General features: G+C 40.4%; 1 protein-coding gene, 35 non-coding genes and 7 pseudogenes across 36 annotated transcripts; all 43 read right to left on the bottom strand.

The window, feature by feature from the left end:
- Positions 1 to 8,013: 8,013 nt before the first annotated feature.
- LOC112629412 lies at positions 8,014 to 14,645 on the bottom strand. The gene is made up of 3 exons (XM_025392980.1): positions 14,624 to 14,645; positions 8,541 to 8,747; positions 8,014 to 8,208 (listed from the first exon to the last, which is right to left on the bottom strand). The coding sequence occupies exons 2-3, from the start codon at positions 8,708 to 8,710 to the stop codon at positions 8,073 to 8,075; spliced, it is 306 nt and encodes a 101-aa protein (XP_025248765.1). The 5' UTR covers positions 8,711 to 8,747; positions 14,624 to 14,645; the 3' UTR covers positions 8,014 to 8,072.
- Positions 14,646 to 60,162: 45,517 nt separating this feature from the next.
- Positions 60,163 to 60,235, bottom strand: LOC112629584. Its single transcript, XR_003120678.1, has one exon. It is a non-coding gene; the product is annotated as a small nucleolar RNA SNORD113/SNORD114 family (small nucleolar RNA).
- Positions 60,236 to 64,377: 4,142 nt separating this feature from the next.
- On the bottom strand, positions 64,378 to 64,451 carry LOC112629583. The gene has a single exon (XR_003120677.1). It is a non-coding gene; the product is annotated as a small nucleolar RNA SNORD113/SNORD114 family (small nucleolar RNA).
- Positions 64,452 to 65,394: 943 nt separating this feature from the next.
- Positions 65,395 to 65,469, bottom strand: LOC112629556. The gene has a single exon (XR_003120656.1). It is a non-coding gene; the product is annotated as a small nucleolar RNA SNORD113/SNORD114 family (small nucleolar RNA).
- Positions 65,470 to 66,698: 1,229 nt separating this feature from the next.
- LOC112629565 lies at positions 66,699 to 66,770 on the bottom strand. Its single transcript, XR_003120664.1, has one exon. It is a non-coding gene; the product is annotated as a small nucleolar RNA SNORD113/SNORD114 family (small nucleolar RNA).
- Positions 66,771 to 68,319: 1,549 nt separating this feature from the next.
- LOC112629544 lies at positions 68,320 to 68,391 on the bottom strand. The gene has a single exon (XR_003120645.1). It is a non-coding gene; the product is annotated as a small nucleolar RNA SNORD113/SNORD114 family (small nucleolar RNA).
- Positions 68,392 to 69,280: 889 nt separating this feature from the next.
- On the bottom strand, positions 69,281 to 69,352 carry LOC112629549. The gene has a single exon (XR_003120650.1). It is a non-coding gene; the product is annotated as a small nucleolar RNA SNORD113/SNORD114 family (small nucleolar RNA).
- A 900-nt stretch (positions 69,353 to 70,252) lies between these two features.
- Positions 70,253 to 70,322, bottom strand: LOC112629579. Its single transcript, XR_003120674.1, has one exon. It is a non-coding gene; the product is annotated as a small nucleolar RNA SNORD113/SNORD114 family (small nucleolar RNA).
- A 1,077-nt stretch (positions 70,323 to 71,399) lies between these two features.
- On the bottom strand, positions 71,400 to 71,471 carry LOC112629550. Its single transcript, XR_003120651.1, has one exon. It is a non-coding gene; the product is annotated as a small nucleolar RNA SNORD113/SNORD114 family (small nucleolar RNA).
- Positions 71,472 to 72,391: 920 nt separating this feature from the next.
- On the bottom strand, positions 72,392 to 72,463 carry LOC112629558. Its single transcript, XR_003120658.1, has one exon. It is a non-coding gene; the product is annotated as a small nucleolar RNA SNORD113/SNORD114 family (small nucleolar RNA).
- A 1,507-nt stretch (positions 72,464 to 73,970) lies between these two features.
- Positions 73,971 to 74,042, bottom strand: LOC112629548. Its single transcript, XR_003120649.1, has one exon. It is a non-coding gene; the product is annotated as a small nucleolar RNA SNORD113/SNORD114 family (small nucleolar RNA).
- An 880-nt stretch (positions 74,043 to 74,922) lies between these two features.
- On the bottom strand, positions 74,923 to 74,994 carry LOC112629545. Its single transcript, XR_003120646.1, has one exon. It is a non-coding gene; the product is annotated as a small nucleolar RNA SNORD113/SNORD114 family (small nucleolar RNA).
- Positions 74,995 to 76,241: 1,247 nt separating this feature from the next.
- On the bottom strand, positions 76,242 to 76,313 carry LOC112629567. The gene has a single exon (XR_003120666.1). It is a non-coding gene; the product is annotated as a small nucleolar RNA SNORD113/SNORD114 family (small nucleolar RNA).
- Positions 76,314 to 77,249: 936 nt separating this feature from the next.
- On the bottom strand, positions 77,250 to 77,324 carry LOC112629578. The gene has a single exon (XR_003120673.1). It is a non-coding gene; the product is annotated as a small nucleolar RNA SNORD113/SNORD114 family (small nucleolar RNA).
- An 893-nt stretch (positions 77,325 to 78,217) lies between these two features.
- On the bottom strand, positions 78,218 to 78,306 carry LOC112629569 (annotated as a pseudogene).
- A 2,214-nt stretch (positions 78,307 to 80,520) lies between these two features.
- Positions 80,521 to 80,595, bottom strand: LOC112629561. The gene has a single exon (XR_003120661.1). It is a non-coding gene; the product is annotated as a small nucleolar RNA SNORD113/SNORD114 family (small nucleolar RNA).
- Positions 80,596 to 81,164: 569 nt separating this feature from the next.
- Positions 81,165 to 81,236, bottom strand: LOC112629551. Its single transcript, XR_003120652.1, has one exon. It is a non-coding gene; the product is annotated as a small nucleolar RNA SNORD113/SNORD114 family (small nucleolar RNA).
- A 945-nt stretch (positions 81,237 to 82,181) lies between these two features.
- Positions 82,182 to 82,257, bottom strand: LOC112629552 (annotated as a pseudogene).
- Positions 82,258 to 83,395: 1,138 nt separating this feature from the next.
- LOC112629554 lies at positions 83,396 to 83,465 on the bottom strand. The gene has a single exon (XR_003120654.1). It is a non-coding gene; the product is annotated as a small nucleolar RNA SNORD113/SNORD114 family (small nucleolar RNA).
- Positions 83,466 to 84,313: 848 nt separating this feature from the next.
- On the bottom strand, positions 84,314 to 84,386 carry LOC112629547. Its single transcript, XR_003120648.1, has one exon. It is a non-coding gene; the product is annotated as a small nucleolar RNA SNORD113/SNORD114 family (small nucleolar RNA).
- Positions 84,387 to 84,879: 493 nt separating this feature from the next.
- Positions 84,880 to 84,954, bottom strand: LOC112629560. The gene has a single exon (XR_003120660.1). It is a non-coding gene; the product is annotated as a small nucleolar RNA SNORD113/SNORD114 family (small nucleolar RNA).
- A 2,156-nt stretch (positions 84,955 to 87,110) lies between these two features.
- On the bottom strand, positions 87,111 to 87,184 carry LOC112629553. Its single transcript, XR_003120653.1, has one exon. It is a non-coding gene; the product is annotated as a small nucleolar RNA SNORD113/SNORD114 family (small nucleolar RNA).
- Positions 87,185 to 88,036: 852 nt separating this feature from the next.
- LOC112629546 lies at positions 88,037 to 88,111 on the bottom strand. The gene has a single exon (XR_003120647.1). It is a non-coding gene; the product is annotated as a small nucleolar RNA SNORD113/SNORD114 family (small nucleolar RNA).
- Positions 88,112 to 88,869: 758 nt separating this feature from the next.
- Positions 88,870 to 88,944, bottom strand: LOC112629559. Its single transcript, XR_003120659.1, has one exon. It is a non-coding gene; the product is annotated as a small nucleolar RNA SNORD113/SNORD114 family (small nucleolar RNA).
- A 983-nt stretch (positions 88,945 to 89,927) lies between these two features.
- Positions 89,928 to 89,999, bottom strand: LOC112629557. The gene has a single exon (XR_003120657.1). It is a non-coding gene; the product is annotated as a small nucleolar RNA SNORD113/SNORD114 family (small nucleolar RNA).
- A 958-nt stretch (positions 90,000 to 90,957) lies between these two features.
- Positions 90,958 to 91,029, bottom strand: LOC112629540. The gene has a single exon (XR_003120642.1). It is a non-coding gene; the product is annotated as a small nucleolar RNA SNORD113/SNORD114 family (small nucleolar RNA).
- A 1,156-nt stretch (positions 91,030 to 92,185) lies between these two features.
- LOC112629575 lies at positions 92,186 to 92,280 on the bottom strand (annotated as a pseudogene).
- A 1,641-nt stretch (positions 92,281 to 93,921) lies between these two features.
- Positions 93,922 to 93,998, bottom strand: LOC112629568 (annotated as a pseudogene).
- Positions 93,999 to 100,254: 6,256 nt separating this feature from the next.
- LOC112629570 lies at positions 100,255 to 100,328 on the bottom strand. Its single transcript, XR_003120667.1, has one exon. It is a non-coding gene; the product is annotated as a small nucleolar RNA SNORD113/SNORD114 family (small nucleolar RNA).
- A 1,500-nt stretch (positions 100,329 to 101,828) lies between these two features.
- Positions 101,829 to 101,923, bottom strand: LOC112629580 (annotated as a pseudogene).
- Positions 101,924 to 102,728: 805 nt separating this feature from the next.
- Positions 102,729 to 102,798, bottom strand: LOC112629555. The gene has a single exon (XR_003120655.1). It is a non-coding gene; the product is annotated as a small nucleolar RNA SNORD113/SNORD114 family (small nucleolar RNA).
- Positions 102,799 to 103,717: 919 nt separating this feature from the next.
- LOC112629562 lies at positions 103,718 to 103,792 on the bottom strand. Its single transcript, XR_003120662.1, has one exon. It is a non-coding gene; the product is annotated as a small nucleolar RNA SNORD113/SNORD114 family (small nucleolar RNA).
- Positions 103,793 to 104,654: 862 nt separating this feature from the next.
- Positions 104,655 to 104,729, bottom strand: LOC112629543. Its single transcript, XR_003120644.1, has one exon. It is a non-coding gene; the product is annotated as a small nucleolar RNA SNORD113/SNORD114 family (small nucleolar RNA).
- An 856-nt stretch (positions 104,730 to 105,585) lies between these two features.
- On the bottom strand, positions 105,586 to 105,660 carry LOC112629577. Its single transcript, XR_003120672.1, has one exon. It is a non-coding gene; the product is annotated as a small nucleolar RNA SNORD113/SNORD114 family (small nucleolar RNA).
- A 326-nt stretch (positions 105,661 to 105,986) lies between these two features.
- On the bottom strand, positions 105,987 to 106,058 carry LOC112629542. Its single transcript, XR_003120643.1, has one exon. It is a non-coding gene; the product is annotated as a small nucleolar RNA SNORD113/SNORD114 family (small nucleolar RNA).
- Positions 106,059 to 110,160: 4,102 nt separating this feature from the next.
- On the bottom strand, positions 110,161 to 110,232 carry LOC112629566. The gene has a single exon (XR_003120665.1). It is a non-coding gene; the product is annotated as a small nucleolar RNA SNORD113/SNORD114 family (small nucleolar RNA).
- Positions 110,233 to 112,653: 2,421 nt separating this feature from the next.
- LOC112629563 lies at positions 112,654 to 112,727 on the bottom strand. Its single transcript, XR_003120663.1, has one exon. It is a non-coding gene; the product is annotated as a small nucleolar RNA SNORD113/SNORD114 family (small nucleolar RNA).
- Positions 112,728 to 114,978: 2,251 nt separating this feature from the next.
- Positions 114,979 to 115,055, bottom strand: LOC112629564 (annotated as a pseudogene).
- Positions 115,056 to 116,548: 1,493 nt separating this feature from the next.
- On the bottom strand, positions 116,549 to 116,623 carry LOC112629573. Its single transcript, XR_003120670.1, has one exon. It is a non-coding gene; the product is annotated as a small nucleolar RNA SNORD113/SNORD114 family (small nucleolar RNA).
- Positions 116,624 to 117,919: 1,296 nt separating this feature from the next.
- LOC112629576 lies at positions 117,920 to 117,997 on the bottom strand (annotated as a pseudogene).
- A 1,629-nt stretch (positions 117,998 to 119,626) lies between these two features.
- LOC112629572 lies at positions 119,627 to 119,701 on the bottom strand. The gene has a single exon (XR_003120669.1). It is a non-coding gene; the product is annotated as a small nucleolar RNA SNORD113/SNORD114 family (small nucleolar RNA).
- Positions 119,702 to 126,521: 6,820 nt separating this feature from the next.
- LOC112629574 lies at positions 126,522 to 126,593 on the bottom strand. The gene has a single exon (XR_003120671.1). It is a non-coding gene; the product is annotated as a small nucleolar RNA SNORD113/SNORD114 family (small nucleolar RNA).
- A 9,192-nt stretch (positions 126,594 to 135,785) lies between these two features.
- Positions 135,786 to 135,857, bottom strand: LOC112629581. The gene has a single exon (XR_003120675.1). It is a non-coding gene; the product is annotated as a small nucleolar RNA SNORD113/SNORD114 family (small nucleolar RNA).
- Between the last annotated feature and the right edge of the window lie 8,322 nt (positions 135,858 to 144,179).

Here is a 144,179-nt window from a genome sequence, read left to right as displayed (position 1 = left end):
AATAGGTCAACCGTGTATGATTCGTCACAAATAAAGCGAAGGCAACACGGATAACCTATCTTCAAGTACCTCACGCTAGCACAGACCCGGTGTCAGTGCCTCTTCTCCAAAGTTGGCCTCCTCCAGGAAGTCCCCCTAGGAGACAGTGAACATTGAGGGTTAGCAGACTGACTGCAAGAGGGTTGAAAAGAAAGCACACGCCCCATATTCAACCATCCCATCCTGGACCCTGCAGCCATCCAGACCTCAACGCCTTAGCCAAGGTGGGTGCACGCCTGAGAAGCACTTCCAGGGAACCTGATGGTGGAGAGGCCAAGTGCACAGAAACTCGGCATTTGGATCAGAGCAGGATACGTTCCCTTATCTCACATTAGCATCGAGGCTGACAGTAACAATCCTTTCCTTACACAGGCCTTGTGTCCAGGAAGTCCTCCAAAGCTGAGTCCATGACAAAGAGGTTGACTTTACAATATTGATCATAAAGAAACAAATAGCATTGAATGCAAACTTAATTAGACCATGGCATGGCACTGACCTCAGAATCATGGCCTCATCCCCGAAGGTGAGCATAATTTCCAGGAAGTCTTCCTAAGGATAGATTGTATGCTTGGGGTTAATGGTACAGCATATATGGTTTTTCAAAATCTTCCATTGTTAACAGAAAATTCACATACCTGGCCAGTGGGGCTGGCTCCCACGACTATCTCAGAAGTGGGCATTGCCATAAGGCATCCTGCCAGGGTGGAAGGTGACACTGAGGAGGGGGCATCTGGGTAGGATTGTTTTAAATAGACAAATGCACAGTGCAAATGACAACAGACTGATGTGCAGACAGAGATGGCAGCAAGGGGCCAGATGACAGACTCTCTTCTCCTCCAGCACATAATGAAATGAACAAAACAGATTATTTCACCGAAGAAAAGACCAACTACTGGAGTAGAAAAGTGCTCATAACATGAATAAATCCTCAAAACAAAGGAATGATTAAATCTACTCATCAAGAAGGCATACTATGATTCAGAAAAACTAATGAATAAAAATAGCGATTGAGTCATAACCCGGTAAAGTCACCAATATTCAAGACTAAAGAAAGAATCAGGAAATCTAAGCAGGAAAAAAAAAGTTCATCCATCCAAGGGGAAAGAAGCTGTCCCCAGGCTTGTCCACAGCAGTGGTTTAATACCAGAAAGCAATGGAGCAAAGTTTACAAAGTTCAGAGGGAAGAAACTGGGAGCCAAGAATGTCATGCCAAGTTCACCCATCATTCAGCTCAAAGGCTCCATCCCAGCAACAAGCGCTGGTAAGGAACCCTCTCCTCCAAAAATGTTGAGAAGTGTTGGATAGAATGCAACCACAGCCAAAATCAATTCCCAAATAAACATACAACTGAAAGGCAAAACCCTCAGGTGTTAATGAAAAAAATTAGTTCAGAGCAACATGTTTGCAACCTGCTACTAAGGGACCTAAGGGGTGCTGTGCTGGCTAGAGGCTCCAAGAGTCTATAGTCAAGTTCAAGTATAAGCAGAATAAAAAGACATGACCGTGGGTCCAGGAGAAGTTGATCTAGGAATGGAAAGGGGAACCAGAAATTTTTATAATAGCCAGGGATGATAAGAGCATTTGTCATTTTTAGGGAGTGGATAGAAAGAGGTCTCCTGTGAGATACCAAAGCTTCAGGACAAAGATATGGTGAGGACTTATGCCAACCATATGTCTGGGAATCTGTAAGCCAACAAAATGAGTTAGAAAACTGGCACCAACTGGTAAATTCCTTGGGGTGCCAGGCAGAACCAAATGCAAACTCATGTACATAGGGATTGAAACAAAACAGAAACACCTTAGTGCTCAACTGATGATAACCTCACAACACAAAGCTACAAAAACCACAAAGAAAAGCACCATCATGAGAGTCAATAGATTCAACAAAGAAAGGGGCTTGTATCCCTAAAGCTGAAAGAAATTATACAATACATATCTTTAAAGGTCAAATAGAACAGAATGAAAAAAAATGGACAGATGAGAAAAGGTGTAAGAGCAATGGTCAGACATTCTCAAAGATGAAATACCTCACAGAACATAGTATCCCAAAGTGTTTCTAAACAAGGTTTGTGAAGATCACTACATAAAATAGTCCAGGTAAGTAAGGGCTACATGGAGAGGCCCCATTAAGACAGCTAGTGAAAGCCTCAATGCAAAAGACAGTGGACAACAGCTATAAATTTCTGAGAAAAAACAAGTAGGCTGAGACTTTTATACCTAGCTAAGCTGTCCCTTATGCATAAAAGAAAGAGATACATATTCGTAAATGCACCAGAACTCAAGGGTAGTGTCTACGAGCTATTCTCACAGAAACAATAAGATCAATTCCATTGAGAGACAAATTAAAGTTAAAAACTAAAGAATGGAAAAACCTCAGTTAAAACAAACAAACCAACCTTGTGGTCAGAAATGAATTCATTTAAATATAGAACTATGGCTAAACACTTGCAAGAATTATAGTTCTAGAACAAATTGCAGATATTTATAATGTAAAATTAAAATATATAACTGAGAAAAAGCAGGAGATAATAAGCAAAGAATAAGAGTGCTGACTTCTTTGTCTTTCTGAACTAGGAGTGAAACTGAAATAGTTAAAAACCGTAACAATCCCAACCACTTAATTTTTACACACTAATTTTTCTTAATTTTACAGGGATCTTTTAGGAGTTGCTACCTCTGGCGGTGAAGCGAGAAATATTTATCAATCATTTCAATCTCCTTTAGCTTGTTCTTTATGATAAATTGAAGTAAAATTATAGTTAGCATTTTTAATAAAATGATTAGGTACAGTGTGATCTCATATTTTCTCTGTGTCTGTCTTGTTTTTCTGTTTGCATGTATGCTCAGACAGGTGTATGAAATTTCTAAAGCCCTTAATGGTTATTTCTGGGTGCCCAGAGAATTGGGCAATTTTCCCTCTTTTTCATTTAGATTTTTCCACATCGCTTGAATTTTATCATAAGCATGTGTCATTTTTATAAATATGGTAATAAGGTAGAATAATTATCCTTTTTGAAAAGAAAAACAAGAAATTGAAAATGCAACTATCCTCTGTTCTTAAATTTGATGTGGCCTCCAGATCAACAGATGTGGTGAATCACCCTTCCAGTGAGTCCCCAAAAACGCTGAAATCAATGCCCCTTCCCTGAATTTGTCAACATGTCTAAGAAGTCCTTCCTCCATGACAAGATTTAACAGTGAAAGAGAAGAGAACTATATATTATTTTTCTTTGAAAAAATACAAAACCCAGGAAGCAACATGGGCACCACCACTTCCTCAGTCACAGAGGGGTCTTGAGCACAGATCACATGCTTCTTCCCCAGGAATGCACTGACTGAGGATTAGGAGTGCTAGCAGCACCTACCCATTGGTTACAGGGCCAAACACATGTTCAGTTGCACTGGTGTGGAACCAACATGAGTATGGTGTCCCCTAAATCAGCATCAGGTCCAAGAAGACACCTGGTGAGATCTGATACGGAAAAGAGGTCGACCGTGTATTGGGCATCATTAAATAATGCGAACTCACCACGGACAACCTCCCTCCGAGTACCATGAGGTGGCACTGCTCACAGCATTCCTGCATCTTCTGCACAGCCTGGGCAGCTTGGGAGTGGCCTCTGAGGGTGGATGGGACCCTGAGGATGAGTGGACCAGGTGGCTCAAACCCATGCTCTCCAGCCAACCCCAGGTTCACCAACCCAGGATTAGTGCGCACAGAAATACCACTTCCTGTGCTCAGCTGGCCATGCAGGCAACACTTAATAATGCAAAGATGTCAGTGGCACATGAGTCATTAAAAATGAAGCAAACCACACACAAATGTGTCTGCAAAAGCAGGCTAAGCACTGCCTCCTTGGTAAACCTGGGATTCCCTTAAAGGAATTCTCTGGAGGGTGTGAGGCTGCTGTGGGTTAGTAAACCAGGGATCACACAGAGTCCTGTTTCTGTTCTCTTCTGTATCCCGAGGGCTGACTATTAAAGATGCTTCTAGATGCCCAAGATTCAACTGCAAGGTTGAATTTGATAGGAATGAAAAAAGAAGTCAGCCATGTGTATTTCAATCTTAACTTCTAAAACATTAGGGCATCCCAACAACCTCTCTCGATTTTCCTAAAGCTGGTAGCGCCCCAGGAAGTTGTTTGAGGGTCAGCCTGGACTCTAAAGTTAGTAGGTCAGTCACATGCATCCTCAGAAAAGTGCTTGCCATGGGTTCAGCCATCCAGAAACCTACCTTGGAAGCAGCTCAGGAAGCCCTCCGAGGCAGAATTTGACACTAAAAGAGAGGAGAGCCGTGTATGACTCGCTTTGATGAATCGAATTCATCACGGCCAGCCTCTCTCCAAGTACCACACATGAACACTGGTGAGTAGTAATCCATTGCCTCTCTTGCAGAGGTGGCCGCCCCTCTCGGGAGTCCTGTTAGGAATGGGTGGGATAGCGTTGGGTAGTGGGCCGAGCCGAGTGACATACACCCACATTAAGTGCATGCTCACCCGAGGCGCACTTACCTTAGGGGAGTGCTGAGGGCACCGCCTTCTCCCCAGCAGCAACGATGCAGTTCGTCCTCCTGGACAAGACAGGGAGCTTCTGTGTAGCTCACTTGTTCCTGACAGGAGAATCATGGCTGTTTCCCAAAGCCGCAGCACCTCCATGGAGTCTTCTAGGGAGAGACAGGATGCTGGGCATTAGAGGACAAGGTGACAGCCCTAATAAACGCAGCACATGCTCTGGGAAGAAGGATTCAGTCACACACCCAGGAGAAAAACTGGCCTGCATCAGGTCCCTCAACAGAAGACAACGTGGCGTCCAACATCGGAAGTCAACACTTCAAGGAGGCTGCGACTGGGTGAAGGAGCCACCAAGGTTGACTCATTGCATTTTAAGTAAACACACACCCCCAAGAGTACGTGTCATCCCGGTCCACCAAGCAGTCACAGCAAGTCCATGGCCGCTTCCCCAGAGGCGGTGGGAGCTCTGGAAAGTCTTCCTGGGCTGGGAGTGATGCTGAGGGTTGGTGACTAGGTGGCCCACAGGGTGAACACAGTGCACGCCCCTCTGGTCAACCAGTCACACACCCTGGACGGTGCTGACACCAACATCTCTTCTGGAAGTCGGCCTGGGGCCCAGGGAGCCTCTCTTCAAAGCCTCGGGAGGTGACGCAGAACCACAGCTGATTCCCCAGAGCTGGCGAGACCCACAGGAAGGCCTCTTATAGGTGCATAGGACGCTCGAGTTATCGGGCCAGGTGACTTACAACTAGGTCAGCGCACTGTCCATGGCCCGCCATCCATTCTTGGCTTCTCCACATGGTTGACACAAAGACTATGTTTCCTGAAGCTGCCATTGTGTCCAGGAAGTCCTTAGAGGTAGCATTTGGTACTGAAAAAAGTGTTGTCCGTGAATGATTCGTCATAAGTAAAGCGAATCCACCACGAACAACTTCTCTTCAAGTACCACAGAAAAGCAGAGACAAGACAGACAAGGAGTCCCCTTCCACTTCTCCAAGGGGAGTGGCTGCCAGCCACCATCCTGTGGACAGAGTGGACACCGAGCATTAGTGAGGCAGCTGACAGGTGTTCTAGGAACACCCTGCAGTTTGGGCAACCCTCCACTCACCTCCCCTGGAGTGGTGCTGGCACAGGCCCCCTTCCCTGGAGTCGAAATTTTGGTCCTGAATCCACACGCGCAAGGTTTAGGAATGAGAAGAGGGAGGCCACTTGTCGCAGGCCAGGAGCGCTCAACAGTGTGTAGACCCCAGGGTTTCTGAACAGGGCCTTGGACTTCTCAACAGAGCACACTGAGTTATCCATCAAGCATGTCAAGGTGCCAGCCAAGCTCCCACAGGGCCCACTGAACGGGGGAGGTCCAGAGAGAGCCCCCTTTTGCCACTGCAGGTGCCCCTGGAGAAACTGCCCAGCTCAGACACACCAGCCCCCTGGTGGGTTCCCCATCACTGCCCTGGGTGGATTCTCTATCAATGCCCTTGTGGTCAGAGTGATCTTTCCAACACAGACCATGCATCCCCCCTGCTCACAACCCTTCCAAATCCCCCATCTCACTCAGAATAAAACCTGGAGTCCTGCCTCTCCCAGCTCAGACCCAGTGACTCCCAGCAGCTTGGTTCAATCCCACTGGCCTTCTTGCTTTTTCTTAAAGATGTCAGGGGGCTTTCCATGGGCCTTGCCCTCCTCCTGAAATGCTCCTACCCCAGATCTTCCTCTGGTCCAGCCCACTCCATTCCCACCCACATCCTCAGAGAGAGCTCTCCAGACCCCTGTATTTAACACAAAGGTCCACCTGCTTTTACCTCTGTCACTGTAACCTGCTTTCCCTTTCTCCATAAAACCTAGCAGTGGACAAAATTACACTTCCTAATTCATGTGTTCTCATCCATCTCTTCCACCAGAATGTAAAGTCCACGTGAGCAAGAACTTGATTTCGTTCTCTGCTCTATGCTAAGGTCCAGAATCACCAAGAATAGAGTGTGCACTCCATCACTGTTTATGGATTGACCAAGTCATTCCTTGTTATTTGATCAGTTCATGAACCATGTAGTTATGCTAAAAACAAAAGAATCTGATTTTTTAAAAAGAGAAAACCTGATCAATAAAATCATGGTGGCCAAAGCCACCAACCCTCTCAACAGCCATTATGGCCATGGGCAGGACACAGCTCTGGCTGGAGAGTGAGCTGAGGGAGACGCCTCAGAAACAAAGCTCAGACTACTCAACTAACTCTCCACAAACTCTAAAAGACGTGGATGCCAAGTTTCCCCAGAGGGCAGAGCTACTTCCAGAAACCCTTCCCCGGCAAGATTTGACACTCAAAAGTTCTGCCCTGGAACAAAAGCAATAATGATGACCAGTTACCTATCAGTCAGTCCGGCTGATGACAATAACACTACCAAGCCAACATGTCTCCAGGGATTCATCTTACCAAGGGTGAGGGTCACTTGGAGCAGGTGACAGACGTCTTGTGTGAATGGGCTTCTCACTGGTCGACCTCCCCCAGTAATGTAGTGCAGACACCAAAGCCCCTTCCAGAAAATCACAGCCTTGGAAGCAGCCATCTCCTCAGAGATTCGATTCTGGTCATGGCTGTGGCACGTGAGGAAGCTCGTGTCCTGCGATGGGCTGCTCACATACATACCTTGGGTGGCAGGTGAAGGAAGCCAACACCTCCTGCCTGAGGGCGGGACGCTGTCCGGGAAGCCCTCCAAAGCAGTATTTGATACTGAAAAACTGGATGTCCCTGTATGATTCGTCATAAATAAAGCGAACACAGCAGGGATAACCACTCTTCAAGTACCGAAGGCTGACGCTGATGGCCCACGTCTTCACCAGAGTCTACCTTCCTTCTAGCTAGTCTGCCTGAGGATGAATTGGGGACAGAGGGTTAGGAGAGTTGAGGGGTGCACAATGTCAATCAAGCCCATGCTTTCCAGTCAACCATGCATTCCTGCCCCCGAAGAGGGATGAAGGGCAACAGATCCTTCCAGAAAGCTTCCCCGGCAATATCCATACTCAAAAAAGGCACCAACCCTCCCTCGTGAGACTCGGCACAAAAAAAAACAAACCCGGCAAGGAGAAGGTCCATTCAAGTGCCAGATAACAGCATGGCCTAGGAAACCACCACCTCTTCTTCTGAGCTGATGTGGCCTCCAGGAGAAGTCACTGGATAGGTAGGAACTGTGGATCAATTGACATACACCATTTATAAAATGTACGTTCTCTGATCAACCATCCATTCCCCTATCATGGACAGTGCCCTGACCCCCAGGTCAGGGTCCTGCCGAGGGACCTCTCCAGGGAGTCTGTCCTGAAAAACAGCGGTCCAATATGATGAGCCACAAACCCAGGCGAGGCCCCACAGTCAGCCTGGACGCTGCTCTGCCCCCGAGGCCTCCAGAGCCTGGAGGCCACTGTGTGTGAGGCTTACTTCTAATGAAGGCACAGGCTCTGCCATGGGCCATCTTTACAAGCATTTTGGGAGGTGCTGACACCAATGCCTCCTTTAATAATTCCTTGGAATTATATCCAGGAAAGAGGTGATGCTGAGTTGCATTTGTAGCAGAGAAAGCATTGTAGAAGGAACCTGCTACAGGTGTGGACCTCTCCAGGTGTGGCAGAGGAGTCCCCTTGCCTCCTCTTGTAGGTAGCCTGGATGCTGAGGGTCAAGGACAGAGAAAGCCTGTGACCTGGCCTGACAATCTGCCCTGTGGCCTCTGGTCCAGCAGTACCTCCTGGACCATGGCCTCGTGCTGATGGCGAGAACATTTCCCTGGAGTTGCCCTCCCTTCTGGGGGGCCCTCACGGGCAGGCTGCATGGATAATGAGAATGAATGAGCCATTTAATAGGTATCATCAATTCAGCCCCTTCTCTGCCTGGGACACAGAGTGGGGCTAAGCACTGAAACGGTCTTGCCCAGAAGTCCCCCAAGGACTGGTTGCTTGGGCCAGCGAACACTGGGCATCGTCAACAGACCCTTCCCCAGGTACCTCGTGACGGTGCTGACACAGGCCTCCTCTCTGGCGGCGGGACACCTCCACACATTCTCCCACCATGCAGGAATGAGGCCAACGGTGTGGTCTTTGTCATGAAAAATGCAAGAGCGCTCCGGCGGTTCCTCACCAAGCCCCATGCCGCGACATTCACAGCGCGTCGGCATCCCCCGGCCAGAGCCTCCATCACTTTTAGGGCTTCTCCTGAGGGTGGAACGAATTCTCCGGGTTAGCGGCGCAGGGAACACGTTCATCAACAAAGTTCCTGTCCCTGCGTCACCTCTGTGCACACACCTCAGGCGAAGCCGACAGTTTTCTTACTGTGAAGCTGGCACCCGCAGGCACCCATACGAACAGACTCCACACAGGGACCCCCGCGCACTGGCCGCCTCAGATAAGACAAAGCATCGAGGCAGAGAGCAGTGGGGCTTTGCAGCCACTCCAGGATGCTGCCCTGCACAGGGACTACATCCTGAAGGGGGCGGGGCTGGGTGCCACCGTCCTCCACTGTATTAGTCCATTTTCAGGCTGCTGATAAAGACATATCCAAGACTAGGCAATGTGCAAAAGAAAGAGGTTTGATTGGACTTACAGTTCCACGTGGCTGGGGAAGCCTCACAGTCATGGTGGAAGGCAAGGAGAAGCAAGTCAGGTCTTACGTGGATGGCAGCAGCAAACAGAGACGTTGTGCAGGAAACTCCGCCTTACGAAACCATCAGCTCTCGTGAGACCCGTTCACTATCCTGAGAACAGCAGGGGAAAGACCCACTCCCATGACTCCGTCACCTCCCACCAGGACCCTCCCACAACACGAAGGAACTCAAGATGAGATCTGGGTGGAGGCACAGCCAAACCGGGGATCAAGGACAGCCTCCCTTCTCCATAACCAGGGGCCATGCTGGAGTCCGTGCTCTCCTCCCAAACTAGGTGCTACGTGCAGGAAGCCCTCTGAGGCAGCATCACAGAGCCAAAGAGTCATTAGCTGCGTGGTCTCCATCAGGAGGCAGCGAAGGGAACCTGACACCATGCCAGCATCTTTGAGTGCCAAGCAGTGGACCAGGAGATCCCACCAGGTCGGCTGGCAGAGCCTCAGGGAAGCTGACCTGAGGAGGAAGTGGCACTGGGCCAGTGACCTGGGTGAGGAGTAGGAACAGAGCCCAAGTCGCCCTGCCCTTCACACACCCACAGAGGCACTGGACTTCATCCAGGGAGCCACCCTGGGCCAGATCCGACCCTAAAAAAACAGGCTGTCCTCAGAGGAGTCCGCATGGAAGAAGTAACTTCTCCTCAAGTGTCCCAGGGCAGCGGTAGACCTTGTCCTCGCCCCCAGGGAGCCACCCTGAAAAGCACTGGGTCCAGAGGGTCTGTCCCAGGAAAGGACCTAGCCCTGTGGCTAAGCCACAGGCCCCAGCACTGGGGGAAGGCAGAGGTTGGCATTCAAAGAGGAGGGAACCTCACATAACTCGTAAAAACGCATCGCATTCACAGCAAACACAGCAAAGCAATCCAGGGCTCTTCCCCCCACCGGCCTCATTTTCAGGAGGCCTCCCTCACACAGCACAGAGCCGGGGTGCGGGCTCTCAGCTCACACAAGGCACACACTCTCACGTCTCCCGTGGGGGCGGCCCTCCGAGGCAGAGTCTGATATTCAAAAAGAGGTTAACCATGTATTATTCATGATGAATGAAGCGAACATAACACGGATAACCTCTCCTCAAATATCCTTGAATAGTTCTGAAACGAAAACCATGGCCTCCTCCCCACCGTTGTCTTTGCTTCCAGAAGATTCTTCTCAGGATGAGCTGAATCCCAGGGCTGCAGCGGGGGCAGGGAGAGGTGTTCACATCCTGCAGAGAAAGCACACATGCTGGCATCAACCTTCCATTCCCGTACCTTCGTCTCAGGGCCCAGGCAGCCCTGGCACCAAAGTCCAAACCCTGACATTGGAACCATGCTCAGAAAGACTTCTAAGGCAGGTTCCATTAAAGATCTAGAAAAGCTTCCTCCAGGGATTCCTGACAGACAGGATTTGATGACGAGAAGCCACCAGAATGCATGTCAGAGATAAGCAAAGCCATCGTGAAGAATTCTGCTTCCAACAAAACGGGGTGTCACTGATCCCTGAAGACAGGGTCCCTACCGCAGAGACGGTCTCAGTTCCTGGAAGTTCCTCCCGAGGGTCACAGAACTCCAGAGCCCAGGACATCAATAATGAATAAGCATGCCGTTGACCCCCACCCGACAATCTTGCAGCAGCTTGACACCGGCGGCCCCTCCCTGAAGCAGGTCTTGCATCTGGGGAGCCCTTTGAGGCATGATTTGATTTAAAGAAAAGTAATCTTGTGATATTTATGCATGTGAAGGTGAACCCTCGTTCACAAACCAAAGCATGGCACATTGCTTCTGGGCCGTTCTCCCATGTGGGGAGACAGAGGACGCACATCACAGGGAAAGCACCTGGTCTCCAGCCCTGAACCGCTGCACGTGTTGTCCACAGACCGGCGGCATTAGCATCACTTGAGAACTTGCTAAAAATGCAGAATCTTGGTCCCTGAATCAGAATCTGCTTTTTAACAAGATCCCTAGGTGATGAAAATCTTAGGAGCATTTTTAAAGTTTGAGAAACACTACTCTAGCCAACAATTCATATGCGCGCGCGCGCACGCACACACACACACACACACACACACACACACACACACACACCCCCCAGAGGTGCTGCCGAACACAACGTCTTATTCCATGAGAGTCTGTCTGAGATGGGGTGGTTCCCAAGGAAGACACAAAGCCATGCCACGCCCACCAAGAATAACCCAAACACCCAACAGACAGCTGCTTAGGAGCTGCCAAAAAGCAGTAGTAGTAACAGGAAATGTACTGAGTTTTTACTAATGTTTGCATTCCCTACAGGAAGGTTTTCGTGCTCAGAATGGAGGCTAAAGATAGGAGAGGCTGGACCCAGATGCCCCGGTCCACCATCTATCTAGAGAGATGCTTGACCCTGGCATCTCTCCAAGGAATTCCTCGTAGTTAAGATTAAATAACAAGAAGAGAAAGAGGGATGAAATAATTGTGAACATCTTCCAATAAAACAGTATGGCACCAAACCCCTAATGGCATCTCCACCCCAAAGCTAGCATTTGTCCAAGGAAATCGCACTGGTGGCTTGCCTTCTGAGATCACTGGATTCATTATTATAAATCAATGACACAGTCACACTCCATGGTGGGGCAGGCACCGATGTCCCCTCGCTGAAGTCAGCACTGTGCTTTCGAAAACTTCTGAAGCAAATTTGGATACTAAAACAATGGTTGTCCGATATTAATCATCATAAATATAGAGACCATACTACGGACAGCCATTCTTTAAGCACCAAAGAACTGTGCCATCAAGAAGAGCTGGGCATCTTCTCCAAAGTTGGTGTCTCTTCCAGAAGGTTCTTCTCAGGTAGTCCAAACAATGAGGATTAGCAGGTCAGCTTCACACATTGAGAGTCAAGCCCATGCCTTGGGGGTCACACTCTCGGGCAGGGAAAGGGGTCTGGCCCCAGTGATCTGTCTCTAAGGTTTGCTTCATGTCCAAGAAGTGCCTCCAAGAGGCAGGATTTGATAAGTCGCTTGAATGCTGGGTCACCCACAACACACACCCATGGCCAATGCAAATCCTTGGCAGCACCAAGGAGTCCCATGGCCCCTTGCCAAGCATGGCCCCGCCTCCAGGGTTCTGAGGTTAGGGCACAAGTGTCCCCACCACAAACCAACTGCATGCACCCTCATCCCCACCCAGGCATGAGCCCCCTGGGAAGGGCTGATGCGTGCATCCCTTTACAGAACTTGTCGTGGCATCCAGGAAGTCTGCCGAAGCAGGATTTGATACTCAAAAAGAAATTGTCCTTGTATGATTCATCATAAATAAAGCGAACACACCAAGGATAATTTCTCCTCAAGTATGAAACAGCAGCACGGACAGGAACACCACCACCTCCAGGTCTTTAGCTCAAGGTTGGATGGTGATTGCTACCTGGCAAACCCAGTCACGCACACGCTCATGCACACACACCACGCACATACAGGCATGCACAATGCATGCACCATGTTTGACCTCTCTTTAAGCACCAGGAAAGCAAGATGCCATAGAATTCTCACTCGGCTTGGCGTTCTCGCTCAAGAGTTTGCTTCAAAGTGTGGATAGTGGCTGAGGTCAAGAATCCAGGGACTGTCTCTCTTAAGTGCAGCAAATGTTCTCGGCACCCCTGCTGACCCCCACTGCATGTGGCATTGTGTTTCAAAAGCATCGTGAGAATGGCTCAGCTGCCAAGCATCAACACTGTCACTGGCCCCCACTGTAAACACCGTGTGTGCTCTGGGCTTCATAGTCCGTTCCATACCCGACAAAGGACTTGACTTCCATGTCTTGACATTGTTCCAAAAACCCACGGAGAGATTTTAGTCATAAGACCACCACCACCCCCCCCCCCCAGTGATAGTTTCACAGCACACAAGGGTCCTGGCTACCACCTACGAAGTGCTGACCACCGGGCTCTGCTCTGAGCCGTGTACAAGTCTTAACTCATTCAGCCCCAGCAGCCCACGAAGTAGACGCCGACGTGATTCCCATTTGACATGTGAGACCACGGGCACAGCACGATGAGATCCTTGCCCAAAGTTGGACGGTTAGTAAATGTCAGAGGTGGGATCCAAACACAGGAAATCGAGCTCCAGAGTCTGCGCTCTTGATACTGAAAAAGTGGATGACCCTGTACGATTCGACATGAGCAAAACGAACAGGACAGGGATAACCACTCTCCAAGTACCAAAGGTTAGCACGGAAAAGAAAGCCACTGCCTTGGGTGGACTTGGTATGTCTTCAAGGCGCGGTCCTGGGGATGAATTAGATGCTGAGGGTTAGTGGACCAGGTCACATACCCCAAGCAGAACATGCACACTCACGTACCGAGTAACAGCAGGGACCACAAAGCCACTGCCCCGCACCAGCGCCACCCCAGCCATCAGCCCAGGCTGGTGACTGCCCGCTCAGGAAGCAGGGACCCAGACCACACACATCGTGCATGCTTTTGGCCCCGCCCACACTGCACCAGGAGAGGGGATGTCCCAGAGGCCACTGCCTTCCCTAAAGTCATCCATGTGCCCGTGAAGTCCTCTCTGTGAAGTGGGGACCCGTGAGCAATTTGCCACACACAAAACGGATACACACGGTCATGCACACACATACCGCATCCCTTGCTGAGTGTGGACTGGGTCCAAGACAAGGTTTGATACTCACAGAGAGCTTGCCCTTGTATATTCCATGTCAATAAACCGAATATACAAAGGGCAACCTCGCTTTAAGTACCAAACAATAGCACTGGGCAGGTTCCTCACTATCATTCACAGGGCCGGCCTCGTCTCCCGGGGTTCATCCTGGGGGAGGAGGGGGTGGGAGACGCGGGATCAGCAGACCAGGTGGCAAACACCACCTGCCAGCCATGTGCCCATAGGTCAGCTCTCCATCCCAAAGAAACCGGGAAGGGGCAGACGCCAGCACCCCTTCACCGGAATCAGCCTCATTTCCAGGCATCACTCCAGATTAGGACTTGTTCCTGAAAAGGAGATCCACCCCACAGGCCTTCCTGGGCACACACAGGGCTCAGCTTCTCCCTTTCTACAGGAACTCCCTGGGCTGGGACCACCATCTCCTTCCCAGTGTGGGCACCTCTCCAGGAAGTCTTCCTAAGGATGCACTCAGCACCGAGGTCCCAGGCACTGGATGAATTTACACCTTAGACAAAGCAAAGGCCCTGTGGTCACCATTCCTTCATCCATCTCACAGAGCCGTTAACACCAGTGTCATTCTCCATGCCAGCCCTTGCCCCATCCCTGCCAGAGGCTGGCATCGTGTCCATGAAGCCGGGCTAAGAAAGAGCTCATGGTCAACAGTAGTCAAACCCCCATGCCCCGGAGTAACTTAGGAAGCAGACCCACAGCCCATTCCCCACAGTGCCTCTCCCTCAAGGAGAGAGGAGCAGGAGCTGCCGGTCTAGGTGGCAGGTTGTGTGACTCATTACCCAGGCTGGCGCTCACCTCTCTTCACCAGGATGTTCACTTTCCTTGGGCTGAGGATGCGGCGAATGCCCTTCCTGAAGCTGGCTTCGGGTCCACATGACCCCTATGGCAGTCGGAGTATAAAAAGCTGGCAGTCACACGGCCCAAGGAGTGTCTCCACAAACACAGAACGAGAGTCCCATTCTCAGGCCGCCATCCTAGGTGTGAGCAGAAAGCCAGCAGTCAGAGGCGGGCACAGACATGGAGGTAGAGGCAGGCGCCCTCTGACGTCCCACATTCACGCACCTGGTGCGGGGCTGACGGCTCCCACGGCTCATCCCCAGAGCTGCCTTCATGGGCAATCACAAACGACAAATAGAAACAAACCACTCTTGCAGATTCAGCCTGGGAACTGCAAGCTGGATCATGAACACCCAAGCATCCAAAAACAAAAAACAAAAAACGCGATGAGCACACCTCAGACCCTTCCCCAAGGTCAATACCACCTCTAGGAAGCCCTCCTGGGCTGGCCTACCAGGCTGGAAACCAGCACAGACAGAGCCAGTGCTCCGTGCTCCAGCATCCCTCCTGTCTGTGTTCCCCTTGAAATGATGCAACATCCAGGTCTCCCTTATAAGGCTGATGCTGGGAGCAGGAAGCCTTCTGGGTATGACTTGGTACCAAAAAGAGTCAGATCGATGTGTGATTTATCCTTAAAAAAGCAAACCACCATGAAACTCGGTGCACACAAAAAGGACCCCCCTCTTCCACTGCCTCCAGGGAGTCCACAGGAAGGACCAGCACAGAGGGCAAAGGCAGAACCCAAGGGCCAGGATCACAGCCAAGCTCACGTTCCCAGGCAGGAAAGCCAGGCCGTACCTGAGACGGGCTGACATCCGCGGCTTTGTCCTGGAGACAGCAGGGTCCGAGCGCCTTCCCCGACAGAGTTTGATACGCAAATAAGAGTCTCCCCCTGTATATTCACCATTAATCAAGTGAACATACAAAGGGTATCCTCTCTTCAAGTACCAAAGAGTGGCTCGAAGAGCAGGTGAGGACCACGCCAGGTCTTCGCTGGAGTGAACATCTCCTCCTGTGAGGCCTGAGACCAAAGGGGAGGGGCCAGGTGACAAGCCTCATCTGGCTGACCCTGGAGCTGGGCCTACACCTTGCAGGTGGTGGCATGGCCCTGAAAGGTGGCACATCCAGGACTCCCTGCAGCGAGATTGGCTTCTAAACAACAGAACAGGTGGGCATGACTATCAATGTACTCAGCATGCATGGGTGAACCTGCTTCAAACACCCACAAGCTACATGGACAATGGAACCATCACCTTTCTCCAAAGGGGCATGGGGTGTGAGGGCTCAGCCCTGGAAGACATGGACTCATCAGAGAAGAGGGCATCTGCAGGCATTCTCAGAGCTGGAGAGTGCTGAGACACTGTCCCTCCTCTGAGGCTGGCTGTCCTAGAGATGACCAGATCCAAGAATGTGTCATCTGCACCTGCCTCAAAACAAACAAAAAGAGGGCCCCAGCATCAGATACTGGGGACAAAGGAGTCCTGAAGACCAGACACACCTGCCCAAGGCCCACTCAGGTGCAATCCACTGGACAATGTGCTCCGAGGACTGGCCATTGGAGTCCAGCAACAGTCCCAGAGGGCACAGGCAGGCTCAGGGAGCTCCACCAGTCACTTGCCTTAGAACAGCCTGACATCCATGTGCTTCCCTCAAGGCTGACACTCTCTCAAGGACGAAGCCCACCAGGGAGTAGCAGGTCAGGGGAGTAGCAGGTGAGCAGCAGCATCGGCTCCGTGCTCCACCCTCCACCACCCATTCATGTGTCCAGAGAGGTGCGAGGTTAGTGCCGGAAGCAGGAAGGCTTCTGGGTATGACTTGGTATGGAGAAGAGGCAGATCCGTGTGATTTATCCTTAAAAAAGCAAACCACCATGAAACTCGGTGCACACAAAAAGGACCCTCCTCTCCCGCTGCCTCCAGGGAGTCCACAGGAAGAACCAGCACAGAGGGCAAAGGCAGAACCCAAAGGCCAAGATCACAGCCAAGCTCACGTTCCCAGACAGGGAAGCCACGCCGTACCTGAGACGGGCTGACATCCGCGGCTTTGTCCTGGAGACAGCAGGGTCCGAGCGCCTTCCCCGACAGAGTTTGATACGCAAATAAGAGTCTCCCCCTGTATATTCACCATTAATCAAGTGAACATACAAAGGGTATCCTCTCTTCAAGTACCAAAGAGCGGCTCGAAGAGCAGGTGAGGATCACGTCAGGTCTTCGCTGGAGTGGACATCTCCTCCTGCGAGGCCTGAGACCAAGTGGGAGGGGCCAGGTGACAAGCCTCATCTGGCTGTCCCTGGAGCTGGGCCTGCCATGCAGTTGACTTTACTTCTCAGCATCTCTTCAAGACAGGATTGGTTACCAAAAGACAGGCAATCCTGTACCATTTGAAATAATGTAAATGTAAAACGACTGAAATCCCTTTAGGGCCTGCAAAAATACCCTGGGAGAAGAACCTCTGCCTCTGCCCAAAGCCACTGCCTCCAGGAAGCCCTCTGGTGAACACTGGCTAAGGGAGGTTAGAAGATGCAGTAACATGCATCATTAAAGAAAAAAGAGAAACAGAAATCCAGCACATTCCATTTGCAAATCACAAAGCAGCACTATGACAAGTGTCCCTTCTCCTGAATTTGGCATTGTACTCAGAAAGCCATCTGAGCAGTTAGTTGTTACTCAAAAGTATTCATCTAGTTGTTACTCAAAAGTATTGGCAAGATTCATCAAAGGAAAATGAGATTCTCATGGGCCAACTCTCTCTGAATAAACAGATACTAACATCAGGAATCCAAGGGTCTTCCCATTGGCAAGAATCCCCAAAGGACGCCTATGGACTAAGAGCACAATGGGGCTTAGAGGTCCCAGTAGCAAGTGCTGCAGCCACACTGGGTGCTCTGGAGCCTCCTTCCTGTGGACTAGCCTTCCCTCAAGTGGACAGTGAGGTCCAAAAGTCACTCTAAGGATGGGCTAGGTATGGAGAGTGGGTGGACCAGATGACCCACGTCTACATTAGACATTGACTTTGCTGACAGTCATTCTTTCACGTATCGGGGAGATGCATTGACCAGAAGACCTCTTCTCAGAGGCTGGCATCATGCTGGGCAGACCTGCCGGAGCAGCAGCCCACAGATGCTTTGTGATGAGCAGGGCCCATCCAGGGAGGCCCTTTGTTCTTTCTTTTTTTTAAAAAAACTTATTTTTTTGAGACAGGGGTCTCTTTTAGCCAGACTGAAGTGCAGTGGCACGATCTTGGCTCACTGCAATCTCCCAACTCCCAGGCTCAAGTGATCCTCCAGCCTCAGCCTCCTAAGTACTGGGACCACAGGCACACACCATGATGCCCAGCTAATTTTTGTATTTTTTGCAGAGACGGGTTTTTGCCCAGTTGCCCAAGCTAGTTTTGAACTCCTGGGCTTAAGCCATCCACCGTCTCAGCCTCCCAAAGGGCTGGGATTACAAGCGTGAACCACCATGCCCGGCCAAGGGAGGCCCTTTTTTTCTAAGCGGAACAGGTGCTCTGAAAAGAAAACCTTATATCATCTCCAAAGCCAGCATCTCTTCCAGAATGTTCTCGGAAGGACGCATGAGATGAAGAGGGTCAGAGAACCAGGTCACAAACAGCAAGACAGAGGCACGTGCCTTGTGGTCAACCATCCACACCCCAGGGCTATCCTGGCCATCTGACAGATTGCTGGAGTCAGCCTTGTTCCCAAGAAGGCTTCCCAGGCAGGATTTGCTCCCTAGAGAGTCTGCCTTTGTATAATCATTGCAAGTAAACCAAAAGCAGGGAGGATTACCTCTCTTCAAGCAGCAAATGATGGCAGTGACAGAAGGCCATTTTCACTGTGACTAAGTTGCCACCAGCTCCAGGAGCAAGCCTGAGAGACACAGATGGGATGTGCATGGTGAGGGCAGCACACCGAGGTGTGAAGTGCAGGCCTGCGGGTGAATCGTAAGTCTATTCCTTCCATAGCCCCTGAAGCAGTGCTCCTTGCTGAAATTGACAACCCACTCAGGTATTCTCTAAGGTACAACTAGTCACAGAAAAAGAGGTTCATTCCAGAAAATGCATAGCAATCATGGTAAACACACAGAGAACAAACTTCGTTCAAGGTCAATGAGGCAATACTGAGAACACAGCCTTGTAACAACACATTATGCACGCGCCCGGGGCAGTGAGCAAACAGCAGAGAAGCTGACGGCGTATTTCACACAAAGTACAATTCTGTATCTGTCCGTCCTGTACCCGAGAGGGGTACAGATGGCATCCCTTCTTCCATGGCGACTTCACGTCCTCCGAGGTTTTCAAAGCAGCATTTGATACTGAAAACGTGGATTTTCCTCTATGATTAATCATAAATAATGTACTCATAGAAGGAGAATCTACCTTTTAAATACCAAAGAAGGATTCCATCCAGGAAAACGCGCACCTGTGCTTGAGTCATCAGAAAAGAAAGTCACATGAGGCAGACGAGCTTCCACAGAAAAACTGGCACCACAAGACCCACAATTTAATCTTCACCAAGTTGGCATCCAAGATGGTTCTCAGGCGCACCCCATTTATTCAGATACGACGCGCAGCCCACCATCTTTGCACCTAATCAGGCCCTACGGTCTCTTCCAGAAGCATTTCCAAAGCAGCATTTGATACTGAAAACATGGATTTTCCTCTATGATTAACCAGGAATCACGTAAACATAGAAGGAATATCCACGTTTTAAATACCAAAGAAGGACTGGGCTCTGGAAAGGACAAATCTGAACGCAGTTCATGGAAAATGGAAGCAAGACAGCAAAGCAACCGTTTTCAGTCCCATGGCGTAGCCGTGACAACACACCACAGCCTGTGTGCCAAGCTGGCTCCTCAGCGAAAGGGGGCTTCTAAAGGTGATGGTCAGCAGACATATGGCACGAACTCAGCACATGTTCTGCGGCCCACCATCTTTCCACTTACCCTGGAGGGCTCAGCCCCACCTCACGTCCCAGCTGGTGGCTTCCGTCCAGCCATGATCCCAAGGCAGCATTTGATACTGAAAACGTGGATTTTCCTCTATGATTAACCATCAAACACGTAACCATAGAAGGAAAATCTACCTTTTAAATACCAAAGAAGGTTTCATCCCGGAAAGCACGAACCTAAGTACAATCCATCAAACACAAAAGTAGCATAACACAGAGGAGAGCATTCGGCCTCATGGAGAAACTGACGACAGAGCCCAGCCGCTTGGCTGAGCGGGCAGCTCGCGAGAGGGGTCTTCTCAAGATGGGCAGGTGGTCCACAGACATATGGCACGAATTCAGCACATGTTCTGGGGTCCACCGACTTTCCACTTACCCTGGATTGGGGAGGGGGACTTTATTGTCTCTTCCCTGATGGTGGTTTCAGTCCAGGAATGTTTCCAAGCAGCATTTGATACTGAAAACGTGGAATTTCCTCTATGTTTAACCATAAATAACATAAACATAGAAGGAATATCCACCTTTTAAATACCAAAGAAGGAGTGAGTCCTGGAAAGCATGAACCTAAGCACAATCTATCAAGATTAAAGACAGCACAGGACAGGTGCAGTCGGCAGGGGCCTCCCGGGCTAGCAGCAGTGACATGCGCCCTGCGGAGGACACATGTCCCAGGACAGACCTTGCTAACAAGAGCTTAGGTTCTGGGATTCACCTTCCATCACTCTCTGCATGGGGCCAGGGGCTAACCTTCCTCTCAGAAATGTTCAGAAATATTTTAAAAGCGGCCTTAGATACTGACAATGTGGATTTTCCTCTATGATTAACCGTAAATCCTGTAAGCATAGAAGGAACATCCACCTTTTGGATGCGAAACGTTGGAACAGCCCTGGAGAACACAAACCCAAACAAGACTCATCAAAGAGAGAAGGTAATGGAAGCAGGTGAGTGCTTTGAGTCCCATGTGGGAAGCGCAGGGCCCACCCCCGCCTCTTCACAGCCAGAGATGGAACTCCTACGTAGGCACGCGTAGGTTTGGGGTCTGCCCTGCTGTCACTCGTCTGGGTGGCAGTAACCCTAAGGTCTCTTCCTTAATGGAGATTTCACGGTCAAGAGCGTTTCCAAAGTAGCATTTAATTCTGAAAAAAAAAAAACAAAAAAAAGTGAATGTTCATCAAAAATTTGCCATAAGTAAAGCAGGCAAAGTAGGGATTCCATGCTTTAAACTCCAAAAATATAAAAAACAAAAAGAAAATAAGCCTGTCAGGTTCCTAAAGTCAGCATTGCCTCCATGAAGCCCTCCCAAGGCACCTAATGACCAACGTCACGTAACTGTGGGCTGGAGCGTCCTTCACATACCTTGAAGGGAGAAGGATACCCAATAATCTTCCAGAAAGTGAAGCTTGTGTCCAGAAAGTTTCCATCTGCAGGACTGGTCACGTCAGTGTGACAGACTGAGGAATAGGCAAACAGGTCAAAAACAATGTCTCTTTAAATATAACCGAGAGGTAGCAAAACACGATGCTCACCAGCCCCTACCACCACCACCCTCTATAAACAATGATTGCAGCTTCCAGAAAAATCATTTTTGGGGTGGACTGGATGCAGAGACTTACTAAAATAGCGACAACACATGCCTCCCAGAGTTAAAAATAAAGGACCAATAATCCCAGACTCAAACCGTATCTCGCAAGGGTGTCATCACTCCAGGAAGTGCCCCTAAAATGGCTTCAGTACTGAGGACCGGGTCACATTCTCCACAGGCAAAGCGTATGCTCCGTGTCCAACCCTCCATTCACATTCCACACACGGACAACCTACACCCATCTCACTTCTCTAAAGCTGGAATTGGTTCAAAACAGTCTTGTACTTAAAAACCACTACCTCTCACACATGCAGAGTTAGGCGTTCCTCCTACTGGCAAATGGATTAGAGAGCGGACCAGATAACACCCGTTGTCTGCAATTCGCCAGCCCCTCCCCTGCAGCCACAGCTTGTTGAGGAAGCAAGTCTGATTCTCCGAAGCCTCAAAGCACAATTTGGCATAAATAAAGCAAATCTACATGGACAAGCATTCTGCCCGTACCAGCCAGAGCAAGGCCACTTTCCCCAGGTCACGGCTGCCTCCATGAGGCCCTGTTGAGGACCAATGGGACATGGTTGGTTAGGGAATCAAACGGTCTGAGTCATAAACATGTATTCTCTGTGGCCAGACATCATTCACGTCCCCAGGAGTGGGTCTTGCCAGGATGGTCCTGAAGGAGGGGGACATGGAATTGAGGAACAGCTGCTGGCTGAGCTTGGGGGTCTTATTTTGGTAACTGAAACACCGGCAGCCTGGAAGAGCTGGGATAGGTGTAGTAATCAGCCAAGGAACTCTTCTTCCTGTGTGTTGGGAGAAAGGTCAGCCCACAGGCTGTCCCTTCTGAGGGGCTGGCATCCCTCCCTGAGGGGCCTGGCTAGGGTACCCAGGCTAGTGAACTAACACATCCGTGTCCGCCCCGGGCCCTCAGCTCTAGGTGCAGCTGACTCCCCAGGCCCTGCTGGGGGATCTGGCTGCAGCAACCCTGCTCAGGACAGGACTTGTCCTTAATTGGATATGCCCCTAATTGGTTTCTTCCGCTTTTTTCACCTGCCCCCTTCCCACTTCCTCCTGGAATGGGCTTCCTTGATGGTACTTCCTCCGTGATTAACCATAAATTCTGTAAGCATAGAAGGAACATTCACCTTTTAGATGCAAAAAGTTGCTGGCCGGACGCGGTGGCTGACGCCTATAATCCCAGAACTTTGGGAAGCCGAGGTGGACGGATCACCTGAGGTCAGGAGTTCAAAACCAACCTGGCCAACATGGTAAAACCCTGTCTCTACTAAAAATACAAAAATTAGCCGGGCACAGTGGTAGGCGCCTGTAATCCCAGCACTTTGGGAGGCCGAGGTGGGCGGATCACGAGGTCAGGAGATCGAGATCATCCTGGCTAAAATGGTGAAACCCCATCTCTACTAAAAATACAAAAAAATTAGCCAGACGTGGTGGCGGGTGCCTGTAGTCCCAGTTACCCAGGAGGCTGAGGCCGGAGAATGGCATGAACCCGGGAGGCGGAGCTTGCAGTGAGCCGAGATCATGCCACTGCACTCTAGCCTGGGCGACAGTGTCAGGCTCCGTCTCAAAAAAAAAAAAAAAATTCAGTGTGTCTCCCATGTAGTCATAAAAATTCCCATCCTCCTCACTTATTTGCCATTTTTTTTCCAGTGTATGTATACCTATGTCTTCCCTTTTCTTTAGAGTTTAAGCTTTGGGAATCAAGAGACAAGACAGTGTATATTTTGACATTCTTCTAAAAATCTGAAAACTGTGCTACATATGGTTTTGTTCACATTTCTTGGTCCATTTCTTAATAAGAAATTGGTGGTGTAGGACCTAAATTTTTACGTATAGATTTACCTTAGGAAACAGGACTACATGTTCATTCAATAAATTCTCAATTCTCAAAAGAAAAAACAAATGAAGGAAAATACTTGCCATCTGTTCCACCATCTGCATACATACCCTCAGTGAGGGGCTGACAGACACCCCCACCACGTTCCTGAACTTGACCCCACGTACAGCACGTCCTTCAAGGAGGCGTTCAGTGCTTTAGGAGGTCCACTGTGGGGTATCTGCCACACAGAGTGAATACATCACCAACAACCTCCCTCCAACCATTCCTGGACAGCTTCTGGGGTCCTGTCTCTCTTCCAGAGCCTGGGGGTCTTTCTGCAAAGGAAACAGACGGCAAGCGTTAACACACAGGGACACGCACCGTCGGAGACGCAATGCTTCCTCAAGGTCTCCCTCCGACGTACCTGAGGTGGTGGAGGCAACAGTGGCCCTCTCCTGACATAAGCAGCAGAGAGCAGAAGCCCTCCTCGATGAGAGACGAGGCTCTGGTCGGAAGAGAACTGTCCACGTCACGTCATCCAACAACTATGCTTCCCCTTCCACAGGGGACTCAGAACCAGTGTCCCCTCCAGAGGTCCTCAGGCTGAGGGTCCACGGGCCAAGTGGCACGTGTCACATACAGACTGTGTGGCCTGCCTTCTGCTCCCACAGCTGCACCTTCCCTGAAGTGGGCGCCCCATCATGTAGAAGGGTGGCGCTCAAATGAGTAAAACGGGTTGACTGTGCAGGCCACAGCTTGGATAGCCTTTCTTGATGGAATTTCCCGACATGAAGACTGGTGCTGCCTCTCCAACGTGTTTCTGCCACCAGGAAGTTCTCTGGAGGGAGGCCAGAGTCCAGGGGATGGGTGGAGCAGCTGCCCACTGTCCAGAGGGCACCTGCTGAGGCCAGCATGGTCCCAGTGCCACCAATGGACTGCCGTTAGCATCTCCCCCCAGAAGTGGGTTCTGGGCTTTCCTGATGGCACATGATTCTCAAATAGAAGTGCACCATAGTTTTCATCAAAAATAAAGGGAAGAAACACAGAGAACCTCTCCTCCAGTACCAAAGTGTAACCCAGAGAGCAGTCCCACAGCCTCTAGTTCTGGCTGGCAGAGCTCCGGGAAGCCCTCCTAGGGGACAGGGATGCTGAGGTTCAGAGGACCAGGTGGCCATGGTGCTGGCACACATGCCCTCTGGGCAACACCCATCACTCACCCCAGAGAACTGCTGACGCCACCAAAGCTCCCAGCTCAAACAGCCTTTCCCTTCAAGTGGGATTTGATACTGCAAAAAGACTGGCCAGAAATGATTCGTCGCAAATAAAATGAACACACCGGGGAAACTTCTCTTCCAGGGCCCAAGGACAGACTGGATGTGGGGACTGGACACCCGGATAGCAGTGTCTTCGGGAAGGCATGTGTTCTGCCATCAGCCATTGTTCACTGCTTCCCACTTGGGGCAGACACCAACGTCAGACACCAACGTCTCACTGCTGTTGGTGATCAAGGAGCACATCTCTCAGAGGCAGGACTGGCACCTAGAAAGAATGGGGCGGGGCTCGGGCGCAGTGGATTGTGCCTGTAATCCCAGCACTTTGGGAGGCCGAGGCAGGCGTGGATCACAAGGTCAGGAGTTCAAGATCAGTCTGGCCAACATAGTGAAACCCCGTCTCTACTAAAAATACAAAACATTAGCTGGGCCTAGTGGCGGGCGCCTGGAATCCCAGCTACTTGGAAGGCTGAGGCAGGAGAATCGCTTGAACCTGGGAGGCAGAGGTTGCAGTGAGCCGAGATCGAGCCATTGCACTCCAGCCCAGGTGACAGTGTGAGACTCCGTGTCAAAAAAAAAAAAAAAGAAAAGAAAAGAAAAGAAAAAGAAAAGAAAGAGTGGGGCTAGGAGAATTAGGCTCCAGTGAATCCTCACTCTGGGAAATCCTGTCCCCCTGAACCACAGGGACGACTTCTGCCACAATTGCTACCCCCAATCAATTCTTCTGTGGAGGTGCGGGTGGCAGTCCACCAGGTGGCACGTCCTCATCTCCCCTTCAGCCATCCCCTCGCACCTCTGGACAGAGCGGATGGGGGCGGGGGTCTTCATTGCTTATTTGTTTTTGTGGTTGTGGCAGCTGCTTCCTTTTTTATTTTGTTTTTGGCTGCTATAATCTGAACTCTTCTCAAATGTTGGGGAACGCTTCTCAGTGGAGCCTGGGAGTGCGTCTCCCCAGCCTCCCTTGCAGCGGGGAGCTGGCATGTGGCTGAGGCCTCGCCAACTGTGCCTGTTCCGAGAGGTGGGCATGGACTGAGGACTGAGCATGGTCCCTGAGCCCACCAACATGCAGAGTCACCGAGGGGCTGCCGGGACAAATCCTCCATGTACATACCAAGAGAGGTAGTGACACCAGGTCCCATGCTCAGGGTCCCATCACGGATGGAGGCTCTTCAAGGAGAGATTTGATACCGAAAAAGAAGTGCACCATGTTTGTTTCGTCACATATAAAGCGAAAATAACATGGGCAACTTCTTTTCAGGTACCAGAGATGAGCACGTCCTCCCCACCAGCAGCACACCTGGGCGTGAAGGGACACGAAGGGTCAGGGCGTGGGGGCAGGGCTGGGCAAGACACTACCAATCAAACTTATGCTCAATTAAGCCTAAAAGCATCAGGTGTTGGCTAACCCAAGGTAGGCGGGGGGCATGCTGCGAAGGGCTGGGCTGACACTGAGCAGAGGCGGACAGTCATCACAGATCACAGATAAAGCAAACCGATCCTAGACTCCCTCTACTTCGGGATCCCAGGAAGTCTTCATGGGCAGAATTCAATAATCAGGGCAGACGGCTTTCGGAATGTTTACCATCAAACCCACAAATGGAGAAAATAGGATGTTCCTGGACCCAAAAATAGAATCTCCTCCATGAGTCCGCGGTTCCAGGAAGTTCTCCTCTTCAGAGATGGGAAGACAAAGATATCAAATTAGGAGAAACAAACCACTAAGGCAGCCCCGGCTCTCGGTGGACCCATCTATCTGTGCACTTTGCATGGTCCTGACCACCATGCCTCCTCCCTAAGGTGCTCTGGGTTCCCTGGAGGCATGGCTTGCTTCTAAAACACTTGACAGTTTGGTGTGAGTTGTGACAAATACAACCAACCCACAGAAAGCCAAAGGACAGCAGGGGCCAGGAAAGGACAACAGCTTCCCCAAATCCGCATCACTTGAAGGGCAGCCTCCCAGGGAGAGGGGGATTCCAGGGAGAGTGAATCAGGGCAGAAGTTCTGGGGCCCACCACCCTTCAGGCCTTCCAGAGAGGACCCAGTGATCCATTGCTGGACACAAAACACGGGAATTGTGCATCATTTGTCAACCATAAATTAAATCACTAAGACAAAGCTTTGAAAGCATAAGTCCATAAGAAAAGTCACCTTTCACAAAGACCCTGCCTTAAATAGGACGCTGAAGATAGATAGGCAAACCGTGAGAAACACATAATCGAAAAAATGCAGGCTTTCCCAGTCACACTGGAAAACACACTGTGGTATCATCTGTTTGTATTGCAAGTAAGAAAATCTAACTCAAACTGGCTTAAACAAGTAAGGGATGTATAGACTTATATAACTAAAAAGTACAGAGACAGAGCAAGCTTCAGGCAGGGTTTGATCTAGGGACTCAAATGATATCACCCAGGCTCTTCTCTAGGTCTCCAAGATGCCTTTCATGGTACAGACTCCCTCTTCTGTGTCTGTGCGGCACCAAGCCCTCTCCTCTTAGTCCTTAAATGGCTGTAGGACCTTCGAAGCTCACATCAAAGTTCACTGTCTGTTCCCAGCTGAATGGAATAGACAGTGTCTACTCTGGCAGCTATTATAGAAAAGGGAGAAACAGTTTCTTTCCCAGAAGCCACAGCAAACATCTCCTTGCCTTTCACTGGCTCAGTGGGGTCAGGAGCCTATTCTGGAAGCAATTGCAGTGGCAAAGAAGAAGAGATCAAGAGATTCACTTAAGCCTGGGCTGGTGAAGGAAGTCGGGCAGGGTCAATGCAATCAAAGCACATGGTGGGAAGAGGGGAGCTTTCATTAAAAAAAACCAGGGGAAATTTAGGAAGGGAGAAAAGACATGGGGTGGGGAGGTCCTGACCAGCATCCACTGCAGGGGCCCATGTGCCTTCCCTGAAGTTGGCACCCGAACCAAGACGTCTTCAAGGCAGAATAGGATACTGAAAAAGAAGTGCACCGCGAATGTTTCGTCACAAATAAAGCGAAAAAGACACGGGCAACTTCTCATTAAGTACCGCACACATCAGCACCGTTGACAGCACTGCTTCTCCGCGACTGGTATCACTTCTATAGGCTTCCTGAGAACACATGGGTCCTGATGCACACCGGGCAATGGGTGACAAAGATATGGCCCTGCATACAACCCACCTCAAGACCTCGGAGACTTCTAACAGGTCTGCCCCCTCTGTACAGGTGGCACTGTGTCCTGGAGGTGCTTGTGGGCAGGATGTGTTCAATTCATCAACAACAAAGTCTCCTCCAGGCTCACAGAATGACGATGGCACAGAAACACTGGGTTGGCATCCTAAAAGTCCTCCTGCGGATAGACAAGCAGGGACCAGGAGAGTCACAATAACTCCCCAGATAAGATCGATGAGCTCTACCACCTACCCTTCAGGGGCAAACAGCAAAGTGCCTGCCCTGATGGAGCCCCTGAGCCAAGGACGTCTTCACAGAACGAGTACCACAAGGCATTTTTTAATGTTTGCCTCAAACAGATGGAATGACCAGAGGTCCTGACATGGTGTCACCACCATCGACCAGCTTGAGCCCGAGAAGTGCCCCCATGGCAGATCGGAGCTGCGGGTTAGGGAGGGATGAATGAGCAATGAATAAAGCCCAAGTCCTCAGGTGGGCCACGTGGATAACTCTCCTGGTGGCCAATCCTCCCCAGTTCATGCATTCACACCTCACCACAACATCCTCCCGGGTGGAGTGTGCCCCCCGCCCCTTGCCTTGGGCTCAACCACGTAATTTGTTCTGGTCAATGATCTATGCGTGGAAACACAGCAGTTCCCAGCCTTGGCCTTAAGGAGTTTCTGCGTTTCTAGTCACTTTCTTGTGCCTCTGCCATAGCCGTGGGAATATCCCAAGGGCGGGGTGAGAGCTGTGGGTCTCACCTTCAGACTCCAGAGCAGGCCTTCTCTCCACAAGTCATCCTAGGAATGGGAGGGAGGCTGAGGATGAACGGACCAGGACACACACCCAAAACAGAACGTCTGCTCTCAGACAAGATATCCGCTCCCATACCTCTCCATGGACCTGACGCCAACAGCCCTCCCCGCAGTGCATGTCACAGCCGGGACACATCTTCCAGAGTCTGACACTGAGAGCATCCAGGGCATCTCGGGCCTTGTAAGGCAGTCGGAGCTGAACCACAGACAGAGGTGAGCAACGACAGCAAAGCCTTCCCCAAGCATGGGTTGGATACCGCCTCAGGAGTGGCTGGATTCTGAGTGGTCTCGACACAGGAAGGGCTCCTCTCAATCACGCCGCCAGCTCCTCAGTCCCCCATCCACGACTCACCAGGAGTGTCGCCGACACCAGTGGCACTGCCAGAATCTAGCTTCATGTCCAGGAAGTCCTCCTATGGAAAAGAGACGGACCATGTAGCATTCATCAGACACATGGCAAGCTTTGCCAGACAGCCTCTCTTCATGTAGCACAGAATAAAGCGGCCATAACAACCACAGCTGTCCCAACACTTGCCCTGTCCTACACACACAAACCACTCCTCAAACCCTTCCAAGGATAACGACACCCCTGCACCAGGCCCCCCCACACACACCTCCTGCAGTCAGCATGCGGTATGAGGTGGGCCTTTCCCTGCTGGGGCACTGAAGCTGAGGCCTCCGCGGTCCTGGCATTGTCTGTGCTCAGGCTGTCAGCCCTCCTGGGCGGGATTTGAAACCAAAAGAGAGATTATTCACTGATGATTGCTTATATTGACTTTAAGGAGATGGGAGGAGGAGCCCCCAAAGGGAAACCCCTCCTGAAATCCTGCAGAGTCCCATGAGCCCCACGTCCTCCCACATCTTCTCCGAAGTTGCCATGTGCACCAAGATGTCATCCCACAGATGGACCGGGCGCTGGTGGATAGTCAAACGGGTGACCTACATCGTAAATGAAGTGCACGTCACCGGTCTACCATCCCCTCAGCGACCCTGGAGAGCAGATGGCACCATCGTCCCTTCAATGACACGGCTGGCGTGTCCAGAAGGCCAACTGAGCAAGACCTCACACTGAAGAGGCACCACCCGCCGTGAGTCAATAAATAGGCACACACCACAGTGAGTGACCTCCCTCAACCACAGAAGCACAGGCCCTTCTCCAGACTCAGCTGCCCTCCCAGGGGCCTCCGCGGGACCGCTGGGCCTGAGAGCCGCACCCCTAGGACACACGGCAAGCCTCGCTTGCGCCCACCGAGACAGGAGCCGGCAGCGTCCCTCCCTGAAGGCTGCATCAGGAACAGGAAGTGCCTCCAGGGTGGGATTTGATACTAAAGAAGAGGTTTCCCGTGTATGTTTCATCATAAATAAAGAGAAGACAACACGGACAACCTCTCCTTCGAGTATCGACGATTAGCACTGATCAAAAAACAAACAAAAAAAATCAAAACAAAACTGCCGAATCTTCGCCGACGTCGGTGTCACCTCCGGGAGGATTCCACGGATCTACATGGCACTGCGCAGACCAGACGTCAGACGGCTTCTGTTCGAGTGTCCCAGGTTGCTTTCGGGAGGTCAGCCAAAAGCCCTTTCAGCCTTGACAGTGAGAAGAGGTTGCCCGTGAAACATTTTCCATCAATACAGAGAACATTTCAGGCACAACCTCTTTCCAGGTACTGGAGATTTCCTGATGGCGGAACCCGGGTTTCCTTGTGGAAGTCCGGGCCACAGGAAGTGCCCCCAGTCATAATGGTTTGCATCCCGAAGTCAGTGCATCAGTAGAGTTCATGAGGAAATCTCAAATTCTGTGGTCAAGAAGCAGGTGGCTGGGTCTGCAGTTAGCCGGCGCCCAGGCCCCTGTGTGGCATTGGCCATGGATCCAAGCAGTCTTCCAGGCAAGGTGTGATTGTAAAAACAGATGCATGGTGCCCAGTCAGTTGTAAGCAAAGTGAGCGCCCGCTACACACACCTAGGGAGGGAGGGTCAGGGAAGCCAGGAGCACGACCAGGCCCCCCTCCTCCAGGTCAAATCCCACCTAATGCCTTCTGCGGCCTTCAATCCAATTCAGCAGAATTAAGCAATAAAAACAAATTTCATTTCCTGATGTGAGCTCCCCAAATGTTTTAGCCAATTCCAGGCTGGATTTTCTGTTTACTATAGAAGTCCTTTGACAATAATTGTTTTCATTGTTGGGGGAATACTGGTATTTCCAGACTCTTTTGCATTTCAACAGAGAGTTAGATCAATCCTGACAGGGCTGGAGAGAATCAGGGATCAGAAAACTTCAGGTTTCCTCTTACAAAGTTGTACAGTTGTGCCCTCCTTTCCCCCGAAGGTGGACCCTGGAGCAGAGGGCAGGGAAGAAAATCCCAGGGCCAGGCTTCGGCTCTGCACCCTTGCCACCTGTCCTTTGACCCCTGTGTAGCCAGCAGAGCACCCAATCTGCATGGACTCAGCAGCCGCCTAACCTGAATACGCCAGAGGCAACAGCACACTGCCTGCTGTCACATGGCCTTGACACTCTCTCTCTCTGCCCTCTCTTTATGAGGGCCCTTTTCGGCTGGAAGGAACGTTGTTTGGGTATCAGCTAGTAGGAAGGGTTGGCAATGGTGGTCATTGGTGCTACCTCATATGTTCTGTCTCTGGTTATAAAAAGCAGGGTTGAGATGGAAAGACTTGGCCTTCTCCAGAACCTGACACCCTCCTTCCCCACAAGTCCCCTCCCCAAATGCCACAGATGAGCTGAGGACCCACAGTCACAACTAAGTGCCATCAAAACAAATGCAGCACCAGCAAAACCTACTTCTGTGCCTTGGCCTTAGAGCTAGCAGGGAGCCACTTCCTTCCCCAGAGGCCGGCATCACCTCCAGGAAGTCCTCCTGGAAAGGATCGGGCACCAAGCATTACTGCCAGACAGGATGCTCAGAACAGGAGAAGCACCCATCTCCGGCCCACTCACCCTGGCCAGGGGCTTGACAACTACTGTCTTATCCCAAAGCCTTCTGAGCTGGTGTGTTTGATACTGAAGAGTGGTCCACAGAAATGATCTGTATAAAAGAAATAGATATGCCAAAGGAAACCTCTCCTCAAGCACCCCAAAGAAGAACCATCTGCAGAAACACAACCCCAAGGATGGGTCAGATGTGCTGGTCAGTGAAGCAGGTGTGTTCCTGGGGGCCCCATGGTGGGCCATCCACTTCCTTCCCCTGGATCGGGGCTGATGACAATGCCCTCCCCTCAAGTTGGCATGACATCAAGGATTTCTCCAGACTTCAAATAAGTCAACTCCACAATTCCTGTTAGAAATAAACAGGTCCCAACTTAGGCCAATTCCAGGGTCCCCAAGGTCTCCTCTTGACCTCAGAATCAGCTTTTCTTCTCTAAGGTGTCATTATGCTCGGGACATCCTTTCAGAATAAACTGCAGGCTGGGGACAGGTGTGCAGGACACCTGCGCTGTCTGTCCAGGGCATGATTCCCATCAAACTGGCATTCCCCTGCGGTGGGCTTGGCTCATTCAAGCCCATCACTGAGTGTGGCAAGAACCAGGCATCCCCCAGCAGCAGAGTCTGAAGCCAAAAGAGCCTGAATGACACACACGATCCATTGGGAGCACGACGAAGGCAACCACAGACGACTCACCTGCAGGTTCCATGACACTTCGTGGTGATACTGTCTTCCCCCCGGCTGCCATCACATTGAAAAGTCCTCCTAAGAAGGGATAAGACATTGAGGGTTAGTGCAATTGGTGGCAAAATTCAGAAACATGGAGCACGCTTAGCAGTCAGCCATTTGCTCATGTCTACTTATTTATGCCCAGAGCACCCCTTCCCTGAAGCTGAGGTCTGGACCAGAAGGCCTCCAAGGTGGGGACTGATACTGGAAAAGAGGTTAACCAGGTGTGTTTCATCCTCAGTAAAGAAACAGAAACCCAGAAAACCTCCCTTCAGGTACCACTGATTAACACTGACAAGAACATCACTGATCCTTCCCCAAACCTGACATTCAGTCCTGGAAGTCCTGTTAAATACGGATTGGACACTGGGGTTAGTAGAACAGATGACATCAGTCAAAATAATACGGCACAGGCTTTGTGGTTAACCATAGATTTCTGTCCAGTGAACTGGAGCTGAGAGTAACGCCCTTCCCTGAAGCTGAGGTCTGGACCAGAAGGCCTCCAAGATGGGATTTGATACTGGAAAAGAGGTTAACCAGGTGTGTTTCATCCTCATTAAAGAAACAGAAACCCAGAAAACCTCTCTTCAGGTACCACTGATTAACACTGACAAGGACATCATTGATTCTTCCCCAAACTCGACATTCAGTCCTGGAAGTCCTGTTAAATATGGAATTGCACACTGAGCATTAGTTAGTAGATTTGCTGGAGGAAGCCAAGAGTTGGATGCATGCTGCTCGCCAACCACCTGTCCAAGTACCCCAGTGGAGCAGACCCCACGGCATGCCTTGAAGTTGACATCACAGCCAGAGGTGGTGATGCCATAGAAAGGCTGGTCATAGGAGCTATCGCATTTAGGGTTAACCCCCAGGGCCATGTTTTCTCAGTTACTCAAGAGAGGCACAGATGCCCCAAACCAAGGCTGACTCCACCAAAGGTCCTGCTAAGGACCTAGTGGATACTGAGGTGTGGCGGGCCAGGTGCCCTTGGTTGTAAATAGAAGTGCACACACTCAGGTCAGCTGATCACTCGAGGATTTGGGGATGGTATAGACAGCATGCCCCTTCCCTTGAACTTGGATGCTTCCACATCTGGGAAGCCCTCCAAGGAAAGAGACTGGAGTGAAAATCAGTCCAATTCAGCCACATTTGGTACACGTGACGCGAACGCCTCGCAGACGCTCTCTTCAGAGTCTAGCAGAGTGCAGCCGGCCCCGGTTTATTGTCTCTTTCCCCAAAAGTTGACACCTCTTCCAGGAAGTTCTCCAAGGGGGCATTAGATACTGAGGGGTAGTGGACCAGGTCACAAACGGCACATATAAAGCGTGTGCTCTCTGGTCAACCATCTCATGTATCCAGGCACGTGCTGACACCACACTCCTTGTCCGCAAGTTAACCCTGCCGCCAAGCCAGAGCAGTGTGCTGAGAAGAAGGCTGCCACACGTGAGTTATCATCACACACAAGACAAACACATCACAAACCCCGCTGGGTTGCACTGAGCGCAGATCTAGTGCCCCCCCCCCCCCCCCCGCAGTTGATGTTAGCTCCAGGAAAGCTTGCAAGGCGGGATTAGATACTGCAAAGAGGTCGACCGTGTAATGTGCGCCATAAATAAAGCGAACGCGCCACGGACCACCTCTCTCCAAGTACCAAGCAGCAGCCGTACTGACACCAGGACAGTGGCTCTTCCTCAAAGCTGATATCACCTCCTGGAAGTCTTCCGAGGCGAGATGTGATATTGAGAAGAAGTAGACCATGTGTCCTACGTTATAAATAAAGCGTACACACCATGGTCAACCGCATCTTCAAATACCAGGAAGTGACGGTGACCCCTGGCTCTCTTCCTTTCACCTGCTATCACCTCCAGAAAGCCCTCACAATGTGCATCATGAACTACCAGCCACCGGCAATGTGACAATGACCACAAACTCACATCCAATGCCACTACCACCTCCAGGATGCCCTGTAAGGCTGGGACCGGTGCTGAGTTCTTGGCTGGTGGACCAAATGGCCAATGTAATAAATAAAGGACAGGGTCTGCAGCCAACCACCTGGTGACCTGCACTGCATAGTGGCTACCACGCAGGCCCGGCTCTCAAGTCAGCAAGGCCTCCAGGAAGCCCCAGGGCTGCCTGATGCTGAGAATGAGTGGACCGTGCTACATCTGTCACAATTCAACAGTGCATACGCTTTTTGCTCTACCATCTCTCCAAGTACTATAGAATGGTGCTGAAGCCAGATCAGTGTGTCTCCCACGAAGGTGACTTTGCCTGTCTCTGGGAAGCCCTCTGTGACTGAATTTGATATTGAGAAGACGTGGACCATATTACATACGACACAGAGATAGCGCATGTTCTATGGTCAACCATCTTTTCAGGTACCTTGGAGAGGGCTGATGTTAGAGCCGGTGTCTCTTTCCTCTCGCTAGCATCACCTCCAGGAAGCCCTCTGAGGCCTGATGCAGTATTGAGAAGAGGCCACCCTGCAATGTCTGCCACAGATGCAGTGGACACAGCACAAAGGAACCCCTCAAGAATGGAGATGACGCTGGAACTAGTGCTATGCCTGACACTTGTTACTGCCTACAGAAAGCCCCCCAAGGTGCACGCTGTTATAGGAAGGTGGACCAAGTAACATGCGTTGTAAGTAAAACATATGAAGCATGGCCAACTTCTACTAAGTACCCCGAGGCAGTACTGGTACCAGAGCTGGTGCCTCGTCTCCTGAGCTTAACATAACCTCCTTGGAGACTTTCCAGGCTGAAAGGGATACTCGAAAAGAAGTAGACCATGTTACATACGTCATGGGGAAAAGACATGCAGTGTGGCTGAACCCTTTTCAGGTACCGTGAGGTCAGTGAAGAGGCCAGAACCAGTGCTCTGTCCCCGAGGCTGGCAGCTTCTTCAGCAAGTTCTCCAAGCAAGGGTTCTGGACTGGAGATAGGGAAGAAGTGGGCCACGGAGGTACTTCCTCTGTAAACATACACAATGGGTCGATCAGATCTTCATGAGGATCAGGGCTGAGTCCAGAGCTGGGGCATCTTCCCCCGAGATGGCTAGACTTGAGATGGAAAAAAGATAGACTGTACACGCATCAGCAAAGACAAAAATGAGTCAGTGCGTCTTCAAGTACCTGGAGTGGCATCGTCTCCTGGACCCATATCTGCTCCTACATGGGCGTACTGTCCTGAAGTCATCTGAGGAGAGCTTTGAGGATGAGAGGTGGCCTGTTTCACATCCCTCCTTCATGAACATTAGTGGCACCTGCCACCGTTTCTTCAATTACTCCAGAGGGATGTGCCAACATGGGCAGCAGGACACCTTCCTGGAGGTCATCCTTGTCCTGATGAAGCCACTGGAGGCTGTGTTTGGCACTGAGAAGAAGACCGCGTCACAAGCATTGACAGAGAAAGCACACATCTAAGAGTCTACCATTCCGCCAAGCACCATGGCATGGCGAGGATGCCGAGACCCGTGGCTCTCCTCTAACTGCAGGCTTTCTTCACGGAGGTTTGGATGGCTGGGCTGGATACCAAGAAGCGGTTTACCGTCCCACATACATATTGAAAATGTATGTGGGACGGTAAACCATTTCTTCAAGTACCGCACGATGGTGATTGCGGCTGGAAGAAGGCTCAAGTCCACGAAGCTGCCCGAGGGGGCCTCTTCTAGGCTGCATTTGAAGCTGAGAAGAAGCAGGTCACGGAGTCTACTGAATAAGTGTTGCGTAGTCAACCACGTCATTGAACGCCATGGAATGGCACTGATTCCGGAAAGAATCAAGGTCTCCTCCCCAGGGATGGAGCGATTTCCCGAGGCAGAACTTGATTTAAGAGGAGCGAGATTATGCCATTTTGCATCATGCAGAAAAACACATGCCATACAGAAAACCATCTCTTCAGGTATCATGGAGAAGTGGTGGTGGGTCCAATGGTTCCTCCCCGAAGACAGCGTTGTTTCCAGGAGCCTCGGGGATGGATTTGATACTGAGGGTTAGTGGACCGTGTTACATACGTCACAGATAAAGCGTACGCTATACGGTCTACTATCTCTCCAAGTACCACACAGAGACGCCGAGGACAAAGGCTCAGGACACATCCAGAAACCCCTCCAAGGCCTTGAGCTGGGTGGAACCAGAAGGGAGGTTGAGCACAGCACATGCATCATGCCACAAGCACACACAGGCCAGGAGTCTCGTCTTCATGGTCAGGGGTTGACATGGATGCTCGAAGCAGTGGCTCATCCCCAAAACTGGCAACTCCTCCAGGAAGCCCTCCAAGGCTGAAAGTTCCACTGAGAAGAAGTGGATGATGATATGGATTTCATCACTCCATAAATACTGATTAAGTGCCCGCTATGTGCCAGACACACTGTGCTGGGTCTGAAGGAGTGGGTAGGTGGGAGGGAGGACATGCCACACGGCTAACAGAGCTGGTTGGGGGAGCGGGGAGAAAATCAGAAATGCAAAATGGCCCATGTGCAACCAAAGAACATCCGTCTAGTTACACTGACCAGGCCAAGAAACGGTACTGGGCAACTGAAGCCCAGATCTTACCTATTAGTGAGCTCTAGTCTTGGGCATTTAAAAAAAAAAAAAACAAAAAACAAAAAACAGTGCTGTAAGGCCATATCTGCCTCAATACCAAAGGCATTTCCAGGAGGTCCTCTTAGGTTGGATTAGATTCTGAGCACCATGCCATCTTCATGAACAAAGCAGGAGTTGTTTTGGTCAACCACCTCCCTAAGGACAGAACCACTGTCTCATTCCCAGACTTGGCACTGCCTTCGGAAAACCCTCTGAGACTGAATGTAAGACTGATCAGAGGTGGACATTAGTATAAACAGGAAAGCAACTCTTCAATGCCACACAGCGGAATGAAGGATGAACTGGTGGGTCCCCCTGAAGGTAGTACTGGCTCCACGAAGCCCTCCAAAGCTGGCAGGCTACTGGGAAGTGGCAGCCCATGTCACACAAATCCCTCCTTTCGCATAGGCCACATGGCAAACCATCTCTTCCAGAACCACGGCTGAGGCTGGAACCGGTGTCTTGGACCCAAGCTGCATCACTTCCAGAAAACTCCCCAGAGAGTGTATTTAGTGCCCAGAAGAGCCAGGCCTTGTTGCACAAGTCAGACATCAACCATGAACCACAGAAATGGCCGTGGAGCAGTGCTGAAGCTAAACCCAGTGTTCTCTTCCCTGAAGCTGGCAACACCTCCAGGAAGCCCTCCGAGGATGGATTGGATACTGAGAGTTAGTGGACCATGTTACATAGGTCAAAAATCATAACGCCTACGTTCCATAGTCTACCATCTCTTCAGGAACCACGGAATGGTGCTGACCCCGGAACCAGGGCCTTGCCCCTGAAGTTGGCGTCACTTCCAGAAAGCTTTCTGAGGCCTGACTTGGCATTGGAAGCAGGCACATGGTGAACATAAACAACCCCTCCTCCAATGTGGGGCAGCGGCATTGATGGGGGAAGGGATGCCTCTACCCTAAGTGGTAATTCCTCCAGGAAGGCCGTGTCAACTCGGAAAGATTGCGACAAGGCAAAGTGTACACTATTGACCATGCTTTGGCCATCATGTGGTCAACTATCTCTTCATCAAGATAAAGGGCACTGTTTTGTTCTGCATGGCAAACGGGACACTCTAAGGGCACAGTTCATCATATGAAAGGGGGTCCCTCAACCTCTAGGTAACAACTTCCCAAGCTCACCCAAGTTCTGATGGTCCTCACCATGCTCTAGACCACCTTTGGAGACTCAAACCACAGAGCTGAGTGGGCACTGTGTTCCTCCACCTCCTCATCAACCTCTCCACCTCCTTCAGGAGGTCTTCCTTAATTTTCTCCATCCCCTTTCATGGCACAACTATCCCATGTGAATGGGATGCAAAGCAATGATTGGTTAGCCTCCAGGGAAAGGACAAGGGCAGACCCCTCAGCAGCCCTGCAGGAGGGCACGGTTGTCCTCTAAAGTCCTGAACCCCAGTGTAGACTGGGCCCTGCAACCCAGTTGTTGGAAGTCCTAACTCCTTAGGAAGTCATTCAAGGCACCATCCTCCCCTGCTCCCTCCACACATGAGCTAGTCCAATCTAACAGATTACCCTCCACACCCCGTACGCTGTCCACATGCCTTTGCTGGCACTACTCCTCCACCCACAGCCAATGTCTGCTTACATCTCTCTCAAGCCCAAGCAAATGGCAGTTCCTCCATAAGCCCCGACTCCGCCTCAGGTGCATGAGCCCCGACCCTGCCTGCACCTGTACTGCAGCCCACTCACATTTTCCATGTGGTCACTCATAGAAATAAATTTATATTTACTGAACATCTGTGAGGTGCTGGAGCTAGACAGTAAATAAGACACAGTCTCTGCCTTCCTGTAGCTTCCAGCATTGTGGGGGAAACCAACATTAAAACAGTGATTGCAGAGAATTGGTTTCAAAATTTGAGGAGGCTAAAGTGTTGTGAAGGAGCTGACAGCATTTAACAAGAGGTTCTCGCCAATCAGGGAAAACTCAGAAGTTTAGATTCGAAGATGAAGGATGAGGGGACTAAGCCAATAAGAGAGAGGACAAGAGTGGACACTGTAGGGTAAAAGCAGAGGACCAGATGGAGCATGGACCAGATGCAGCATGGGTCAGATGAACATGGTCAGAGTGGTGAGTGGACTGGATGGAGTATGAACTGGATGGGGTAGTGGTCGAGGTGGGACGTGGATTGGATGGAGCGTGGTCTGTGTGGGGCATGGACTGGATGGAGCATGGACTGGCTGGGGTGTTGACTTGGGGGAGTGTGAACTACATGGGGTGTGGACTGGATGCAGTGCAGTCTGGATGGGATATGGACTCGATGGAGTAGTGGACTGGATGGGGTGTGGTCTGGATGGGGTTTGGCCTGGACTGAGCACAGATTGGATGGAGTAGTGGTCTGGATGGGGTGTGGACTGGATGGGGTGTGGACTGGATGGAGTGTGGTCTGGGTGGGATGTGGACCAGATGGAGTGAGGTCTGGATGCAGTGTGGACTGGATGGGGTGTGGTCGGATGGGGCATGGACTGGATGGAGTGTGGTCTAGATGGGGTGTGATCTGGATGAGGCGTGTACTGGATGGGGCGTGGTCTGGATGGGGTGTGGACTGGATGGGGTGTGGTCTGGATGGGGTGTGGTCCGGATAGGGTGTGGTCTGGATGGGGCGTGGAATGGATGGGCGTGGTCTGGATGGGGTGTGGTCTGGATAGGGTGTGGTCTGGATAGGGTGTGGTCTGGATGGGGCGTGGTCTGGATGAGTATCCATGTGAATTGAGCCCGGGGAGCCAGAAACATGCCAGAAATGAGTCTGAGGAGCTGGATGGGGCCAGATCATTCAGGACCTTAAAACAAAGGTAAAATTCCAAACTTCTCCTCAGGCTAAGGGGAAGCCATTATTAGCTGATAAAGGACATAGCGAGCTTCCTATTTTTACAAGATTTCTCTGGCTGATATGAAATCTCTGGCTGGTGTTGCTGGGAGTAGGAGCAGGAAGAAAGAGTACAGGACCCCAAAGAGAGGATGGTAGGAGTCATGGAGACAGGAAAGCGGCCATGTTTCCAAATATTTAGGAAGAAGAGCACAAGAGACTTGGCAACAGCCCAGATGTGGACAAGGCATGGTGGGCCATGAGAAAACATCGGATGTCCTTGCGGGTGTCTGGACCGGGAGCTGGCTGAGAGTGGGACCACTCTCGGGGCTGGGGATCACTAGATGTGGACCAAGTGCTGGTGGGGCACACTTAGTTTTAAGTGTGCTGAGGTTGAAGTGCCACCAAGAAATCCTAGTGGAGATTCTGAGTTGGCAGTTGGTGGAGGCCCCTGATGATCTGTACCTAGCTCTCTGGGTGGAGCGGTAGGGTTGGGAGCCACAAAGAAGTGAGACACAGAGAAGCCACCAAGCAGATGGCAGCTAGGTGAGGGGAGCTAAGGTGGATTCTTGAGGTCTGTAAACATAAAGGGACTAGAACACGAGAAGAGCCAAGTGGGGGCTCCAGTGTTGGGGGAACTCACTCAGGGCCTCCCTTGGTATGGGAACTCCTCTGGGGCAGGAAAGGGCTGTACTGGCCTCAGCTTTGTACCCCTAGCTCCCAGCACAGGCCGTGCATGCCACAGCATGGTGAGGAAGGAAGGAGTATGAGAGACAGACGCGAAAAGCATCCACGTCCTCCTGGAGAAAGTGGCCTGGGTCCCCACTAGCCTCTTGGGTATCTAGAGAGGTGAGTGGACCCACCTTCTCACCCAGCCTCCCAACACACCAAACTTGGGCCTGGAAGCTCCTGCTGACCGCAGATGGCTGGCAACCCTTCTCACTCCCCAGAGCCCAGTCACTGTTCCACTCCTTCACCCATCCATTCTTGCAAAGGGGCACAGACTCATCCACTCCTGCACACAGTCTTCTCCCTGAAGAACCCGCTCCTTCTCAGAGTCATCCACTCCTCAGCTACGCAGCCTCTCACTGGCTCGCCCAGGTACTCTCTTGGATACTCAACCATTGATGCATTTTCTAGCATTTGCCCTGTGCAGAGGCTGAGGCTGACTCAGTGCTCCTGCCTTCCAGGGGCTCACAGGCTGGATAAGGGAAAAACAGATACTCAACCCACACAACGCTGATCGGTGAATTCAGAAGTGCATGAAGTAGTAGGATTTGAGGTCTACGTGATCTATGGTCCAGAAACAGTAAGCAGCCTCACCTACTGCAAGGGGGAGGGCAGACCACAGAGGCAGAGAGAGGCCATTTGTGCCCCCCAAAGCACAAGGCACAGGACCAGGGGGATGGTTAGTAGGGGAGGCAGGGATAAAACTCACCGACACCTTCCTTAGTGTTTGGGAGGGCGTAACAGTGGGAGGAAAGGGAGGAAGCAGATGAATATGAAACTTAATTATTCCACACAGGGCAAAGTCAGAGAACACTATTTCATTTGTTACCATAGAGAAATAATAGATGTAAGCGTAGTTTTTCAGAAACCGAAATGTAAGCACCAACAGACATAGAAACTGGTTATGTACTTTCCAAATCACAGAGAAAATTAAAATTAAAAAAAAAAATGTAATCTCTGTGATATAACAGAAGATAGCAGGGAAGAAAGGATGAAAAAAATAAAACAAGCATTAAGTACAATTTTTGTTTAAAGCGCAAACATGACAATTAAGGGACCAAACGTAAATGGGTTACACGTTCTTTCCAAACAGAATGCTCAGTTTGGGTCAAAAGACTCCAACTGAAACTATATGTTGTCTATTTGGAACACAATTTAAATAAATTAACTCAAGAAAATCCAAAGCCGAGGGATGGCAGGGATAAACAGGACGGCCTCAATTTCCATGCACTGGAATCCCAGGTAGCCCACACAATCATGCACGGACATCCCCCAAGCCACGGAATGCAGACAGCAGCTGACTGCCAGCAAGCAGTCAATGGCACCCCCAGTTTTGCATACATAGCCTTTTTTTTCCAGTTTGCTTGTGCAATTATTTAAATATTTCTTTGCAGAGGCTTTCAAAGGGTATTCTCAGGGGCATTTGGGGTCCCCTATAGCATTTTAAGGAGAGTGCCCAGCACCAACAGCTTGGGGTCACTGCACAGCCCCAAACAAGGCAGACCTGACTTGATCTATTTTACTTACTGGCCTTCTGGGTAATATTTGGTCTGAATAAAGGGTTTGGCTGCCTTTGAAAACCAGTATTTAACTACATTTTGCTCCATTGTTGTATAAATAAGTGGAAAATGGAAAAACAAAGTTGCTGACACCTGTGGTAAGAGCACAGATCTCCTATATACTTCAGAAATTAGTATAAACATGGGCATTGTTAGGCGGACCCAACATGGCCCGTCTTTGGCCTCAATAATTGAATTTAAGGCAGTTGACTGCGTGTTTGAAAAGAACAAAACTAAAGAACATCCATGGAATGTTAGAAATTGCCTGGAAGATTGAGCTCTCGAGGAGGAAAATTCTTTGGAACATGCAAGTCTCCAGCTCAACTTTCAAACAACACTTTGCCTTCATTACAGGCTTCCAGAAACAATTACATGAGCAAGTGAGGCTACCTAGCTCAGGAACACAAATTAAAAGAAAACAGATGTGCTTCTGTGATTTCAGGTCATTAAACACTTCTCAGAGAGGGAAGGTATAATCCACAACAGTGACATGGCACTCATGAACATTTGCATTAGAAGTACAATAGCACCCAAACAAGGAAAATAGAAACATCGTTTCCAAAACTCTTCCAGTCCTAAAAATGTCAAATAGCTAGGAAGTCAATGATAAGCATACCCCAAATCTAGAAGCAACAACAAACTTAACAGAACATGAGAAAAACGGGAAAGAAGCCCACCTCATCAACATTAGGTCACCGTCCAAAAAGTTCCAAGCAATGTAATGAAACAAACAAAAGCCAGATACGTCCAGTAAACTCTTAGATTGAGATTCAAAATACGGTTGCTTATACATTACGTAATTCTTTGCTAAGAAAATCCAAATAAAGACTAAAAAGCTAATAAAACTAAATGTCTTTACATCAAAATCCATACCTTATAAACAAGGAGTACATCTTACTTTTAAATGCCCACAAAAAACATTTACAAAATCAATTATATTATGCAGAAAAAAGACATCAATAAATTCCCCCAAAGTAGAATTTGTGTCCACATTCTCAAGCCACAATAAAAGATAACCACAATTGAATTAAAAGTATAAACAACTTACAACTTTAAAAAATTAGAAATTAATTTTTTAAAATCAGCTCTACTTTTGCACATTTAACTCAGATAATTATTTCTTCTAATAACAAGAAGAAATAAGAAGCCTTATAACAAATATTTTAAGGTACTGAAGACTACATATTAAGCCATATGAAAATGCAGTCAAAATTGCAAACAGAAGCAAGTTCATACCGTGAAATATTTTCATTATTAAAGAAGAATAACAATAGGGCATATATGGACAAATCCATAAAACAAAGAAAGCAGAAGAAAGAAATCAATAAAAACAGATATTATTTAATTTGAACACAGGCACACAAAAACCAGTTGAACTGACAAGTTATCCCAAGAACAGATTCTTTGAAAAACCTCTAAAACAGATATTCTTCCAGGTCATCTAATAAAAAAGTGATAAAGTATGCATATACAAAATTAAGAATGACAGAAGTGATGTAATCCTAGAAATACATTAAAATTCTAGTATAAAAATACTATAATCCTATGTGAATGTTTAAATCTCATAAAAATCTATTATTTTCTAGGATAAATAATATCTAAAAACATTAGTGAGCACTCATTATGTGCAAGAACCAGTGCAAGGTAACTATATCTCTTAATCCTCACACCGGTCCTGTTAGGGCCCTCGGAGGCTTTCGTTTTAACCATTTAACAAATGAGGAAACTAAGAACTAGGGAAGTGACAGTGTCCCCATCACATGGAAAATGAGAGGGCCAAAATCTTAAACTCAATTTGTCTGATTCCAATGCCTGCACATTTAAACACTGAGCTATATTAGAAAAAGAAGTAAAAATTCTAAAGATGTAGAAAACCTAAAGAATCCAATAAATACAGAAGAAATAAGAGACGTTGCCAAAGACTTATCCCACGCTAGTCACATAGGTGAGTTCTTTCAAGCTTTCCTGGACTAAATCATTCAAATAATGCATATATGGTACAGAACACAGAAAAAGAGGGAATGTTGCCTAATTTATTTTACAAAGTCAGCATAACTTTGACACCCAAATTCAACAAAAAAATAGATTTGGAAAATTCTAAATGAAATATTAGCCTAGCAAATCTTGTAGTATATTAAAACAACAATACACCATAATCAAGTAGAATTCAATCCAAAAATGTTTCAAAGTTACGAAACAGTTTATTGTATCAACAGATCAACAGAGAAACACAACATGGTATCTACAGATATCAAAAAAACATTTCATAAAATTCTAACTCCAATCCTGATTTTAAAGTCTTATGTAAACTAGGTATAAATACTTCATTTATTTAAAAAAATCTCAACTAAAAAATGATTTGCAACCATACTTAAAAGTAAACCAGAAACAAGACAAGATTTCTGTTATCAATAATACAATGTTTTAGAAGATCTAGCCAAAGGAAAAGAAATAGATGAGATAAAATGACAGACAAAAATTGTATTATATATAGATATGAATCACTCTTTTTTCTTTTTTCTTTTTTTTTTTTTTTTTTTTTTTGGAGACGGAGTTTTGCTCTTGTCACCCAGGCTGGAGTCCAGTGGCACGACCTTGGCTCACTGCAACCTCCACCTCCCGGGTTCAAGCGATTCTCCTGCCTCAGCCTCCAGAGTAGCTGGGATTACAGGCACCCGCCACCACGCCCAGCTAATTTTTTTGTATTTTTGGTAGAGACGGGGTTTCACCATGTTGGCCAGGCTGGTCTCAAACCCCTGACCTCAGGTGATCCACCCACCTCGGCCTCCCAAAGTGCTGGGATTACAGGCATAAGCCACCATGCCCAGCCATGAATGACTCTTTACCTAGAAATTCCAAAACACTCAACTAGAAACTTGCAGAACAAATTAGAGAATTCAGTGAGATGAACAGTAACAATAAATATATAGACACTTCCCTACATACCAATAACACCCAGTTACAAAATATAAAGAAAGTGGATCAAATTCACAATAGAAGCCACACTTAATTTCCTGAAATAAAAGTAACAAATTGTGAATCTATCAAATTTGACAACTTATGAATATATATGTATACATAAAGCTGCAAAATATCATGCAAAGCCTGTTTCAAAAAATAGTAACTCTCTTTAAATTAACTGACAGCTTTATAAAGTTCCACACAATATCCATAAAGAATGTTTTTAACTTTACAATATCACTACAGTTCATCTGAAAGGACATACAAATAAGACTAACGGAGAAAATCTTGACAAATAAGAATTAAGGAAGACTATTGCTACTGAGTAATAACACATTTTAATAATACAATAAACTAAAATAAAGCAATGACAAACCAATGGATAATAGAAAACCAGAACAAGAACCCAAACTATAAAAGTATCTAGCATGTAGTAAATGTGAAAGTGGAACAATTAGTTATTTCTCACAATAATTAAGTTGATAAGTAAAGATTCAAATATAAAAGATGAAATCATGAAAGAACTAAAAAAAAAATTAAAGTTCAGTTTGGGAAAGGACTTTCTGAGCCAAAAGAAAAATGCAAGTGAAGAAATTGTAAGGAAAAATTAATGATAAATTTTTAGAACATAATAATTTTTAAAATAAAAAATAATTTATGAACAAAATGGAATGGCAAATGAAAAAGTGGGGGATCCAGGTAACATATGACAGCAAAAGAGTTCCTATTCTTGTTAAAAAAGGTCTTACAAAATCAAAATAAAAAATGAACACACCTATAGAGCAAAATGGGTAAACGATTTCCAGTTCAAAGTGGTAAACTGAATGAAGCTTGCCTACTCTGCAGGGAGAAAAAAATTTCAAAAGACCTATTATTAATATTATCAGAGATATTAAAGAAGCAATTGCACTCATAAAACAAAATGCTATATAATATTTAGAATATAATTTAAAAATTAAAAATTAGAAATATGAAAGCAGAAATGAAAATAAGTTAAAACATGAAGATAGGGAAATCCTTCTTAGAAACAGAACATGAATAATAAAAGTTAAAAATCAAAGGAAAAATATGGAAATATTAGAAAACTAGTCAGGAGTTCCAACATACAAACCATAGTAATGCTAGGAAGAGAGGCTGGGCGTGGTGGTTCATGCCTGTAATCCCAGCACTTTGGGAGGCCAAGGCGGGTGAATCACTTGAGGTCAGGAGTTCAAGACCAGCCTGATCAATATGATGAAACCCCATCTCTACCATAAATACACATATTAGCCAGGTGTAGTGGCACACGCCTATAATCCTAGCTACTTGGGAGGCTGAGGCAGGAGAACTGCTTGAGCCTAGGAGGCAGAGGTTGCAGTGGGCCAAGATCGTACCACTACACTCCTGCCTGGGCAACAGAGTGAAACTCCATCAAAAAAAAAAAAAAAAAAAAGGGTAGGGGGGAGAAAATAGAAAAGAAAAGAAAGAAAAAAAAGAAGGAAATGCTAGGAAGAGAAAACAAATATGAGGAAATGATCCAACCAGTTGTTCAAGACAAGTTTCTAGAACTGAAGGACAAGTGTCTTCAGGCTAAAAGAACCTGGAAAAATGGATAAACACAGATGTACATCAATACACAAACACATGACATTTTAAAACATTGGAAGACAACAAGAAAGTTCTACAAGTTCCAGAAAGGAAGAAAAAAAATTCACATAGAAGGGATGAGGAATCACAAAGACTTAAGACATCTCACCAATAACACTGAAAGCCACAAGATAATGATTTGTTCTTTCAAAATCTGAGCCTTTCAAAATTTAAAAAAAAGGTTTCCAACGTTGAATTCTGTACTCAGCCAATCTTTCGATGTCAGTGTGGGCTAGATATTTTCCTTTTTAGATGTGAAAGAGCTCTAAAAATTTACCTTCCATTAAGCATTTCTACAGAAACTGCTAGAGGATGCACTCTAGCAAAACAAAGGAGTAAACCAAAGGAGATAACATGGAATCTACAAAAGTAGGCAATCTACAAAATCCAGCTAAAGAGAGAGGATCAAAGGAATCCTCAGAAGGAGAATGTGAAAGATATTCCAAGATGGTATCCAGAACCCTAAAGATCACCCAGTTCATAACAAAACCGGCCAGAAGGCTCTGGGAAGACATTTCTAGATAGTATAAAACACATTTTTTAAAAAATTAAAAATAATGTGTTTGAATATATTGAGAGGCTAGGGATAAATCAGCTAGGCTCACAAAAAAACTAACCAATCAAAGAGAAAAAAAATACAAGATAATTACTAACTCCAAGAGAAAAAATAGTCGTGAAGGAAAGGTAAATTGTAGTGCTAACGCTCAGATTTCAGGAGTGCTTACACTCTCATAAAAAGGTGAACTCTGAATTTGGATCAAGCCCGAACTACGTACTAAATATATTGAGGATGGTGCACAGAAAGAAGGGAGGAGGGGGCGGTGAGGCCAAGGAGTCAAATCCTCATCTTCTACAGTTATAAAGTCACGATAATGCCTAAGCCTCAAAAAAGAAAAAGAAAATCAAGAAGTAGAAGAGAAAAGCAATGTTACTTAGATATTCGGATGTAAATGTCAAGAGAATCAGTTAAAGGAGTTAAAAACTATTGCTTCCGTTAAGCAGAAAATTAGGGTGGAGTTGGAAGCCTGCTGCTCTACAACCATCTGACTCTTAAAACGATGCATATGCAATGACTTTGACAAAAGTAAAAACTAAATGAAAAATGAAAAAAAAACCTGAACTGGCAATTCAGATACAGATAACCAAAAGAGACAGGGGGAAATGTCTTTTATCACAGGTAATAAAAGAACTGCCAACGAAAAGAACGAAATACTGTGTTTTGACAAATTGGCAAAGGTGAACAACCTTGATAATTCCCAGAGAAACAGGCACTTTTCAAACTAATTCTGAGAATGTAAGTTGATACAAGCTTTAAGACGGCAATTTGGCCATAAAACGCTCACACCTTTTGACACAGAATGAACTGCAGAAAGTGAGCCAGACACGTATAAGACGATGAATAAACAAAGATGTCCTTCCCGATTTGCGCAATTCAACTTCTAAATGGATCTAAATATTCAATAAAAGCAAACCAATTAATTACAATAGAGCCATTTGCTAGAACCCTATGTAACCATTAAAAAGCACAAGATAAGAAATTGCTTAATGGCTTGGGAAATGTTCAGGATATATAATTAGTGGAAATAGAAGACAGGATGGCAATGATAAACTCAATTAAGCACACACAGACACGTACACACCTAATTTATAGAAAAAAACAAAAGGCTGAGGCTGGCCACCAAAATGTTGGCAATGGTGATCTGTGAGTGGGGGAACTAGGGAGAGTCTTGCTCTTACACTTGTTCTTTTCAATATTTTTCAAGCTCTGTATAATAAACATATATTTCTCTTTTAATGGGAAAAATATTTTTAAAAATTATGTGCAATAAATGTCAGCCATTAGCTTAGGTTATTTTATGGGGAAAACATCCATGACCCCTGCTTATTGCACTCTCCATTACGGTAATGAGTTAATAGAATGCAATTAGCTACATAATTTTTAAAAGAGCCTTCGGGCAGGGATGTGAAGGTTACCCTGGGCCCCATCTCAAGCTGGCATCTGGTCAGCTGCAAAGTAACATGACTCCCACCTCTTAGGTGGGACCAGAGATGAGGGACTTCTCTAGCCAGCCCTTCCCTCCACTCAGAGAAGCAGCTGTTAGAAATGACCCAGCCTCTGCTTGCTAATGTTCTTGGTGAGAAGCACATGCATTCCAGCCCCTCTCTGAGGCCATCGCAGGCACTCCAGCCTGTCACAAAGCCCATCTTTGAGCGCCTATCATCTAGTCCGAGTTTGGCCCTTAGTCACAGGTACACAAGTATTTCCGAGCGTAACCAGGAAAAGCAGAGCTTACCCAGCAACGCACACGCTGAGCCCATCACGGTTGTCCTCCTGGAAGCCTGGCTCAGGCCACTGCACCTTCACAGGCTCTGGGCAGGACGACCTTCCGAGACAAGAGGGACAAGTCACACAACCTGCCCAATCACATGACTTATTGACAAGGCAGGGGGACCTGCCACATTCACTGAGAGGGTACTTTGGGAATGGCAAGTTGAGTCAGAGCCGGCTCCTGCCTCCAGATACTGGGAAGTCAATGCAAAATGGACAACTACGGAACTGCACACGGGGAGTGATGAATGGGGCACTTGAACAGGTCTGGAGAAGGGCTGGGGTTTCGAGGAGATCTTGAGACTGACAGACATGATGGAGGTGTGAACTGAGGAATTACAAGTAAGGCTGGAGCAAGAGAGGAAAAGGAAAGGACACGGGGCCAATGGGATGGCGTGGCTTGGTGCACCCTGGAGCCCACCGGGGGGTTTAAGTGGCGCCGGTTATGCATGCATGTCACCCACAGGATACAGCCAGAGACGAGGCAAGCAAGCAGAGGGCATCCAATGGAGCCAGACAGGGAGGATGAGGCCCGACCAGGCAGGGGCAACTGGAAGGAAGTGAGGAGGAGAGACATTCAGGGTGTCGCGCTGATGGGACTTGGTGATGGATTGCTCCTGGAGGGTGCAGGGGAGGAAGAAGATGCAGCAGACTTTGGTCTCAGGATTACTGAGGCCATTCATCGAGATAAAGGAACTTGGGGGAAGAGGGTGTACAGGTTTGGCCAAGTAGAGCAATGCATTGAGGTTTAGACCAGTCAAGTTATTGCTATTGTTATTATTACTATCATTGTCCTCAAACTCAGATATACACAGAATTGGACTGATTGTAGACTTTATTCTGACACCAGTCAACATGAGTCCATAAGTGGCTCTATTTTAGCATCTTCATTTAACTTTTTAAGGATTCAGTGCCCATGGATAAGCCCAGCCTCCAACCCAGAACTAGAACAGTAACTACAACTTATATCCACCTGGGTCTTCTCCTGTGCTGGATCAATGTCCCATACAGCCAGGTGGGTCTGGGGCTTCCCGCTGGCTCTTCCATCTGAGGCTCTGATGGCCACTGGCTATGACCTGATCCGGGATTCAGGAGCTGTGCTTTGCCTATTCACTGCCTTGCTCATATCAGTAGAGTTCCTTCCATACCAATCTTGGCCCAGGGACTGACTCAGCCAGGCTCTCCTTGCTGGGAAAGAAATGGGCTGGTATTAATAGCAGATGAGTACCCAACGGGGGCTGTCCCTGAGGTCTTGGACGCAGGAATTTGGAGGCAAGCGAGCGGGTACCAAAGGCAAGGCTCTAAGGTTGGGGGCAAGGTAGCTGAGAGCGGCCCCTGCGCCCACGCCAGGGAAAGAAGACGGCATTCTGTTGGCTGGGCCAGGAGCAAGGCTCTCAGCTCTGCAGCCCATATGTTCTGTGGATTTGGAAACATGCTGTTCGGGGTGACTGTCAGGAGCAGGAAAGGAGCTTTCCAGATGCTTTGCTGCGGGGCTTTATGAAAAATCACCAATTGGTCAACTTGGCCAGGAAAGTCTGGTAAGCTCTTTCATCCTGCTGAGCAAACAGTGAACATGTGCTGCAGTGCTCTCTGGACGGAGGCCTTCTCGTGAAAGGGGCCCTGACCCAAGCGCACAGATGGGAGACGAGGCAACCAGCCTCTGCAGACAGAGCCGCTGCCAGCTTCTGCTTCAATCCCCTACCTGTGTGTCCCGGGGGCAGTGAGCAGTACTGGAGGCAGGTGTGCGGACGTGAGATGCACCCTAGACTTGGCGCAGGCCTAGGCTGTCTGCATTCATCTGAGCCTCAGTTTCCTTCTCTGTAAGGAAGGCCAGTGACACCCCCCTGCAGCACTGGCAGGCTTCAGCAAGGTGGCCAGTGTGGCAGCACAGACTCCACCCGTGTCAGGGAAGCAGGGAGGGAGGGAGGGACAGCTCCCTGAGGGTCCCGCAGGGTTGGGCTGGGGAACTCGAAGGACCTCTGCCTCCCTTGTTTCCAGCTCACAAGGCTCATTTTTTTTTCTTTCTTCTTTTTTTAGAGATAGGACCTTGCTCTGTCACCCAGGCTGGAGTACAGTGGCACAAAGCCATACTAGAAGTCAGGGTAGAGGGGCATCCCGAGGGCCTCCTGAGTAGCTGGGACCACAGGTGTGCACCAACACACCCAGCTCATCTTTTTATTTTTTTGTAGGGACGGGGTCTTGCTATGTTACCCGGGTTGGTCTCTTGGCCTCAAGCTGTCCTCCCATATGGGTCTCCCAAAGCACTGGGATTATAGGCATGAGCCACCACACCTGGCCCTCACAAGTCTCTTTTCTTAAGGCTCAATTCCACTCCAGAAAACCAACTAGCAAGGCTTGATTTCCTGCTTACCCTAGCCCTTGTCACACACCCCACTCTGTCTCTTCTTCCTCACAATACAAATCCAAACCCAGGCCACACAGCCAGAGTCCCCAAGAAAGGATGGCAAGGAGGAAGCCTGGGAGGCGAAGCCAGGAGGCCTTTATTGCAGCAGCGTGGCCCGCAGGGCCCTGGGCGGCCCTTGGCACCCAACTCCATGGCTTTAGAGGGGTTGCTGCTGCCTTTGGGACCCCTCCCTTCCCATATGGCTTCTCCAGCTCTGATGAGCACCCACCAGCTGAGTGAACAGCTGAGCCAAGGAACGTGACCCACAGTTCACTGGGGTATTAAATCTCTGGATTTGTGGCCTGCAGAGCAGTGGGGTTTTGCAGGGAGCAGGGGATGGGGGGTGATGCAAAAGGAATGTATAGCACAGCTGCGTGCAAATGAGGGGGCCAGGGACCAGGGTCACAGAGGACAGGGGAACCCCGGGACACAGGAAGTCAGTTAAGCAGCCCTTTATGAAGTCTGAACTCTGGCTTGGGTTCCCCAGAGAACCCCACAGGAGAGTCCCTCAAATGAAGCCAGGAGCCCAGCAGCAATGGGGTGGGGGTGGGGCTGGGGGTGGGGGCGGGCAGCTGAAGGAAGGGAGGCCACAGGAGGGACACATGTGCCCAGGATGGCCTTTGTCCCCTCTGAGTGGCTGCCAGCAACCCCAGCTGGCAGGGGGCTGGCCGGGGTCACCAGCTGCTGCTGATACCAGAAACATCTGTCAGGGATGGGGTTCAGCCCCTGCTGCAGGAGCAGGGCTGTCTTATTTTCTTTACTCCCTGAGACGGAGTCTCGCTCTTGTTGCCCGGGCTGGGGTGCAATGGCGTGATCTCAGCTCACTGCAACCTCCAGCTCCCGGGTTCAAACAATTCTCCTGCCTCAGCCTCCTGAGTAGCTGGGATTACAGGCGCGTGCCACCACGCCCAGCTAATTTTTTGTATTTTTAGTAGAGATGGGGTTTCACCATGTTGGTCAGGCTGGTCTCGAACTCCTGACTTTGTCATCCACCTGCCTCGGCCTCCCAAACTGCTGGGATTACAGGCATGAGCCACCCCGCCTGGCCCAGGGCTTTTATTTTGTCATGTTGAAAAAACACGTGCTGGTAGGAGAAGCCTCAGATCCAAGGACAAAGAAAATATCACCAAATAGCCCCCAAATTACCATGAGGATCAGGAGCCTGGAAGGACGGGGTAGAGGTGTGTGGGGATCAGAATGCAAACATCTTTCCTCTCTGTAGCGGACAATGTGGTGAGGGCAAGGGACTGGCGCCATCCTCCCTCTTCCCATTTCACAGATGGGAAACAACCTGAGCTGGGCTGCCATCGGCTCCGTCTAAAGGCTCCAGTGAAGGCAGGGAGGAAATGTCTCTCTTCAAGAAGGTCATCAGAGGACACTGAGGTCCCCTTCAGGCTGGAGAAGCAGGTGGAGAGAACACGTGAATGCCACAAGGCCAGCGTGGCTCACCCCACATGGAGGAGAGTGACTCCTTCCACGTGCGGGGGCTGCGGGGCCTTTGGGGTTTCATGAAATGCCTTCCTTTGTGCAGAGGCAGATGCTCACCTCTGACCGGGAGTGAACCCCTGAGTTCTCCCAGCGCGGTCTCCGGCTGAAGGACCATGTACGTGCTCCATGGGGGCAGGGCCGCACACATGTGCTCGTCATCAGTGCATACCATGGCACACACCAAGAGTTTTACAGAATAAACAAATGCAATGCACTTCCCTTTTACAGCTGAGGGGCACGAAACTTAGATGGTTCCGGGAACTTAACCAAGAACAGAGACCAGTATCTTCCTGGCAGAGAAAAGACAAAAGAAATCAAAAGAGAATAAGACATCTCGAATCCTCCTGTCCCAGGGGTCAGTCCAGATCTAGTGTCCACCCACTGAGGACAGCAGGGGCATAGGGACAGCCTGTTGTGAGGACACCAGCACTGAGAACCTGGCATCCGGGCACCCTAACCCTTTGTTTTCTGCCATCCCCCCAGCCCACTGCATCTGTGATCCTTGGTCACTGCTCTGCGTGGCAAGTGCCCAGACACCTGCAGAGAGCACTGAACATTGAGTCAGAGCTGCCTGGGCCCTGATCGTGGATGGGATGGGCCCCGGGTCTCAGTTTCCTTGTTTGCACAATGAGGAACTGACATCACCCACTGGGGACATTCCCCGGATGAAAGGGGAACTGCTGCCTCTGCCTGGCACACAATAGGCATGATATAATTTTCCTTTCATTCTCCCCAGTGTCAGGGTCCACCCAGCGCCTGCTCCCTGGGAGAAAGGTCAGCCTCCAGCCACTCCACCCTCTGAGCGGGACTGCACGATCGCTGGCCCTGGCCCTGAGTTCCCTCTCCTCCCAACCTGGGCCAAAGCTCCCATCCCACCTAGTGCCTGCACACTTGTCCCGTCCATTTCAGGATCAAATCAAGCTCCCTTCTGGCTTTGGGAGGGTTGGAGCCTTCGGCCAAAGGCTCGAAAGAAGAGCTAAAGAGGATGGCCAAGTTCACTCAAGTTTCGTCAGAGAAGCAAAACCAGACCTCAGAATTCTGTCTCACAAACCATCAGCCTAGGTTTATTTTCAATCTTCCCTTCCCTTCTTTGAGAGGAGGCCCCCGCGACCCCCACAAGCCAGACTCAGCTCTGGCCAGTGGCCACAGGGTTTCAGATTTCGAAAGGGGCCTTTTGCAAAACGTTCAGTTTCAAGCCCTAGTTCGATTGCCCACATCCTGTCCAAGCTTCCTAGGGGAGTGAGATTTATTTAAGAGAGGAATAAAATCCCCATGTCCATGCCATTGAGTGAAAACATGCTCCGTCCCAGGCAATTTCAAGGATTAAGGTTACATATCTCTTAATGAGTCGCAGGTGGAAGGCAAAGTGGAGTTGGCTGGAGAAGGAGGTGATATTCCGCCACGCCAGTGAACCCAGTTCTCCGCCAGGGATATAATTTGTGCCCCAGTATGACGGTACAACTATCCTTTTGTGCATCCACTCGTTCCTTCATTCAACTGACGTTCTTAATGATGGGCCCCTCTGCACTGGGTTCTGTACTGGACAGTGCGGGAGTCTGAGATGACCAGGACAGAGCGCCTATACTCAGGGAGCCGAAGGTCTGGTTGTGGAAGCAGACACCCAAACAAATCATGACCCAGCAACAAATGTTATGAATGAAGGTCAAGTTCATGACCATGCAACAGTTCAGAGTGTGGGGCAACATAGCCCACCACAGGGAGAGAAGCAAGAGCAGTCTTGCATCCATGGAGCAGTGGGAGGGTGGCCACAGAGAGGGGGTCAGGGGCAAAGGCACAGAGACGCACACGCCCGGAGACCCGGGGAGGCTCTGCCAGGCAGCACACAAGGGCAGGGGGCATGTAGTGGGAAGCATGGCAGGAGGCCAAGGAGCTGGGGCTCCATCCTGGGGCCTATGGGAGCCACGAGCAGGCTTTCAGGAGCAGGGACTCTGGGGCATGCATTCTACAAAGGCTGCTCTAACTCCACCTCCCAGGAAGAGACCAGAGGGGAGGTGGGAGCAGAAAGACCAGCCCAAGATGAGGGAAGCCTGGGTGGCATGGTGGTGCAGATGAGAAGAGGGACCTGCGGGCTCACTGGGGGTTCTACAGAGGAGGGATGGGTGCCTGGGTGGAGACTGAACAACAAAGGCAGAAGGAGGAGGCAGCAGGGATGGTGCTTGGAACAGCGCATGCCCAGTGGCCCAGCTGCCTGCAGGATATCACTGTTTCTCAGGCAACCACTTTAAGAAACTCAGAACTGCAGCGGGGGAAAAAGAAAAGGTCAACTCATATTCCAGTCTACCTTTAGTTTGTCATTTGGCAAAATATCTGAGAGAAATACTTGGAAGTTGACAGGGAAGACTAAACCCTGGCACTCAGCAGGGACTTTGTTAACAGGTGAGGGGCTTGAGCAAAGGGCAGGGTTCGACAGCTGACAACCACCCAGGTCATTATCAAGCAGAACTCAAGTAACAGCCGAGCATAAACCCCCAGGTCCAGTCATTCCTCTTTCCTCCTAGATGTCCAAACACCCCACGGACCTGAGCCCAGGGAGCCAAAGCCACTGGCCATCTCTGACCATGGCTAGAGTCCTGTCCTTCTCTCAGGCTCTCCTCAAAGCCAAGGAGAGAAGCAAGGGGAACATCAAGACCAACCCAGCTGGCCGAGCAAATGACGGTCCCCAGAGCCATGGCTTCATAGCACTTATCACAAGTGTAATTAAATTCTTTTGCCAGAAACATTTGCTTAGAATCTCTCATCCAAGACTTGGAACTCTATAAGGGCAGAGGTGGTGTCTGTCTTACTTCTTGTAAGATAGATTACTTACTTCTACCACCCAGCCTGTGGCACACAGAAAGGGCCCAACACCTTTTGTATAAATGAATGACTGGATGAACACCTAATTCACCTAACATTTCCTGATGTCTAGACCTTCTGTGGATTATAATGACATAAAAAGAACACCTGCCTCAAGAAGCTCATAGCCCTTTGGGATAAATTGGCAGCTCATAGCAGACAATGTGATGTGGGTTCTGGCGTGGGTATGGAGGAGTGAGGAAGGGCAGATGTGAACAGAGGACTGTGGAAAGGAAGCTAGGGGAGAGGGCGGGGGGCTGTGAAGGTAGGAGAGGGGCTGACATTTGTGTCAGGCCCAGCACAGGCTGAGTAACCAGTGGGAGGGATGGGAAAACTAAATTAATTGCAAGTTGCTGAATGTTGAAAGGTCGTTTTGCCTCATTATTCAAGGAATTCAGTGGACAGGGGGGCAGTGACAACCTAACTCCTCTGAAAGACCAGCTTTCAGGCACCAAGTGAATCTCAGAGTCTAGCCCGAAGCCTTCCATGCTGACGCTGCCGCCCAACCCCAGCATTCAGAGGTCACCCTGCCACCAACACAGCCTAAGCTCCTCTTATAAGGGGCTGAAGCTTGCCCAGATGGAAAACGGCTGACCTAGAAGAGTCAGAATAGGGGTCCCCGATGCCCCGAATTAAGAAGGGGGAGTCTACCTGATGTGCTCTGAAGTAGGAAGCCCAAATCAAGTCCTCATGAAGGAGAGGGCAGTATTCACACCAGATGACCAAGAACCAATCGCCAAGTTCAAAGGAAGGACGTGAGAATAGCAGTGAGAGATGAAATCCAGGGTCAGGAGCCAGCCAAGACAAGAGAAGACAAGAAATGGTCAGTGTGAGGCATACAGTGGACCCTGAATACCTATATGTTGAATGAAGGGAGGGAGGGAAGGGTAGAGAGATGAAGGGTGGGTCTCGTGTATGTGTCCTACATAGAGCGTGGATATTGCCAACTCATTTTTCTGGTTGACTGTTCCCTGGTAGAAGGGCATGCCATGCCATCTTGAAGTTCTGGACTGACCCAGAATACCATCCAGACTGGCATTCTTCCTAGAACTCAGTTGAACTCTCCAATCTTCTGGAAGAGGGGAATTTGAGTATCACATCCATTTGAGAGCTTTTAAATTAATGCATTTGAAATCATCAAATATAGCTACGTTGGGTGGGGATAAAAAAAATTGGCATGTAACATTTCTGAAACATCTGTTTCCTCCCAGGTACCACGCTATGTATGTAACATGTATTAAATAATCTCCTGTAAAGCAGCACATCCACCCAGGCAGGAGATTGTTATTCTCATCTACCAGATAAAGGTTAAGGGGTAACCTTCAACCCAATGTCTCACAACTACAGCAAGGAGGAATGTGGTTTGCTTGGAAAGGCATGGAGTGGGCCCACTTGCTGAAGGCATAAAAACAAGACCGGGTTATTTCTGATCTCCTGTCTTGGCAGAGGCAAGGGCAGCTTTCGGGAAGACCTAGGGCTTCCATTCCACCATGCCAAGCCAGCATTGCCCAAGGATGGGCCAACATCCAGGGCAGTTTGAACTGCCAGTATCCTGTCTCACTGTCTGGCACTGGACACAGGAAGCTGGACTCAAGGCAGAATCTGCACTTGCGTAGGAGGATGCCACAAACCATCTGACACACAGCACACCTCCCCAAAGAACAGCTCCCAGGCCATTCTCAGACGGCCCATCCTGGTTCCAAAAAAGCACATGTATTTTTAGCTATTGTTCATTCATTCAGCAACAATTTACTGTGCTCTTCCGAGGCTCAGAGCTGGGCAGGCACCAGGGATAGAGAGAATAATTTGACCCAGTTCCTGGCCCCTGCAGCACATCAGTTTAGTGATCACATGTAAACAAACGCCCATGATAGTGTAGGGTGGGTGCTCTGATTATTTATGCTGTGGTGTGAAGCTGGGGCATGACTATTCTCTGTGGAACAGTCAGGGAAAGAGTCCCAGTGTGAGTTCATTCACTCATTGCCTTACGCTTCAATAAGTGACTCACTAATTTATTGACTCATTCACTTATTCACTTACTCATTCCCAGAGCTAATTTATTCCTTGATTACATACTCATTCACTGACTCATTTGCTCACTCACTAATTCACTGTTCTATTCATTAGCTATAAAATATCCATCATTTATCCATTCTTTTGTCTATCTATTCACTCATAATTTGTTTCATTCACTGACTTATCTACCCAGTTAATTTATTCAATTGTTTCCTCTTTCTTTGATTTATTCATTTGTAAACTCACTCATTCATAGATTAATTCATTCATTTGGTTCTTCACTGAGTCATTAACTCATTGATTGATTCATACACTGACTCATCTATTCATTTATTTCCTTATTACTAATTGACTTTCATTTATCCGTTAATTCATAAATTCATTCAGGAATTCATGGACCCATTGATTCACTCATCCATTTACATGTTCGTCTTTCATTTCTTGACTCCTTGACCTATTAGTCTTCCATTCATTTGCTCATTGACTTAGTCTTTCATCATCCACTCATTCACTTTGTGACATTTCTACTGACACGTGAACTCACCCACTCATTAACTCACCATGCATTTATCCACTTATCACTGACTCAGTCACTCATGGACCTATCATTGATCCATTCACTCATTCATGTACTCCTTCCCATTTTTATTACTTCATTTATTCATTCCTGTGTTTACTCAAAGACTCATTTGTTCATGTACTGCTTCACTCCTCCATTCTTTTATTCACCATGTATTCACCTACTCATTCAACAGATGCTTATTGTGTGTGCTCTCCATGTAAGGCACAAGGGGCAGAGCAGTGAAGGAGAGGAGTGTGGTCCCCAGCTTTGCGGAGCTACAGACTAGTGAGTCTGTCACTGGCTCAGGAGTCATCTCTTCCACAACTCACCTGACACTAAGATTGAGTTGAAGGCATACCTTCTGTGCTTCTGGAAAGCCCATCTACCTGTCCTATCTTATCAAATTGCGGCATTTATAAGTGGGTCTCCCTCTAACCTCACAGAGAGCCCATCTACCTTCCCTATTCTATTGAATTGTTGCATTTATAAGTGGGTCTCTATCTAATCTCACAGAGCTACTTAATGAGTGGAACTAAATTCATATATAAATGTCACTCCTGACATGGGGTCTGACAAGAATTAGCATCAATACTTGTTGAGCTGAAATTAATACCTTAATGTTAGTTATTTTAGTACTCTCTCCGATATCACCTGCCAGAAAATTTTTAAAATATGGGGTATAGGGGTTTCCTAACACCACCTCCAAATAAATCAGTTCACTAGAATTTGTAACTGAGATAGTGAAAAAAACTCAATGTAAGTAGCATGCAAAAATGTCTAAAATATATCCGTAGTATATGCAGAATGGTACTATGTACTATTAAAATAAAGATATAAAAGATGAAGGTTTCGTTTCATAAAAGTCCATGGTGCAGAACTGAAATACTTATAATCTTTGTTTCAAAACACATTTTAACCACTGGTTCATGATTTGCCCTCTTCTAATTTACTTTTTTATATACTTATTTCCTTAATCATAATAATCAACTCCATGAAGCCAACAAAATACAAAAACAAGAACACTGAATGTTTTAATACCTGTTTCTGACCTCATTATACACAGAGAAAACAGACTGACTCTTTTCTGTTAAATGGATTTCAGAGAAGCAGAATTGTGTTGATCATAATTCTTGCTTCATGAAATGTTATCATTTGAATATTCTTGTCCATTCTAATGTTTTTGTTGTTCATTAATTTACTTAATTATTAATTGTTACTCATTTTCAAATATAAAGTCAACAACAAAGAATCTACTCCCAAGAAAGAGGGGAGAAATTTACTATCATTTAAATCTTTCCATGACCTCCTCAAACAGTGGTAAAACAGTTAACCCAAGTTAAACAAATCCTTGTTTCATGGTATAATCTCCCAATTGGTCATGAGTGGCCATTGTAATTTTACTAGCATAAACGCTTTGTACTTGTTTAACTATTTGTTATTTTTAATAAAACAATAAAACTCAAGAGAACCACAACTAACCCAAGAACGAGATCTTTGACTAAGGCTCGAAACAGCCTATAATCTCCTTAATCTAAGAGGTAGCAAACCAAACCTCTTTTTAAATGGATCTCGTTTTGCAAAAGGACGCTTGGCAGGATTCATTCTTATCATTGGTTCAGGCATGGTCTTCTTGGATTTTATGATTGCATAAAGTCATTTCTTCTTCTTAAATAATAAATAATCATCATCTCTAACAAAAGCCTAAACCAAGAATAAAAACTTAATCTGACTTGCCCTGTTCTACACTCTCCTTGGCCACATGGGTAACAGTCAAGATCTTCATCCTTTAAATAATTATTAAAACAGCCAAGTTACCTCTGTTCTGTGGGCTTACAAAGCAGATGTAGAAAATAATGAAATACCCTTATCATTGGTTCATACTTGGCACCCATTTATTTAGCTATACACGTATTTGTTTGTTTAATTTTAATTTTTTTTTGTCTTAATGAATCAAACATCTGGGAACCCACAGCAAACTAGGAGCAGAACATTGACTATTAAATACTTCTATCTAGATGCTTCTTACCCAAAGTGGTGACAAATTTAATCTGTTTTCTTTTTCTTGATGGACCAAGGTATTTCAGAACTGAATTAATTATATTCCTTGCTTTACAACATGCCTTCAGAATTGGTCCATGTCTTAACCTCCTTTTCCTTACTCATGAATATACTTGTGTGTTGATCCATAGAAGTGGATCTGCTAATTGTATAAAATCAGTATCTGTGAACCCTCTCAAGCTCCGGAACTAGATTCTCAAACTTGCCTGACATTATTCCCACAAAGGTTTACATATGAGTTCTTCTTTTTGCAGTGGACCTCAGTTGTTCAAAAATGATTGATCATAATTTTTATTCAGATGCATTCCGTTCACATCATCGGTCCAGACATGGCCCCTCTACATTTAATTTGAAACATTTTTAGATATCAAATGAACAAGCTTGAACCACCATCCTACTCAACAACTAGAATACTGACTCCATAAATGAGTAACAGCCTTTATCAAGAGAAGAGTCTATAAATAATCAGTGAGACAAACATATAATGTGACATTTAACTATTGAAAATGAATGGAAAAGCTAAGTTTTTTTTTCCTTATACTTCACTTGTGCTAAATTGGATTAGTTTCGGTCCATAACACATTCTCATCATAGGCCTATGCATGACCTTTTAAAATTTAATTATCTTTTTAAATGACAGTAGAAATCATGAACTAACAACCCAACCCAAGAACTTTATTACTTACATTGCATGACATTCTCCTTACTCCGAGGGATAAGGTAAAGTTCCTCATCATGGAAGAATAATTTAATCAGCTCTGGTCTATCCATCCTGTAGATGATATTACCAAATGAAAGAGGATATTACCAAATGAAAAGACCTAGATTTAGGTTTCGATTTAGTGAACATGAAGTAACCATCATAGAAATTGATCACAAACAATGATTTATGCCACATTCTTATCTCTGGTTTGTGCATGGAGCGCCATCTTATTAATTAACATATTATCCATTTTAACAATATCAGGAATACCCTTAAATGAACCACCTAACATAAAAACTACGAGAGTTACATACATCTGACTCCATATTCCATACCCACAGAGCTAAAAATGTAGAGCTCCTCTTTTAAAAAGGACTTCTGTTGTGCAAAACAGTAGTCATCATGAAACTTGATTTATAATACAATCTTACCATTGGTCCTTATGTAGCCTTCACTGATTATGTGTTATTATTATCATACACTAAATACCCTAAATGGACCATCCAACAATGACAAGAACTTGGATCATTACTCACACTGACCCATGAATGTCTTCATCATTACAGAATCACTGTAATGATGAGTGTGTTCATTCTATGGAATTGAAAGCAGATGGTGAAAAAAAGGAAAAATAAATATGTATTATTTTATACCTTTAAAAACTTATACACAAAATATGCAGGAATATCCCTTACAAAAAGGGAGTGAAAATATCAAAAACTGATCCATGTTTCCCTCCTTGATTTGCTTAGCTATTTGTAATTAGGTATTGGTAAATTTGTGAAATTATTTATTTACTTCTCTTAACAAAACAAACTTGAACTCACCATTCTCCCAGAGCAAAAACATTGACTATTACTATTCTTTGTGTATATGATCCTTACTAAAAGAAGGAACATTCCTGATTTATTAATTTATTCATAAAATTCAGTGTTTCGGGATATTAAAAATATATAATTCCACAGATGTTCTGATTGGACTCATTCTAATTTTTGGTATGTAACACACTCTCATCCCTGTTCTTTTTTAATTCTGTATATAGATGTAGTCATTTATGCATTATTTTATAATACAATGAATACCTCTGAGTAAACACCCCACCCAAGGAAAAGAACTTTGCACATTATATTTATGGGCCTATAGCCTTCTTTCCCAGAGACGTACCAGCCAAGGTCTTCACCAATGATAATCCATTCTGGAGGGCAGAAAGCAAATGGTAAAAAGAATGAAACATCTTAAATTTTGACTGTGCTCTAATATTCTAATAAATGAAAGGTGAGCAAGTTTAGATTCATTTTTATAATTGGGTCATGCTCTTTTTACAATTAGCCAGAAAGTTCCTCTTTTTTGTCACATTAATTCAATTATTAATGTTGCATTTGAAATAGATGCCTTTGCAATTGCAACAAAAGCAAAAATTGACATGTGGAATCTAATTAAACTAATGAGTTTCTGCACAGCAAAAGAAACTATCATCAGAGTGAACAGACAACCTACAGAATGGGAGAAAAAATTTGCAATCTATTCATCTGACAAAGGTCTAATATCCAGAATCTACAAGGAACTTAAGCAAATTGACAAGAAAAAAACAAACAGCCCCATTAAAAAGTGGGCCAATAACATGAACAGACACTTTGCAAAAGAAGACATACATGCAGCCAACAAACAAGAAAAAAAGCTCAACATCACTGATCATCAGAGAAATACAAATCAAAACCACAGTGAGATACTACCTCATACCAGTCAGAATGGCAATTATTAAAAAGTCAAGAAAAAACAGACGCCAACAAAGTTAAAGAGAAATAAGAAAGCTTTTACACTGTTTGTTCAACCATTGTGGAAGACAGTGTGGTGATTCCTTAAAGATTTAGAAGCAGAAATACCATTTGACCCAGCAATTCCATTACTGGGTATATACCCAAAGGAATAGAAATCATTCCATTATAAAGATACATGCACATGTATGTTCATTGCAGCACTATTTGCAACAGCAAATACATGAAATCAACCCAAATGGCCATCAATGATAGACTGGATAAGGAAAATGTGATACATATACACTATGGAATACTACGCAGCCATTAAAGGGCATGTGCTTTGCAGGGACATGGATGAAGCTGGAAGCCATTATCCTCAGCAAACTAATGCAGGAACAGAAAACCAAACACTGCATATTCTCACTTAGAAGTGGGAGCTGAACAATGAGAACACATGGACACAAGAGAGGAACAACACACCTTGGCGCCTGTCAGGGAAGGGTGGGGAGAGCATCAGGAAAAATTGCTAATGCATGCCGGGCTTAATACCTAGGTGATGGGCTGATAGGTGCAGCAAACCACAGTGACACACGTTTACCCAAGTAACAAACATCCACATCCTGCACTTGTACCCCAGAACTTAAATAAATTAAATGGATGCCTTTGAATCCAACACCTGAATCAAGAATCAGAGTTCTCTGCAAAACATGCCAGCTTCAATGCCTCCACCCATGCACTCAACAACCTAAATCTTTGGACCTCCCATATGCATAATTAGATTCATCTAAATACTTGTTTCAGAGCAATTTCATACCAATGAACAGTGCTTGATACCACTTCATTCATTCATTCACAAACCAATTTGGCCAACTATTCATTCTTTGTAAAGAAACAGAACAATATGTAAACTCTCAGAAACCCAGAACGTGTCTGATAATGTGCATCTATGTATAGCCTCCTTATGCAAACACTTGTAAGAGCCAAAATATTTGCTTTAAGAAGAACACAATCTCTGGACCCAGTTACATCACAACCATTATTTCCAGACATGTTTGCTACTGGCCCTTGCTTTATCCTTTTTAGCTAATTGATTATTATTAACATGCATTTGTTCATTATTAAGATAAAATCAGTATCCTTACACATGATCTAGACTATAGCATGGATCATCGTAGCACATGCATAGTTGATCATGATCAAAGTAATAACAGATGATGTCACTTTGTAATGGAATTTAGTGAGCACAATAGCTCTTGTTGTAGAACAAATTCTTGTCACTGGCCCTCTTTAAAATTAGTTTTTTATTTATATAAACAACATCCCTATTTAGGGATAAGACAAACAACCAGGAAACCAAAGACAACTCAACATAAACATGGACAACTCATATATTTGTCTACATGTTTCTCATTGTGAGAGATTAAAAATCTGACACAATTCCCACTTCCTGAGCAATAGATCAGTACTGTGACTTGCTTTATTACACATGTTATATTTGGTCCAGATGTGGCCATGTTTTTATTCACTTATTTCTTTTACTTGAGTTCTTCATGCATTAATTTACTTGTAATAATATAATCATTATCCATGAGTTACAAAAGCATAAGAATAGGGTATAGGATAATTGATTTTGGGTTTTTTGTTTTTTGTTTTTTTGAGATAGGGTCTGACTCTGTTGCCCAGGCTGGAGTTCAGTGGTGAAATCTCGGCTCACTGCAACCTCCACCTCTTGGGTTTAAGTGATTTTCCTGCCTCACCCTCCCAAGTAGGTAGGATTATAGGCACTCGCCACCACACCCAGCTAATTTTTATATTTTTAGTAGAGATGGGGTTTCACCATGTTGGTCAAGCTGGTCTCGAACTCCTAACCTTGTGATCCGCCCACCTCGGCCTCCCAAAATGCTGGGATTACAGGTGTGAGCCACCGCGCCCAGCCAATAACTGAATATTTTTAACTACTGTCTACAGGATCATTTCCAACTGAGCAATAGGCTAGATTTCTTTTATACTGGAGCTTAAACTTCCTGACTTCTATTACTCATCATCCTTGACTCATACCCACGAGTCATCATCTCTGGACCAGGCCACAGACCATCAATCTTTTTCTTCATTTATACTTGGTCTATTTCATTTATTTATTAATTTACTACTTTATAATAAGGAAATAGACATGAATCAGAAAAAAATACAACAAGAGCTGTGATAACCCTGTTGTCTATCTGAAGATCAGTTCCTACAGAAATTAGAACTGTTTCTTGAACTGACCTCATTGTTTCAAACATGCATTACTCAACATAATGTTTCATATCAACCCCATGTTCATTGGGCCATGGTTAGTCTTCTTTAATTATGTTTTCTACTTATTAATAATGCATTGACCACTCTTAAATGGCCCAAACTAAGACAAGAACTTTGACGATTACTGACCTTTGTCTGCAGGTTCCTTAAAACAGCCATAGAGCAAGTGCTCATGGCAGAATCAGTGCAGGAAGTGACTGTTCTGAGGATTACAAGGAAGAGCAGAAGACAAAATGTGAGACTTTCTATCCATTAGTTTTTTCATTCTACCTTCCATTTACTCTGTCAGATGGTATTTATTGATTTATGTTAATATTTGCTTATTTTCCCCTTAATAAAATAAATATTGAACTTACAAGTGACCCAGTTGACCTGCAAATTGACCTAAAAAATCACATAGCCATTGATAACTAATAATCAGTGTTACTGCTCTATCAATGGCTCTATGATTCTTAGCCAGAGAGTTAAAACCAATGGCCCATTTATTATCCATTCCAAATTAATTAATAGTATTTCTTTCCTTGCCACATATGTTAACAATTAGAATATGCCTCTCTCTCTCCATGTTTAATCATTTAAATCTTTGTTTGATTCTTTCATTAATTCATTTATATTAATACAATCATAATCAATGAACTGTAAAATTGGAAGCAAATAGCCCTCGATATCACTAACATCTATCTAAAGGATTTTTTTCAACAGAGGAATAGATTAGATTTCTATTATATTGAACCTCAGAGTTCCAGGCACTTAGTACTCACCATCCATGACTCACACGCCACCAGCTGTCATCACCGGCTCAAGCTTGGACCTCATTTTCTTAATTCATGTCTACGTGTTTTTATTGATTAACTTATCAGTTCACTAACAATAAAATAATTACCTTAGAGCCACAAAAACTTGAGAGTAAAATCCTTAAATAGCTCTAATATCTGTCTCTGTCAATACTACTCACAGCAATACATCTCTTTCATTAATTAAATTCAATGTTTTATATATATGCATTAATCAACATAATGCTTTATATTAATCCTATTTTTACAAATGGGCCAACGCTTACCTTCAATGATTATATTTAACACTTCTACTTCTTAATAATACTACGAATATCTTTTTTAAAAAACACTGAAACCAAGAACGTTGACTGTCACTCACATTGGTCTCCATACACCATATAACACATAGATGCAATCATGGATCTTCCCATTAAAAAAGAATGATAAAATCAGCCAGAGTGTGTTTATTTTGAGGAGTACAGAGCACAAGAGATGATCAGAAAAGATTAAGACATTATCTGCGTTACTCTTTGCATTCTATCTTCCACTGATTCAGTCATATAGGTTATTCGGGATAACATCTATTTTATTTACTCTACACAGCCAGACAGTATCAGTCACGCGACTGACACAACACATAAACATTCATTATTATTTATCACTGTCTATAACATCCCTAACTAAAGAAATAACAACCTCATACCACTTATTTCCTAATGGTATTGGTGTTTTCAATATATATCATAGGTTTTCTTCTCACTCTATTGCCCAGGTTGAAGTGCAGTGGTATGATCTCAGCTCACCACCACCTCCATCTTCCGGGTTCATGCGATTCTCCTGCCTCAGCCTCCCAAGTAGCTGGGATCACAGGCATATGCCACCACGCCCAGCTAATTTTGTATTTTTAGTAGAGATGGGGTTTTACCATGTTGCCCAGGCTGGTCTCAAACTCCCGACCTCAGGTGATCCACCCACTTTGGCCTCCCAAAGTGATGGGATTACGGGTGTGAGCCACTACGCCTGACCATATCGTAGTTTTTCTTGCCTCACAAATTGTTTTTATAGTTGGACAATGCTTAGTCCCATCCAACATAATTTATTTGTATATTTGTTTAGTGGTTGCTTCATTGATTGAATTATAATAATAGATTGAAAATTCGTGCTCACAAACAGCAAAAACAAGACCCCTGCATATTCCTGACATCTGTCTATATGATCACTTCCAAAAGAGGGAAAAAACTGTATTTCTTTTCTGATGGACCTCAGAGTTCCAGATAGGTATTCACTGACTAAGACTCACCCAATACCGGTAGTCATGATTGATCCAGGATTAGCTCTGATGCTCTTCATTCTTTGTTACTTTATTTATTACTTCATTAATTCACCACTAATAACTTTTAAACACTATCACTCACAAAACCCCAAGAGGAGCCTTGATATCTCTAATTTGTATATACAGTCAGCCTCACAATACCACATCCCCTCATTACTACCTTTCATAATAACACAGGACATGCTTTTCATACAAGCATCCCTCAGCGTAACATTCCCTATCCATTCCATATTTATCCCTAGGCTACTCATGGCCTTATTGGATTATATTTCATATTTTTTGTTTATGCACTATAAACCTTTAAACAAAACACCCAAGATGGGATAAGAACTTTGACTATTACTCACATTGGTGTCCAGCTTCTAGCACAGAGATAGCTCTTAACCAGTGAAAACCAGCTTCTGTGCTTCCATTCTGAGTACAGAGCAGAAGAGATGACAACAAAAATGAGACCTTCTCTCCATTGATCCTTGCTTTTCAAATATACCTCAAATTAATGAATGTGTAAACATTTATACTCATTTGCATGTTCATTTATTTGAGGTATATTTCATTTTTTTTTATGAATAACTGGCCAGATGTGGTGGCTCATGCCTGTAATCCCAGCACATTGGGAGGCAAAGGCAGGTGGATCACTTGAGGTCAGATGTTCAAGACCAGCCTGAGCAACATGGTGAACCCCCATCTCTATTAAAAATACAAAAACTAGCCAGGCGTGGTGGCGCATGCCTGCAATCCCAGCTATTAGGGAGGCTGAGGCACAAGAATTGCTTGAACCCATGAGGCGGAGGTTGCAGTGAGCTGAGATCGTGCCATTGCACTCTACCCTAGGTGACAGAGTGAGACTTCATCTCAAAAAAAATAAAAATAAAAAAAATAAATAAATAACTTTGGACTTGTCCCTGACCCAGAACTTGAATATGGTCAATAATTTATACTGTCTATCTCATTCAAAGAGGTAACAGGTATGCAAGACTTATCTTTAGTAGTCACCAATTTCAGTATGTATTAATAGTGTTTGTTGTCTTTCCACGTATTTTTATAATTGGACAATGCTTAACCTTATTCATCTTTTTTTTTTTTTTTTTGACACAGAATCGTGCTCTATTGCCCACGCTGCAGTGATGTGATCTTAGCTCACTGCAACCTCCCAGGTTCAAGCAGATTTTTGAATCCTGGGTTCAAGAAATCCATGTGTCTCAGCCACCCAAGTAGCTCGGATTAGAGGCACAGGCCTGGCTAATTTTTGTATTTTTAGTAGAGATGGAGTTTCATCATGTTGGCCAGGCTGGTCTTGAACTCCTGTCCTCAAGAGATCTACCTGCGTTGGCTTCCCAAAGTGCTAAGATTACAGGTGTAAGCCACCACACCCAGCCCTTATTCATCTTTATTTATATATTTATTAATTGATTCTCTCATTGATCCAATTATAAATATAAAATAAAAATTCATAAACATGAAAACCAAACACATATACATTCTGTTTTTTGCCATCTGTCTGTAGGTTCACTTGAAACAGGGAATAGACTAGGTATCTTTTGAGATGGACCTCAGAGTTCCAGACACGTATTCATTGTCTATGACTCATACGCCACCAGCAGTCATCATCGATCCAGGACTGGCCCTTCTTTTCTCTGTTATTTTATACATTGTCTGTTGATTAATTCATTAATTTACTAATAATAACTTTAAACCTTATGACTCACAGAACCCCGAAAAGATATCCCTAATCATTCTGACATTAATATATGTTTCATGAATTATCCTGTTTTTCATATGTGAATTATCAATATAATACTTCTTTTGACTCCAATATCCCTCACTAGATAAAATTCACCATCTTTGGTTATATTACATATTTATTTACAGTACATTGAGTCCTCTTACATAAACTACCCAAAGAAATACAAGAAATCTGACTGTCACTCACATTGGTACACATGCTCCTTCCTAAGCATGGTGCAAATAGAACACGTGACCATGAAGAAGTCCTCAAATCAGAATAAGTATGTCCATTCTAAGTACAGAGCAAAGAAGATAATAACAAAAGAGAGGCATTTTAACTATCAATCCTGGTTTTTCACCTATCACTAGTTAGTCATCTATGCTATCATTATTTGGAGTAAACTTATTTCATTTTCTCTTTAAAAAATGAACAATTTCTAACTTACGATTAACCAAGAATTTGAACATTGTCTATAATTATCCTGTCCATATCACCATAGCCAAAGAGGTGAAAGACATGTACATTTACTTCTCTCCAGACTTTACTATTTTCAATACATATTAATAGTGTTTCTTGCCTCACCAAATATTTTTTACAATTGGACAATGATTAACCTTACTCATCTTTATTTATATATTTGTTTATTGGTTTTTATATTGGCCAATTATAAAAATGGAATTAAAACATGTAAACACAAAGACCAAAACCAAACTCATATTCTTGATGCCTGTCTAAAGGATTATATCAAACACAGAAAATGAGCTAGATTTCTTCTGTGATGGACCTCAGAGTTCTAGACACGTATTCATCGCATATGACTCATACGCCACCAGCAGTCATCATCGATCCAGGATTGTTCATCTCTTTCTCCATTCATTTCTACCTTGTTTATTGATTGATTTTGTTAATTCACTACTAGCAATTTTAAGTCTTAATGGTTCAAAAAAATCCCGAGAATAATTTTAATATTCCTAATTTGTATACTGAATCATTTCAACATTGATATACCTCTTAATTAACTATCCTCAGGTTTTTATATATGCATTATCAATACAATGCTTCATATCATCTCCGTATCTTTCACTGGGATGTGGACATCTTTGATAATGTCACACAATTTTTATAATACAATGAGTCCTCTTAAAAGGGCAGCAGAAGGAAATCAAAAATGTTGACTATTACTCACATTAGTCTGCCTGAGCCTAACCGTGATGCAAGTGCCTCAGGTGGTCAGGGAAGAACTTTTCAAGGTGCACAATTCATCCATTCTGCAGAGCACAAAGCACAGAGGAGTTCAGAGCATACAATGGGACATTCTCACTCATGATTCATCTTCATCTAATGAGTCATTTAGGCAATCATTGTTTGAAGTGTATTTCATTTTCTCTTCAGAAAATTAGCAGTTTTGAACTTGCCACTGACCCATACCTTAAACATTATCTATAGTTTATACTGTCTACACTATCACTCGCCAAAGAGGTCACAGGCATGCATCACTCATTTTTCCTTGGCTATCACTGTTTCAGTACATATTAACCGTGCTTGCTGTCTTGCCAAATATTTTTATAATTGGACAATACTTAACCTTATTCATCTTTATGTATTCAAATATTTGCTTATTGATTCTCCCACTAGTCCAATTATAAAATAAAATATAACTGCATAAAACACAAAGACCAAAAACAAACTGAGTCTGTATTTCTGACATCTACCTATAGAATCATGTGAAACAGAAGAAACCGACTTTGTGATGGACTTCAAGAGTTCCAGACACGTATTCATCGTATGACTCAGACGACACCAGCGTCACCACTGAACCAGGATTCTTCCTATTTTTCTCTATTCATTTTTACTTTGTCTAATAATTAACTCATTAATTCACTGATAATAACTTTAAAATCTTTGGTTTTTAAAAGCCCAAGAGCTTTGATATTCCTAATCCCTACATAGAATCATAGTGTTGATATATATTTTCATTAATTGTTCTCCATTTTTCATATATGCTTTTTCAATATAGTACTTCATATCACTCCTATAACTGGGAAAGAGTTGGCCATCTTTGATTATAGTCCTATAATATATTGGAATATATTACAGACTATAGTTCTAAAATATGTTGGAATATATTATATATGCATTATATTCCTATACTATATTGGAATATATTATATATAATATATTCCTATATTATATTCCTATAATGTATTATGTCTTTTACAATGTATTATATCTTCTTATAATGTATTTTATGATACATTATATTATAGAAATATATATAATATATTCCTGCAATATATTTTTATAATGTATTATACCTTTTTATAATACACTGAATCATCTTAAACAAACCACTCAAAGACAAGAGCTTTGACCATTACTTACATTGGTCTGTATGCTCCTTCCTAAGCATGGTGCAAACAGAGCACATGACCTTGGAGGCATCTTTAAATCTTCACAAGTATGTCCATTCTGACGAGTGCAGAGCAGAGAAAATAATAACAAACATGTGATTTTCTCATTGTTGATCTTTCCTTTTCACCTATCTTTAGTTAAACATTTAGGCAATCATTATTTGAAGTATGAACAACTTTGAACTTGCCACTAACCCAGAACATGAAAACGGCATATTAATTTATACTGTCTCTTCATTATTGGCCAAAAAGGTTAGGTATGTTAGATTTCTTTTTGGCTTTCATCAATTTAAATACATATTAAATACACCTCACCACACATTTTTATAGTTGGACAATGCTTAGCTTATTTATTTTATTTATTCACATGTTTTATTCTTTCATTGAACCAATTATAAAATAAAAACTCATAAACAAAAAAAAATTCATTCTATATTCTTGCCATCTGTCTAGAGTTACTTGAAACAGAGGAAACTGACTTCTGTGATGGACCTCAGAGTTCCAGACACATATTCATCGTATGTGACTCATACTCCACCAGTGCTCATCATCGATCCAGGGTTGACCCTCTTTCTCTCCATTCATTTCTATGTTGTCTTTAGATTCATTCATTAATTCACTGGTAATAATTTTACACTCTGTGATTCATGAAACCCTAAGAACAGACTTGATATTCCTTATCTTTACACAGAATCATTCTAACATAGATATATCTGTTTCATTAATTCTTCTCCGTTTTTCATATATGCATTATCAATAAATATTTCAGATACCTCTCATAAATAGCATTGGGACATAGTTGACCATCGTTGACTATATAATACACTTTTTCATGATACATTGAGTCCTCTTTAGCAAATCACACAAACCAACACAGGAATTTTGACTATTACTAACATTGGTCTGCATGCACCTTCCCAAGCATGGTGTACAAACAGGGCACGTGATCATGGAGGAATCCTTAACATAGCACAAGTTGTTCACTCTGAGGAATACAGACCAGAGAAGAGAGTAACAAAATTAAGACATTTTCAATATTGATATTTGCTTTTCAGCTATCATTAATTAGCCATTCATGCAATCATTATTTGGAGTATATTTAATTCATTTTCTGAAAATAAAATGAATAATTTTGAAACTGTCGCTGATGCAGAAGTTGAACATTACCTATATTTTATTCTGTCTATACCATCATTAGCCAAAGAAGCCACAGGAATGTACCGTTTATTTCTCTGTGGATGTCACTGTTTCATATACATTAATCATGTTTCTTACCTTGTCCCTAATTTTTATAACTGGACAATGCTTGAATTTATTCATCTTGATTTGCATTTGTTTATTAATTCTCATATGGATCAATTGTAAAAGTAGAATCAAAACATGTAAACACAAATACCAAAAACATATACATTCTATACTCCTGACAGCTGTCTGTAAAATAATTTCAAACATACAGAACAGGCTAGATTTTGTTTGCAACGGACCTCAGAGTTCTAGACACGTATTCATCGCAAAAGACTCATACGCCACCAGTAGTCATCATCGATCCGGAACTGATCTTCTATTTTTGGATTCATTTCTGCCTTGTCTATTGACTAATTTGTTAATTCACTAATCATAATTTTAAGCCCTATGATTTACAAAACCACAAGAATAGCCATGATAATCCTAATATGTAGGAATATTTATTTCATCAATTATCTTCAGTTTCTCTTGTATGCATCTTCAATATAATCCTCACATCATGCCCATGTTTATTTAAATACAGTTGCTCATCTTTGATTATAGTATACACCTTTTTATAATATATTGAACCCTCTGGAAGAAACCACCCAAAGCAAGCTGAGGACTTCCACTATTCCTTACCTAGGTCTCCAGGCTCCATCCCAAAAACGGTGCAAGTAGAGCACATGGCCTTGAAGGAATCCCTCAATCAGCAAAGTGCAATCATTCCAGGGAATACAGAGCAGAGAAGAAGATAACTTTTGTTATCCTCTATTTCCATATTATCCTATTATCTATGCTATCCTCTATTTTTATACTATCCTATTTTAAATATAAAAAATATATTTATTATCAAATATTAAATATATTTGATATTATCCTATTATCCTATTTTGATATTGTCACTACCGACCCTTTCTTATCACCTATCATTAGTCAGTCATTTCGGCAGTCATTATTTGCAGTATATTCATTTTATCTAAAGAAATGCATAATTCTGAAATTGCCATTGACCCAGAAATTGAATGTTTTCTATAATTTGTACTGTCTATACCATCATTAGCCACAGAGGTCACCAGAAGATGCGATTTATATCTCTGTGGACTTCACTGTGTCAAAAGATATTAAGAGTGCCTCTGGCCAGATGCTGTGGTTCATGCCTGTAATCCCAACACTTTGGGAGGCTGAGGTGGGCGGATCACTTGAGGTCAGGGATTCAAGACAATCCAATATTTTGATAATATCGAGTCCTCTCAAACCATTCAAGCCAAGATGAGAATGTTTATTACTACTCACATTGGTCTGTAGGCTCCCAACCATGATAAAAACAGAGCACGTGACCATGGAGGAATTCTCAAATCATAACAAGTGCATCATTCTGAAAGGATAGAAAGCAGAAAAGATAAAAAAATTCTCAACATTGATCCCTGATTTTCACCTGTTATTAGTCACTTTGGCAATCATTATTTGGAGTATATTTGTTTTATTTATTTTCTCTTAATAAAATGAAAATCTTCAAAATTACCATGACTCAGAATATGAACATTGTCTATAATTTATACTATCTGTATCATATACCATTCATTTCTTTTTAGACTTCACTGATTTTAATACATGTTAATAGCATTTCTAACCTTACCATAAATTTTTATAATTGGGCAGTGTTTCAATCATTTTATATTTACTATATATTTGTTTCCTGATTATCACAGTGATCCAATTATAAAAATAGAAGAAAGGTACATAATCACATAGAAAAAACAAACATTCTATATTTTTAAAATCTATCGATAACAACATTCGAAACCGAGAATAAGCCAGATTTTATTTGTGACGGACCTCAGAGTTCCAGACACGCATTCATCACGTATGACTCATACGCCACCGGTAGTCATCATCGATCCAGAATGTGTCCTATTTTTCCCTGTGCACTTTTACCTTGTCTAATGATTAATTCATTAATTTGCTAATAATAATTTTAAAACCTTTGGTTCACAAACGCCTCAGAACAGCATTAATATTAATATTCTTTATCTGCATATAGAATCATTCTCACACTGATAAATGTTTCATTAATTACTCTCAGGTTTTCAAATACATATTGTTAATATAATGCTTCATATCACTACTATTTCTATCACTGGGCTGCAGCTGGCCATTTTTGATTATAGTGCAGACTTTTTAATAATACATCAAGTCCTCCTAACTAAACCACCCAAACTAAGACCAGAACTTGATTACTCACATTGGTCTGCCTGCTCCCAATCAAGAGGCAGACACACCACGTCACCAGGGAGGAATCCTTCCATCAGCACAGGCCATCTATTCTGAGGAATACAGAGCAGAGACGGTAACAAAACTGAGACTTTCTCATTAATGATCCTTGCTTTTCACCTTGCCTTTAATCTGTCCTTTAGGCATTCATTAGGTGGACTAATATTTATTTCATTTTCTCCTAAGAAAAAGAACAATTTGATCTTGCAAGTGAATAAGAATTTGAACATTATCTATAATTTATTCTGTCTATATTATTATAAGCCAAAGAGGTAACAGGTATGTACAATATCTCTTTGGACTTCACCAATTTCAATATACATTAATAGTATTTCCTGCCTCAACACGTATTTTTATAGTTGTACAATGCTCCCCTATTTTATCTTTATTTATATGTTTATTGATTCTTGCATTAGAATGAAAATGAAACCAAAACAACTTCATTCTATATTCCTGACATCAGTCAATAGAATCACGTAAAACAGAGCGAATGGACTAGATATCTTTTGTGGCGGACCTCAGAGTTCCAGACACGTATTCATCACATATGACTCATACGCCACCGGTGGTCATCATTGATCCAGGATTGGCCCTCCTTTTCTCCATTCAGTTTTACATTGTCTGTTGGTTGCCTCATTAATTTACTAATAATAATTTCAAAGCCTATGATTCGAAAAACTCCAAGAACAGCCTTGATATTTCTGATCTGTATCCAGAATCATTCTAACATTGATATTATCTGTTTCATTAATTATCCTCAGTTTTTCATACATCCATTATCAATATAATACTTCGTGTCACTGCCATGTCTACCATCAGGATAACATTAACCATCTTTGACTATATTTCACACTTTTTAATAATACATTGATTACTCTTAAACAAACCACCCAAACCACAATAAGGACTCTGACCATTACTCACATTGGTCTGCAGGTTCCTTCCTAAGCACGGTGCAAACAGAGCATGTGACCCTAAAGGAATTCTCAAGACAGAACAACGATGTCCATTCTGAGTAGTACAGTGCAGAGAAGATGATAACAAATTTGAGACATTATCACCATTGATCCTTGCTTTCTGCATTTCTTTAGTCATTTAGGCTACCATTATTTAGAGTACAGTATATTTATTTCACTTTCTCTTAAGAAGATGAACAATTCTGAATTTGCCACTGACCCAGAAAACAAACACTGTCTAAATTATCCTCTCTATATCATTAGCCAAAGAGGTGACAGACATGTAACATTTATTTCTCTTTGAACTTCGCTATTTCCAATACATATTAATAGTATGTATTTCTATTTTTATAATTTGTCTCACCATCTATTTTTATAATTGTGCAACACTTCACCCAATATATCTTTTTTTTTTTTTTTTTTTGAGACGGAGTCTCGCTCTGTCGCCCAGGCTGGAGTGCAGTGGCCGGATCTCAACTCACTGCAAGCTCTGCCTCCCGGGTTTATGCCATTCTCCTGCCTCAGCCTCCCGAGTAGCTGGGACTATAGGCGCCCGCCACCTTGCCCAGCTAGTTTTTTGTATTTTTTAGTAGAGACGGGGTTTCACCGTGTTAGCCAGGATGGTCTCGATCTCCTGACCTTGTGATCCGCCCGTCTCGGCCTCCCAAAGTGCTGGGATTACAGGCTTGAGCCACCACGCCCGGCCAATATATCTTTATTTTTATATTTGTTTGTTGATTCTCACATTAACTCAATAATAAAAATAGAATGAAAATGTATGAGTACAAAGACCAAAAACAAACCCACTTTACGCTCGTGATACCCATCTAAAGGATTGTATCAAACATAGAAAATGGGCTAGATTTCTTTTGTGACACACCTTAGAGTTCCAGAGACATATTCATTGTAGATGACTCATATGCCACCAGTAGTCATCATCAACCCACAGGATAGGTGCTCTTTCTCTCCACTCACTTCTGATTACTTACTAATGATTTATTAATCCACTGACCATAAATTTTAAAATCGTGGTTCATGAAATCTCAATAAGAGCTTAGAGATTCCTAATCCCTACAATGAATCCTTCTAATATGGATACGGCTGTTTCATTCACTATCCTCAGTTTTTCGTAGATGCATTATCAATATAACGCTTCACATGAGTCCCCTATTTATTGCTAGAATATCACTGGTCATCTTTGATTATAGTATACACTTTTTTAGTAATTCATTGAATATTTTGAAATAACTATGCAAACCAAGAGAAGAATTTTAATGATTACTCACATTGGTCTCTGTGCTACTAACAAATAGATGCAATCATAGAACAAAGATGCAAGGAGGAATGTTTCAATCGGCTCAAGTGCACTCATTCTGATGAAAACAAAGCAGAGTCGATATTTTAAAAAACAGACACCTCATCCTCTATAATTCTTGCTTTCTGCATTTGTTTTACTTGATCATTCAGGTACTTAATAATTTTCCATGAAGTATATGTTTTTTCTCTTAACAAAAGGGACAACCTCGAACTTAGAGGAACTGGTTCAGAATAATAAAATTGATTCTTACTATTATTAGTGTCTATATGATTTTAAGCCAAAGAAAGAGGGAACATCTTTGATCCAATATTTTCTTAATGGATGTTAGTTTTCTCTACTTGTATTAATAATATTGATTGCCTCACTACATACTTTTATAGCTGAACAGTGCTGCACTCTCTTCAATTTTATCTGTTTACTTATATTTGTTTAATGGTCCTATCATTAATTCTTTAATATTAATAAATCTAAATCTATGAATCTAAAATAAGAACATGGTCCTTATGTATGCCAAACATCTGTCTATAGGATTATTCCAAACAGAAAGAATAAATACGTTTTGTGTTGATGCTCAGAGTTCCACACACATATTACTCATCGTTTATGACTCCTGCACCACTATCTGTAATCATTGTTCTATGTGTACTCATTGGCCAACTTTTTCTTCATTCACTCTTACATTTGCAGAGACTGAATCACTAATTCACTGAAAATCAGTGAGTCAGAAAAATGCAAAAATAAAATGCTAGAATAGTGCTAACAGCTATCAATACAACCATTTCCCATATACATTCCATCTTTTTCATTTAATGATGTCAGTATTAGGGATTAATCAACATCATATTTTACATTATACTTGTTATTAACTATTTGATTAATACTTTTTAATAATACCATGAATACTCACAAACAAATAAATGAAACCAAGACAAGAACACTGACTGACTATATTCACATTGGTCTCTTTTTGAAAGGAGTTAACATGAGAAACTTGATTGTTGCAGAGTGCTCAAATCAGCTAACTGCATCTGCATGGAAGGGTGCTAGGTGGAGATGATGATAAAAAGATTGAGACATTCTGTCCGTTGATCTATAATTTCTTTCTTTCATTCACTTAGTCGTTTAGGTATTTGTTAATTTATGGTAATATTTATTTATTTTTCTTCTTATGAACTTCAAACTTGTAATTGACTTGGGGCAATAACTGGCTATGACTTATCAGTAATTATTACTATTGTCTCTATCATCTTTAGTCAGAAATATTATACACCTGGTCCATTTATTATCCATTCCAATGTACATTAACAGTATTTTCCTTACTGCATATTTCAGCAATGAACAAGGCTTTGTCCTTTTCATTTGTACTTGTTTTATTTTATTTGTACATTTATTTGTTTATTCTGCCATTGCTACTTTTACAATATTTTTAAACCTCTCGCACACAAGACTAATCACAAACTCCTTGTACATTTCAGGTATCCGTCTATTATATCACTTTATAATATATAGGAATGGACTAGATTCTATTTGTGTTGGACCTCAAAGTTTCAGATACGTACTAGTCTTCATATACAACCAGCATATACAATCATGTAAGCCACCAGTTGTCATCAATGGTCCAGGATTGGCCTTCTTTCTCTTCATTCATACCTACACTTGTTTATTGAGTAATTCATTAATAAAGACATACACATAAACCACAAAAAATAAGCTCTTCAATATCACTCACATTCATCTATACTATCACAAAGAGCCTAAATCCCTTTCTTTAAATGAATTCAGTTTTTCACATAGCATTAATCAACGTAATACTGCATATCAACCTGAAATAAAACATTAGCATGATTGACATTCTTTGAATCACTCAAACCAACGGAATTTTTACCATTGCTGATGCTGGTCTCTATGCTCCTAACACATAGATACAAACACAGAGTTCGTGAGCGTGGAAGAATATACAAATCAGAGCACAGGAGATGATTACATATTCTCTTCATTGAGCCACAGATGCCTCCATCCCTTTATATAGTCATTCAGGCATTTATAAATTTATATCAATATTTATTTTTCTCTTAATAAATCAAACATGAAATACGCAAGTGAATCATCAAAAACCGTTACTTCTCACTTTAAGTTATCACTGTTAGTCTAAGACAAAATACACTTGTTCCAATTTATATTAATACTATTTTTCCCTCCTGTATATTTTAACAATGAGCACGCTTTACCACCTTGATGTTTATTCATTATGTATTTGTTTATCTACTCTATCAGTGATTCCTTATAATTTTTAAGAATGCATGAACACAGCCGGGCGTGGCGGCTTATGCCTGTAATCCCAGCACTTTGGGAGGTTGAGGAGGGCGGATCACGAGGTCAGGAATTCAAGCCAGCCTGGGCAAGATGGTGAAACCCCCTCTGTACTGAAAATACAAAAATTAGCCAGGCGTGGTGGCGGGTGCCTGTAATCCCAGCTACTCGAGAGGCGGAGGCAGAGAATTGCTTGAACCTGGGAGGCAGAGCTTGCAGTAAGCTGAGATCGCACTGCTGCACTCCAGCCTGAGCAACAGAAAGAGACTCCATCTCAAAAAAAAGAATGCATGAACACAAAGATTCTTGTATGTCACTGACACCAACTTACTGAACCTTGTAAAGAGAGGAAATGAATGCATACTCCCAATGGTCTGCGTGCTCCTAACACACAGAACCAACCATAGTGCACATGCCATGGAAGAGTGCTTAAATCAGATGGAGTGAAGCCATTCTGAGGAGTGTAAACAGAACAGATGATCTAAAAATTCAGACATTCCTCCAATGATCCTTGCCTTTCACCTTTCATTTATCACTTAAATCATCATTATTTGGAATATATTTATTTCATATTCTCTTGAAACAAATGACTCTGAACTTGCCACTAACAAAAACACTTCTTATACCTTTGAGTCGTATACCACCAGTCATCATCATTGGTCCAGGTATGGCCCATCTTTTCTTCATTTGTTTCTACATTGTTTATTGATTAATTCAGTAATTTACTAATAATGTGTTTAAAGTGCCATAATGCACAAAACCTGAAAAAAGCCTTGATGTCCCTAATATGTGTATAGAATCATTCTCAGGTCAATGTACCTCCTTTACTAAATATCCTCAGTTTTCTTAAATGAATTAATTGAATTAATTCATCAATAGACTGCTCCATATCAATTTCACATTTGACACTGGGCTGCAGTTGGCCTTCTTTAATATACTGTATAATTTTTAATACTGTAGTAACTATCCTTAAAAAAAGTACTCAAGCCAAGAACATTGACTATTACTTACAGTGGACTCTAAGCTCCTAACACACAGATGCAACTGTACAGCCTGTGGGCATGAAGGGGTGCTTGAGACAACTCAAGTGAGCCCATTCTGAGGTGCACAAAGTAGGACTGTTGATTAAAAATTTGAGACGTTATGGCCATGGTTCTCTGCTTTGTGTCTACCATTCAGCCGGTAATTAGGCAAACATTCCTTGGGAGGATATTACATTTTCTCTAAAAACGAACAACTTCAGATTTGCCACAGACTCAGAGTATGAACATTGCCTATAATTTAAACTGCCTGTGTATCATTAGCCAAAGAGGTAAAAGTCACATACCATTAATTTCTCATTGAATTTCATGATCTCAATGTATAGTAATAATACTTCTTGCCTTCTCACATATTTTTATATTTGGATAATGCCTCATCTATTTTATCTCGATTTACTTATACTTTTGTTCATTGATGCTTTTATTGATCTGATTATAATAATAGAATGAAAGTGCATGGAAAAAAACATCACTTTTCTTTTGTGTTGGACCTCAGAGTTCCACACACATATCATTCATTATCCAAGACTCATATGCTGGCAAGTTTCATCATTGATCCAGGAAGGGCCCACTTTTACTCAATTCATTTCTAAGTTATTTATTGATTAATTCAATAATTATAATTTTAAAACTCTGATTCACAAAAATTCAAGAGATTTATATCCCTAACATGTACTTAAAATCATTCTCACTTCAATATCTCTTAATGTTAATAATAATTGTAGTATTTCATGTACACACTAAAAAATATAATACCTCATATTAATCCCATGCTTATTACTAAGCTACAGCTCACCTTCTTTGATTATATTTCACACTTTTTAATAATATAGTGACTGCCCATAAACAAACCATGCAAAACAAGACAAGAACTTTAGCTATTACTCACATTGTTCTCTAGGCTCCTAATGCAGACATGCAACCCAAAAGCTTGTGACCAAGGAGGAATTCTCAAGTCAGCTTGAGTGGGTCCATTCCGAGAAATACAAATCAGAGAAAATGGCAAAAAAAAAAAAAAAAAAAGACATTCTCTGCATAGCATGAAGACCGAAACCGAGATCCTTGTATAGTCACGACAACTGGCGACAGCATCACTTCAACCAGAGTAAATGAACTACATCCTTTCCCATTGGATCTCAGAGTTCTAGATGCGTATTCATCGTATATGACTCATACGCCACCAGTAGTCATCATTGATCTAGGATTGGCCCTTTTACTCTATTGTCACCTACATTTGTTTATTGATTAATTCATTATATCATACAATTATAGTGTTATTATTCACAAAAACTCAAGAAGAGTCCTTATATCCCTAATTTCTATATAGAATTATTCTAACATCAATATAACAGTTTCATTAATTATCCCATTTTTAATACATGCATTAATGGATATAATATTTCATACATCTCATATTTATTACTGAGTTATAATTGCATTCATTATATTTCATGCTTTTTAATAATATAGTGAATAATCTTAAGATAAAAGAAATATTGAAACCAAGAAAAGAATGTCAGTCATTACTCACTTTAATCTCTGTGCTCTTAATATACAGAGGCAACCACAGAGCTCGTAGCCATGGAAGAGTGCTTAAATCACCTGAGTGTGTTCATTCTAAGGGTATGAAGCAGAGCAAATGATAACAAAATTAAGACCTTATCTCCATTGATTCTTGATTCCTGCTTTCTGCATTTCATTTACTAGGTCATGTAGTTATTTATTTGTTCACTATGTGTGTGTGTGTGTGTGCGTGTGTGTGTGTATATATATTTATTTATCTTATGCAAAGGAATACTTCCATCACGGGACTAACCCAGAACAATAAAATCAACTCTTATCAATTTCTATATGATTCTTACCACAAGTGGTAATATCTTTTATCCATTTATTTGTAAATGAATGTCAGTGCTTTAAATTTTGATTAATAACATTTCTTGCCTCCACACATATGTTCATATTGGACAATGCTTGACCCTCTTGTTCGTTATACATTAATTTATATTAGTTTAATGAATCTATCATTGATCCATTGATAATAATAAATATCAATCTATGGAATCAATACATGGATATTATCTATATATTCCTGACATTTCTCTGTAACTCAATTTCAACAGACAGAACAGACTAATTATGTGTTGTGTTGGACCTCAGAGTTTCAGACACATGGTAATTCATCGTCCATAACTCCAATGCCACCATTTGTCATCATTGGTCCATGATTGGGTCTCCTCTCCTTCATGTGTTCCTACATTTTTATCAATTAAATGATCATATTAATGACATTAATAAAAACAAATACATGGTTCATGCAAAGCCAACAACAAGGACTTTGAATATCTATAACATCTACAGAGTCACTTTCAACATAGACTAGATCTCTTTCATTTATTGACCTCAATGTTGCACATGATAAATTAAACAACATACTGTTTCAGGTCATACTCATCACAGAGCTGTGGTTAACTGTGTATTAGTTTAATACTTTTTAATTTTTTGATTGACAGATAAAATTGTATGTATTTATCATGCACAACATGATGTTCTGAAGTATATATACATTATGGAATAACTTAGATATGGAATCTATCTAACTGACATATGTATTACATCTCATAGTTATCATTTTGTGGTGAGAATACTTAACAGCTACTCTCTAGCATTTTTCAAGAATATGACATATAACATTAACTACAATCACCATGTTGTATAATATTTCTCTTCAGCGTATCTCTCCTCTCTAACTGAATAATTTAATACATTTTATAATAATACCAAGAATATCCTCAAACAAATTGTTGAAACCAAGATAAGAACTTTGACTATAATTCACCTTGGTCTCTTTCCAAACACAGAGGCAACACAACAATCTTGATCCCAACAGAATGGCTGAAACAGCTTGCTGCATCCATTCTGAAGAGTAGAAAGCACAGAAAAACATTGAGATGTTCTCTCCATTAATCCACGTTGTTTACCATTTGTTAGCACTGCCTTTTAGGCTTTTACTAATTTATGCTAATATTTATATATTTTTCACATAATAAACTTCAAAACTTGCAACTGACAGCAAGAACTGTGTCATCCTTAGTTCAAGACATAATATCCTTGATCAACTTATTACTCATTCCATTTCTATTAATATTCATTTTCCTTACTCTGAAGTTTAGTAATAAACAATGCTTCACCCTCTTCATCTCTATTAATTTATACATTTGTTTATTTATTCTGTCCTTGATTCGTTTACAATAATATTTTTTAAATTCATGAATAAAAATATCAACAACAACATCCTCATAGATTCTGACATCTGTGCATAAGATCCCTTCGAAATGGGGAATGGATTAGATGCCATTTGTGTTGGACCTCAGAGTTCCAGATACATGGTATTCATTATGCATGACTCACACCAGTTGTCATCATTGGTCCAGGATCTCTTTGATTTCACACTAATACAAATTTATCCATTGATTAATTCATTAATAATAAATACACATCAGTCAGAAAACACAAGAATAGTATTCATAAAGATTCCTAATATTCATCTATAGATTCATTTCCACAGACTAAATCTCTTCATACTATCTTCCATGGTAATGATCTTCTTCGGTCCATATATTGACCAATCACTATAATACGTCTATCAATCTGATAGTAAAATTGGCATGTTTGGGCCTCTTTGGTTATATTTAACACAATTTAATAACATAGGAAATATCTTTTTTAAAAAGCTACACCAACAAAGACAGGAACATTGACTATTACTCATATTGGCCTTCATACTCCAAAACGAGATGCAACCAACATGCTGGTGAGCAGGGATGAGAGACTGAATCACCTCTAAAGCATCTATTCTGAGGAGTACAGAGCAAAACAGATGATTAAAAAATGAGAAAATCCTCCATTGATCCTTGCTTATCATCTTCCATTTAGTCATTAATTCAGGCAATCATTACTTGGAGTATATTTATTTCCTTTTCTCTTAAAATGAACAATTTTGAACTTGCCACTGACCCAGAACAAAAACATTACCTAATTAATACTGTCCATATCATCCTTTGCCAAAATAAACCATTATGCACCATTTACTTCTCTTTGGATTTTGGTGTTTTCTACACATATTAACAAAATTCCTTGCCTCACTACAAATTTTTATAATTAGACGTTTCCCCCATTTTACCTTGATTCATTTATATATTTGTTTACTGATTCTTTCATTGACCCAGTCATTATAATAACATAAGAAAGAATGAACAAAAAGACCCAATTTCTTTTGTGAAGGACCTCAGAGTTCCAGACACATAATTCATCATGTATGACTCATACACCACCAGTGGTCATCATCGATCCAGGATTGGGCCTCCTTTTCTCCATTCATTTCTATGTTGTCTGTTGACTTAATCATTAGTTCACTAACAATAAATCAAAACCCTATGATTCACAAAACCCCAAGAACAGTCTTGATATTCTTAATCTGTACATATTATCATCTCATCTCCATATATCTCCTGCTTTAATTATCCTCAGCTTTTCACACATGTATTAATCAATATAATGCTTCATATGTGTCATTTGTAACAGCGGGCCTTATGTGACTATATTTCATACTTTTTAGTAATGCAGTGAATACCTTAAACCACCTAAACCACACCAAGAACTTTGACTATTACTCACATTGATCTCTAAGCTCTAACGCAGAGATGCAACCATAAGGCTGGTGGCCACGGAAGAATGCATAAATCACCTCGAGATTATCACTCTGAGGAGTACAAAAAAAAAGAAGATGATTTTTTTTAAATTAGATATTCCTCCACTGATCCTTGCTTATTGAGGTGTTTTGTATGTTGGACCTCAGAGTTCTACACACGTATTATTCATCACCCAACACTCATACGCCGGCAATTGTCATCATTGGTCCAGGAAGGCCCACTTTCTCTTCATTCTTTACAACATTGTTTATTGATTAATTCATAAATTCACCGATAATATTTTTTAAAGCTGATGATTCACAAACCTCCAACAAAAGCATACCTATTTGTTAGGTATCCATCATTATTCACAAATCAGTATTTAAATTTTATTATTTATCCTCAGTTTTTCATATATGCATTAATCAGTATAATGATTCATGTTAATCCCAAATCATGATGTTTACATTAGGCCTTTTGTGATTATATTTCACACTTCTTAAAATATAGTGAACATCCTTAAACAAACCACCCAAGCCATGACAAAAATTTTGACTCTTACTCACATTGGTCTCCAAGCTCTTAATAGAGATTCAATCATACAGTCATAACCATGGAAGAATTCTTAAATCAGCTCAGATGGGTCCAGTGTGAGAAATACAGGACAGAACAGATGATTTTAAAATGAAGAAGGAGAACAGACATCTGGGACGTTCTCTCCACTGATCCTTGCTTTTCACCTTCAGTCAGTCATTTCAGTAATCACACATTTCGAGTACTTTTTTCTCTTAAGAGAATGAACAAATTCAAAATCGCCATCTGTCCAGAACACGAACAGTGTCTGTAACTTATACCATCTACACCATTCTGAGCTAAGGAGGTAAAAGTCATGTAAAATTATTTCAAATTAGAGTTCAGTGTTTTCATAATATATTAGTAGTGTTTCTTTGCTCACTACATATTTTTAATTTGAACAATACTTCATTAATTTACTTATTGATTGGTTATTTCATTGATCCAATTATAATACTAGAATGAAAATATATGAACCCAAAGATCAAGCGCAAGATCCTTGGATATTCTCAACATGGGCCTAGAGGATGCCTTATATCAAGAATATAGACTATATGTCTTTTGTGTTGGACATCAAAGTCCAGACATGTCTAACTCATTGTATATGGCTCACGCCATCATTGGTCTCAATTTTCATATATTTCTACTTTTGTTTTGAATAAATCATTAATCAATTTATAAGAGTAAAATAAGAACATGATTCACAAAAACCTATGAACATGATGCCAGACATACCAAGCGTCTGTCTACAGAATCCTTTCCACATTAGTCAATGTCACTTTCATTCATTCACCTCTATGTGGCACATTATTGATTAATAAACATACTGTTCTATATTATGTTAACCATTGGGCCATGGTTAACTTTATAATAATTTAAAATTTTTAATAATACTATGAATACCTTTAGTCAAGTACCCAAAGGAAGACCAAAATTTTGGCTATTACTCACGTTAGTTTCTTTCCAAACACAACAGCAATACAGCTTTCCATCAAGCAGAATGCTTAAGCCCACTTGATGCATTCATTCTGATCCATCTTCATACAAAGCAGAGAAGATGATAAAAGATTGAGAATTTCTCTCCACTGACTGATACATTCCACTATTCGTTTGTGTTATCTTTTTGGTTTTTAAAAATTTATGGGGCCAGGCACAGTGGCTCACGCCTATAATCCCAGTACTCTGGGAGGCTGAGGTGGGTGGATCACCTGAGGTCAGGAGCTCAAGATCAGCCTGGCCAACATGGTGAAACCCCATCTGTACTAAAAATACAAAAATTAGCCAGGCGTGGTGGCGGGCACCTGTAATCCCAGCTACCTGGGAGTCTGAGACAGGGGAATCACTTGAACCTAGCAGGCTGAGGGTGCAGCGAGCCAAAATTGTGCCACTGCAGACCAACCTGGGTGACAAGAGCCAAACTCTGTCTCAAAGTAATAATAATTTATAGAAATATTCGCTTATTTTTCTCTCAATAAAATGAACTTCAAATACGTAACTGACTGAGAGTAATAACTATTATTCATCACAGTTGATGTCATCTTTAGTCCAAGACATAATAAATTCCATCCATATATTATCCATTCTAACTTACACCAATAATCCATTTTCTTTATTACATATTTTAGCAATAAACAACGCTTCACTCTCTTCATTTCTATTCGTTTATACATTCATTTATTTATCCTGCCCTTGATTCTTTTAAAATAGTATTTTTTAAATACTAACACAAAAATCCTGAAAAAGATCCTTGCATATCCTGATACCTGTCCATTGGATCCCTTCACAAAGGATGAATGGACTAGATCCCATTTGTGTTGGACCTCAGAATTCTAGAAACATGGTATTCATGTGCATAACTCATACGCCACCAGTGGTCATCATTGGTCCAGATCAGCCCTCTTTCTCTATTCCCATCTAAATTTATTTACTGATTAATATATTAACAAAGAAATACACAGAAATCTGAAAAGAAAAATAAGAATTAGATTCTGAATATCCCTAACATCCATCTATATAATCCTTTCCACAGAGACCAAATTTCTTTCATTAACTGAGCTGTTGCATAAATGCATTACTCAGTATAATGCTTCATATCAATCTGATATTTAACATGGACAGACTTCCCTTATTTGATTATATTTAAAACTCTAAAATAATGCAGCAAATACCATTCTAAAAACTGCTGGATTTGGTATAACAACATTAATTACTACTCACATGGGTCTGTATGCTCCTAACACACAGAGGCAACCACAGAGATCATGACCATAGAAGAGTGCTTGAATCAACTCAAGTGCTTTCATTCTGAGGATCACAGAGCAGAGCAGATGATTTTAAAAGGTTGTAACATTCTTTCCACTGGTCCTTCAATACCTCTTTTCAGGTATTCAGTCATACATAATTAGTAATTTGTAATAATGTTTATTTTTCTCCTATGTAGGCTAACAATGTCAATCTTGCCACTGACCCAGAAAATGAACACAGATATTTACCTATTACTGTCTTCATCATACTTAGCCAAAGATTTAACAATCATGTACCATTTATTTCTCTTTGAAGTTCAGAGTTTCCAGGATATATTAATATTATTTCTTGCCACATCATCTATTTTTATAATTGGACAATGCTTCACACGAGTCATCTTTATTTAGTTATATATTTGTTCATTGATTCTTTTACTGATCCAATTATAATAACAGAGTGAAAATACATGAGCAGAAAAAACTGGCTTTCTTTTGTGTTGGACCTCAGAGTTCCAGACATGTATTATTCATCATCCAAGACTCATACGCCAGTATTTATCATCATTGGTCCAGGAAGGGCCCACTTTCTCTTCATTCAGTTAGACATTATTCATTGATTAATTCAGTAATTCATGTGTAATAATTATAAAAATTTATGCTTCCCATAATTCAAGTCTATAATTGACATTCATTATATATATATACATATTATCTGACTTTTTAAAATTTTCACTAACACAGTAAATATCCTTAAACAAACCACCCAAACAACACAAGATCGTGGCTATTACTCACACTGGAATCTTTCATAGCACGACAGCAACACAAGTCTTGATCAGGGCTAAATTCATAATCAGCTCAGTGCATCCATTCTGAAGAGTGCAAAGCAGAGAAGACAACCAAAATATTGAGACATTCTTTCCATCAATCCATACACTTCACCATTCATTTACATTGTCACTTTGGCTTTTATTAATTAACAGTAATAGTTATTAATAAAATAGACTTCAAGGCTGCAACAAATTGAAAGTAATAACTATAACCTATCACAATCTATGTTATTTTTGGTCCAAGACATAATACCTTTCATCCATGCCTATATTATCCATTCCAATTTAAATTAAAATACATTTTTCTTAGTACATATTTTAGTAATAAACAATGCTTCACCTCATCTTCTTCATTTACACACTGATTTATTCATCCTGCCTTTGATTCTTTTACAATGATATTTTTTAAATTCATGAGCACAAAGATCATGAAGTAGATCCTTGTATATCCTGTATCCTGACATCTGTTTATAAGGGGGAATGGACAAGATCCCATTGTATTGGACCTCAGAGTTCCCAACACATGATATTCACTGTGCATGACTCACACACCACCAGTCGCCATCACTGGTCCAGGATCAGCCCTCTTTCTCTATTACCATCTTAATTTGTTTGTTGACTAATTCACTAACAAGGAAATACACATAAGTCTTCAAAAAGAGAATAAGATTCCTGAATATTCCTAGCATTCATTCATATAATCATTTCCACAAAGACCATATTTCTTTCATTAACTGAGCTCAATGTTTCACATATGCATTAATTAACCTAAAGTTTTTAATCTAATTTTTAATTATTGCATATTTCACCTTCTTTTATTGTGTTTAATACTTTTTAATAATATAGCAAATAACATTTTTAAATGGTCAAAACAAGAAGGAGCTTGACTATTACTCACATTGGTCTTCATGCTCCTAACATAGATGCAGCTGTAGAGCTTGTAACCATGGAATCGGCTGGCAAACATCCATCCTGAGGCCACAATGCAGAGCACATCACAAACAGATTAAACAGTCCTCCTTGATCTGTGTTTATCATCTTCCCTTTAGGAAGATATTTGAGAAATCATTATCTGAAGGATACTTATTTCATTTTCTCTTAAGAAAATGAACACCTTGTGCAACTTTCCTTGACCCTGAGGTTGACCATTATCTATAAATACCATCTGTATCATCCTTAGTCAAAGAAGTTACAGTGGTGTAACATTTATTTCTCTTGGGACTTCAGTGCTTTAATATAATATTTTAATATATTATTATATTTAATGTATATTAAATATTGCATTTATTATGCATTAATATTAGATATTTATTTAATATATTAAAGCTTTAATATAATGCTTTAATATAATAATAATAGTACATCTTGCCTCACCATTTATTTTATAATTGGACAATACTTCATCCCCTTCATATATGTACATGTATATGTATAAATTAGTTCATTGATCCAATTATAATAATACAATGAAGTGAACAAATCCAAAGACCAAAAGCAAACACATTGCATATTCATAGGATCATCTGAATCAAAAGGAATGGGCCAGATTTCTTTTGTGATGGACCTCAGAGTTCCAGATATGTATTCATCATATATAACTCATACACTACCAGTAGTCATCACTGACTCAGGGTCGATCTTTTTTTGCTATTCATTTCTACCTTGTCTACTGATTAAGTCATTCATTCACTAATAATACTTTCAAGGCCCATGATTCACAAAACTCAGTAACACTCTTGATACTCCACATCAGTATACAGAATCACTCAAACACTTGTGTGTTTCATTAACTATCCTGTTTTATGTATATGCATCATCAATATAATACTTCATGTCACTCCTGTGTCACTGGAATAACATTGGCCATCTTTGACTGTATTTCACGCTTTTAAATAATACGTTGATTACTCTTAAACAAACCACCCAAACCAAGGTAAGGACTTTGACTATTATTCACATTGGTCTGCACGCTGCTTCCTAAGCATGGTGCAAACAGAGTACGTGACCTTGGAGACATCCTCAAATTAGAACAAGGACATCCATTCTGATGAGTACAGAGAAGATGATAACAAATTTGAGACATTGTCACCATTGATTCTTGCTTTTCACCTATAATTAGTCATTTATGCAATCATTATTTGGATTTCATATTAATTTCATTGTCGTTAAGAAAATTTCATTTCATTAATCGTAGTAATTTCATTTTCTGTTAAGAAAATTAACAAATTCGATCTTGCTACTGGCCAAGAATTTGAACACTGTCTATAATTATACTGGCTATATCATCATTGGCCAAAGAGGTGACAGGCATGTCCCATTTATTTCTCTTTGGACTCCATGTTTTCAATACATATGAAATGTTTCTTGCCTCACTACAGATTTTAATAATTGGGCAATGATTAACATTATTCATCTTTTTATGTAATATATGGAAATTATATATATATATAGGTTCTCACATTGAGCAACTATAAAAATACAATGAAAATAAGTAAAAACAAAGACCAGAAACAAATAAATTCTGTATCTCTGACATCTATATACATAGGATCATTTCAAACTACAGAAGGAGCTCAGTTTCTTTTGTGATGGACCTCAGAGTTCCAGACACGTATTCATCATGTAAGACTCATACGCCACCAGCAGTCATCATCGATCCAGGACTGATCATCTCCTTTTCCACTCATTTCTATCTTGTCTACCGACTGACTTGTTAACTCACTAATAAGTCCCTATGATTAAAAAAAAAAAAACAAGAATAACCTGGATATTCCATATATGTATGTAGAATCATTCTAACATTGATATAATTGTCCTCAGTTTTTCATCTATGCATTATCAATATAATACTTTACATAACTCTCATATCTATCTTTGGGATAACATTGGCCATCTTTGTATCATAAACTTTTTTTTTTTTTTTTGAGACGGAGTCTCACTCTGTTGCCCAGGCTGGAGTGCAATAACACAATCTCAGCTCACTGCAACCTCCTCCTCCCGGGTTCAAGTGATTCTCCTCCCTCAGCCTCCTGAGTAGCTGGAATTACAGGCCACCATACCCAGCTGATTTTTGTATTTTTAGTAGAGGCAGGGTTTCACCATGTTGGCCAAGCTGATCTAAAACTCCTGACCTCAGGTGATTCACCCGCCTCAGCCTCCCAAAGTGCTTGGATTACAGGTGTGAGTCACCACGCTCAGCCTATTACAAACTTTTTTATAATACCTGACATACTCTTCAACAAACCACCAGGACAAGAACTTTGATCATTAATCACCTGGGTCCGCATGCTCCTTCCTAAGCATGGTGCAAACAGAGGACCATGGAAGAATTCTTAAAACAGTACAATTAGGTTCATTCTGAGGAGTACAGAGCAGAGAAGATGATAACAAATTTGAGACATTATCACCATTGATCTTTGCCTTTCACCTTTCATTTAGTTGGTCATTTAGGCAGTAATTATCTGGGTATATTTATTTCATTTTCTCTTAAGAAAATTAACAATTTTGAACTTGCCACTAATCAAAAAATTGAACATTGTCTATAATTATACTATCTATGTCATCATTGGCCAAAGAGGTGACAGGCATGTGCCATTTATTTCTCTTTGGACTTCACTGTTTTCAATACATATTAATAATATATCCTGCCATACCTGAACAATGCTTCATCTACCTTATCTTTATTTATATATTTGTTTATTGATTCTCACATTGATCCAATTATAAAAATAGAATGAAATTATCACAAAGAAAAACATTTCTGAAACATTTATGTAGCATAATTTGAAAGAGAGAATGGGCCATGTATCTTCCCCAACAGACCTCAGAGTTTCAAACACGTATTCACTATATAAGACTCATATGCCACATAAGATTCATACGCCACTAGTGGTCATCACATCATTGATCCAGGACTCGTTCTCTTTTTCTCCACTCACTTCCACATTATCCATTGATTAGTTAATTCATTCACTAATAATTTTAAAGCCCTATATTCACAAAACTCAAGGAGACCCTTGATATTTCTAGTCTGTATATAAAGTCATCTTACATCAACGTATCTCCTTTATTAATTATCTTCAGTTTTTCATATATCCATTAATTTATATAGTGCTTTATATCAGTTTTGTCACTGCACAACAATTGGTCTTCTCTGATCATATTTCACTCTTTTCAATAATACAGTGAGTGAATAATACCCTTAAGCAAACAACCCACACCAAAATGCAAACTTTGATTATTACTCACATTGGTCTCCATGCTCCTAATGCCCCGTGGCAACCATAGGGCTTGTGACCATGGAAGCATGCTTAAATCAGTTTAAGAGCATCCATTCTAGGATTACAAAGCAGAACATGTGATAAAAAAAATTAAGACCTTATCTGCATTTATCCCTCCTTTCCAAATTTCATTTACTTATTTATTAATTTTTCATTATATATTTGTATTCTTTCTCTCTGTCTCAACAACAGGAACAATGTCAAACTTGCAACCAACCCAGAAAATAAAACTTCATTGATACAGAAAGACTCAATGTTTTATATACATCAAAGAACATAATATACATCAATCCCAACTTCATTACTGGGGTGCATTTGGCCCTGTTTGATTATATTTCAAATGCCATTATAAAATGAATACCCTGAGATAAACCACGCAAACCGAGACAAAATGTGATTGTTACTCACATTGGTCTCCATGCTCCTACTGCAGACAGCTTCCACCTTTAGGAATACAAAGGAGAACCAGTGATTAAAAAATTGAGACATTCTCTCCATTGACAATGGCTTTCAAACTTTCATGTATTTAGTCACATAAATATTTACTAATTGATGTTATTATTTGTCTTTTCTAAAAATAGGACAGGATGGTACTTGCCATTGATGCAGAACAATAACATTAACTGTTACTTCTCACTGTCTACACCAGTGGTCCCCAACATTTTGGGCACCCAGGATGGGTTTTGTAGAAGACAAACTTCCCATGGACCAGGCTAGGGAGGGGTTGTTTCCAGATGAAACTGTTCTACCTCAGATCATAGGAATTAGATTCTCATAAGTAGCATGTGACCTAGATCCCTGGCATGCACCGTTCACAACAGGTTCTGCTCCTACGAGAATCTACTTTATGCCACTACTGATCTGACAAGAGGTGGAGCTCAGGTGGTAATGCTTGCTCGCCCGCCACTCACCTCCTGCTGTGTGGCCTGGTTCCTAACACGCCAGGCACTGGTACTGGTCTGCAGCCCTGAGGTCAGGGACCCCTGGTCTATATGATACTGTACCAAAGAGGTGACACTTATTTACTTATGGACCTTAGGACTTTCAAATTATATTAATAGTATTTCAGTCCTCACCTCATATTTCATAATTGGACAATGTTTCACCGTCTTCATCTTCGCGCAGTTGTATAAACTTTGTCATTAATTGTTTTGTAACAATACAATCAAAATTCATAAACTACAAAAGCCCAAGAACATCACCTTCGTGCATAACTAATCATTCTACAGGACTACATCCATCAAAAATAACAGACTAGATCTCTGTCTAGGTACTAACCTCAGAGTTTCAGGCATGTATTTATTCATCATCTGTGACTAAATATGCCACCAGCCATCACCACTGGTTCAGGATTTGACATCTTTTTCCTCATCCATTTCTATATTTGTTGATTTATTAGTTCTTCAATAGAATAATTACAATAATATAAATGTGTATGAATCACAAATTCCATAGAACAATATTCTTAAATATCCATAACAATTGTCTACAGAGTAAATTCACTCAGTATCTATAACCTTCATTAATTAATTTGTGTTGTACATATCCATTAATGAACATACATTTCACATCAATGCCATAGTACACCATAATCAACTTCTTTGACTAATCCTAACATGTTTTGTAAAGAGTACAGTGAGTATTTTTAAACAAACCACTCATAATAAGAGAAGTGCTTTGACTCTTACATTGGTTTCTATGCTCCTAACACAGAGTTCATGACCACAGGAGAATGTGCTAGGAGCTTTCATTCTGAGAAATATAAGCAATGCAAATAATAGAAAGCTGAGATATTCTTTCCACTGATACATGCCTTCCCCATTTCATTTCCTCAGTCATTTAGATATTTATTATTTTATGGCATAATTTATTTTTTTCCCTCTGCAGTAAGTAACCACTTGAACTTGTCACAGACTCAAAGCAAGCACCCTGACTACTATACATCACTACCTTGCCTACTTATCCTTATCCCAAAATGTAACCCCTTTCATGCATTAAGGGGTTACATTTTGGGGTAAAGATATCATTATTTAATGAACTCCAGTGGTTCTACGTATATTAACAATAATTCTTGCCTCACCCCATATTTTCGTAGTTAGATACACTTCATTCTATTCATTGTTATACATTGACATATTTGTTTATTCTTTCACTTATTGAATAACAACAAAATCAAAATCCATGAAGCACCAAGGACTGAGAACCTGATTCCTGAATATCACTGAAATCTATCTGCAGGCATTCCTACAGATGTAAACACTTAAATCCCTCTTTGTAGTGGACCGCTGTAGGTCACAGATACTTTGATCATAAAACACATTTCAGAATGTATTCCACTCGCATTATCGGTCCTTCCTTGGCCTTTTCTCACATAATGTGTATATTCTTTCTATATATAACATGAATCAACCACCAGAACTAAAACACTGACAAGTGCTTCTAGTTCCTGTGTGTCCCTTCTTCATAACTTACATTTTTATCACTTGAGGAACGCTTAGGGAAACCTGCAGTAGAATTCTAAACAGTTAGAACAATTTGTGACAGGGACTTGATCTTTTTTAGAAACCATCCTAAACACCACTAAATCAAATTAATCCTAAATTTTGGTTCTTCATCGTTAGTATAGGCTTGTTCTTGTTTGATTTTATTCATGTATATAATCATTTACTCATTTTAAAGATGTACAATCAACACCCATGAAAACCCACTCAACAGACAAAGACTGTGCCAATTCCATTGATTTCTAATCTCCTAAAATGTAGCAGTATCCTAGAAAGCCTGGTCTTTTCAGAATGCTTAAATCACCTAAGGTGCATCCATTTTGTACAATATAACAATGATATTACATAAATCAGACATTTTCTCCATTGAGCCATGTTGTTCCCCTTTCATTTACTTAGACTTTTAAATATTAATTGGGTGGGGCGCAGTGGCTCATGCCTGTAATTCCAGCATTTTGGGAGGCCGAGGTGGGCAGATCACTTGAGGTCAGGAGTTCAAGACCAACCTGACCAACATGGTGAAACCCCGTCTATACTAAAAATACAAAAATTAGCCAGACATAGTGGCACACGCCTGTAATCACAGCTACTCGGGAGGCAGAGGCATGAGAATTGCTTGAACCTGGGAGGCGGAGGTTGCAGTGAGCTGAGATCATGTCACTGTACTCCGGCCTGGGAAACAAACAGAGTGAAACTCCATCTCAAATATAAATAAATAAATAAATAAATAAATATTAATTGCTTAATTAATTAATTACCTTCTCTTTCTCAATAAAATAAACAAACTGGAAATTACCACTGACATAGAGCAAAGACTCTATGTATGAAATGTATTTCATGCATTTTTCTCAGTGATTCTGAAAATACTTCTCAGGAGGCAGCGTCAGCATGACTTGGGAAACTATTGGAACCTATAGAAAGTAAGTTATTAGAAATTTGGATTCTCAGAACCCACACCAAACTAACTGAATCAGAAATCCTGGGAATGTAACTGGCCTTCTGTGTTTTCACAAACCCTCCAGGTCACTTCAATGCTCACATTTGAGAACCACTACTCTATATTACCCTACCCTACACAGGTGACACCCTTGATGTACTGATTTCTTAATGCATTGCAGTGTTTCAGAATTATATAACCACAAATTCCTGTCTGATAACATTTTTTGTAATTAATCCAGCTTTATCCTCTTCATCTTTAATTATTTATATGTGTGTCTGTATGTTTTGCTGATTCTTTCATTTATTTCCTTTGCATAATGCAATAAATTCCCAGGATCTACCAAAACCCCATAATTAGATACTTGAAAATTACTGAAATCTACTATAGGCTTATTCTCACAGATGTAATGCCCAAGTGTTCAATCTATGACCCAGTGTCCCCCTCATAGAAAACTTGTTTAGGGCCGGGCGCGGTGGCTCAAGCCTGTAATCCCAGCACTTTGGGAGGCCAAGACGGGCGGATCACGAGGTCAGGAGATCGAGACCATCCTGGCTAACACGGTGAAACCCCGTCTCTATTAAGAAATACAAAAAACTAGCCGGGCGAGGTGGCGGGCGCCTGTAGTCCCAGCTACTCAGGAGGCTGAGGCCGGAGAATGGCGTGAACCCGGGAGGCGGAGCTTGCAGTGAGCTGAGATCCGGCCACTGCACTCCAGCCTGGGCGACAGAGCAAGACTCCGTCTCAAAAAAAAAAAAAAAAAAAAAAACTTGTTTATACAGGCAGACACCCTGGAGGCTCTTGTCTGTGTCCAGTTTATTCCTACCAAGACAGGCACGCTCTAGGAGAGACCCAATCTGGAAATAAGTTAGGTCTGGGTGTGTTGGTCAGGTGAGACACAGAAGAAACAACTTAACAAATCACATGAAATAACAGGAGCAGTGTGCTACTCACAAGTCCCAGAGAACAGATGGCAGCATGCCTGGCAGGGCCAGTGGGCAGGGAGGACATTCATTAAAGATACTTCAAACTTCTCAATAACACAGTGAGGAAGCAAACCACTTGAACCATAGCAAGAACTTTAACAGCTAATTACATTTTTTTTTTTTTGGTTTTTTGTTTGTTTGTTTGTTTGTTTGTTTTTGAGACGGAGTTTCACTCTTGTTGCCCAGACTGGAGTGCAATGGCACAATCTCAGCTCACCACAACCTCCGCCTCTCAGGTCCAAGAGGTTCTCCTGCCTCAGCCTCCTGAGTAGCTGGGATTACAGGCATGTGCCACCACTTCCAGCTAATTTTATAATTTTAGTAGAGATGCGGTTTCTCCATGTTGGTCAGGCAGGTCTTGAACTCCCAGCCTCAGGTGATCCACCCACCTGATCCTCCCAAAGTGCTAGGATTACAGGCATGAGCCACCACGCCTGGCCACATTGGTCTTTACTCTCCTGACAAAGTTAATAAAGACAATCACAATCATGATGTCCTTTCTGTGGAATATAGGATAGGTGTGAAAACCATGAGACAATCACTCCACTGACCTCATGCCATCCTCGTTTCATTTTCTAAGACATTGACATATGGATTAGCTAATATAATAATTACTTTCTTACTTTTAATTAAGCAAAAAACCTAGACTATCACTAATCAAATTTAAGAACCTTGACTATTATGTACATATTCCTAAATCATCCTTCAGATACTCTGTTTATTTTTTAATAAATACTAGTTTTCAGAATTACATTAACAAATTTTTTCCATCATAATCTATTTGGACAATTAGTCCAGTTCTGTCCTTTTCCTCTTTATTCATTTATTTATGTGTTTATTGATGTTACCATTGATGCATTATAATCAACCCAACAAAACCCCAGAAATCAGTTCTTGGATTATTACTGAAATATGTCTGCAGACAAATTCCTGTAGATTTAACATACCAAATCTCCTTTTTAAATAAATTGCAGGGGTGCAGAAATGAATTTAATCATAAAACTGATCAATCAATCTATTCATATCACTGATTGGCGCTTGGCCTTTTCTTCATTTAATATGTACATACTTTTAAGACGGAACAATGAACAACCATCCATTCACCACCGCATTCACATCTAAAACCCTGATAATGACTTACGAAAACACAACTGCCTAAATTGTAAGCCTTGGATCTAACCCATAGATTGTTATCCATCAAGGAATGTTGCATAAACAGGAGTAAAACCTAAAACGGAATAATACATAGCCATGAAAAGAGAATGGAAAACACTGATCTCTTTTTAAATTGTGCTCCATTGTACTAAAATGGATTAAGTTATAATCCCTGCTTCAAAACACATCCTCATAAGTAGTCTATGCTTAGCTTCCTCTCATTTCCTTACCTATGTTTTGATTTATGTATTTATATAATGTTTTCAATTTACTAAAAGAGAAAATAAAAACAAGTATAAACTAAAAAGCTCCAGAAATAAAGACAATGAGTATTCACATATGTGTATATGCAGGTTACTGATTTGGGTCACAAGCTTTGTCTATTTTTACTAATGGATCATAACATTTGAGACATGTCATAATAATTCTTCTTCCAGTAAATACACTCAAAATGAGACCACACTTAGACATATTTATCTACATTAATTTACATGATGTTTTTGCATACTGATCCACTGATAATAAAATTAGTATGTGTTAACAATCCACCAAAGCCCCTAAACAAGTTTCTTGAATAGTCTTACTATCTGTCAGTGGGTTCATTTCCAAGAGAGGTAATAAACAATGTAATAGACTAGGTCTTTTTTTGTAATGAACTATAAAAATGTTGTGAAATATAATAATTATATACATTTGTCCAGATTTGATTTCAGTTATGTCATTGGTCCATGCTTGAACCTTTTTGTTTAAATTATATATTCTATGAAGATGTAACAATAAACTGGAAGAATAATCCACTATGGGTCTAATCCATAGACCCTACTATGATAATGACAAGTATTTACTTCACATATGCTCTTCCTCAGGGGGCTAACAGACTAGGCTATCTAGCAATATAGGAACGTTTGTGTAAACTATGAAAAATGCTAAAATTGAATATCAAAAATGTCCCATTTTTAGTTTATCCATAAAATGACTAAAATGACATCAATCTTTATCTTTTCAAAATTGTCCACAGTTGTACTGAATTAGATTAATTATAATCCTTAGTTTATAACAGATTCTCACCTTTTGTCTCCTTTGATTTTATTTAGGTATGTGGCCATTTATCTACCTTTTATAGTACTATGAATATCAATGAACAGGCAAACTACCCAATCAAAAACAAGAATGTCAACTATGACTTATGTAAGAACGCACTCCTTGTCCGCTGTGGAACAGTCAATACCACCGTCGCTACAGGATGATCAATCACCCATGAACATCAACCCTGAGAAGTACAAAGTAAATGTTAAAGGTATGAAACAACAAGATTCAGGCTGTGTCTGAATAAATATGAAATGATAAGGGTTAGGTTCATCTCAAACATTGGTTCATGACACTCCCTATCCTTAAATTAGATTCACTCTCCTTTTATTTATTGAATTATTTCAGTTATTAATTTTACATCAAATAGTGAACATTCTTGAATCCATCACCTGCATTAAGAAAAACATCTGACTATGGGACATATTGGCCTCAGTGCCTCCACTCACACATATAATCGTCTTGGTATTCTCTGCAAGTTAGCTTCGACTTACAGAATCAGCTTCTTCTGATTCCTGGCTTTATAACACATTCTCATGAGTGGTCAGTTCTTGACCTTTTTATCTACTAACTCATGCATTATTAGTATAAATGAGTTTATAATTCAGGAACAAATGAATTACTTTTTCTAACCATCTATTGTTTTTCAAGAAAATGAGTAATATTTTCATTTTCAGAAATCTAGAAGAGAAATGCCTAGCCGATCTTAATAAAACTAGTAAAATCCAAAATTTTGTTTCTAAATCAGAGCAACTTTATAGGGGACATACTTAGTCTATACTTGGTTCCATTTTCTTCATGTATTCATACATTTCTTTGGTTATTTGCACACTAACCAACTTATGAAGATATAATCAATAGCTATGAAACACAATCAGATCTTTGCTATTTCTTATATATATACATCAGTTACATCATAGGGAGCAAACTAGTTTTCATGTTGGACCTCAAAGTTCCAGACACAGGTATTTATTGTTCATTATTCATACATCACCAAACTTCATCTTTGGTCCAGACTTGGAGCTCTTTTTCTTCATTCATGTATTCATTTATTGATAGATGAATTCATCAACTCACTAATAAAAATAAGTAAATACCAAAGAGTCAGAAGAACTCAAGAGCAAGATTCTTGAATATCTAATATCTGTCTACAAATTATTTCCCATAGACACTAGATATATTTTATTAATTTAACACAGTGTTTCACATACAGATTAATCAACATAATACATTACACCAATTCCATTCTTAAGATATTAACTGATTATGTGTCAAAGTGTATAATAACACAGTGATAGCTCTTAAAAAAACACTCAAACCAAGACAAGAATATTGACTCATACTCACATTGGTCTCCAGGAACGTACACAACCATATGTCTTTTGACTATGAGAGAATTCTTAAATCAGCGCCAGTGCATCCCGTCTAAGAAGTACAAAGCAAAGCAGCTGATTTTCAAAACTAATACCTCTTTGTCAATTTTGCTTTCCATATTTTATTCCAAACTGTAGTTTAGTTATTTATTAACTTTTCATAACATATATGTTCATTCTGAACAAAACAAACAACCTCAAATGGACTGATTCAAGCAATAAAATTGACTCCTACTTCCCAGCATCTATATGATCACTAATCAAAAAGAGGTAACACCCTTGGGTCCATTTCGTTCTGAGATGGAGTTTTGCTCTTGTTGCCCAGCCTGGAGTGCAATGGTGCAATCTTGGCTCACTGCAACCTCCACCTCCTGAGTTCAAGTGATTCTCCTGCCTCAGCCTCCTGAGTAGCTGGCATTACAGGCGTGCACCACCACGTCCGGCTAATTTTTTTGGATTTTTAGTAGAGACAGGATTTCACCACATTGGGAGCTAGTGTTTCATTTTATGTTGATAGTATATCTTGAATCATCACATGGTTGAAGTCCATCACACCATCTTCATATTTGTTGAATTATATATTTAATACTTTCATGATGGATCAATTTTAAATAATAATAATATGTAAATCCATGAATCCAAAATAAAAGAAGTAGATTCTTACATATTCTTAACATCAATCTATCATTTCAAACATTGATCGTCATTTGCAAATGACCCTGGGAAATAGATCAGATTTTGTTTTCTGCAAACCTTTAGGTTCCAGACACATATTATTCATCACCCACGACTTCTAAACCATCAATCATTGGTTCAGGTTTACATGTCTTTTTCCTCATACTACTTTATATTTGCTTATTGATTCTCAATTCATCAAACATAATAAAATAATTATCTGTGAATCAAAAAATCTCCAAGAGATTCTTATATCCCTAACATCTATCTATGGAATCATGTCATTCATGTCATAGATGATGAATATATGTCTGGAACTCTGAGGTCCAAGAAGTTAACCTCTACTTGTATTTTTATCTGTTTATATTTGTTTAATGGTTCTATCAGTCATATATTAGTAATAATAAACCTAAATCTATGACCCCAAGATAAGAAAATGATCTTTGTATGTTTCTGACATTGTCTACAGGATCATTTCCAACAGAAGCGAAAACCTAGATTATTTTCTTCTCATATTCATCATCCATGACTTTTATGCCACCAGTTGTCAACATTGATCCATAGCTGGGTTTCTCTTTCATCATTCATTTCTAAATATTTATTGAATAAATCATTTGTTCTTTGATAATAAAATGAATACACGATTTCAAAAACCCAAGAACAAGATATTTGAAGAATCCTTACATTTGTCTACAGAATCATTTCCCACAGAGACTATATCTCTTTGATTAATTAACCTCAATGTTGCACATTGTCATTGAACCAGTTAACTTTTTATTATATTAAATAATTTTTAATAACACCAGGAATACTATTAAACAACCTAAACCAAGACAGGAGCCATTACTCACATTGGCCTAACACAGAGGCAACATAGCCTTGATCACAGAGAAATGATCAGCTCACTGCATCCATTCTGAAAACCGCAAAGCAGAGTAGATGATTAAAAAATTGAATATTCTTTCCATCAATCTATATTTTTCACCATTCATTTACATAGTCATTTGAGTATTTATTTTTTCTTAATACAACAAATGTGAAACTTGCAACTAACTCAGAGCACTAACCATTACTTATTGCTGTCTATATGATCCTTAGTCAAAGATGTATTACACTTGGTCCATTAATTATCCATCCATTTCAATTTATATTAGTATTATTGTTCTTTACTATACATCTCAACATTAAATAATACTCCACCTTCATCTGTATTAATTTATACATGTTTATTTTTCATTGCTATTTTAATAATATAACATTTTTATAATTCATAAACATAAAGAAAAAGAACAAGGTTCTTGTATTTCCCTGACATCTGTCTACAGGAGTTTTTCAGACAGAGGGACTAGGCTAGATACTGCTTGTGATGGACCTCAGAGTTCCAGATATGTATTCATTGTGTGACTCATAGGCCACCAGTGGTCATCATCAGTCCAGCCAGAATTGGCCCTGTTTCTCTCCTTTTATTTATAAGTAGTTTCCTAATGATTCATTAATTCACTAACAATAACATAAATACCTCTGGATCACCAAGTTTTAAGGACAAGATCCTTAAGTATCCCTAATATCTGTCTATATAATCATTTGCTTCAATTAGTATATTAATACTTCCTTCATTAGTCATGTTCATTAACATAACATCTGTTAATCTACACAATATTTCATGTCAAGTCCATATGTATCCTTGGAACATGGCTGGCCTTCCTTCATTACATTAATATATAAGACTTTTAAAATATTATACTGAATATCCTAAACAAATAAGCAAAAGCAAAAAATAATTTTACTATTAACTCACATTGGCTCATGTGCACCTCTACAGAGCGACAGACATGGGGCTCCAGATCAAGGCCAGATGTTCTGCCAGCCCAGATGTGTCCATTCTGGGAAGTGCAAAGCAGAGAAGATGACGGGATTGAAATATTTTTCATGGATTCATTCATTCGACCCTTCTCTTAGTCATTCAGGTATCTATTAATTGTGGTAATACTTATCAATTTTCTTTTAAAAAAATGAACAATAACACACTTGTTCTGATGCAAAATAAGAAACTTGACTATACTGCCTTTGTCATCCTTAGTCAAAAAACAACACTTGAATTGTTTGTTTTTTAATGGTATTCAGATTTTCAATAGGTTTTAATGATTTCTGTTGTCTCATCATTTACATTGAGTGGACATGCTTCACATTCCCCGTCTTTACTTTTTTATATGTGAACATTGATTATTACATCAATGAATTTATTTTAAAGAAGAATCAAAATTCATAAAAACAATCAAGAAGATGGTCCTTTTGTATTTCCAAAACCTAACTACAGGATCACTTCAAAAGCAATAGACTATATTTCCTCCTCTATTGAACCTCAGAGTTCTAGACACACATTATTCAGCATCCTTGACTTCTATGTCACCAGTTTTCATCATTGGCTCAGGCTTAGAACTCTTTAGCTTAATTCTCATCTACATGTATTTATGCATTAAATCACTAATATTAATTTTATAACCCATGTAAATATAATATCCAAAGAGTAAGAGCATAGAATATTCTAGAACTTTCTATACAATCTGTCAGTTTGATATATCTTACATGAATTATCCTCATTGTGTCATAAATGAGCTAGTAAATATACTGTTTCAACTAACTTCATATTTATTATTGGCTGAGGTTGGCCTTTTGGATGATTTTTTACACTTTCATGATATTATGAATACCCTTTAAAAAGTCTCCTAGAGAAAGACATGAAATTTAACTATTACTCACACTGATCTCTATGCTCCTAACCAACAGTAGCAACCATGAATCTCATGACCATGAATGCTTAGGTCAGCTCAAGTGCATCCATTCTGCAGAATACAAAGAGCAGGTAATTAAAAAAAAAAATTCAAAACTTATCTCCATTGATCCTTTCCACATTTCCGTTATTCAGTTATTTTGATATTGATTATTGTTTCAGAATGGAAATGTTTTCTCTCATAACAAAAGGAAAAATATCAAATGAGACTGAATCAGAAAATGAAACTGACTCTTCTTATTAGAGTCTAGATGAACCTCAGCCAAAGAGGTGACATTCATGATCCATTTCCTTAAAGGGCATCAGTGTTTAAAATTTTTAATGATAATATTTCTTACATCATCATGTGTATTCATAATTGAACAATGACTCACTCTCTATTTACTAATTCTTGTTTAATTGTTCTATCATTTATCTATCGATGATAAATCTAAATCTATTAATCCAAAGTAAGAATATGATCTTTCTACATTTCTGATATCTATCCAGTTACGTTTTCTGTTGGACCTCAGAGTTTCAGACACACAGTATTCATCGTCCATGACTCAAACACCATCAGTAGTCATCATTGGTCCATGTTTGGGTCCCTTTTCTTCATTCGTTTCTACATTTGTTTGAATAAATCATTAATTCATTAATAACAACTAAATAAACATGTGATTTACAAAGCCCAAGACAAGATCCTTGAAAATCCCTAATATTAGTCTATGGAATCGTTTCCCACACAGACTATATGTCTTTCATTAATTGACCTCTATGTACATTAACAGTTAATCAAAATAATATTTTGTATCATATCTATAACTGGGTCATTTAGCTATTTAAGTATGTTTAACACTTTTTAAATTTAGTTTAACACTAACACCCTGAAACAAATGGCACAGAGCAAAGTAAGAACTTTGACTGTTACTCACATTGGTCTCTTTCCTAAGAAGGACATTTAATCTTGATCATAGAAGAATGCTTAAGTCAGCTCAGTGCATCCATTCTGAAGAGTGCAAGGCAAAGAAGATGAAAATATTGAGACATCCTCTCTATTGGTCCATATTTTCCACTGTTCATTTACACAGTTATTTATGTATTTATTAATTTTTCTCTTAATACAACAAATGTTAAACTTGCAACTGATTCAGAGCAATAACTATTACTTATCACTGACTATAGGATCTTTAGTGAAAGATGTAATATGCTGATCTACTTATTATCGATTTCAATTTATATTAGTACTATTTGTTCTTATACATTTTAACATCAAACAGTAATTTATGTCTCATCTTTATACATGTTTATTGACTCTACCATTGCTACTTTAATTAAAATATTTTTTAGAATTAATAAACATAAAGACAAGAATAGGCCATAGTGTTCTCCTGATATCTGTCTATAGGAGCATCTAAACAGAGGGGATGGAATGGACTAGATTCCTTTTGGTTTGCACCTCAGAGTTTCAGACATCTATTATTCATCACGCAAGATGCATACGCTGGCAGTTGTTACTATTGGTCCAGGAAGGACCACTTTCTCCTCATTCGTATATGCCATCCTCCAGCAAGCAGTAATACCTTTGACTCACTCACTCTTAATAGAAAGAAGACATCAGTGTTTTTAATATAAATGGATAGTATTTCTTGTTTCACCATATATTTCCGTAACTGGACAATGCCTCACTCTTTTTGTCTTTATGCAGTTAAAATATATTTGCTTACTGATTCATTCATCCAATTATAAAAATAGAGGGAAAATGCATGAACAAGAAGAACAAGAACAACATCCTCAAATATTCCTAATGTCTATCCTTAGGATCAGAAGGTGAAGACTAGATTTTTTGTTATATTGGACCTCAGACTTCCAGACCTGTATTCATCGTCCATGACTCATACGCCACCAGTCATCATCATTGGTCCAAGATTGACTCCATCTTTCTTCATGTCTATCTACATTTGTTTTTTGATTAATTAATCAATTCATTAACAATGCTGTAATAATAAAATAAATAGCTATGAAGAGGGAAATCTTAAAAATAAATTTATACTTAAGTAGTGAATAATAAAAATGCTTGACCTTATTTGATTATATTTTAGACTTCTTAAGAATACAGAGAATACCCTTAAAACAAAGCAAGAATTTTGACTACTACTCACAAGAGTCTTCCTGTGACACATAGAGGTAACCATACAGTTCATGGTCATAGCACAGTGCTTAAATCAGATGGGGCTGTTCATTCTGAGGAGTAGAAAGCAGACCAGATGATAAACATCGATAACTTGTCCTCATTCACTTTTGTATTACCCTTTCATTTTCACAAGAGTTTAGGTATTTATTAATCTGTGATAATATTTGTATATTTTTCTTTTAATAAAATTAACCTTGAACTTGAACTCATCCAGAACAATAATATTGACTATTTCTTATATGCAGTGTCTTAAGACCCTTAGACAAAGAAATATCATGTTTGGTACATATATTTCTTGAGACTTCAGTGTTTTCCATTTATATTAGTAGTTTTTCTTGCCTAATCACATTTATTCATAGTTGAGCAATGCTTCGGTCTCCTTTTTTACTTGTTTATATGCATGTTTATTGGTTCTGTCATTGATCCCTTTATAATAATAAAATCAAAATTTACTAACAAAATCCTTGATATTAGACTTAAGAACTTAAGACAATTACTAACAGCAGCCTATATCCTCCCTACTCACATGGGTAGCCATCAAAACCTTCATCAGTGGAAAATGATTGGATCAGCCATCATGCCTCCATTCTGTGAAGTACAAACCAGATGTTAGAAAGAATGAAACTACTGTGATTTTTCTTTCTGTTTATGGATGTCGTGTGTTACTGGATTAATTGAAACTCTTGATAGGTAACAGAGTTTTATCACTAGCTTATGATTGGCCTATTACTAGCTCAAAATTAAGTTTTAATAAACTAATAAGTACAATAAACCTCATTCCTAAATACAAGAAAAAGAACTATATAATGAATAGTTGTCTCTATGCCTCTCTGAAATAGATAACAATAATTTAGGTTTACTTTTAAATGAACTGCATTTAAATGAAATTAATCTAAATGATTGTTTCATGGCACAGTTTCATCAATGGTCTACAGTATCCCTTGTTTAGGTATACATCAGTTTGTATACATCTGTATCTATGTATTTGTGTCTGTACTTCCTTATGGATTAATTAATCATCATTCACATTTCTAAAGAAAGTTAGCAGGTTAAGAAAACCAACAACTAAGAACTAAAATATAATGTTTTCCTCTGTCTACATGTAAAATACCCTAAGTGGACAGAGCCTTGAAATTCTTTCTATATCTGAACAACAGTTAAATAAAAAGGAACCCAGGCTTCTTAACAGTCAATGTTTGGCCCTGTAGTTTAGTTACTGGGTTAATCTTTTACTTATTTATTTAACAGCTTTTTTCTTTTAAATAAAATGAAAAACTATGAATTCACTCTATAACCTGAGCAAGAAAATTGACTGTTACAAAAATTGCCTATATTCTCCTCATCCAAAGGGATAACATGCTTCATCAAGCCCTAGTGAAATTCAGTGTTTCAGAAATATTTTTTGAAATAGCTAATTCACGCTGGGCTTAATACCTAGGTGATGGGTTGATAGGTGCAGCAAACCACCGTGGCACACATTTACCTAGGTAACAAACCTGCACATCCTGCACATGTACCCCAGAACTTAAAATAAAATTAAAATGTAAAAAAGAAACCAAAAATTATTGTTTCATTCTATATGCCCATACTAGATTCTTTTCTTCTTTCATTCTACATTAAGGCATTAATTCAATCATCATGCACTTATAATAATATAATCAATATCCATCAAAACCTTAAAACTTAAACACCATGAGTACTGCCACATTGTCTGTGGGCTCATTTTCCACAAGATGAATAGACTGTCCCTCTTGGAAATGGACATTACTACTGCATATTTGAACTAATCTTAATCCTTGGTTCAACCCAACAAAAACTCACCATTGGTCCATATTTAGTATTCTTCATCATCATGCATTTACACATTATCTCATGTTTCATTGGTTTACTAACAGCGTAATCAATTCCTATGAATCCCAAAAACCCAGTAACAAGAAATCAGACAACCATGACATCTCTTCATAGGTCATTTCTCACAGAGGAAGGAAGATAGATCCCTTTGTGTGATAGATTCAGTTTTTCAGATTAGCAGATTAATGACCATATCTGCTTCCTATTAATCCCATACTCTTAACTGGTCAAGGCTTGATCATCTTTCATTGACCTTGTCCCTATTTTAAGGATGTGACGATAAAGAACTATGAACCTACCATTTTACCCCACACTGACAATATCCTCCATCTTGGAATGTGACTAAGCTGTCTTTACAGAGGGAAGTTAAAATCAACTGTGACTCAAATAAAATTGAATTAATTTTTACATTAATTAACTCAATAATAAACTATTAAAATGAATAAGACAGTCTTGCTTTTTTCTCCTTAACTGACCACAGATGTGCTGAATGATTCACATATAAACTTTATTCATTGTATTTGTGTATGTAGTCATTTATTCCTTTCCAGTAAGAGTTAACTCTCTTAACAACCACTAAAGCAAAAGCAATCACTTTGTTACTTACATAGGTTTCTACACTCATTACTCAAACAGACAACAACCATGATCTTCCTCGCTGGAGAATAATTGAATCATTGCGCATCCATTCTGTGGAGTACAAGGTGAATATAAAAGTAGGTAGATGAGAGAGAGAGAAAAAGGGATCAGCCTAGATTTAGATTTTTTAAAATTCAGTTCAGGTCGACAATTATTGATTAGAAATAAACCCTGGTACTTGTCATATGTTTAAAAGATGAATAACATACCCATTGATTCATTGATTAATTGACTCAGGTATGAAATTTAACTACTGTAAGTAACACCAGGCAAAAGAATAATAACTGTGACTTTTAAACATGTCTGTCTGTTTATCTGCCTTCTACCCAATCAGGAAAGAGTTAAATCTCCTTGGTACATGAATCTTGCTAGAAAGAATTAAATTAATTTGAATCCTGAATTCGAATATATTCTGAACAACTGTGCATGCATGCATACATACATATGAAGTTAAATAGTTACACATGGAGTCATTTGTCTATTCCGTGTCTTAAGGAAATTACACCAACAAGACTGAAAGGGAAATACTATCCAAATATATAAATACATTCACCATTACAAAAACGCAAGAGCCTACCTCAATTTTGTTTATGGAAATAATGACAATACTGGAGAGCCATTGTACGGAACTGGATTAATTACTCTTTTTGTTCCATAATACCTGACCCTCACTGGTCCATGATTTGGCCTTATTTTAAATAACTGGTTGGGACATTAATTTGTTCCTTTTTACATTTATAATGAAATCATTATATCTGTGACTTCACAGAAACTGGACAATATCAATGCCTGTCCAAATGCTCATTAGACAGAAAATTCAGATCAGTTTCCTTGTTTTCATAAATTAAACTGAGGAACTGAATTTAAATAGCGAAGATTATTAGAATTCATTATAACTGATCATTTGACATATTCTCAAGATAGATCCATGTGTAAACCCTCTCTCAATTAGGTAGTGATTTAAGCAATAATTTAAGTAAATACTTTGCCCTCTTCTTTTAAAAAACAAAAAATGAATACCCTAAACCAGAACAACATGGACTCTAACATCCATTTATCTAAATGCTCCTTATCCAAAGGGTCAGTTTTGATTAATTGATTTTACTGGGACTTAGTGCTTCAGAAATGTATTAGTAATGAATCTTATTATTTTATATAGTCTCATATTTGGAACAGGAATAACCATTTTGTTTTTATTTATACAGCACTTTTTTTGATTTATCCATGTACTTGTTTACTAAAACTAATACAGTCCATACTCAGAAGTACAATAACTAAATCTTGATTATTGTTAGCTTCTGGAATAAGCTCATTTTCCATAGACTGAAAAGCACTCTTTTTGTAATGGACCTCAGAGTTACAGGGTTTAATCAAAATCCAAGATTCAGACACCCCAGGGTACTCATCATTGATCCAGGATAAGCAATCTTTTCCTTCATTGATACCTTTGCTTATGGATCCATTCATTGATTCAGTAGCAGTAACAAAGTCAATACCCATTGTTATTTTAGCATCTAAGAACAATATCCTTGAATATAACCAAGATCTGTTTACAGACTCTTTTTGCATAGACTAGCCCTTTTCTCAATAGACTAGATCTCCTTTCGTAGTGGCCCACAGTGAAGCAAGTATAGATCAATGAACATCCTTGCTTCCTAGCCATCTCATTCCACTTATCTTCCACCTTTCCATGCATTCCTCCCTCATTAAGGAGCTGTCTAACAGGACTTTGCATATAATGTAAATGCACTGTAACTGCATTCTCCAATACAGTCACCAATAGCCACATACAGCTACTGAGCACTGGAAATGTGGCTAATGCAACTGAGAAATTACATTTAAAAGTGCATGTACCTTTAATTATTTTAAATATAAATAGCCGCAAGTGGATAGAGGAAACGACATTGAACAGTGCAGCCGTAGATTTTGTTACTGAATAAATCTTAAATTAAATGCAGTATAAACAAGATGATTAATCAGAAGTAAAAAATGAATAAAATGTCTTTCATCTTATTTTTAACCAAAATTGTGCTTAATTGGACTAACCATAATCTAAGTTTTGTAACACATTCATATCATTGATCTACATATGCCTTGACTTTAAGTAATTCAGTGAACTTTAATGAAAAATTTACCCTAATTGACAAGCTTTTTGACTGTTATTTACTTAAGTCTTTAGCTTCCTTACCCGTAAAGGTAACAGCCAAGATCTTCATCAGCAGAGACGGATTAAATCAGCCATGGTCTTCATTCTGTGGAGTCGAATACAAATTTTCAAAAGAATGAACAGTACAGATTTAGATTGACTTAAAAGACATTAGTTGTGTGATATTAAATTAATCATAAAGTTGACTCAAATCCCATTTTTATCACTGACCCAAGAACTACACTTATTTTTATTTCTTGATTTAACTATCAACTTTAAATAATACAATAAACACTGTTAAACTCATCACCCAAAACAAAAACTAGGACTACTGCCCACATCTGTCTATAGACACCTACCCACAAAGGCAACCGCTTAGATCATCTTTTTTATTTAATGGACTCAACGTGTGTAGAAATGAATGAATTTAAATTCATGATTCATGGCATATTTTCACCAATGGTAAATGCTTTACCCTACTTACATATTAATTCAATCATTTATTGTTTCGATTTGTTCATTTATGTTACGACGCATGGAATATTTTATTATACATTCACAAATACACACACACACACTGCAGTCAATTCATGAAGAACCCAGAACACAAATGCTTTTCATGTTCAATGTCTATATTCCCCCACCTAACCAGGAAGAGAGCATCAGTAGTATAGACAAAGATTAACTTTCATTTTCATTTCTCACTCAGTTGTGTTATTTAAAAAATAAATAACACAACTTTTAAAAGTTTTAAAAAATTAACTGTGACAAGGACATATTCTATTCACATATAACAATTCAATATATGGGAATTTACTTACATTATAGAAGAAGCTTGAATAATATTATGTCCCCATATGTCCATTATGCTATCCACAGAGATTTAGAAACTAGATGCTTTTTTAAGTTTTTAATAAAACTTAGTACAGAGTTGGATTTATAGTAACTTTTCACAAGGAATATTCTTAAGTTGAAATATGCTCATTTATTTCCAATTAAATAACTGTTCCACCTATTATTTACTTACTTATTTATTTTGAGACGGAGTCTCGCTCTGTCGCCCAGGCTGGAGTGCAGTGGCGCAATCTCGGCTCACTGCAAGCTCCGCCTTCCAGGTTCACGCCATTCTCCTGCCTCAGCCTCCCAAGTACCTGGGACTACAGGTGCCCACCACCACACCTGGCTAATTTTTTGTATTTTTAGTAGAGATGGGGCTTCACCACGTTAGCCAGAATGGTCTCGATCTCCTGACCTCGTGATCCTCCCTCCTCCGCCTCCCAAAGTGCTGGGATTACAGGTGTGAGTCACCGTGCCCAGCAATTTTCCCTTCTCTAAATAAAACCAATCAGTAAACAACCATAAACATCAAACAATTATTTTGTGTCTTGCATACATCTGTTCACATACTCCTTCCAAAACAAGGCAACAGCCTCTATCAATATATATCACTGGAATTCAGTGCTATAGAAGCATATAATAATAATCCATTCATCATTACATACTCTCACAATTGGTCAATGCCAAGCTCTCCTTATATTTACTCATTTATGCAAAAGTTATGCATTGATTTACTTATAAAACGGAATCTATACCAAAAAACTGTGAACACCCATGATCAAGATACCTGAATATTCTGAACTTGTGTTATAAGCTCATTTCCCTAGAGGGAAAAATGGGGGCCTCTTTTTTAAATGGACCTCAGAGTTACAGATGGCTTTAATCAAAATTTTTGATTCAGACACCCTCCAATCTCATCATTGGTCCAGGCTTGGCACTCTTTTTCTTCATTCACATATACTTTCATTTTCCCATGAATCACAAATTCTAAGAACAAGACCCTGGATATCACTACAACATATCTCTAGGCTCAATTCCCACTAAGCTGTCAGATTAGATCTCAGTGCCACACGTGGAATAATCAATAAATCTTGATTCATATCAGTACTATCAATATCAATGGCCAATGACTGGGCTATGTTCATTTAATTTGCGTAATTTTAAAGGTGGTATAATGAACAATGAAAATCCACAATGGTATCCCCCACTAGAACAAACAGCATGTTTCACCTTACAAGAGCTTCTCCTGAACAGTTAACAGCCTGAATCTCTTCCAGTATGGAAATGCTTAAATCAAGTATGGTGTAGAAATACTATGAAATATGAAACATTTCTGAAAATTAAATTCCTTCTACCTTTTTAAAAAATAAGTCTCTATTGTGCTGAAATGGGTCAGTCCTACTCCTTGGCCTACAACACATTCTTATTATTGGTTGTTACTTGATGTTTTTATTTTTGTGTATATGGCCTTTTGTTCCTTTCTTCGATAATCACACATGAACCAACCGCATAACCCACCAACAGAAACTCCATTACTAACATTGCTTCTTACCACAGAAGAAATCGTCATGCTCTTCACCTTGGAGAAATGACCAAATCCAATCTCATCTAGTCTTTCTGGAGGAAAAGGCAGATTTTTATAAGAATAAAAAGTATACATTTTTAAATCCATTTTTAAGTAGAAGTTAGTTCTCCATTACTAGATGGATTACAAACATTGGTTTGTGTCAAATTTTAATCATCAACCCAACAGTTCTTTTTCATGTACTGACTTAATTCTTAGCATGAAATAATATCATGAACATTTTCAAATCTACCACCCAGCACAAGAAGAGCAATTTTCAATATCTGCCTAGGTATTCCTAGCATGAAGGGAAGACACATTTTTAATGAGGAAAACTTTTGTACTATAAGATGAATTTAAATTGTTGTTTTATAACATAATCTGACCAGTGGGCCACAGTTATTTTAATTCAAGCCATTTACTGATTCGTTTATTTACTCATCTATTTAATAACTCAAAAAATAATTTAATTATCTACTCTCTTTTCTAAAGAAAACTCAAAATGGTGAAGTCACCTGCTACCTAAAATTAAATACTATTACCTGCAACTGTTCCTATTAGCCCTGTATGTGCTGTTGGAACGTTCCTCAGTGACACAAATGTTCTCTATTGGCGATTCTGAAATGGTGGTCACTTGTGACCTGTGGCTTGGGGTGTGACTAGTGCGATTGAGGAACTGAATTTTTATTTTTTAATTAATTTCCATTTAAATGTTAATAGCAAAATATGTCTAGAGAGTGGGTCTTTACAACCCTTCCAAAGGAAGGAGGGTCCTGGACCTTTTTTGTGTAAGTGGACTTCAAGAGGATAGACAAGATTAATCACACCCCTTCACACATTACATACGCTTCTCACTAGTCCATGATCTACCCTCTTTTAAATAAGGGATGGAGATATAAAATGATTCTTTTACTCATAATAATAATGCCACTATTCATGAATTCAAAGGACACTGGACAAAAGCCCTTTATGACACTAGCATCTAGTTATTCACTTATTACTCATAAAAGTCATGAAAATGCATTTGCATTTTTCTTTTTAAATAATAATGAGCAAACATAAGAGGATTTTTAGTTATTACATTCAAATTTTCAATGTTCATCCTTAGACTTTCTCCACACTTTACAACCTAATCATTAGTATTTTAATGTCTATTATTAATTATATTAAATTATTGTTTATTATAAAAATTTAAGCTAATATATTTAGCATGATTTGTAATTGTTATTATTGAAGATAAATATTAACTTTATTGGCTAATATTTATTATATTAACTATTATTCAACTAAATACATCATTTAAGTATATGTTTTATCCTTTTCTAAATCAAACAAGACATGCAACCAGAAACTTGCCACTAACTCGGAACACTGAATGCATATCTATCTATATGCTCTCGAAGGAGGAGCAGATTTATTTTATTTAAACTCAAAACATCATTAGCTCCTTTCATGATTGAATGAGATGTAGCCTTCCTTGTCTTTATTTGTATTTTTCTTTATTCATTCATTGATTTACTTATAATACAATCCATACCCATTAACCAAAAAGTACCAAGAACACATTCCTTGAATATGTCTAACTTTCTCTCGAAGCACATTTCCCATAGATAGAACGGACCTCAGAGATACAGACAGGGTATAATCAGAATATTTGATTCAGATGCCCCACGCATACTCATCATTGATCCAGACTTGGTATTCTGTGCTTTCATTCAAATATACTGTTCTTGATTTATGCATTGGTTCACTAATAGTAAAATCACTATCCATGAATTACAGGGTTAAAAGATCCTTGAAGATGTAACTATGTCTGTAAGATTCATATTCCACAGAACTAGAGGACTGGCTCTCTCTGTAATGAGCCTGAGTGTTACAAAGGTGAATTAATTCATTTCCACAAATTGCACCACGTCAATTCCATATTAGCCATTAGTCCATGGTTGGGCTTTTTTCATTTAACATTCATATTTTTAAGACGGTACTATGGTTATATCATGGTTTAACTACCAAGTTATACCACAGTTATAGGCAAGATGTTCCATTTTCTTATGTTCTTCCCTCAATTAGTTAACAGTCAATAACAATCACAATGGGGAAGTGTTTAAATCCACTATGGTACAAAAACAGCATATTAAGGCATTCTGAAAATGACAGAAATACCTTTCAACTTTTTGTCCTAATGAATTTGGTTGTGCTGAAATGGATTAATCACAATTCTTAATTCATAACACATTTCTACCATTGGTCCATGCATAACCACCTTTGACTCATTTATGTATGTAGCCATTTATTCCTTTGAAATAATTCAATGAATAAACATGATCAAGTTTCCCAAGCAAGAACATAAAGTTTGATTTTTACTTACATTGGTCTCTTCTCTGCTGATTCACAGAGATAAAGGCAAGATCTTCACTAGAAGATTATAATTAAATCAGGTAGAGTGCGTTCATTCTGCAGTATAAAACACAAATTTTAAAAAGAATCAAATACTATATTTTAGCTCTTTAAAATGAATCATAGTTGTGTAGTAAACAATCATAAACCTTGTTTTGTACCCTATTCTGAACACTTGAGAAGGGTGAGCACTGCTTTCTATTTATTAACTTACATAAATTGTTTTTGTCAAGATGAAATATCTCCACTATGAAATTTTTTGTTTTAGACAATATAATAAACACTGTGAATCTAGTACCAAACCTGTTTGTTTGCTTAAGTAAAATTCCATAAAAGATTGAATTAATCATGAGTGTGGTTGTATGTAGATATCATCGTTCCATGCTCTCCCTCTCTCAATTACAGTTACTCAGTCAACTATTTATTTATGTAAATGTATTTCCTTTTCCTTAATAAAATGATCAATCAGCAACCTGCCTCAACACAGAACAAAAACATTCAGTCTTGTGCACAGAAGACCATATGCTCCTTACCAAAATGATAAGAGTCTTAACTACTAATTTATTGGGACTAAGAATCTCAAAATTGTTTCAATAATAATCCATGTTGCATTACATGCCTTAAGAGACAAGTGCATGCATACTTTTCTTACTCTCATTGATAAAATTCTATACTCATGGACTAAGTTTATTATAATAATGTAATTCATACCCTCAAACCACAAAAGGCCCATGAACAAGGTCCTATAGACTCATTTCCCATGAAGAATAAAGAGGTGTCTCTTCGTAATGGACCTCAGAGTTGCAGATGGGTTTAATCAAAATTGTTGTTTCAGAAACCCCATGACATTCATCACTGGTCCATAATGTGCATTTTTTTCATGCATTGATCAACCTATTGACTCACAAATAATGATGCAATCAAAAATCCCCAAAACAAGATCATTACATTTTAGGCTCTTGGCCCATAGAGCTACAGACTACATTTCTTAGGCAATGACACTTAAAGATGCACATGTGAATTGCTCAACGCCCCTGCATGCTCTCAATTCACATTCAGCATTCAATCTGATATAGCCCACTTCTATTTAATATGTATATATGTCGAAGATGGTCCGATAAAAAACAATGAAATCACTATATTCCATATTCTTATGGGCTGCCCCAAAACAGATGTCAGCCAGGATCTCTACCCATAAGGGAATGTGTAAAATAACCATGGCATAAAATAAAGAATAATGCTGAGCTGCTCTGAGAATAAGTTAACTTTTGTCTTCTTTTATAATCACCTCAGTTGTGACAATTTAGATTAAACATAATTAATGGTTCATTACACATTCCCATCATTGGTCTATTTGGGGTGTTTTATTTCTTTCATGTATGTAGACATTGATTCATTTGAAATCCTTTAGCTAACACCCAAGAACAAACCATTCAAAGAAAGAACATGAAATAAGGCACTTACTTATATTTGTCTCTATGCTCCTTACTCAGGATAACAATTCTTTCTTAAATTATTAAATCAGTTAGCCTATGTCCACTCTGGAGAGAAAAAGGCAGATTTAGAATAGATATAGGGTTTTTTCAACGGACGTTAGACAAGCAGAACTAGATAACAATAAACCTTGGCTCAAAAATGCAATGTTTTTCAGGCCAGTATTGAACTTTTAGTTTTAAATAGTATAATAGACACTATTGAGTTCATCACCTAGCCCAAGAATAAGATCTATAATGATTATGAATATTTGTCTATATAAAAATCTGTTAAGTAGATATCACTTAACGGATTTCTGGCTGATGCAAACACTTTCCCTTTTCTTAATTAAAAAAAAAAAAGCAAACTATAAAAATCAAAAAATTGTCTCAACTGCAGATACAATATGTTCCATATAATAGGATTTTACCTCAGATTAATAAATATACTTGCTTTATTGCCAGTGTTAATATTTATAATACTTTTTCATTGTACTCAAAGAATAGTTCCTTAAGTAGGCCTGTTAATCTCTTATGTACACATTTCTCTATTTATGCATTGAATTCGCTTAAAATAATACATTCCATACCTTTGAACTAGAAAACCTCAGGAACAAGTTTTACTGAATTTTCCTAACTTCTATTAGGAAATTTCTACAGAGAATATTGGCTGGTTCTCAATCAATAACAGATCTCAGAGTTACACAGAGGGCTTAATCAAAAGTGTTGATTCAGACCCCTCCACCAATACTCATCATTGATCCAGGCTGGGCATTCTATTTCTTCATTCATTTATACCTTCTTGAACTGACTCAGTCATTCATAGTTTCAGGAATAATAATTATATGATCAATATTCCTTAATGACACAAAACTGAGAACAAAAGGCTTTAACAGAACCAAGATCTGTTTATTACTCCCATTCACGCAGAACAAATAGACTAGATCATATTTCGTGATGAACCTCAAGTTTACACATATTCATCAGCGACTCTGCTGCAGTTAAATCTCATACTTGTGATTGGTGTCTACCAGCTTCTCTTCCACTTGATTTGTCTACTCATTAATGTGGGTGCAAACCATGCACCTACCATGAGAGCCCACAATTGAGCAAATTAATACATAATATCTTCCAAGGTACCTCTACCTCAAAAAGTCAACAACTTAAATGTTTGTCAGTGAAGGAATATGTTAAGCAACTATAGCAGAAACATTAAATGGGAATTGAAATTACTCTGGCAATATATGAAATGCTCTTCATTTATTTAACAATGGTCTTCAGTTGGGTTGGGTTGAATGAATCATAAATTTTTGTTGATGACACATTACAATCATAAGTCCATGGCTGGCATTCCTTAATTTCATGTGTTATTTAGCCATTTATTTTATCAAAATAATGCAGTGTGTTCCCATGAATGAATACCCTCCAAGCCCAAAACATCAATTTGATGTTTACTTACATCAGTCATTCTGTTCTTCAGTCCACCAAATAACAATAATAGTCTTCATGATTAGAGAATAATAAAACCAGCTACCTGGTTTTCATTCTATAGAGAAAAATAAAGCCTTGTTTCAAAAACATTTTAAAAGGCTCTTTTTAAAAGCCTCTTTTAAAAAACATTTTTCTAAGAAACTATATTACTACAACTTGGAAAGGCCCATATATGTATTCCAAAAACAATGAAAGAGCCTAGAGTTTTTCTTAGAATGTCTGTCATGAAAAAAGAACATGAATCATATTCTCATATCATAACATTTGTTCCTAATTGGTCCATGGTTTGCTGACTCTAAAATACAAACAGAGACATAGAAGTGCACCTTCCTTCTCATATACAAAAGACATCAGTATCTGTGCTCTCACAGCACTGGACAAGAACACTGAGGAATATTTACATCTGTCTAGAGTCATTGCCCTCAGGAAGAACAGATTATGTTTCTTTTTTTATTTGTTTAATAAAAATCCATTAAAAATTAGATTAATGCACTCATCATTGGTCTCTGTTTGGTCTCAATTGAGTGGTTATTTAACCAACTATTTATATGATTAAAGATGTTTCATTTTCTTAATAAAACAGTCAGCAACCCCCCACCAACACAGAACAAAAACCCTGACTCTTGCATACAAATGACCATATGCTCCCTACCAGAATGGTAGAAGCCTTGGCTATTAATTTATTGGGACTCTCAGATAAGTTTTAATAATAATCCATGTTTCATTACATTCACTGATAATAAGCACATGACTTATGCTTTTTGTTTTACTCATTGATAAATTTTTAATTCATGGGCTGATTTTATAACAAAAATGCAATCCATTCCCAAGAACCACAAAGTCCAAGGACAAGGTACCGTAAGCTCACTTCCCAAAAAAGGAATAATTACGTGTCTCTTTGTAATGGACCTCAGAGTTGCATATGGGTTTAATCAAAAATCCTGTTTCAGATACCCCATGGTACTCATCATTGGTCCAAGCACGTTTTTCTTCCTTTATATCATTCATTTATTATTCATTGGTTCATGAATAATAAAATAAACACAAAATTCTAGGAATAAGATATTCCCATTAGTGGCTCTCTCCCTAAAGACTAGGTCTCCTTTTACAATGGACCTCAGAAAACGTGTGTGATTAATTGACATCCATGCTTCATACCAAATCCACATTCACCATTATTTCTTCCGTAGTCTTAGTCAATTTGCCCATGTTTTAAAGACAGTGCAATGAAAAGTGATAAAACCACCATCTTCCAACACTGACAATGTCTTCCATATTCTCTCAGGCTGCCACACAAAGAGTTATCAGCCAGGACCATACCAATATGGAAAAGATTAAATCATCTGTGGTAGAAAATAAGATACAATGTTCAATAATTGTGAATATAAATGGTCTAACTACTATATTTTTGTCACTTCAGTTGTGCCAAATTATATTAAACATATTTTCAGAACACATTTCCATCACTGGTCCATTCCTGGTGATTTTAATTTCTGTTATAGATATTGATTCCTTTGAAATACCACTGAACACTCCTGAACAAAGCATCCAAACCAATGACATGAACTTGAGGTGGTAACTTACATTAGTATCTATATTCTTTACCCCACGGATCTAACTGCCAAGATTTTGTTTCTTAGAAAATGAATGTCATCTATCCTGTGGTTGCTACGTGGAAGAAAAGTAGACTTATCCTAGAAGAACAAGAAGAAATAAAAGGCATCTTTACAGGAAAAAAAGAAGTGAGATTGTCTCTATTTGCTGGTGACATGATTTTATATACAGAAAATCCAAACTACCTCACAAAAAACAGTTAGAACTGACTTCTGTAAAACTGCAGGATAGAAAATCAACAAAAAAAAATTCAGTAATGACTCCATATGCTAATAGGTAATTAACTTAAAAGGAAATGAAGAAAATAAGCCCATTTACAATAGCACCAAAAATATTGTCTAAATTTAACCAAGATAGTGAAAGACCTGTATATTGAAAACTATAAAACACTAGTGAAAGAAATTGAAGAAAACACAAATAAATGGAAAGATACCCTGTGTTCATGGGCTGAAAGAACTAAGATTGTTAAAATGTCTATGCTACCTAAACCCATCTACAGGTTCAATTCAATTCCTATTAAAATTTGAATGTCATTTTTCATAGAAATAGGGGGAAAATCCTTAAATCCATATAGAACCACAAAAGACACTGAATAGCCACATACAAAAACTCTTGAGCAAAAAGAACAAAGCTGGAGGCATTACAATCCCTCACTTCAAAATATATTATAAAGTGATTATAATCAAAACAGCATAATACTGACATAAAAACAGATACGTCAGCCAATGGAGCAGAATTAAAAGTTCATAAATAAACTCACACATTTACAATCAATTGATTTTAGATAAAGGTGCCAAGAGCACACAATGGGAAAAAGACAGTATCTTCAATAAATGGTGTTGGGAAAACTGATTATCAACATGCAGAATGAAATTAGATCCTTATCTCACCCAATATACAAAAATCAACTCAAAATGGATTAAAAACTTCAACATAAAATCTGAAACTATAAAACTACTAGAGGAAAAGCTCCACAACATTGGTCTAGACAATGATTTTTTTAATATGACCCCAAAAACACAGACAACGAAAGTAAAAATAGACAAGTAGAATGTCATCAAATTAAAAACCAAATTAAAATTGTTTCCAGCAAAGGAAACAATTAACAGAATGAAGAGACAACTTCCAAGTCAGGAAAAAAAATGTGCAAACCATACATCTCATAGGCGTTAATATGCAAAATATATAAGGAACACAAACAATTCAATAGCAAGAAAACCCAATTTAAAAATAGACACAGGATTTGGACAGATATTTTCCCAAAGAAGACATACTAATGGCCAACAGATACATAAAAAAATTATCAGTCACTCTAATCACTAGGGAAACACAAATTAAAATCACAATGAGATACCATCTCTTATCTTTTAGAATGGATTTCATCAAAAAAAATGAAAGGTAACAAATGATGGCAAGGATGCAGAGAAAAGGGAACTCTTCTATATTGTTGGTAGGAATGTAGTTTAGTATAGCCATTGTGGAAAAAGTTATGGAGGTTCCTCAAAAATAAAAATAAAAAATAGAACTACCATATGATCCAGAAACCCTACCCAAAGAAACCAAAATCAATATGTCAAGGGGATATCTGCATTCTTATGTTTATTGCACCATTATTCATGATAGGCAAGATATGGAACCAACTTAAGGTCCACCAAGGGATGAATGAACAAATTGTGGAATATACACACAATGTAATACTATTCATCCTTTTAAAAGAAGAAAATTCTGTCATTTGTGACAGTGTGGATGAACATGGAGGATATTACGCTGAGTGAAATAAGCCAGGCACACAAAGACAAATGCCACATATTCTCTGAGCTGAACTCATAGAAGTAGTGATTAGGATGATGGTTAATGGAGGATGGGGTGAGAGTAAGGGAGGGAATGGGGGGTTGTTGATCACAGAGTACAAAGTCTCAGATAGACAGGAGGAATAAGTTTGACATCTACTGCAAAGCAGGATGACTACAGTCAATGAAACTGTGCTGGGTATTTCAAAATAAGAGAGTAAATTTCAAATGTCTCACAATAAAAATGATAAGTAAACAATAAAAATGATGGATATGTTAACTAGCTTGGTTCAATCATTTCACATTGTACACCTATATCAAAACATCCCATTGTACCCCACAGATGTATACAATTATATTTTAACATTTAAAATAATATTAATATTAAATTTTTTTTTTTTTTTTTTTTTTTGAGATGGAGTCTCGCTCTGTCGCCCAGGCTGGAGTGCTGTGGCCGGATCTCAGCTCACTGCAAGCTCCTCCTCTCGGGTTCCCGCCATTCTCCTGCCTCAGCCTCCTGAGTAGCTGGGACTACAGGCGCCCGCCACCTCGCCCGGCTAGTTTTTTGTATTTTTTAGTAGAGACGGGGTTTCACCGTGTTAGTCAGGATGGTCTCGATCTCCTGACCTCGTGATCCACCCGTCTCGGCCTCCCAAAGTGCTGGGATTACAGGCTTGAGCCACCGCGCCCGGCCTAATATTAAATTTTAAAAAGAAAAGAAGATCTAAAATTATTAATCTAAGTCTCCATCTTAGAAAAAAGAGCAAATTAAATCTGAAGTAAGCAGAAGGAGGAAAGAACAAAAACTAGAGCAGAAATCATTGAGACTAAAAAGAGAAAATCAGTAGAGAACAATCATCAATAACCAGAAAAAATGGGTTCTTTGGAAAGTTCAACAAAATCAAAAAGCCTCTAGACAGCTAAGAAAAAAAAGAAAAGTCACAAATTACTAATATTAGAAAGAAAGGACATCACTACAGACCCCATGGACATTAAGTGGATAATAAGGGAATAATATAAGCAACTCTATGCCCACAAATTTGATGACATTAAAGAAATGCACCAATTCCTTGAAAGATACAATCTGCCAAAACTCACACAAGAAAAACTATTTGAATAGGCCTATATCTATTAAAACAAATTTAATCAACAGTTAACTCTCCAAAACAGAAAACACCAGATATGGATGGATTTATAGATTAATTCTTCCAAACACTTAAGAAGAAATTATACCAATTCTATACTCTCTTTCAGAAGATAAACTACTTCCTAACTCGCTCCCAAAGGCCAGCATTACCCAAATACCAAAACCATTAAAAAATATTCAAAGAAAAGAAAAACTACAGGCCAATATCTCTCATGAACATACCTGTCAAAATTCTCAAAAAATATGAACACCACAACCAAGTAGAATTTGTCACGGATATGCAAGCTTGGCTCAACATTTCAAAATCAGTTAATTAATCCATTACATCAACAGACAAAGGGAAAAATATCACAAGATCATATCAATAAATATAGAAAAGCATTTGACAAAATTCAACACTCACTCATGATTAAAAAATAAGGCCAGGCATGGTGGCTTATGCCTATAATCTCGATACTCGGGGAGACCAAGATGGGCGGATCACTTGAGGCCAGGAGTTTGAGACCAGCCTGGCCAACATGACAAAGCCCCGTCTCTACTAAAAATACAAAAACGAGTTGGGGCATGGTGGCACATGCCTGTAATCCCAGCTACTTAGGAGGCTTGTACATGTACCTTCTGCTTAATTTTGCCGTGAACCCAAAATTACTCTAAAAAATATAAAGTCTCTGGCCTGGGGTGGTGGCTCACCCCTGTAATCCCAACACTTCGGGAGGCCCAGGCGGACAGATTGTCTGAGCTCAGGAGTCAAGATGGTGAAACCCTGTCTCTACTAAAATACAAAAAATTAGCCGGGCGTGGCAGCATGTGCCTGTAATCCCAGCTACTCAGGAGGCTGAGGCAGAACGGCTTGAGTCCAGGAGGCAGAGGTTGCAGGGAGCCAAGATTGCACCACTGCACTCCAGCCTGGGCGATCTGACCTCAGGTGATCCGCACACCTCAGTCTCCCAAAATGCTGAGATTACAGGTGTGAGCCACAGGGCCCGGCCTAATTTGTCTGTATTTTAAATATGGGACAATAAATGACCACAAGCACACCATCTTACCCCACAATAGGAACACTGACAATATAAACCATTGTCTATGTGCTGCCCTTAAACATTCAACAGATTGGCCAAGCGAGGTGGCTCATGCCTGCAATCTCAGTACTTTGGGAGGCCAAGGCAGGCATATCATGAGGTCAAGAGATTGAGACCATCCTGGCCAACATGGTGAAACCCTGTCTCCACTAAAAATACAAAAATTGGCTGGGCATGTTGGCGCGTGTTTGTAGTCCTAGTTACTTGGGAGGCTGAGACAGGAGAATCACTTGAACCTGGGAGGCGGAGATTGCAGTGATCCCCAGCATGGTGACAGAGAGAGACTCCGTCTCAAAAAAAAATATATATATATATATGTGTGTGTGTGTGTGTGTGTGTGTGTGTGTGTGTGTATGTTCAACAGATTAGGTCACTTGAGGAAATGTAATTTAGCTGGGGTGCAAAAATAAAATGGAATAATCCTCAACTCTAAAAGTCATTTAAAAACTTCCTTATTTTCTTTAATGTTCTCAGTTGTGTCGAATGGAAATAGAATTTTGTTTTTGTTTACAATCATTTCTATCACTGGGCAACGCACAGAGCTTTTTTTTTTTTTTGAGACGGAATCTCACTCTGTTGCCCAGGCTGGAGTGCAGTGGCGCCATCTCGGCACAGAGCTTTTTTACTTTATTTAAAAATGTGCCCATTTATTTCTCTAAAATAATAAAAAGCATGAACAACTCCCCACAAATCAAGAAGACAAAAATTCACTTAAATCCATTCCTACACTTTTTACCCACAGAAGTAAGAGCCATAATTTTCACCACTGAAAAATAATTAAATCAGGTATGGTGCATCTATTGTGTAAAGTAAGAGCAGATTTAAGAAAGAACAGCCTACATGCATTTAAATCTTTCAAGGGGCATTTGTAGGACTGTACAAGATTAATTATAAACTCTCATTCACACCACATTGTAATCAGTGGCCAAAGAATGGCCTGGAATATTATTTACTGATTTATCTGGCACCCAACACAAGAATAAAAGCTATTACAAGTATCCATCTATGTGTTTTCTACCCAGATGGTAAAAGTCTAGAACTTTATTCCCAATAATGGATCTCATTTATACAATACAGAATTAGGTAAATTTAAACACTTTTTTATGGTAAAATTTCGCCAAAATAGTCCATGCTAGACTCTACTTTATGTATCTCTTTATTCATTTTTTGTTTCGCTTATTCATTTAGTAAGCATTCATGAACAATTATTTGTTTTTTCAGAGAAAACACAGTATGATCAGCCCATCAACAACCCAGAATTGTAATACAATTAAATGCAACTATACACATGAACCTGACCCCGTATGGGAAGAGCCTAGTTTTAGGTCTTTTTGTTTTGCTTTTTTTTTTACCCAAACATCAGTAAGATACTACAGGATAAATAATTCACACTTTTTTAACACATGCTCCTCTTCAGTCCATGTTGTACCTCAGTGGTTCTCAACTGGGGCCAGTGTTGCCCCCCACAGATGAAATTTGCCAAAGTCTGAAGAAATGTTTGATTGTCACACTGGGAGGAGGGTCAATATTGGCATCTACTGAGTAGAAGCCAATGAAGTTACTACACATCCTACAATATACAAGACAATCCTGCACCATAGAGAATTACCCAAAATGTCCATACAGCCAAAGTCAAAAAACACTGCTTTATGTTCCTCAAATAACTGAATACATTCACTCCTGTGTATACATTCACTCATATCATCAATATCTGTGAACATACAGACTGCATCAGAAATATGAATGGCATTAACACCTGTCCATTTGCTCATTACTCCCAGACTAGATCATATTTTCTTGTGTTCATTAAGAAACAGCACCACCTAAATAATGCAGGACAAACAACATTGATTTCTAGGTACTTATCTCTCTATATATACTCCTTACCCAAATAAGTATCAGATTTAATCAATTTATGTTGAAACTGAGTGCTTCAGAAGTGTGTTAATAATAATAAATACATTATACATTCTCATAATTAGGCCACATATGGCTCTACTTGTCTTCCTTTATTTACATATTTGTTTCATTTTTCATTTACTAAATCTTTTCTAGTAATACAATCCACACCTATGAACCTCAACCGCCTAAGAACAAAATCCCAAATAATTCTAACTTCTACTATAATATCATTTACCATATAGGTGTTAACTAGGTCTCCTCTTGTAATGGACCTCAGAGTTACAGGGTTTAATCAAAATCATCGATTCAGACACCCCAGAATACTCATCATTGGTCTAGGCCTAGCATTCCTTTTTTATTCATTCATTCATACTTTATTGTTTCACTCATTGAGCCACTAACAACAAAGCCAATAGACACAAATCAAAAAAATCTAAGAATGAGATCCTTGAATATTACTGACATCTATAAACTTATTTTACATAGAAGTGACACTGCATTTTTTTAGAATGGATCTAAGCATTATACAAATAATGAACTACACTTCCTTGCTTCATACCAAACTCACATTAATATTTCATCCAGACTTTCTTGTATTTAATTTGTCCATATTTTAAAGATAGTACGTGAGGTAGCCAGCCTCCAAAATGGCTCCCAAAGCCCATGTCTCCTGGTACGCATAGCCTTGTGTAGCTTCTTTCCATATTAAATCATGACTGCCTATGTTACCAATAGAATACTGTGGAAATGATGGTGTATGACTTCTGGAGCCAGATTATAAATACTTTGAGAGTTCCACATTTCTCTGTCTTAGATTGATTGCTCTAGGGGACATCAACTGCCATGTTGTGAGGATACTCAAGCAGTCCTGAGGAAGAGTCCATTTGTGATGAAACTGTGGCTTCCCATAATCAGCACCAACTTTCCAGCCATGTAATTGAAGCAGACTCTCTAATACAGTCAAGCTTTCAGATGACTGCAACTTCATCTGACATCTTGCCTGCAACTTCACAAGAGACCCTAAGCCAAAACTGCCCCCAGTAAGCCTCTCCTGGATTCGTGCCACATAGAAACCGTGAGAAATAATAAATGTTATTGTAGTTTTAATCCATTACATTGTTCAGTAATTCATTACACAGCAAAAGATAATAATACAATAGAATGAACAACTGTGGAACCACCATCTTAACTCACAATGAGGACACTGACACTATCTTCCTCTTCCTATCTAGAGGATATTCACTCCTCTATTCACTCCTCTAGCTTCACCCTAGAGGAGTGAATAGCCTTGATCTTTAACATTAAAGAAATGTGTGTAAATCAACCATGGCACAAAATAAAATACAATATTAAAAACCTCTGAAAAATAAAAGCCCTCCATCATTTGTAATGGACCTAAGTTGGGCTGAATTAAGACTAATCATAAACTTTGGTTCACTTCCATTATTGGTTTTTGCATGGTATGCTTTTCATATATGTATATATTTAGCCGTTTATTCTTCTAACATAATTTAGTGATGAACAAGCCACCTAAACCCAGGACATGAGTTGTGACTATTATCTGCAACAGTCTCTGAGCTCCTTAACCACAGAGGTGAAACACCCATATCTTTATTGTTATTGAATAATGAGGTGTGGCATGTTCATTGTGTGAAGGAAAATACACATTTTAGAAAAAAATGAAACAGCAAAGACTTAACTCCTTTTAGAAACTCTTTTAGATTAATCATAAGCCTTGGTTCCTAACACATTCTCATTATTGAGTCAAGAATAACCATACCTTTTGGATTTATTGTTTAATTTTTAATATAATGAACCCTTAAATCCATCCAACACAAGAGTAATAAATGTAACCATTACAACTATCCATTTGTATACTCCCTAACCACATAAACACCCAAACCTCATTAATCTTTTTTAAGGGACTGTATTTGAGCATTGCTGAGAGTGTGCCATGAAGTAGTGATCCAAGATTTACCTTAATTTAAGCATTTACTGACTCACTTGTGTTCTTTCTTTTATTTAATTACCCCAAAAATAATTTGATGATTTATTCATCTTTTTTTAAAAAAAGAATAAAACCAAACAGTAATCCAGAAGTGGAATACCATTTCATGCAACTGTTGACATGCACTTTGTCCAAAGTGGGATCCATGTAGATTTCTTTTTTTTTAATCTGTAAAAATGGGTTAATTGTTATCTTTGTTTGATGACACATTGGCCAATCCTCTATATTCTTTTAAATAATTGAAACACAAACTCATTTGTTCATTCGCTTTTTACAATACATCAAAATGAATAAAATCAAAGAAACTGGACAAGAACACTGACTAATATCTGTTTGTATGCTCACTTGCCTAAAAATACAAATGGCTAGATCATTATTATTTTTTTAAATAATGTTCAGTGAACAGAATTGGATTAATAATACCTACGATCATATTCTCAATATTAGTCCACACCTGGCCTTCTTTCAATTAGGCAATTATTGGAAAAATTACTTTTAATATAAATGATTTGTTTGTTTTCTAAATAAAACCAACAACCCAACATCAGTCCAAAATTACAACAGGGACTCTCATGAAATTAGATATGTCTTTTATGGAAAATTGTAAGGGGGACTTAATCTATTTATGTTATGAAACTCAGTGCTTCAGAAAATAACAACAATTAGTAATAATCCTTGTTTCATTACAGACTTGCATAATTAGCCCATCATTAATTTCTGCATCTTTATTCTTGCACTGGTTCACTTCTCATACCATTCACAGCATGAAAAACTGAGAATCAGATCTTTGGCTATTCCTAACTTTTGCTGTAAGCCCCTTTCCCACAGAAGAAATAACTAGTTTCTTTTTTCTCTGAAAATCAAAATCTTTGATTCCATGCTAATGATTGGCTATACTTGACATACTTTATTCATCGTTTATTTCTTTATTCATTGTTCATTAATAATAGTATAATCAATTCTCATGAATCAAAAAGCTCAAAAACAACATCTGTGACTACTAATAATTGTATATATGTCCATTGAGCACAAAGCTAATAGATGAGGTCAATTTTTGCAACATATGTGTGTGTGTGTATTTGCATACATATACATATACACACACATATATGCACTTTTTGCACATATAAATTAATCAACATCCTTGTTTCATGTCAGTTCCATGCTACTCACTGGTCCACAGTTGGCCCTTTTTCAAGTGCCAAAGATGACGTAATAAATTACCAAGGAATCATAATCTTGCTGCACAACTAGAACACTGACAATATTGTCCATCTTCCTATGTGCTCCTCCCTCAAGGAATTAATTATCAGTGGAGAGGTACTTAACTGAATCACAGTGCAAAAATAAAACAGAATTTGAATCGTCTCCGAAAATGGATGAAACACCCTGTATTTTTTTTATTGAATTTTACTAGTGCTGAATCAGATTAATCATAAATCCCAATTCTGAACATATTCTTATCACTGGTCCATATTGGTGTTACCTAGTTTTATTTATTAATATATCCAGTTATTATTTTAATAAATTCAGGCAACACCTATAAACCAACCTCCCAATCCAAGAACAGTAAACGCTAATTGTTACTTACATAAATCTCTTCTCTCCTTACCCGCAGAGGTAAAAGCCAAGATCTTTAGCATTAGAGAATGATTAAACCAGTTCTTCACCATAATGTGCTCATTTGGTGAAGTAAAATACATATTTTCAAGAGAAAGAAAGACCCTACAGTTAGACTTTTTAATGGAAATTTGTTTGGCAGTATTAGATTAATCATAAACTTGGGTCACCTCATCATTGCCCAAAAATGGCACTCCTTATTTATTGACTTGTGTAGTTTGGGCTTTTAAATAATACAATGAATATCAACATGAGAATAAGAGCCATATCTATCATAAATATCTGTCTACATACTCCCTATCCATAAATTTAACAGATAGGTGATCATTTTTGGTGGATCTCACTTGTGTAAAATTAGATAAATATAAACCTTCATTTTATGGCATATTCTCATCTATGACACAGAATCTTTCTGATTTATATGTCTAGTGATTTGCTTATTTATTCATATATACAATTATGCATGGAATAAATTACATATCTGTTTTTCTAAAGAATTACTCCATGGAAATTTCAATGTATGCTTTACCCAAAGCAGGGGCAACCTGGAACTCTATTTATCTGGATAACATTAGAGTATAACTGGAGTAATCATTATCTTTGGTTCATAACACATGTTCCTCATTGGCCCATGCTTGACCTTCCCTTAAGTAATTGATCTAGATATGAACAACCTCCTGTATTCCCTTAGAACAACATATCAGTAACAATGGACTCCAAGACGAAAGATACGAACTGTCAATATCTGTCTACATGTTCATAGCCCACAGCTACAGTCAACAAAATCCTCCTCTTTTAATTTTCTTAAAAATAAAACTCACTAAATAACGTTGGATTAATTATAACCCTGGTCATATGACACATTCTCAATATTGGTTCATGTTTGGCTCTATCTCAATAAAATATAGTAAACCCACTAGCAGCCCAGAACTGAAATACTCTATGATCTCTCTCTATGAACTTAACCCAAGTTAACCCAAGTTAGAAGCGCCTAGATCCCACTTTCTCTATATGGACATCAGTAGGGTAGAACGGGATTAGTCATAAGCTTGCTCCACACTGTCCAGAGTTGACCCTTGAGATATAATTATATTCATTCAACTTAAAAAACAATATATAATTACCAGAGATCTTAGATTCTATACTTGAACACAAAACAACCCACATGCTCATTACCCATAGAAATAACTGACTCTATCCCTTGCCATTTTTTGTTGTTTTTTATAAAATTCAGTAGATACAACTAGATGGATCATAACTGGTGTCATGTAACACATCCTCAAATTGGCACATATTTGCTCCTTTTCTGTTACAGTCATGTAATATTTTATGTAAATATTTTCCCTTCTTAATAAACTGACAACCAGCAACCTCTTACCAATCCAGAATGCCAACATGGACACTTAGATGCATCTATCTATGTGTTTCTGTGTGTCTGGAGCTCCTATGTACTCCAAACGACAGCTTTTGCCTATGTGTTATATTGAAATTCAGTATTCTACAAATATATTACTAGTAATACTTGTTTCATGACATGCTGTCATAAATGGTCCACATATGATAGTCTTTATCTTCACTTACACATCACTTTGTTAATGCATTCATTGATTCACTTACAATCCCTACCTAAGCACTCACTGAAGCCGAAGAACCTGAACTTCTACTCTGAACTCCACTCCCTTACAGAGAAGAGCAAGGTCTCTTTCTAATGGACTTCAGAGTTTAGGGTTTAATCAAAATTAATGATTCATATGCCCCAGAACTATTCATCACTCACTTTTTTCTCATGTATTTACTTATACACTGTTTATTGACTATGCATACTATTTCATTAATGGTTTCACCCACAAAATAATTTACATGAATCACAAAAACCCAAGAACAAGACCTCTGACTGTTGCAGAATGCTATCTCCACGCTCATTTCCCACAGAGCTGGTAGACGAGATCTCTTTTTAATTGGGACTCAGACTGTGCCTATAATTAATCAATAACCTTGCTTCCTACCCATCCCGTGTGCCACTGCTCTTTGCTCAATCGTCTTTCACTTAATTTACTCATAACTTAACAGCAGTACAATGAACAGTCTATCATCTCATTCCACAACTGGAACACCGGCAATTCGTTCCATATTTGTAGGTGCTCCCTTCCCAACAATGTAAAAGCCTAGATCTTTATTAACAGAGAAATCTTCTTAAAATATGGTGCACAATAGAGGAGAATATTAAGCAACCATGAAAATGAATACAACCTCCTCCAATTATGTTTGTAAGGGATTCCAGTTGTACCAAAATAAACTCATCTTTGTAAGGGACTTCAGCTGTACTGAAACGAATTCATCTTAACCTATGGTTCATTACATATTCCCAATATTGGTCCACGCATGGCATTGTTTAATTGGTTTTGATTTTGTTATTTTATTTTTAATTGACAGATAAAATTATGTGTATTTATAGTGTACGACATGATGTTTTGAAGTATATATACACTGTCGGTTGACTAACTCTAGCTAATTAATATAAACATTACCTCCCATAGTTGTCATTTTTGTGGCGAGAACACTTCACATCCACTCTCTCAGCATTTTTTAATTCTATTTATGTTTGAGGTAGCCATTCATTCTTTGAATTAATTCGATGGACAACATGAATAGCCCCCTTCAAAGCAAGAACAAGAACTCTGTTACTCACATGTGCCTCTCTGTTTCTTATCCACATAAGTGACAGACATGATCTCCATCACTGGATAACAAATAAGTCAGATCTGGCATATGGAATGTGGAGTGAAAACCAGATTTTAGAAAATTCAAGAAGCAGCACGGATTTAGATTTTTTAAGGGACCTAAGTCCTGTTGTACCAAATTTATATATAAAAAAAAAAACTGCAGTTTTTGTCAAATTCCCAATTAGCCTAAGAATGGCCCTGATTTTATTTATTGACTTGTTTAATTACCAATTTAGGCACTATACGGAAAACTCCTGAACCTATATCCTAAGAAAAAGATAAAAACTATGCATGTTCCAAATTCCATCACTTAAGCCCCACCCACAAAGGTAAGAACCAAGGTGATCTTTTTTATAGGTCTTCCTTGATTAGAATTGGATAAATTTATGTTCCCATTTCTTAACACATTTTCACCAATGGTCTGTGTTTGATCCTAACTTATGAATCTATTCATTTATTTGTTTATTTTTTATTCACTTATGGAACAATTTGTTAGTATTTTTATTTTCTTCAAAGAAAATGCAAAATGGCCTAAAATATTATTGCAAATAACTGATTCTATGCGCTTCATCCACAGTGTGCAGAACCCCATACCCCTTTTATTTCTACAGACACTTTTAATGATAAATTAACCTTATTCATCTATGTTTGTCCTCTTTTAAATAATCGCTTTCCTGCAATCAGTAGGACTGCTATACTCCAACAACAACAAAGCTAAAAATCTAATCAAAAACTCAATCGCTTGTATGGCAACTGCAACAAGAACAAAAAGGTACGTAGGAATATACCTAACCAAAGGGGTGAAAGATCTCTACAAGGAAAACTACAAAACACTGCTGAAAGAAATCATAGATGACACAAACAAATGAAAACAAATCCCACGTTCATGGATGGATAGAATCAATATTGTGAAAATGGCCATGCTACCAAAAGGAATCTACAGATTCAATGCAATTACCATCCAAATACCATCATTATTCTTCACAGAACTAGAAAAACTAATCCTAAAATTCATATGGAACTGAAAAAGAGCCCACATAGTCAAAGTAATACTAACAAATCTGGAGGCATTTCATTGCCCAACTTCAAACTATACTACAAAGCTATAGTCACCAAAACAGTATGATACTTGTATAAAAATAGGCACGTAGACCAATGGAAAAGGAGAGAGAACCCAGAAATAAAACCAAATACTTACAGCCAACTGACCTTCAACAAAGCAAACAAAAACATAAAGTGGGAAAAGCATACCCTACTCAACAAATGCTGCTGGGATAATTGGCCAGCCGCATGTAGAAGAATACAAAAGCCAACTCAAAATGGATCAAAGACTTAAAATCTAAGACCTGAAACCATAAAAACTCTGCAATATAACATCGGAAAAGCTCTTCTAGATATTGGCCTAGGCAAAGAGTTTTGACCAACAACACAAAAACAAATGCAACAAAAACAAAAATAAATAGATGGGACCTAATGAAACTGAAAAGCTTCTGAACAGCAAAAGAAATAATCAGCAGAGTAAACAGACACCCCTCAGAGTGGGAGAAAATACTTGCAAGCTATGATCTGACAAAGGACTAATAATCAGAAACTACAAGGAACCCAAACAAATCAGTAAAAAAACAAAAATAATCTATCAAAAAGTGGACAAAGGACATGAATAGACAATTTCCAAAACAAGATATACAAATGGCCAACAAACATATGAAAAAATGTTCAGCATCACTAATTACCAGGGAAAATGCAAATTAAAACCACAATAGGATGCCACCTTACTCCTGCAAGAATGGCCATAATTTAAAAATCAAAAGTTAATCAATGTTGGCATGGATGTGGTGAAAAGGGAACACTTTTACACTGCTGGTGGGAAGGCAAACTAGTACAACCACTATGGAAAACAGTATGGCGATTCCTTAAAGAATTAGAAGTAGAACTACCATTTAACCCAGCAATCCTACTACTGGGTATCTACCCAGAGGAAAAGAAGTCATTATATGAAAAAGACACTTGTACACGCATGTTTATAGCAACACAATTCACAATTGCAAAGATATGAAACCAGCCTACATGCCTATCAACCTGCGAGTGGATAAGGAAAATGTGTATATATATCCACCAACTGGAATACTATTCAGTCATAAAAAGGAACAAAATAATGGCATTTGCAACAACCTGGATGGAGTTGAAGACCATTATTCTCAGTGAATTAACTTAGGAATAAAACCAAACATCGTATGTTCTTACTTGTAAGTGCAAGCTAAGCTATGAGGATGCAAAGGCATAATAATGACATAATGAACTTTGGGGACTCAAGGGGAAGGCTGGTAGGGGATGAGGAATAAAAGACTACACATTGGGTACAGTGTACACTGCTCAGGTGACAGATGCACCATCACCACTAAAGAACTTACCCATGTAATCAAAAATGACCTATTCCCCCAAAACTATAAAAATAGAAAATTTTTAAAAATTGCACAATGGTTAATATATAGTAAACAATTATTGTTAGCTATATTACTAACAGTTGTATTATTTTTTATTATTTTATTATTATAGTTTTATTTTGTCATTGCTATGAGGGAAGTATTGTTCTTGATGCTACAGTTAACAAAAAAAATTCTGTCAATAAAAAATAAGCAAATAAATAAATAATCCCTTCCTTCATATGCTTAGAATAACAACATCAAAATTTGTTAACCTACATACCCTGAACAAGAGCTCTAAATAAGACTAACATCTGCCCATAAGCTCAACAGTTGGTGCCTGCTTGATCTTTCAATTAGGTAGTTCTGTAAGCAATTATTTCTGTTCCCTTCTTTTCCCTTTTCATATTAAAATACGGAACAAAATTAACAGCTGGCAACCCAGAAACATACATCTGCCCATATGTTCCTAACCAATATGGTAACAGCCTTGAACTATTTACTTACTAGAACTCAGCTTCTCAGAAATATTTAATAATAATTTATATCTCATTACATACTCTCATAATTGGTGCATATCCAGCCCTCTTTGGCTGAATTCATTGGTATGTGTCTTTATTTACTCATGCACTGATTTACTACTAATAGTAGGATTCTTATCAGATCTGCAAAATCCTAAGCACGAGATGCTTATATTCCTCACTGCAGCTACAAGCTCATGTCCCCCTGAGGCAGTAAACTAGGCTTGTTTTTACAATGAACCTCAGAGTCATATAGTTTAATCAAAATCCTCGATTCAAGCACCCCAGAGTACTTATCATTGGTTTAGTTTTGAGACTTTTTATTTATTTATACAGTTGTTTGTTGATTTAGTTCATTAATTGACTAAAAATTACTTAATCAATATTCATGAATCACAACAAAGCAAGAATAAGATATGTGAATGTTATAACTGATATATGTAGGCTAATTTCTCCAAGAGCTAATCCACCAAATCTCCTTGTACAGAGGATCTCACTGTTACACAAATGGACCAACCAAAATCCTTATGCAGTCTCACACTCAACGTGGCCCAGGCAGGGCCCTCTTTCTCTAGCCTTTCCTCAACTATTTTCAAATTTTAAATATTTAGCAAAGAACATAAAGGAACATAATGTTTTCCTTCACTGACAACATTTTTTTCCTTCCTTGTGTTTTCTCTGCAATAGCTTAGAAACCTAAATCTTTATCAATGGCAGAATGTGTAAATTAAGAGTAGTGAAAAAGTGAAATACTAAACAATTGTAAACTGAATGAAATATCTTCTTCCATCCACTTTTTCGCAGAATCGACTTGTTCAGAATTATATCGATCTTAAATTTTGTTTCAGGGTACATTTTCACCAATGCTCATTCTTTTTTTAAGTTTTATTTTATTCTTAAAATAAAATAAAATGTTATTTAATTGACAAATCCTTCTTGACCCTCTTTATGTATTCATCTATTTGCTTATTTACTGTTTAATTTGTAATAGGCTAATTTAATCTTACATCTATCTTTTGAAAGAAAATTAACAAGGATAAATCTACCAGCATCCAAAACTGAATATAACATGAACCCATCTGTGAACATTAAGCAGTTAGGGGTCCAGACATTATAACCTTTATATGGACATCAGCAGTATAGAAATGACTTTATCCTAATACTTGCTTCATAATTTATGACCATCACTGGTCTGTCATTTGTCTTCTTTTAACTTATTGTGACATAAACTTCTTCATTCATTCCCTTACAATCCATAGCTGAGAATCCAAAGAAACTGTTCAAAAACTCTGAATAAAACTAACATCTGTCAATCTGCCCATTACCCACAGAGATAATCAACTAGATCTTCATTCTCATTGTTGTTCAATGAACTCAGTGACTAGAACTGGATTAATATTAATTCTTATCACCTGACACCTTCTCAACACTGGTCGTCTTCCATTTTCTTATTTCCGTAAAAATCTCTACCTTAGAAATAAGAGCAACCATCCATCCCTGTGCTTGTGTGTATTTTATTGACTTCAATGCTTCAAAAACATAATAATAATCCATTGGTTCATGCTTGGTTTTCTTTTTTTATTCATTTACACATTTGTTTAATAAGTTCACCTGTAATCCCAGCACTTTGGGAAGCCTAGGCGGGCAGATCATTTGAGGTCAGGGGTTCGAGACCAGCTTGACCTACATAATGAAACCCCGTCTCTACGAAAATACAAAAATTAGCCGGGCATGATGGCAGGCACCTGTAATCCCAGCTACTCGGGAGGCTGAGGCAGGAGAATTTTCTGAACCCAGGAGGCAGAGGTTGTAGTGAGCCAAGATCACACCATTACACTCCAGCCTGGGCAACAGAGTGAGACTCCTTTTCCAAAAAAAAAAAAAAAAGTTAATTTATACATTTGTTCAATTTGTGTAATTATTTACTCATCAATTCACTTAAACAATACCAGTGTAATCAATACCATCAAGATCCTGCTACAGGCCCATCTATGAAAGTAGGAGACTGGGTATCTCTCACAGTGGATTTCAGTGGTGCCTACATGGATTAATCCTGCCCACACTGAGCACTTGCATGCTTAATCCTCTTCCATTTAGTCAGCTGCTTAATCAGGTATTTGTTGTTAGTAATTGTCTTTGAAACAAAAAAAACTGAAGACTAGCAAGACACCACCAACAAAATAAAACAGCATGGATTATTACATGATCTTTTCATATCTTCCTTACCTAAATAAACTAACCATCCTTACCTAAAAGAATTAACCATTAAACCATAGCCATTATTTTTACAGGTTTTGGTGCTTAATAAAAACTATTTATAATAGGCCAGACACAATGGCTCATGCACTGAGAGGCCAAGGAGGGTGGATCGCTTGAGCCCAGGAGTTTGAGACCAGCCTAGGCAACACGGTGAAACCTCATCTCTACAAAAAATACAAAAAAATTAGCCAGGTGTGGTGGCATGCGCCTGTGGTCCCAGCTACTAGGGAAGTTGAGGCAGGAGGATGGCTTAAGCCTAAAGGTCGAGGCTATGGTGAGTTGTGACTGTGCCACTGCACTCCAGCCTGGGTGACAGAGTGAGACTCTGCCTCAAAACAAAAAAAAAAAAAAAAAAAGGAAAATAATCCTTGTTTCAGCAGTCTACACTTTAATGTTTAGCATGTGCTGTTTCCATTTTTTTCTCATTCATTTATTCACTTATTGGTGATTCATCACTGATTAGCCCATAATAATACAATCAGTACCCATGGATTGGAAAAACATAAAATTGAATATTCCTCTCATTGGATTATTGCAATGCTGAGCAATGAAAAATGTAATGCCACCTCCGCAAATACTGGTCAATTTTCTAGAAGCTACAGTATTTAAAAAGTAAAAAGAAACAGGTGAAATCAACTGTAATTGTGTATTTCATTTAGCCCAGTCTCTAAAATACTATCTTTTAATCGATATAAATAATTCTAGACATATTTTACCTTTTTCATATTGAGGCTTCTAAACTCAGTATGTATTTTTCCATGTAGATCACATGTCAATTAGACTAGTCACATTCCAAGCGCACAGTAGTTCCCCTGGCTAGCAGTGATGGTATTAGACAGTGCATGTCTTTAATTTCCCACAGAAATAATATACTAGATATCTTCCTATAATGCATCTAAGTATGACACACATGGATCAATGGATCAATCAACATTCTTCATACATAGCAATGCCACAATTATCACTGGCCCATCCTCAGCCCTCTTTCTTTTAATTTGTCTATATTTCAAAGATGACACAATGAGCTACCATAAATCTACCATCTTCTTGCCCAGTAGAATACTGATAATTACTTTCAATCTTCCCATGTGCTACCCTCTTAAGCAGTTAATGGCATAGGTCTATATCGACAGAGGACTGTTTAAATCAACAGTGATGTAAAATGTATACGAATATTAAACTGCCAGCAACACAAATAAAATAGCCTGACTGTATTCTTAAAGGAAGTGGTGTGGAGTTGGATTAATCATGAACACTGATTCATATAACATTCTCATCATTGGCGCATGCGTATTCTGTGGTATTTTAATATGTGGAGCTATTTACTTCTTTTAAGTAATACAGTCAACATCTGTGAGCAAATTATCCAAACGAAGAACAAGGACCCTGACTGTCCTGTCATCAGCCTCCATGCTCCTTGCCCACAGAGAAAGCAGCCCGGCCCTCATCGTTACAGAATAGCTGATCACCTGCGGTGTACTCACTCTGTAGAAGAGAAAGCAAGTGTGAAAAGGTGTGAAAAAGACTAGATTTAAACTTTTTAAAGAAATATTAAAATTGCAAAATACTGGATTAACCATAACCCTTGGCTTGTGCCACATTCCCAATATTGGTCCATGGCTCGCCCTCTTTCTCACCACTGACCCACAATTAACACTTCCTTCTTAATTGACTTAATCAATTGATTATTTTAATTATTAACTTAATAAACACCATTGAGTGAATCACCTAAAATAAAAATGAGAATGATGACCACTACAAATCCCGTCTATATGTCCCCTCTTATATGAATGACAGGCCCAGGTAGGGAGAGCCCACATTATCTGCCCAGCAGGACTAGAGTTGCCGTGGGGTGGCACTGCTCAGTGCCTCCTATTCTTTTTGTAAGTGGGAGTAGTTCTTGTGGCCTTCATGTCTATAGAATATTTACCATACAGGAGACAGATAACCTATTTATTTCAGGTCTTTGAATTTTAAAAATCTATTCACTTACTGATTTTTATAATATAATCAAGGAAAACACCACGAATCTACCATCAAAACCAAGAAAAACAGTAGTATATTATAGAGATAGATATATAATTGATAGATAGATAGATAGATAAATAATCTTTTAATCCTTAACCATAACTGGAGAAACAGAAACCTTTATATAATGGACTTAATCTGTTCAGAAATGTATGGATATAATATTTGGTTCATGACACACTTTCTTTTATTTATTTATTTTTTGAGACAGAGTCTCGCTCTGTTGCCCAGGCTGGAGTGCAGTGGCACAATCTCGGCTCACTGCAAGCTCCACTTCCCGGGTTCATGCCATTCTCCTGCCTCAGTCTCCTGAGTAGCTGGGACTACAGGTGCCCACCACCATGCCTGGCTAATTTTTTTTTTTTTTTTTTTTTTTGTATTTTTAGTAGAGACGGAGTTTCACCGTGTTAGCCAGGATGGTCTCAATCTCCTGACCTCGTGATCCGCCCACCTCGGCCTCCCAATGTGCTGGGATTACAGGCGTGAGCCACCACACCCGACTCATGACACACGTTCATCACTGGTCCATGCTTAGGCTTCTTTATGTATAATGACAATGAGTTGCATCCATCTACATATTCCTCACTAACAAATGTAACATGAGATCTTTTATTTATGGACTACACTTGTGGTGACTTAAATTAATCACAAACCCTGGTCTATGTCACATTATGATCCTTGCCACATGCAATGGAATCTCTAGTGTTTATTAATCATTTTTGAAGTAAATAATTTCATATGATGAATATCCACAAAGCCGCTATTCAACACACTATGACTTTGACAATACATTTTTGATCCTTTACCACCAAGATACATAGACCTTCAACATTAGAGAAATGTTCACAGAAACTATGTGGTACACATTCATGTAATGCTCAATAGTCATAAAATAAATGAATAAGCCTATGTTGTTTTTTCATGAATGAAAGACATTTTTTGTCAGTGAGTCTCAATTGTACAGAACTGGATTAATCATATTTGTTTCAAGGAACATTCCCATCACTGGTTAATATGGTTTGGCTATGTGTCCCCACCCACATCTTATCTTGAATTGTACTCCCATAAATCCCACATGTTGTGGGAGGGACCTGGTGGGAGATAATTTGAATCATGGGGGCGGTTCCCCCATACTGCTCTCATGGTAATGAATAAGTCACACGAGATCTGATGGCTTTATCAGGGGTTTCTATTTGTGCATCTTCCTCATTTTCTTTTCCCACCTCCATGTAAGAAGTGCCTTTCACCTCCCGCCATGATTCTGAGGCCTCCCCAGCCATGTGGAACTGTAAGTCCAATTAAACTTCTTTGACTTCCCAGTCTCGGGTATGTCTTTATCAGCAACAAGAAAACAGACTAATACAGTAAATTGGTACCAGGAGTGGGGTTTGTTGCTGAAAAGATACCCAAAAATGTATGAGTGATTTTGGAATTGGGTAACAGTTCCAAAAGTCAGAAGTTGGAACAGTTTGGAGGGCTCAGAAGAAGATAGGAAAATGTGGGAAAGTTTGGAACCTCCTAGAGACTTGTTGAATGGCTCTGACAAAAATGCTGATAGTGATATGAAAAATAAGGTCCAGGCTAAGGTGGTCTCAGATGGAGATGAGGAATTATCTCCTAATATGTCAGTCTAATGCCTAAGTAACCTTTTGCAAACTGGAGCAAAGGTGATTCTTGTTATGTTTTAGCAAAGAGACTGGCAGCATTTTGCCCCTGCCCTAGAGACTTTTGAGAGAGATGATTTACAGTATCTGGTGGAAAAAATTTCTAAGCAGCAAAGTATTCAAAAAGGGGCTTGGGTGCTATTAAAAGCATTCCATTTTAAAAGAGAAACAGCATAAAAGTTCAGAAAATTTGCAGCCTGGCAATGTAGCAGAAATGAAAAACCCTTTTTCTGAGGAGAAATTCAATCTGGTTGCAGATATTTGCATAACTAACAAGGAGCTGAATGTTAATCCCCTAGACAATGGAGAAAATGTCTCCAGGGCATGTCACAGGTCTTCATGGCAGCCCCTCCCATAACAGACCCAGAAGCCTAGGAGGAAAAAAATGGCTTTGTGGGCCGGGCCCACAGTTTCCACACTGTGTGCAGCATACGGACTTGGTACCCTGCATCTCAGCCACTCCAGCCATTGCTAAAAGGGACCAAGGTAAAACTCGGCCCAAGGTTTCAGAGGGTGCAAGCCCTAAACCTTGGCAGCTTCCACATGGTGTTGAGCCTGAGGGTGCAGAGAAGTCAAGAATTAAGGTTTGGGAACCTCTGCCTAGATTTCAGAAGATGTATGGAAACACCTGGATGCCCAGGCAGAAGTTTGTTGCAGGGGTGGGGCCCTCATGGAGAACCTCTGCTAGGGCAGCACAGAAGGGAAATGTGGGGTTGATGGCCCCCCACAGTGTCTCTACTGGGGCACCACTTAGTGGAGCTGTGAGAAGGGGGCCACCATCCTCCAGACCCCAAAATGGTAGATCCACCAGCTTGCACCATGTGCCTGGAAAAGCCGCACTCAATGCCAGCCTGTGAAAGCAGCCAGCAGGGAGGCTATACCCTGCAAAGCCACAGTGAGGGAGCTGCCCAAGACCATGGGAACTCACCTCTCACATCAGCGTGACCTGTGTGAGACCTGGAATCAAGGGAGATCATTTTGGAGCTTTAAAATTTGACTGCCCCACTGGATTTTGGACTTGCATGGACCTTGTAACCACTTTGTTTTGGCCAATTTCTCCCATTTGGAATGGCTGTATTTACCCAATATCTGCACCCCTGTTGTATCTAGGAAATAAATAGTTTGCTTTTGATTTTACAGACTCATAGGCAGAAGGGACTTGCCTTGTCTCAGATAAGACTTTGGACTGTGGACTTTTGGATGCCGAAATGAGTTAAGACTTTGTGGGACTGTTAGGAAGGCATGATTGGTTTTGAAATGTGAAGAGATGAGATTGGAGGGACGATGGGCAGAATGATATGGTTTGGCTCTGTGTCCCCACCCAAATCTCATCTTGATTGTACTCCCGAATTCCCACATGTTGTGGGAGGGACCTGGTGGGAGATCATTTGAATCATGGGTGCTGTTCCCCCCATACTGTTCTTGTAGTAGTGAATAAGTCTCACAAGATCTGTTGGTTTTATCAGGGGTATCCATTTTTTCATCTTTCTCATTTTCTCCTGCCTCTACCATGTAAGAAGTGCCTTTCACCTCCTGCCATGATTCTGAGGGCTCCCAGCCATGTGGAATTAAACCTGTCCAATTAAACCAATTAAACCAAGTCCAATTAAACCTCTTTTTCTTCCCAGTCTTGAGTATGTCTTTATCAGCAGCGTGAAAACAGACCAATACAGTGCCTCATAACTAACTCTCTTTTATTTAACTTTTGTATTTATATATTCATATTTAATACTCAAAAAACTGCCATGAACCAACCACTTAACACAACTGACTAATGTAGTAGCTTTAAAATTTGACCACCCCACTGGATATCAGACTTGCATGGGCCAGTAGCCACATGTGACTATTTAAATTTAAATTAATAAAAATTAAGTAATATTAAAAATTCAGTTACTCATGAACACCAGCCACATTTCAAGGACTCAATAATCACATGGGACTAGTAGCTACCATACTGTACAGAACAGATTACAGAACATTTCCATCACTGCAGAAAGTTCTATTTGGGACGGGCATGGTGGCTCGCACCTGTAATCCCAGGTTCGCACCTGGGATACGTCTTTATCCCAACAGACAGTCTAATGTCTAAGTATCCTATCTGTTACCAGGTGTCCCTCTCACAGGAAACTTATTTACACTGACAGTCCCCCTGTGGTTCTTGTCTGACCTATGTCCAGTCTATTCCTACCAAGGTAGCTACTCTCTAGGAGATCCCTGACCAGTAAAGAAGTTCGATAGAAGTGTGTTGGTCAGGTGAGACACAGAGGAAGCAACTCAACAAAACCCTTGAAATGAAACAACAGAAGCAGTTTATTACTTACAGATTCTGCATGCCTCAAAGGACCAGTGGAAAGGGAAAAGCCTGTATTGCAGGCTATGGCATTTCCCAAGCAGGTTTCCTGCAGAGAGTTCTCACTGGTGCATTTAGAGCAAGCCAGTATAACTGTGTGGTCCACATAGGCTGTGGGGTCAGTGTATCTAGCTGTTCCTTAGGAAGGTAGTATCCTGGAGGTGGCTGTACAAGGTAGTTATCTGGATCTATCACATTAAGAACTGGGAGGAGGTGGAGAACTACAAACTGTGTCAAGGGTGACTAAGCCTGCTTCTGGAATGAGAAAGTTAAACTTAGGTTCGAAATGCATGCTGAAGCTACATACAATAAAAAGAAATTACGACAA

The sequence above is a fragment of the Theropithecus gelada genome, chromosome 7b, assembly GCF_003255815.1.
Source record: "Theropithecus gelada isolate Dixy chromosome 7b, Tgel_1.0, whole genome shotgun sequence".
Classification (NCBI taxonomy): domain Eukaryota; kingdom Metazoa; phylum Chordata; class Mammalia; order Primates; family Cercopithecidae; genus Theropithecus; species Theropithecus gelada.
The sequence above is the reverse complement of the archived record's forward strand: the minus strand, read 5'-3'. Positions and strand labels throughout refer to the sequence as shown.

Bases quoted from the DNA above. Each gene is read 5' to 3' on its own strand.
- LOC112629412 (XM_025392980.1), bottom strand. From the start codon at position 8,710: ATGCCGACGCGCTGTGAATGTCGCGGCATGGGGCTTGGTGAGGAACCG. The intron at 8,209-8,540 runs GTACCTGGGGAA...CTTGACCCTCAG, and splicing joins TGTGTCAGCACCGTCACGAG to CATCCAGGCTACCTACAAGA.